Raw genomic sequence first — 144,179 nt, 5'->3', positions numbered from 1 at the left:
CTTTCCCCTTTGCTTTAAAAAAAAAATTCTAAAGGCAGATGGAAACTACTTGCCTATTTACTTACTGTTGGATGAATTGGTGGGTTCAATAGGTAGAAATGATCATTTTCTCTTTCATCATCTGTAGATAAAAAAGCCATATGTGTTAGGCTGTTAGAGTTCCTTGTCTTTCAACTCTAACTAATGCCCCTAACAGCCATAGTACACTGAATAATCACTTAATAAACAATTCCTTTCTACTCTTAGATTTCTATTTTATCAGTGTTTGCATAGCAAACACCATCTTGATAAAGCTAAAGTAGATGGCAAAGTGGATTTCCTGCAACTGTTGCTAACAATTCTTTTTTTCCCTAACAGCCTAGCTGTATTTTGTATGCCTTTCAAAATTTGCTTTTCAAAATTATGAACTGATTTGTTGAATGGTAACACTTTTGCGCATCTAAAGATAATACAAATATAATTTAAAATTTTCATCCTGCCTTTTCACGCAAAACACTGGAAGATATTTACAAAATGCTGCTTATACTATTGTTAAACACAGGTGGCTGGGTTGGAATGGAAATACCTCTATAAACAATTAGAAAAACATAAATTAATCATTTAGCTAGCAAATAACAATACTTCTTGTGATAAGAATTGAAGTACTGTTAAAATCAAATGATGAATTGTGCTATAGGAAGACATTAAAATTTCATGTTGTATCCTGAAATATGAGCTATAAATGGGTATTATGAATGACACTGCCCTTCAGTGACATTTGTTCTTCAGATTTACTCTACTTTATTAATCAGTAAGCACATAATACTGTTAAAGTTAAATCAATGTTCCACTAACACATTTTAGGGCATTTAGTTGTTCCTATTTTTTTCTACTATAAATAATATTTGCATTTCCTGTTTTGGTTCATAATGACTAGCATTTATACAGTACCAATTAAGTGTCAGGCACATTTTAATCACTTTACATTTATCACATATGAATCTTTCTAGAAGGTCTTAAATATGGGCACAGTTATTTTGTTTCTTTTATAGTGGAGAGAATTGAGGCATAGAGAATCTAGTTAACTTATCCAATCACATATCTGGTAGATGGTAGAGGTAGAAATCAAAGTCCCCACACCCATCACAGTATTTCACCTAATCTCCTATAATTTACATAAGGAAAGATTTTAGAATTAGTTTATAAGCTAGACGTGTTCATTTATTAAAGCTTTTAATTTATTTATATAAAGGACATAGAAATCTAAACTCTTACATCACTTTATAGGGAAGGTTGTAGTTTTTATTGTTTGGCAGTTCTGGAGTTTGAACTCATGGCCTCTTATTTACTAGATGACCACTAAGCCATGCCTTCAGCCCTTCTTTGTGCTAGTTGGTTTTGAGGTAGGGTCTCACTTCCTCCCTGGGAAGGAGCCTTGATCATAATCTTCCTATTTTAATTTCCTCTTGCAACAAGAATGACAGGCACCTCATTGAGATGGTGTCTCATAAATTTGCATGTCTATGTTGTCCTGGTACCTCCCATCCTCAACTTCCCAAGTAGCTAAGATTACAGATATAAGCCACTATACTGTTTAAATTTTCTATCCAATACAACCATCAACAAAAGGGGGACTGCAGTAGTGACTTGTTGCTGTTTGCATTTCTCTTTTTTTGGCCAGTCCTGGGCCTTGGACTCAGGGCCTGAGCACTGTCCCTGGCTTCTTCCCGCTCAAGGCTAGCACTCTGCCACTTGAGCCACAGCGCCGCTTCTGGCCGTTTTCTGTATATGTGGTGCTGGGGAATCGAACCTAGGGCCTCGTGTATCCGAGGCAGGCACTCTTGCCACTAGGCTATATCCCCAGCCCTGCATTTCTCTTGATCACCATGTTTTTGGCATTTGATAAACTCTAGTTTCCCTGTATTGAATCTTGGCAATGCATATGCAAGCCATCTAGAACTGGCTTTTTAGATACTGGTAAAATATAAACTGAGGCATGTAAAGGTAGTAAGAAGTTCTTTTGGTTACTCAGTGATGAATGAATTGGGTGGTTTGGAGTTCTGCCTGTGAAGAAAGGTAGCAAAGACTCTTTCTTATAGCCACTCACATTTTTCTTTTGCAGCTATTCCATGTACTTATATCCAGTAATTCATTGTTACAAGAGTCTCTGCTTTGTTCCCTTAAGATAGTACTGACATATTTTCTTTTTACTGAGGAAAGCCAAAGAAAATGGAACTGAATTAGACTTAACATTTTAAATGAAGCTCTTAAAACCTATAGCGTGCATTTAAGAAATACAATAGTGTTCTGAGAAAATGCCTCTCCTTGCTCAAGAAATCCCCATGGACAAAGGCATGTATTTCCTTCATCATTTACAAAGAAAAATAATGGAAAAGTCAAATTTTGATGTAAAGGGAGATACTTTAAACACATTTTATTACAGAGCTCTAAGGACTAAGAAGCCAATTACAGAATCAATAGTTAATTTAACATTTGGGGATGAAAATACCTAACTGCTACCGCTGGTTACTTGTTTTGGGAGAGAAATATGCTTAGTGTATAATTAACAATGACAAACCATTACAGAAAAAAACTAAATAAATGTTCATGACAACTATTGGGAAGCAGAGGCGGGATAAAGCATGATTCATTTTATTTTAGATTAAAATAGCATGCTTTGATTATTGCAATGTGAAGCTTTATACCTAGTCTACTGAGATGCTAAGCGTCTTCACTAGGTTAAAGAAACATTAGTTGTGACTTTAAAGCAAAAACATTTAAAGCAGAATACAAAGGCATAGATTTATGGCCAGTAGAATGCACATGAAAGCTTACCAGCTCACCAACTTTGAATCAGTGATATACACACATTCATTCATCTCAGAGTGAGTGAAAAAGAAACATAAGGTATGAGAAAGGATCCACTAGCCCAGATTCATAAAAACACTCATACTAGCAACAGCTGGACTACGTATTCTGCCCAGAATTGTGCATGATTCTATGTAATACTTTATTCACTCACCTCAACAACCCATTGGGAAAGGGATATGGTAGTCCTCATAGCATCTCACAGCCACTGAGAGCAGTTGCTGTTAAAAGCCAGGTCCCTCTCCAAAGTGCATGGTCTTATGCACTTGTGGATGAATGCTGCCATAGCCTTCTTTAATCCCATGGTTGTTTGCCATTGTCCACTTCTGTCTTAGTTATCCATTTGTTCATTTATTATGTATCGGAATAGTTCTGGGACTTTTGGTATGGCCTCTGTACCTTATGCTATCAACACAGCTGGAATTCTGCTCCCTGTGTTTCTTGCATGGATAGAACTTGGGAGTGATCCAAGGAGACAGACTGAGAATTTTAGAATGAATACTAATCATTCTCAAACAGCATTTCTAATTACCTGGAAAATGCTAGGCTCAATTGTAGGCACTTTCTGTACAGTGTCTATGATTCATACAACTGTTTATTATAGTACTATACTACAGTACTATTACATTTAAGGAAACTGCATTTCAAATATATTTGTTAAGTTGTTCAGATATTAATTAGCTGTGATGTGTCTGCTCCAGGTTCCAGCCTTGGCCTGAAGGATGTTCTCCTGCCTCATTACCATCCCATGCTACTTTGTTACTGGGACTCACAATTACTCAATGAGTTGGCTGCTGGTGGCTCACACCTATAATGCTAGCTACTCAGGAGACTGAGATCTGAGGATTGTGGTTCAAAGCCAGCATGGTCAGGAAAAATGTCTGTGAAACTCTTACCTCCAAAAAACTATGTAGAAAAGGCCAGAAGTTGAGCTGTAGCTCAAGTGATAGAGCTCTAGCCTTGAGCAAAAGAAGCTCAAGGACAGTAGCCAGTCTAGAGTTCAAGGCCCAGGACTTGATAAAAAGAATTACTCAATGATTTTTCATCAAAGACACAAGTTTTATTGCTACCGTTTTCTGTTTTGTTTTGTTCTGTTCGTTCTTTGATACTGCCATGCTGCTACTCTGCTTTAGGTCATTCCTCTGTTTACAGATTTTTATTACCAAAAATGAGACCATTTTTGTACACAAGTATACACACACACACACACACACACACACACACACACTTTGGCCCTTTAGTGACATCTACTAGTACCACCAATCAACATATTGATTAAAAAATGTGAGGAAAAGTCAGATGATATTATCCTTTTGCTATCAAGACACTTACATGCAAATCCAAAGCTATTTTCTACTGTGACTGCATTAACCATAACCATAGTGCCTGTAAATCAGTTTTCTTTTAGGAGGCCTCATAATCTTTGGTGATGTGACACAACTAAGATACATTTCCCAAACCATTTCAATCACTCCTATAAATGTGTCAGGACCATATGCTTGTTCTGGCAAGGTAACAAATATTTCTTCAACTATAAACTATGTGTTCAGACTTGTGGGAGTATCCTTCTAAGGAATGTGTAGATACAACCACAGGAAGGTGATACAAGAACATCATCAATAGTAGAAGTTACAGACACACATGGGGTGTTGAAAGTAGTTACAACTGTGATATAACAATCGTTTCCATAACATGAAGTTCATTTCACTTAGCATCATCTTATGTGACCATAAGGGTATAGCTATTGGGCTCTTGTGATCCTCTGCTGTGACTTGCCTAAACCTGTGCTAATTATTCCCAATAAGGGAGACCATAGGGTCCATGTTTCTTTGGGTCTGGCTCACTTCACTTAGTAAAATTTTTTCCAAGTCCTTCCATTTCCTTACAAATGGGGCCATGTCATTCTTTCTGATAGAGGCATAAAATTCCATTGTGTATATGTACCACATTTTCCTGATCCATTTTTCTACTGAGGGGCATCTGGGTTGGTTCCAGATTCTAGCTATGACAAATTGTGCTGCGATGAACATTGTTGTGCTGGTGGCTTTACTGTGGTTTTGTTTGTCGTTTTTTGGCTAGATACCCAAAAGTGAGGTTGCTGGGTCATAGGGGAGTTCTATATTTAGCCTTCTGAGGAATCTCCATACTGCTTGCCAGAATGGCTGAACCAGTTTACATTCCCACCAACAATGAAGTAGGGTTCCCTTTTGGCCACATCCCCTCCAACAATTGTTATTGTTAGTTTTCTTGATATAGGACATTCTTACTGAGGTGAGTTGGAATCTCAATGTTGTTTTGATGTGCATTTCTTGTATGGACAGTGATGTAGAGCACTTTTTCATATGTTTCTTGGCCATTCTCATTTCCTCATCAGAGAAGTCTCTTTGTAAGTCTTTAGCCCACATGATGAGGGGGCTATTGGTTCTTTGTGGTTTTGTTTTGGAGGAAGGTAATTTTTTTAGTTCTGCATATATTTTAGATATGAGGCCTTTGTCCGTTGAATGGCCGGTAAAGATCTTCTCCCAGTCTGTGGGCTTTCTGTTTATCTTGCAAGCTATGTCCTTTGCTGTGCAGAAGCTCTGCAGTTTGATGCAGTCCCATTTGTCCAACCTTTCTTTGATTTGCAGCCTTTCTGGGTCTTTGTTAAGGAAGTTCCGTCCTGCGCCAAGGAGGCCAAGTGTTTCTCCTACTCCTGCCTTTAGTGTTTTCAAGGTGTCTGTTTTGATTTCGAGGTCTTTAATCCATTTGGAATTGATTTTGGTGCAGGGTGATATATAAGGATCTAGTTTTAGTTTGTTGCATGTGTTTTACCAGTTTTGCCAGCACCATTTGTTAAAGAGGCTATCTTTCTTCCAAACTATTGTTTTAGCTCCTTTATCAAAGATTAAGTAGGCGTAGTTCTGTGGGTTCATTTCTGGGTCTTCAATTCTGTTCCATTCATCTTCAGGCCTATTCTGGTGCTCTCCCCAAGTTATTGATTGAGGTGGGGTCTTGTTTACTTTTGGTTCAGTTTGGCCTTCATGATCTCCCCATCTCACCTTGCATGTGGCTAGGATTACATGCATGTTATGTTACACCCAGCCTTTTGTAATGAATTCTTTGCTTTTGAGCAACTAACATGGGAGATGAAACATTCATTTAACACTTGTTTTTAAGATTTGAACTCACTGTCTTGAATTTTCTAGGTGGAGGTGATCTATCACTTGAGCCATGCCCCTTGCCCTTATAATTTGTTCTTAATAGCAATATGCTACTCTACTTTTGGTGACATTTTATTTGAATAAATTTAGTCCATTGGCCATTCATAATAATTTGCATTTTTCTTCCAGGAAAATATATACTACTTAATGTTTTTTTTAAAAATTTCCTATGTCCTAACACAATGCCCAGCATATTATAGCACTTTGAAAATGTTAGCTTACAAAACTAAAAATGTGAGTGGATTTTTTGTCATACCATCTCATGTTGTATGAGGCACCAAGCACAATTTGAGATGGAAAGCCACTAGAGATTTTATATGTATATGTCAGGAGAAAGGTGGTGTTATTGTTTAATGTGGCTTGTCCACATCAAGACTCCCAGAGAGGCTTAATTTGTCACTGTGGCAGCATTGGGAGATGGAGGGAATGAATTCTCAACCTCATGAATCAGTTACTGCAAATGCCAGTTGATAGTAAAAGGGCTCTCTTGCTTCCTCTCTCATGTGAGCTCTCCTGTCCTGTTCACTCTCTGTTATGAAAAGCCAAGGGGATTCTCTTATCATGCTCTTTCCAGAACTAAAAGCCAAACTAAATTTCTTTCATAGATTCATCCATCTTAGTTATGCTGTTAAAGCAGCAGAGAACAAAGTAGAACAGATGGTTATGAAATAGGATGTGGGTACGAGAGTCAGGATGATGGCTGGCCCAAACAAGATTCTCAGTATGACTATAGAGAAGTCAGAAGAAGGCTTAGAATAAAGTGCTCAGTACCATTAAGAAGTTATCTTGCACTCTCAGAGCTGATTTGCCAGGCTGAAGTCTGCCCTCTAGGGGTGAGGCAGAACAGAAGGAAGGAAGGAAGGAAGGAAGGAAGGAAGGAAGGAAGGAAGGATGGAAGGAAGGAAAGAAGGAAGGAAGGGAGAGAAAGACAAAAAGAAAGAGAGAAGGAAAGAAAGAGAGAAAGGAAAGAGAGAAAGAGAAAGAGAAAGAGAGAAAGAAAGAAAAAAGAAAAAGAGAGAAAGAACCGGAAAGAGAAAGAAAGAAGGAAAGAAAAGAAAAGAAAGAAAGAAGAAGAGAGACACAGAGACAGAGCAGGAGGGGGGGAAGGAGGAAGGGAGAGAAGGAGGGGGGAAACAAGGAAATAAGCTTTCTTTCATTCTCTCTCCAAATCTTGCCATATAAGTTATTAAAGTGACATATTTTTGATTGAGTCTTCAGATATTTTAAACAAAAATGATAGAACTCATAACCTTAACTAATGTTTCAAATGAACTTAGAGAAAGTCTCTGGAAAGCAACTAACTATGAAAATATCTGGGTCTTGATGTATTTTTCTGTATCTATTTATATGATCTGAAAAACTTTGTTTTTTAACATGTGCCAATTATTCTTGTTGTCTGCTCATAAGTTCTTATTGTTTCAGTATTCTCCATGATTCATTCAAGTGACCATTGTGAAAGTATATGCCATTCATTTTTCCTTAACTTATTATTCTTTCTAATGTAATTGAAATGAATTTTTTTTCTCCATGTGGAGAATTGGGTCTAGAACCTCACACATGCCAGGCAAGTGCTCTATTACTGAGCAATGTCCCATTGTGAAACGACTATTTTCTAGTAAACCATTGCTGAAAACAAAGGTGAAGTTTTTCTTTTCATTTTTTCAAATTATCTTTAAGTAGTTGCACAAAAGAGTTGCCATTTAACAAAGAAGTTTATGAATACAATATACCTTGATCAATGTCACCCCTCTCAACATTTGCACCCAGTCCCTCCCCTACCTACCCCTTCCCTCACTATCATAATTTTGTAGGGAAGGTTTTTTTTGGTGTATTTTAGAAATTAGAACATATATCATGTTTAGATCATCACCCAAATCACTTTTACTTATAAATAAAATTTCAGCCTTTAAAGCTAGCAACTTGGATATGATACATTTAGGAATATACTTACTTATGCCTTCATCATATCCTAGGCATTTTTTTGACTAATTTAAAACAACATTTATAGGCCCCTCTGCATTCAGCCTATTTTACCTATCCAAGCTTACTTTGTAGTGCATTCAAAGTAACTTTATTTTATATGTAGTAAATGACAAGTAAGTGTGATTAAATGCTCTTGGTTTAAGATAGAGAATATTTTGGAACACAAGTAGGTTTTCTGAATGTGATTGTCTGTCATCATCTGCCATCTCTTCCCCCAACTTCCCTTAGCAAATTCTTTGGAACCTCTAACCTCAATCTATTTGGGAAAAGGAAGGGGAAAAGAGAGTAATGGGAAAACAAATATAATTTCAGTATAGTATATGCATGTATAATAATGCCATGATGAAACCCAGTGAGAAGCATAAGAAGGAAAAAAAAAAGAAGGAAGGTAGGAAAGAAGGAAGGAATAAGTAACCATAGCCTCAAGGAAATGGCATTAAGGGGTGGAGTTTTGGGAGGTGACTGTGTCTTGAGGACAGAAGCCATATGAGTGGTATACATGCTCTTATAAATAGCTCCCAGGGAGCTCAGCATCTTCTTCCCCCTATGTGAGTGAGGGTGCAGTGAGAAGGTGCCATCTATGAAGATCAAGCAAGAGAACCAGGTAAAAGGGGGTGAAGAATGATCTAGGAACAGATATAACCATGAAGCCAAAGAGTTGTCTCAAATACACAGAGGTGAATCCTGACTGTGATGTCCATTTCTTTTGATGCTTGTCTTCTGTCCCTTCTGGGACCATTGTTTTGAAGGTATCTCTACTGAGCATCCATGTCCCCTCCATGTCTGTAGTTCCCTCTGCTTGCCAAGGTCTGGTTTTCCTTGTCTCTTTTCTTATAGCATTTTCCTTCTCAGGGTCCTAGACCTTGGGGAATTTATTCTAGGTGACCCAGCGGCCAATGTTTGCTGTGAGACCAGTAAGTACTGAAGGGTAATGACTCCGTTTTTTCATGTTAAAGCCATGAAACTTACATTGGCTCATCTAGAGAAAGACAAGGATTTCAGTCAGATCAGAAAGGAGAACAGTCGTAGGGGAAAGATTCAGTTTTGATGCCTTCAAAGTTTATTTCATAAGAAGTCTCTATAACATGTTCACCATTCTCAAAAGAAGTTGACTGCAGAATCATGGGATTCTGCTCCTAAGGAGGAATTGTCTTTGTGATTATTTATGAATCTCCTGATGTTTCCCAGAACACATTATATGCAGTGGATGCACACATTATGCTGGTTAATAAACAACCTTGACAGGGAAATGAAAATTTCTATCCTGTAATGACATCTGCTGTCACTGTTTGTGACATGCACAAAATTCAGTTGATGAAATCTGCAGCTGAAATATGAAGGTGATTGTTATGAAGTAGATTGACTACTTTTTTTTTTTTTTTTGCAGGTTTTAGGGCTTGAACTCTGGGTCCAGATGCTGTTTTGCTCAAGTCTAGCACTCTACCACTTGAGCTACTTCTGGATTTTTCTGTGATCAATTGAAGATAAGTCTCACAGACCTTCCTCCCTGGCTTGAAACCACAATCCCCAGATCTCAGCCTCCTGAATAGCTAGGATTATAGGCATGAGATACTGGCACCTGGAAAAATTAACTTCTTAAGGATTTTAAGGCTACTAGGAAAGTCTTTTGCCCTTTGTTTCATGGAATACCTCTCTTGTTTTTTCTTGTTTGAAGTTCCACAAATATAAGTACTACATTTAAAAAAAAGTACCTCGTTTCCCCATGAAAGTAACATAATAAAATTGATTTATTTGGGAAGGTACTGGAAAAATCCCCGTGTTAGGCCCCCACATCACATCATTTGCTTCTATTAGCCAGGGTTGTGGCCTAGTTATTGGTATTAACATACTTCTCTGGATGATTTGATATGCAGGTAGTACTGATAAGCATTGTATTAGTGGGGCTGTGTCTTAATCTGCTGTATGTTGTTATAACTGGACACCTGCCACTGGGTTCTGTATAAAGAATACAGGTTATATATTTAGGGTCATTATTCTGGTGGCTAGATTGTCCAAACATGGTCCTTTGGCCAGGTCACCACATGACAGATGATATAACACACAGGCAGGAGTGTGTACAAGAGTGGCACAAGAATTCAGATGGTAAGAGAGGAAGCCGGGGACCAGCTTACTCTTTTGTAATAATCTGATCACAGAAACTAGTACTTCCTTTAAAGACATGAGCATTGTCTGGCTCACATTGTTGGAAAGTCTGGGACTTAATAATATGGATTGCATATGAGGAAATGAGAAATAGTAGCATCTTCCCTCCCTTTTCTTTCCTTGAGTATTTAAGGAGCCATTCACATATGGGTCAGGGACCCTGGGAAATGACATGCACTGATCTGTAGGCAGCGAAAGAAGTTTTTAAGATGCTCCCATTACAGTGAAAATCCATCAGGGAGATGTGCCATCTCTCTTGATTTGAAGTTCCAGATTAATGGGCCTGAAAATTGAATCAGCTCAATGAGTGCTCAAATAGCCATGGTGGAATGAAAACAAGTCAGAATAGTTATAATGTGTGACTAGCTGTTACAGAGGTTTTTCAGCTGGGTGTTTTCAGCATTAAAGCAAATTTGGAATGTTAGTGCAACATAAGCAAATTGAAGTTGGCATTATAGTTCAAATATGGTACATGGTTTTAAAGTGTCAAAATGCCAAAGAATGAACATCTAATACATAGATACTTTTTTTCCCATTCCAATTATATATTCTCTGCCCTTCTTTGGTAAGATATTCTAGTTTTCCAAAGCAAAGAGCCTGGCTACAAGGTGTTGATATCCCTTTAAACTCCTTGAAAATTCCAAATATATTTCTCCTTCAGAGCAAAACAAAAAATCATCTGATTGGATTCGCTTCCTGGCATTGCTCTGACACAAGTTTGTCCTTGAGGTGAATTTTCTGTGAAACTGATGAAAGCTGACATTTCAGGGTTATTCACCTGTATTTGGCCTTGAGGGCAGGGAACAAATCTGACTTTTCATTTCTTTTTTTCACTCTGCTTATATACAATTTCAGTGAGTTCACTGCCTACGAAATCAGCTGAAATCCTGAAGATAAAGAAAACCAGATATAGGTTTGTTAGTGGGGAATGAGTAGTTAATTAAATTTGGAAATTTATATTATTAATTTAGTTCATATGATTCAAGTTGGGTTGAAATTCTACAAGGTCTCTGAAAGAAAATTCAAAAGAAAATGAAAAACTAAGACCTAGGATTGGAATGGTTATATGGTAGGAATGTTAAGACATTGTCCAACTATCTTTCAAAGTAATTGTGCCTGGTGACCATGAGCAGCATTAGAAAATTCTAGTTGCTCCATGTTTGACATGGCCTGTGGCTTTCATTTTTGGCATTCTAGTAGGTAGATAGTAGCATCGTGTCTTTGTTTTAGTTTGCATTTCCCCAGTGATGGCTGGTGGTGAGCATGGTTCCTATAATGATTTGCTTGCCATCAGCAAATCCTCTTTGGCAAAATGTCTCTTCAAGTAGTTTGTGCTTTTTGAAATTGGTTATTGTTTTTTCTTGTGTTCAGGTAGAGTATTATACATATTGAATAAAAATTATGTGGTACAAGGTTTTCAATATTTTTCCTCCTCTATGGTTTGTTTTCTTTCCTCTTTTAAATTGTGCCTTTTAGAAAGCAGTATTCTTCATTTTGATTAAGTTCAAATTATTTTTTACGCTATGCATTGTGCTTTTGATGACTCAGAAAAATTTGACAATCCAAGGTACAGACATTTTTGTCCTATGCTTTAAGATTTTATGTTTATATTTGTGATCCTTTCCTGAATTAGTATTTGTATATGGTAAGGATTAAAGTTCATATTTTTTGTATGATAGTATTCAATTGTTCCCATGTTTGCTGCAAGTCTAGTCTTTCTGCTCTGAATTGTATTTGGAGTTTTGTGGAAGGTCAATTGCTAACATATGGATTGGTCTATTTTTGAACTCTATTATATTCTATTGATCTACCATACAGTCAATGACTTTGTCTTGACTACTGTAGTTTTATAATAAATTTTGAAGTGAGACACAACTTTGATTTTTCAGTGGTTTTTTTTTTTGTTATTTTAGGCTCTTTGCACTTCTAAGTGATTTTTTTGATTTGCTTGTCACATTTGATAACGAAAAAAAGCTGGTAGGATTTTGATTGCAATTGTGTTACATCAATTTTGGAAGAACAGCTCCTTAACTAAATGGAGCCTTCTCATCCACGGGCATCTTACCACTCCATTGCATTTGATCTTCTTTAATTCATCTTTATTTGTACTTGGTAGTCTTCAGGGCTAGGTTAAACATATTTTAACAAGTTCATTTAAAAAGTTTATGATTTTATAGTATGATAAATTATATGTATTTAAAATGTGTAGTTTATAACGGTTGCTAGTATCACAAAAATATAGTTAATGATTTGAACACTGATCCTTTTATTTTCAATCTTGAAAAGTCACTTATACCTAGTAGCTGCATAGACTTCCAACATAGATTATCTGAGCATCTGCATATAATTATGTCTCTGGGTCATGGGGACTGTGAGGGGAATTTGAGATGATCCCCATACATCCATGCTTGTGAATTGAGTCATTGGATTGATTGTGGTGTCATTAGTAAGGATTAGAAGTATAAAGCTGAAAGTATATATTCCAAAAACAAATGTGATTAAACTCAATGCTTTCAATTCAATATGTTAAATTCAGTGTTCCTGTGAGAGTATAAAATTGAAAATCATCACCATAAATGATGGTCTACTTTGTAGGATTACATAAAGTGAAAGGAAGACAAGATAAGAAAGAATAAAACTCTGGGAGCATCGTGCTTAAGGTAAAACAAAAAGTTGGATGTTTTCATGGACTGAGAAGGGAGAGAAGAAATTAGAGAACTTCAACTTGCTCCTCTGTGGTACTTTGTTCGGAATTCCTAATATTGACAGGATCTGAGAAGAGTGCATCTTTCCTTTATTGATGACCCTCAACTTTCTCGTTGGGCTAATTTTTATCTCCTCTGATACCCGGATAATGTCCAACTTTCCACCATTAGCTAAAAACAGTGGTTGTTACAGTTGATTGGTCTAAGTTAAAGTTTACATGATGCATTTGGTTATTAGATTCCTTTTGCTATTTTAATTTTGCAAAATTGCTAGCTCCATCCTTACCAGTTTTCATGTTGGAAAACTTCCCCATGTACCTGGCCACATGGTTGGAGGCTGTTCCTAGAGGAACAGAATCCTGCACCAATACCTCCCCCCAACGTCGTCCTAACCTTACACTGAGCATGTCTTCTACCACCCCTTTTCTGCTGGCGCACTCCACCTGCTTCAACCTTCAGGTGCCATTTGAATGTCAGATTTGAATTTATTACACTTTTCTGAAAACCAATGACTCTTTTTTTCCTTAGGTCTGTTTTCCCCAACTCTGATGCAGACTGCAAGTTTTCTCTTCCTTTGCACGCTTGTTCTCTTTCCTTTCTCCAATTATTGTTTGAGCCAGCCTGAATATATGACACTCTTCTGTGTTCTTGATGATGTTCTTGGCTCCTATCAGGTTTATGTCCATTCCTGTCATTCTAAATAAAGAGCCCATATAGGTTTTGCATTGTAATTTGAGAGGGGAGGAAGATAAATGCCTATGTAAATTTGTAAAGGCAGGTGCTGTGAAGACCAGCAGATGTGGAATGGATGGGGGAATAATAGAGAGGCAGGTGACCAGCATTTATCAGGAGACTAAAAAGAAAGAAGATCCTCAACAATAGTTATAGCCTCAGGAGGCCATAGATGCAACAATGTACAGAGCACAGTAATAAACAAAGGTGACTGAAACTTAAGAGTGTAAATATGACCTCATGGGTATTCCTGAGGATGGGTAGTAGGAAACCTTGGTAAAAGAAAAATGTCTCTGTTGAAAGCCAGTAATTTGGATGATGTCTACAGCCAGCCAAGTGATTTTCTTACTGTTCTCCTTTGAAGATGGATGCAGTTGAGGTTTATTTTTAAGTTTCTTTCTAGTTCTTTCATACTGATTATTACCCATGGCTTATTCTCATGGTGGAGCATGCACATTATAGCCTCAGACAACTACTTTTTTAGGAGTCTCTAAAGAAATGAAAATGTCCCAGAATATTATGTTTTGGAGGGCATGGTGGTATAGAAAAGAAATTGCATATGGGACAGTAGTTAATGTCGTGGTGTATTTGGTTGCTTCTATCAAAAAGATTGTGAAATTTTGACATTCAGTTCCCTGAAAAATCTTTATCAGGTACATTTGACAGCCTTTTTCCACTTCCTGGAATTTTATTTTTTAACAGGCTCTTCCAAAAGATTGTAAGAAAATATATGAGCAAATCATTCTACTGCATAAAGGCTAGGAGGAAATATAACTCACCACATATGGAAGCATTAAGGAGAATGAGCCTTTTACATTTTTTAGGAATAAAAGTAGGAAGTTTATTTCAGCCAGAAATGTGGGAGAAAGGAAAATCTACCATGCTGATACCATGGCATCTTTAAGCTAGAATGCAAGATTTAGTCAGACTTGTATCTGAATTGTAATTCTGACTTGATGATATTTAATGTCTTGGCACCTCAGTTTTCTTGCACATGTATAAAAAGATATAATCGCATTTTATACAGATTTATTGTAAGTATTAAAAGAAGAAACATAAACAATTTTTGACTTTGAGAAATGTCACTTAATTTATTCTTTATGAAGCATCCAAAAGGGATCCTCTCCAATAAGAAACATGAACACTGTGAAAATAGAAAACTGTAACTGGATAGAGTGAATTTCTCTTTCCAAATTGCTTTCTAAGTATCTAAGTTCTTGACCTCAATTAAATTTCATAAATTAGTACTATAAACTAGACTTGTGAAATATTAGGAAAAACAAAAGTTTACAAATTATGATGAACGTCATTTGGACATTGAAAACAGTAAACATTCAAATGTCTAAGTAGGCCACAATGAGACTTACTTCTATACCTTCCCAGCAAGAAAAGCAAGTTCTTAGTCATAGGATTCATAATGATTATTTTGATGGAGCTGGGAATATGGCCTAGAGGTAAAGTGCTTGCCTGGCATACATGAAGCCCTGGCTTCAATTCTTCAGCACCGCATATATAGAAAAAGCCGGAAGTGGCGCTGTGGCTCAAGTGGTAGAGTGCTAGCCTTGAGCAAAAAGAAGTGCTCAGGCCCTGAGTTAAAGCCCCACGACTGGCAACAAACAAAACAAAACAAAAATATATGTCTATTCTATCAAGAGAGGAGAAACCCAGGTGACATAAATGAAATAGTAATAATTCCTGAAAACAAAGTATACTTGGGCAAATTTTCTTATCAAGATCTTAGTTGGGGAATAATGAAAAAATGACTGCAAACTATATGGTATTTTATAAGTATGGATAAGTGGTAAATAAATCTGTTTATATCTCTTCTACCAAAGACATTATTTGAGTTTTGGTTTTTAGAGATAAGGTCTCATTATGTAGTTAAAGCTGGCCTTGAACTTCTTATATAGCCTTGACTTGGGTCTTGACTTGAAATCCTACTGCCTCTTGCTTCCCAAATGCAGAGATTGCAAGTGTTTACTATCATACCTGGCTCTAAAAATCATGTTTGAATGAATGGACTAAGAAAAGCAGTCAATTGTTTTTCTCTACATGGGTAAGGGATTTTTTCCATTTATATATATATATTATGTATTTCCATATATATTTGCTGGATAACAGCATTTCCTTACTAGTCCTGTGAACCATAAAACTAGTAATAATAAACTATTTTTATTTTGTAGACATTTACCATGACTTAACTATTTCCATAGTCCACTCTACTTCATTCCTCTGTCATACAATTTTGCAAACTCTGCTAGAAGTTCCTTGAGGGAATGAGTGTAAGGTGTGTTTGAATCCTTATTATTTGGCCTGACATGCACTCCATGCAATGGGATGAAGAAATCACTGAAGAAAAAAAGAACCCTGTAATTGTTGGGGAAGGGGCAGCAGTGGTACTAAGCACCCAGAGCAAATTCTGTCACAGATGAGAGGCTGGAATTTCCATAGAGATGGGATTCATTGCACAGGGAAGTATTTGATGATCCTAAAATATTGGAAATGGCTTGAGTTAGTTAGGGTTTAGGCACAATTCAAACTTTGGTAAGTTGATATGGGTCTGGAAAAATGGAAGATGAATTAGCTCAGTGGTTCACAGTAAGTGAAGCACCATTCCTAGGCAGGCATTCTGCAAACTGTGGGAATATTTTTTGGCTAAATGATTGGGTAAATGACAGAGAGAGGAGTCTGTTTCTGTTGTCATTTAGTGAAGTTGGGTGTAGGAATTTTGGATGTCTTGCCATATCTTAGGAAATCCCTGCTAAGCATACGGATATCCTATATTCTGCACAACTTTTATGGTATGGTAGCCTCGATGTGATCTTTCTGGCATAGAGACACAAAATACTCTTAATACAATTTAGTACATGCATTGTTTTCTATGAAATAAAATGGCAGGTAGATGGAGAGAACAGTACAGTATTTGATTTTGTTTGGGAAGATATCAAATTAGTCATTTCAGAAAAAAATCCTATCACTGACTGCCATGTTGGTCACGCAAGTGAGTAGCTGACAGGACACATCCATGCCAGTCTGCATGTGTGAGAGTATGCAAACAGGACAGTTTCCCTGTCACCTCTAACAGCGGGTAGCTCTGTATGCTGGCACACAGGCCACAAGCCACATCATTACATCATTACATTGTGAGTCAGCAGAGTTAGCCAAAAGTTAGCCACAACAAAATGCTATGGACTGGATGGCATAAAGAATGGTTATCTATTTTCTCACAGTTTTGGAGGCTGGATGTTCAAGATCAAGGTGCTTGTAGGGTTGGTTTTTTCTAAGGTTCATTGCCTCAGTTGTAGACAGCTTCCTTCCTTCCTTCCTTCCTTCCTTCCTTCCTTCCTTCCTTCCTTCCTTCCTTCCTTCCTTCCTTCCTTCCTTCCTCCCTCCCTCCCTCCCTCCCTCCCTTCCTTCCTTCCTTCCTTCCCCTTCCTCCGTCCCTCCTTCTTTCAAATTTGGGGTCTTTATTGGAGCACTAGCAGGTGGCAAGGGGCCTCCTGTCACAAAGTCCTACTGCTCTGAATACAGCTAACACATGGCTTATATAACCCCAAACCACACAAGGTGCATGAAATTAATCTTAACAAAGTAGAAAGCAAATCAGCTGTGAACACAATCAAAGTAAATAAACCCGTAAACACTCAAACCTAACAATGGTGTTAAATATAAGCCAAAACAAATCAAATGTGGACACGATCAAGACAAATCAAGAACCAATCACTTAAGGAGAGTAAGACTTTTCTGGAACTTACCGACTCAAATATATTTGTAAACTAAAGAATATTCTCTATTATTAAAACCTTTTGCTTAGACCCATTCTCTTCAGTGTCTTTTCATTAACTGATACTCAGATGTGTCCCACTAACAGCTGAACACTTTTGGTCAGTAGATTCTTTAAGCGATTTTTACCAGGTGATGACTAGAAGCAAAGTTCCTGAAGGAGCACACTTTATTACTGACCAAATGTCCTTCAGGTTTTGCTGAGAATGACACTTCAATGTACAAAACCAAGTCACTCTATTGTTTATTAGAACCACCAGCTCCTCTTCTGACACTGACAATGGATACAAATACTACATGAAAAGAACAAACAAAAGAGGAACACCACATCAAACAAGGTGAAACCTGAGACAGAGGATGGAATCAGGAGAAATCCCTTTTGTTGCTATGGGCCACTAATGGAAGGTAGTAGCTTGCCTATAGAAAGGGTAAGAGATTAGACAGCCACTTTCTTGCTGTGTTCTCATGCTTGTTGGTGTAGGAATGCACTTAGTCCTGAGACTTAATCTAACTCTTACGAGAACACCACACATATTGGATTAAGGCCTATTTTAAAGACTATATTTCTGACTCTTTAAAGGGCCTATTTATAAAGGCAGAAGAATTTTGTTGCACTGAAGTTCAGAGCTTCAACATAAGGATTAGGGGTGGGGGTGGGGAACACAGCCCATAATCTATGCTAATGTGTTACTGTTCTTTTATTTCTTCTTCATGCTAGAATTAGAGTATTATCTTGTGTTTGGGTATGAAGGTGGACTATATAGTTTCAGCACTCCTTTTCAATATTTCTTGGCTAGAAATGTTTTCAATCCTTTGTAGGTTTTGGAAAGATATGTACACTTTCTAGGATGTGAGTTTTCTGTACCTTGTACTGTTATTTTTCACTGAAACAACCAAACACATTGGCTTTGCTGCAGAAAATATTCACAAGTAGGTGGGATAAATGGAATAAATTTCCCTCACTGATCTAGGTCAGGGGGATGCTGTCATGTTTGAGCAACATGCTTAAAAGTTTTCAGAACTTTTTGCATTTAGAATGGTGCAGGAGAAATTATGGAATAAAAGTTTTATCTCGGTGTCATTACAATACAGTGCCCCATTCATTTCATTTCAGAATAGTAAAAGGGGAGAAAGCGTTTGGCATAAAAGGGACTTTTGGCTGTGATCGTTGATGCCATTGAAGAAAGTCAGACTTTTAAATGACCATGTTTAGGAAATCACTGAGTTATGACAGAGACTTAGTGTCTGAAATGGTTCTTCGAGGCTAGAGCCCATACATAAAATACTGAAATATACAAGCCAGATTATTCATTTCCACCCACTTTACAACAAGGGATTGCTCCTAGGGCCACTAGTGCTTTGTGAATATGAGGGTGTTTGTAAGTCCTTTAAAATATGAAATGTCAAAAAGGCCAGATGAGCTCCCCAGATTGTCAGAAAGAGATTTTGTCCTTTTAAATTTCCCATAAAAGCCCAGCTGTGCAGCCTTCCAAAACTGGAACGTATTCATGCACTCACCAGGTGCCAGGATATAAAAATTAAAGGTGGAGAAAGATGAAACAAGATATTCCACAAATAGAGGAAATGGGAATAGGGAGAGAGGTAAGCAAAAAGGTAGAAAGGAAAGAAAAAGTAGCCATATGGTAATACTTTGATAGGGTAGAGGGCACAATTTTATTAAGCAGAGTGAATTTATTGGATACAAAATGATCATTAATCCACTAAATGGTTTTAGTTTGGCTCACTGAGTTTGCTGTTGGTCCATCCATTTCAATTATTTGGCTTATAATTTTACATTTAAAAACATGGGACTCAAAGCCAGTTTGGAATAAACTCCAAAACATAGCAATTCTCAGTTCAGTTATCTTGTCACACCAAGAGACTGGGCTGAAGTGGAGACTCAGAATGCAGACATACATTTATAAAAAGGCACAGGTATTATCTGTAGGCGTGTTCACCATGTAGAGAGAGACTAAGGATGATAGAAAGGTAACCAGTTAATGGCACTCACATGGTCTCCTGGTCTCCATGTGCCCTCCATATTTTTGTAGGACCATGTTCTGTCAGAAGCCTGCCGTATCTGTGACAAAATGCTGGAGAAAAACAACTTAGAAGAAGAAAGGGTTTATTTTGGCTCACTGTTTCAGAGATTTTAGACCATGGCAAAATGCCTTCATTTTGTTGGGCTTGAGGCAAGGCAGAGCATCACCGTGAAGGGGATAGGATTGGGGGGGGGGGATGCGCACGAGATTGAGAGAGAGAGAGAGAGAGAGAGAGAGAGAGAGAGAGAGAGAGAGAGAGAGAGAGAGAGAGAGAGAGAGCTAGAACAGACTTTGGAGACAAAGCATACCTTCAGGCCCTTCAAAGACTCCTATTTTTTTCCACTAGGCCTACCCCCCTAACAGTCCATTCCATTATGAACTCATCAATTGATTAACCCAATGATGAGGTTTGAGCCCTTGTGACCCAATCACTTCCAAGCTGTACCACTAGTGGGGGACAGAGCTTTTTGGGAGAGGGTACTTCATATCAAAACCATAATGGGAGTTCAGACTATGCTCTCTTTCTTCCTCTTCATTCTTGAATCATGAAATACCCGTGAGCACAAAGATAATGGTGCTGGATTGAGCAACAATGCTGTATTGAGATGAACAGTCATTACTCACTGGGGTCTACTTTCACTAGATACTTAGAAACATTACTCTTGTTTTCACTCATCTGTGAGACAGGTAGGTTGATCTAAGTGGACTTAAACTCTATCATTTTGGGGTTGTACCAATGGCAATTTCACATGGTGTTATATAAGGGAAGAATGGGAAACTGGGGGGAAATTTGTCTTAAGTGATGGATTTGATTCAGAGGTAGTATTTGAATGCAAAGCAATAGATTCTGGTCTATGGTCCTCCTACTGTGCCTCACTATCAGGTGCTGTTAAAGTAGATTAATTGGTCTTAAAGTAGATTAGTTGGAGAGCTTTCAGGCTAAAGTATAACAATGCGGAGGAATTGGTAGAGCCTATAATATCGTATAATCCTGCTAAACCCTGATGCAGTGCTGGGATATCTGGTGAGACCCTAACACCTAGGCTCATGAAGACTAAGGAGGCATTGTGAGGTCTGAAATGCAAAAGGAAATGTATAAAAGAGTTAACTGCAAGGGAATCTGGTTGAAAGGATCTGTGAGGGCCTTCATGGCCTGGATGTGAACCAGGAGCCTGTGGAAGTTGCTCATCATTTCCCTTCTGGGGAATGGAGGTCCTTAAAGCCCCTTATGATGTTTAAAAGCACCTAGGCCAGGAGTCTACATTCTTGTTCAATGGGATGGGAATTCGTAATTAGAATGAGACCAGGAAGCAGGGAATCTCTGTGTCTGTTTATCCTGCTATGACTCCCTCAGACTCTTCATTTCCCTGTGGATGCCATGATCCCTATTCCCTTTGTCCTCTTTACACCTTTCTCACTTTCCCCAGGGGTATAGCAGAAAATCATCAAGACTATCCCTTATGCTCCATTGCCCAAAAGGACTGATAATAAATGCAATGTCTGTTAGAAATTGCATTGAGAGGCAAGCTAATGGGTAAGGACTGAATTTAGGTTCTTTGAGGCAAGGATAGGATCTATGACTGGTGGTTATGCTGGGTGAAATACATCCACTTTGAGGAGGGGCCATGGGAAAGCAAGTTGACATGTTTGCTATTGTTGGCATCAAGCCAAACTGGAAAATTAAAGACTTCTCTTTTCATGCTTCTGTTGTCTCCTGCTGTGTCTGTATTCATCAGAAATCTTCAGAGAAATATCATTATCATAATAGGGGTTTTCTTCCCTCTTCTCAAGCTGTCCCCTGCCACAGGAGCTGTGATGCAAACCTTGCCATGTGTTTTTTTTTTTTGTTTGTTTGTTTGTTTTGGCTATTGGTACCTTGGTCTATCTAATATGTCTACCCAAGACCTATTGGGTTTTAGATAATGTGAAAAATGATGACATTTAAGATTTTCAAAGGGTGTGTGAGTATAGACATGAAAAGGAATCCTTGAGGATTTGAGAGAAAAAAATAAATGTTTGGAGAACCATCATAGAGTCAGCATACTTTGACTGTTCCTGTTTTTAGTATTAAACATCTTGGTTCAGAAATCCCTCCATCTAGGGTAAACTGGGATTGTTAGTTACCCTTCAAGTCCAATGGATGCTTTGTTTAGCTCTCTAGAGTAAGAATAGTTGAGAGCAGGCAGCTTAGTTTCTTTTGCATCATCATAGAGACCCTAGTTAACCCATAGTATCCTCCCAAATCCGTATTATCTTCAAATTGTGTATTGCTTTGCACTGGATGTTCTATGGAAGATGTGAATTTTCTCCAAAATTTATATATGTGATAAATATTCCACTGCTGTATGCACTTCCCAAACTTGCATCTGCCTAGGACCCTCTGGGGATCCTGTTAAAAGTCCGATTCTGCCTCAGTAAGCAGGAAGGGGGGTGGGTGGGAGGAGGGGGCTTACGGCCCAAAGCTGCATGATGCTGATGATCTGGGCATTATGATGAAAACATTTAAAAATCATAAAATTTGTTGCTTAAAACTCCTGTATTTGACTGAAAACTTCAATTGGAGTATTTCTTTTTCAAGTTGTGCCTCTCTCAGATCATGTAAGAATTATGAGTGCTCAATTCTGGTATATGAAGAGTAGAGTGAAGGGTCTTGGAACAATTTTCCAGAGAAGTAGAAGCAAAAGGGGGATTGATATCTTTGTAGGCTTGCTTGCAACACAAATCTGCCTTTTTGGACACCAAATATAAACTGATTTCCAACAAATCATTGGTTTTAATTTTTCAAGCTTAAATTTCTCTGCCCTATACAAAGAACCAGCTGTGTTTCAGGTAACAGATGGCTGAGTTTGCAAATAATTACTGATGGAATATGAAATCTATTTGACTGCCAACATTATCACCTGATGGAGAGCTTCTCACTAAGAAGCTCTTTTGGGCGATCATTTTGCAAAGCCAACTTCTTTAGAACCCATTTTTATCACTTGATGTGTAAGACAAAGCAAGAGAGAGTTGTGTAGAATTAAATCAGGGGAAAATACATGAAATCATACTGTCATAATTTTGAAATGAGCTGATCACCATCTGGATAGCTTTGTGAGAAAACATGTCTCAAGATTATGGGCTCAACTCTTTCCGGTTATCTTCAAGATTACAGAATTTCCTTGGACAGTTTCCAATAGGAGTAAGAAAGCCAATGCAGATATCAACTGAAGGCACTGGTCCATTTTCTGAGACCTCTAGTTGAGACGCCTTTGCAGTCAAGCTAACGTCTCAGGCTGCAGAATGTTATTAAGGCTTGATTGCAATCTCCTGACATGATAGAACAGAATTAAAGAAAAGGAACTGCCTGCTTGGCAGCTCAGAGGCGCCACTGGAAAGCTCAGAGCAGACACAGCATTTGGGGAGAAAAAAAATGCTGACAGAAGTTGGGCAAGCAGATAGGACTGCTTAATTCAAAGGGGGTGGGTGTTAATTAATTTATTTGGGGGTGAGGGAGATCTGATTTCTAAGCTAGACTACAAGCTGTTGCCAGTGTAGCCGGGGACAATGTCTTAGCAGCTGCAGGAATATCATTCATCGTCTGGGTGGATGACCTCATATCATATCCATCTTCCTGTGTCCAGACTAACTATGCTGTGTCATTTGGATGGTGGCAGATCATTTTTCTTACCCTTCATTGCTACTTTTATTGTATATGTCTGTCTACTTGTGTGTCTCTGCTCTCAGCTTTCCCAAAAACTCCCCCGAAGCCCTGGAACTATCCGTAGCAAGTGGAAAGAAGGAAATCCTGAATGAATTAGAAATTACTGTAGAGGGTACAACTTTAAATACATGAAGTCTTATCTTCCTGTACTTTTAGAATGTGTCAAATATTATACACATACACACAGCCACACACACATAAACAGGTTTATAGATATTAAATTCAAGCAAAGAAAATGTCAGGCTGATAATCTTGATTTCCTGTCTATCCTTCTGCTCTTTTCTGCTCAGAATAGTTTTCCCTCAAAGTAATTGTTTTGCATAATCAAGAACATGTCAAATGAGGTCCGCCTGCTTATAGTTTTATGGAGACATTTATTATAGTAATTAATTTTTAAGGCAAAAATGTGGATTGCTGTATGTAAAAACTGCAAGTGGAAATGAATGTAAGGTTTTGAATTATCTTTAAAAATTTGATGTAATAGAAAAAGCACTGGATTCTTGCATAGGAGACCTGACTGAAAGCAAGTTAGTTAAAAATCTAAGAAATCCTGAATGTTTTGTTAAAACTCATCAATCTGTACCATACAAAGTTCAAATTTTAAGGTTTCAAATGAGAAAATAATATGTGTCATCTAAAAATACAAAAGAGCTTGCAAAGTAAAAGCTAGCCATAGGGTGTCAACCATGAGTGGATCACATTTATTTTCTGGATAGAGTGAAGGGAGATAATTTCATTTTCTGTTCATTAAGCTCTGTCATCAGTGGTCTATACAAAGCTTCCCTTACCCTCTTCAATCTCTAAAACCACTCCTATTTCCTTCCTCTGGCATATATATGGTTGGGAATAATGCCTAGTGTTAGAGTGTTTGCCTCATACACATCAAGTCCTGGGTTCGATTCTTCAGCACAACATATATAGAAAAAGGCCAGAGTGGCACTGTGGCTCAAGTGGTAGAGTGCTAGTCTTGTCTTTTTTTTTTTTTTTTTTGTTATTGTCAAAGTGATGTACAGAGAGGTTACAGTTTCATATGTTAGGCATTGTTCTTGAGCAAAAAGAAGCCAGGGACAGTGCTCACGACCCGAGTTAAAGCCCCAGGACTGGGAGATAAATAAAAAAATATATGTATACATATATGTACATATGCATATATATGTATGTATACCTATTTCATACATTTTGGTTTTTATCGCCTTTGTGAAACACATAGAGCTGTTTGTGCATGTGTTTTTATCTCCCATAAGTATTATGCTATTGCTTATAGAAACTATTCTAAGTTATTTTATTCAACATCAATCCTATTATTCAAAATATACTTGGGATATACATATGTAGTTCACCGTTTCCAGTTTCTATATATTATTTGGTAGAGCTGTTTTCCTAGTTCTCCATAACACTTTGCAATTCCTTATTTGTTAATGTAATTGTCCTCACAGTGTCTCCTCATCGATCTGTGAGAAACTTTCTCTGGGTTACATACTTACTGGTGAGCTTGCTATGTTATGACAGTTACAGAATGCCTATAGCAGTGTACACATCTACCAGGACTTTTAGGAGGTTCCCTACTTCCTATATGTCCTTTAATGTTTAATTAGCTCTCTCTTTCTCTCTAGTTTTAAAATTTCAATTCTAAAATTTAACAACTTTTATGGTAAGCATTCCTCCATGTGTTAAAATAGCAGTATAATGTTTATGGTTAGGTCTAATTATTCATAATTAGACTGTCATCATTTTTAATCATTATTACACTGATACCCTTGGCATGATATTCAGGTAAAATATCTTCTAGAATAGAGCATAAACTAGCCTCAGTTGAAGTAGCATAATTATCAAATTAAAAGTGCTCACTGATGTATGGGAACAGAGAAGGATGTACTTCTCAAGTCCTGAGAATAATTGTTTGGTTAGAAAAAGCTAACAAAGGGGCTGAGGATATGGCCTAGTGGCAAGAGAGCTTGCCTCGTATACATGAGGCCTTGGGTTCGATTACCCAGCACCACATATACAGAAAACGGCCAGAAGTGGCGCTGTGGCTCAAGTGGCAGAGTGCTAGCCTTGAGCAAAAAGAAGCCAGGGACAGTGCTCAGGCCCTGAGTCCAAGGCCCAGGACTGGCCAAAAAAAAAAAAGAAAAAGCTAACAAAGACTTTAAAATAATTGTATTCAGTGAAGGCAGGCCCAGAGAGACAGAAGGTTGCATGTTTTCCTTATATGTAACAGCTGGAATTAGCTTAGAAACCTACAAGTAAATATGCTGAGTGGTATGCAAGTGTTTACAAATATATTAACTGAAATATAATAGATTGAAGGGAGAACTCAAATAGTGTAATTCCTTAGAAAGGCAAAGTCAAAGTTCAACAAAATAAACACCAGTAAAAAAGATACTTGCAAGGGGGTGGGATGGGGCCAAGGAGAGAGGAGTAGATGAATGAGGAGAAGTGAAGGAGAATGCAATCAAGAATTCAGTTAAAAAAGTAAGAGGAGAGGTGGGTTGGGAGGGAAAAGTGAGAATGTGGAAAGAGGTGAGGATCAACATACACTGTATGCATAAACTGCTTTGTTAAATGGCAACTCCTTTGTAAACTATGTACAGATGAAAAAAGTATACTTTGCAAGAGTCTTAAACATTTAACTTCAATGTTTTTCAAAGTTATATACAAGTATGATTTCAGAAATCAGTCATTAGAGGAAAAATGAGCTGCTGATTATGATTCTTTTCTGAAATACAGTGATGCTTTTGTCTGAAATAGACTTTTAATTGGAGTGGGAACTTCTAAAGGGCCAAAATTACTTTCCCTGAAAATACTCTTTTTGAAATAATTGGGTATTATTTTCTATGCATTATAGTTTATATCCAGATAATATAATTAAAGTTGTTTATGAAGGACAAATATACTCCTTAATAAAGGAGCTCAAGCAGACTATAAGCTAGGAAACAAACAACTCTATTTATCTGTATACTTTCTTGGAACAAAAATCATGTTCTGTGAAGAAACATTTTTAAAGTATTGACATTTGAAATAAAAATGACTGCAAGCCTTTAGCTTTTGATAGCTAAAATATCGATGTTCTAACAATTCTGTGTTGGGATTTGAACAGGATGAAGACTTGAGGAAGAAGTAATGAAATAGACCACTTGCTGGGTGAGGGTTGACCTTGCTCACTAGGCCAAAGGGCCATGCTAGCTTCAGTTTATATACTTAAGAAGTGTCTACTGAATAAATTAATGGGCTGAGTGGTTATGTAATTGTATTCCTAGTAGGAGAAAGGAGAGAAAAATATGGTGATTGAGTTTCTGACTTTTGAAAAGAAAATTGGCATTCAACTTCAATTGAAATGTTTCATTATATAAGACAGAAGAGCAAGGTAAACAATAACAAAGAATAATATTTACCTCATTGTATCTCAGTTTTTTAAACTGGACAGTGAATATATTATTTACCTTCTATTATTTTTCCTATATCTCCTTTTCTCAGTTGTTCTATAACATACATTTTTTTCTTAAGTTGCAATATAAACTATTGCATTTTAAACTACTTTATATGCATTCTTTAATTTTATCAACATTATGTATAGTAAATATAAATGCTTAGTTTTAAAATATAGATGCTTAGTTTTAAAATAGATTAGATTCCCTATGAGTAAGCCTTCATAAACATTTAAGAACATACATGAGGAGCTATTATCAACATTCATTCTACTTATTACATCTTTAACTAAAATATGAGATTATTTCTGCCCACAAAGCTATAGCCACTTACTCTACTTGTTCCTCATTCTCTCCATTCATATTGGAATCACTTATAACTCAGTCAATTAGTCTCAGTTTTCCCATGTGTAAAATGTGTTTCACAATCTCCTCATGAATGTGAGGAGATGGAATAAAGCAATAGGAATGATTTTTGTCAGTTCCACTCATTTATTCCTTCCTATCCTATTGCTAGAGAAAAAAATAACTATTTTCACACATAATCTATTCCTTTTATGCTATGAGATGAAATCACAATATTGGCAAGAGGTAGTTTCAGAAATGCTTCATTGTGAAATGTCTGAAAGACCCAACGTTGTTTTTATGGAGGACTGACTTAAGCCTAAGTTTGTGGGTTCAGAAACACAGAATGACCACCAAATGGAACTGGGCCTTGGAAAGAAGCCAGAGAGGAAGAGAAGGAAGAGAGTTGAGGAAAACAGGCATAGTGAGAAGAAAATCCCAGATGCTTTTCTTAAGTTGACTTTATTGGAAAGAAAGGTGAACCCATGGAGATAGCAAAGAAATGAATGGCCAGTCTTTCCATCCCAGCATCTTCCTGACAAATTGATGATACACATATATGCTTTCTTTTAATAAAGCTCTTTCTTGTCTGTTCTTCTGGATATTACATAGCAATAAATAAAGTTTGTGTATACATGTATGAGTATCAGGACATATATTCATATTTCATTGAATCTAAGATGTCTTCAGCTGGGAGATGCATCGTTGTTCTTTGAGTCACTAGGAAAGGAAAAATAAAGCCCTACTAATTTAACTGTGATATGATATTTTATTATCACTTGAAATTTTAATTTTAAACACATAAACTCTTTTAGATATATTTATACATAGATTTCGTTCATGTATTTAAGGTTAACTATAAAGTCTAGTAAATATAAAATAATCTTATTTAATGCTCTTACTTGTGTTGACACTCAGCCTTATGAATCACTTCTCCACTGGGCATCAATGATACATCTGGTGTTTACACAATGAACTTGGTCCTGTTTTTAAGCAAGGGCATTAATGAAGCATCATTGTTTTTTTAAGTGTGCTTTGCTATTGTCTCTGGAACTTACTGCAAAGTCAGTGATGCTTTGCCTGTGAAGTCTGATGACCAAGTGAAGCCCATGACAACGGATACAAGTTTATTACTCAGCAGTCCCAATGTCCCACGGCCCCTTCTTTAATTGAAAGGCTAAGTTGAGCTGTATACCTGTGGGCACAGGAGAGCAGAAGTTACAGGCTTTCATGGTATGAGGGGACAAGATGTCAAATTACCACGATTTGGATTCTTTAACCAAGAATGACTGGATCTCAGGTTTCCTCATCTCCAAAGTCTCAAGGGTTATTTCAGGAAAGGAAAGTGGAATGATCCTCATAGGAAAACAAAACAACAAAACCTAGAAACAGCCTCTGAACCCAGCCCTTTGTGGTAAGATTTCTCTCTTGGCTTATCAGGCCCCTAGACCTGAAGTATCCTTGACAATGCAGCTATTGATGTCAGCTGTTGTAAACCCTTGTGAAGGTATAATGCCCTGGCCAAGAGTGCTGTCACTCAGTGTTCTGAGAATTGTGAACCCCCAAGTTATCAGAGATAGAAGAGTTTCCGTGTAGAGATGGGAGTTGTCATATTCTCCTCAACTCCTTGTCTCATTTTAGTCTCTGAATTCCAACACAGCCAAACTTATCTTGAGAGGTCATGACCAGGATTCCATGAAACTCTGAGCTTCTGGCTACCAACTCCACAGCCTTAGAGCTTCCAGCCACTCTAAGTTACCAGAGAAAAGATATACTAAACTATCATCTACATTCCTTTGGATCCTTTATCAAGACTCTTTTAAGTTTCCCAAAGCTGGAAAATTGTACCAAATATATCCTCCTCTCTCTGAAACTTCTTTTAAGCTACAAATAGGAGTGATCCTGTGTATTGTAACTTGTAAAGAGAAGGCAGTATAAAGAATTACTGGGGTCCTTTTATGCTAGTTTTAGCCTAGCAGTAATGATCTTTCACTTACATTGTATACCTAACTCCTTTTTTTGTAATGAGTTCAATTAAAGGTGATGAACTTGATAGCAAGTGTTTCCTCAAATGTCCTTTGTATTTTCTAATGATGGGCAGTCAACATAAGGAATGGATACATTTTACTTGTTTCTAATATGACTGATACCATCATCCTAGAAAAAGAGTCTATTTGCTAACATACAAGATGAAGAGCAAATCATTTCATATTAGAGTTTCAAGTTGATATATGAAAAAGATTTGGAGACTGCATTAACTTGTTTCACAAAACATGCTATTTTGGTGCAAAAATTATACCTTATTGCTTTTCAGAAATCTCCAGCTCAGTGCATAATAATTTGTATTTTGGGAGAGTTGACTGACCCCACTGTTTCTGGGGGTGATGAACTTTTCTCAGCCAGAAAAATCATAATCTATATTTGTATCATGTTTTCTCTTCAGGGTAGTATTATTCTCACTTGGCTTTTGAGAGTACTTCTTATGGGCCTCTGCTCTGTTCTCTTCAAAAAACATTTCTCGTTTATTCACGAACTCAAAACTATAATCCCATCAGAAGAGAAATTAAAAATATATGTCCAGACTTTCAAAGGAACACATCTTCTCTGGCTTCTGGCTTCCTGTGTTGCCTCTCTTTGCCAGTGTTAACCTTCATCTCAGACAGAATCAACAGTCCTTTGTTACCTTGGCAACAGTGATAGGATAATAGAATTAGAATATCCAAGGGCATCGTTCTAGTAGCATCATGCTCATGCAAGAGAAAAACAACGCAATGTGAAATGTAGTCTGAAGTCCTTCAAAAGTACAATGTGTACTCTTTTTAAATTTGTGACATTTACTGGTTTAAAAAAAACTGTCTTAAAATGTCAGTGATCTTTTAAATTCTATTTTATTTCAAATTTCACCACCAATAAGACAAGAAGCCTGTGTTATGTTAACAATATCCCTAGTATGTTTTTTATTTTTCTGGCAATTTTGTGTTTCGCTTGACTTTATACTTTCTCACTAATTTAAGGTAATGCCTAAGAAAATTATGGGTGGGACACTATGCAAGTATTCTCATTTTCTCTTAAACATTTTCTTTTATTTTTCTATCAGTTGTGGAGAGGTTTTTATGTGTTATAACTATAGAAAAATAAATCAACACTCTGAAGCTATCACCTTCAACACTGATATTCATTTGAAATATGCCAGTGACCAAGAACATTTTTTATCAGTTTCTTTTATACAGAGAACAGGTTTACATGAATGGTTCATTGAAGAAATAAAATTGGAAATTCAAATGTTTATGGAACACAACCAAGATGAGTACACAAAGTACCAGCTCCTTTGGGACACAGCAAAGGCAGTACTCAGAGAAAAATTTATATCTCTGAATGCATACACCAACAAACTGGAGAAACAGCAACTCAATAATTTAAGGAAGCACCTTAATTTCCTTGAAAGAGAACAACAAGCCAAACCCCAAGTCAATAGATGGAAGCAAATAATTAAAATCAAATCAGAATTAAATCAATTAGAGATGAAATAAACCATGGAAAGAATCAACAAAATAAAGAGTTGGTTCTTTGAAAACATCAACAAGATAGACAGACCCCTAGCAAACCTGACCAAAAAACAAAGGCAGCAAATAAGATAAGAGATGAATCAGGTAACATCACCACAGAAACAACCAAAATTCAGCCCATAATAAGGGACTATTTTGAAAACCTTTATGCCAACAAATTTGAGAATTTGGAAGAAATGGATGATTTCCTAGAAAAAATTCATATCCCCAAACTCAACCATGAAGACTTAAACCTTCTAACCAGACCCATATCCAGTATTGAAATAGAAAAGGCAATAAGTGATCTCCCAGCCAAGAAAAGCCCAGGTCCAGACGGATTCACAGCAGAATTCTACAAGGCCTTCAAAACAGAACTCACACCAATATTTCTCAAACTCTTCAATGAAATTGAAAGAGAACGTTCACTACCAGACACATTCTATGAAGCCACTATAACCCTCATCCCAAAACCAGGCAGGGACTCATCATGGAAAGAAGACTATAGACCGATTTCCCTTATGAATATAGACTCAAAAATTCTCAACAAAATTCTGGCCAATTGACTTCAACAGGTCATCAAAAAAATCATACACCACGATCAAACTGGATTCATCCTAGGGATGCAAAGTTGGTTCAATATACGCAAGTCAATTAATGTAATCTACCACATCAACCGGAGTAAGGTAAAGAACCACATGGTTATAACATTCGATGCGGAGAAAGCGTTTGATAAAATCCAGCACCCATTTATGCTAAAAGCCCTGGAAAAACTGGGATTCCAGGGAACATTCCTGAATATAATCAAGGCAGTTTATGACAAACCAACAGCTAGCATAACTCTAAATGGTGAAAAACTAAAGGTATTCCCTTTAAAATCAGGAACAAGGCAGGGATGTACACTCTCTTCCCTTCTCTTCAACATAGTACTAGAATTCCTAGCCAGAGCAATTAGGCAAGAAGAAAATATAAAGGGGATCCAAATAGGAAAAGATGAAGTTAAACTTTCTCTCTTTGCAGCTGACATGATCCTATACCTAAAGAACACCAAAGACTCTACCCCCAAGCTACTAGAGCTAATCCAAAACTTTGGCAAAGTTGCAGGATATAAAATAAACCTTCAAAAATCAACGGCTTTTCTCTATGCTAACGACCCGAACACCGAGGCTGAAATCAGGAAAGCAACTCCTTTTGCAATAGCCCCAACAAACATAAAATACCTAGGAATAACCTTAACCAAAGAAGTGAAAGACGTCTACGATGAGAACTTTAAAAACATGAAAAATTAAATTAAGGCAGAACTAAGGAAATGGAAAACCCTCCAATGCTCCTGGATTGGGAGGAATAATATAATCAAAATAGCAATATTGCCAAAGGCGATCTACAAATTCAATGCAATACCCATTAATATCCCAACACCATTTTTTAATGAAATAGAGAAAGCAATCCAGAAATTCATATGGAACAATAAAAGACCTAGAATAGCAAAAACAATCCTAAGCAGAAAGAACAGTGCTGGAGGAATTACAATACCCAACTTCAAGCTGTATTATAAAGCTATAGTAATAAAAACAGCTTGGTATTGGCACGGGAACAGGCCTGAAGACCAATGGAACAGAATTGAAGACCCAGAAATGAACCCACAGAACTATGCCTACTTAATCTGTGATAAAGGAGCTAAAACAATAGTCTGGAAGAAAGATAGCCTCTTTAACAAATGGTGCTGGCAAAACTGGTTCAACACATGCAACAAACTAAAACTAGATCCTTATATATCACCCTGCACCAAAATCAATTCCAAATGGATCAAAGACCTCGAAATCAAAACAGACACCCTGAAAACACTAAAGGAAGGAGTAGGAGAAACACTTGGCCTCCTTGGCACAGGACGGAACTTCCTTAAGGAAGACCCATAAAGGCTACAAGTCAAAGAAAGGTTGGACAAACGGAGTACATCAAACTACAGAGCTTCTGCAGGGCAAAGGACATAGCTTACAAGATAAACAGAAAGCCCACAGATTGGGAGAAGATCTTTACTGGCCATTCAATGGACAAAGGCCTCATATCAAAAATATATGCAGAATTTCATATATCAAGAAAACTAAGAATAACAATTGTTGGAGGGGATGTGGCCAAAAGGGAACCCTACTTCATTGTTGGTGGGAATGTAAACTGGTTCAGCCACTCTGGCAAGCAGTATGGAGATTCCTCAGAAGGCTAAATATAGAACTCCCCTATGATCCAGCAGCCCCACTTTTGGGTATCTATCCAAAAGACCTCAAACAAAATCACAGTAAAGCCACCAGCACAACAATGTTCATCGCAGCACAATTTGTCATAGCTAGAATCTGGAACCAACCCAGATGCCCCTCAGTAGACGAATGGATCAGGAAAATGTGGTCCATATACACAATGGAATTTTATGCCTCTATCAGAAAGAATGACATGGCACCATTTGTAAGGTAATGGAAGGACTTAGAAAAAGTTATACTAAGTGAAGTGAGCCAGACCTAAAGAAACATGGAGTGTATGGTCTCCCTTATAGGGAATAATTAGCACAGGTTTAGGCAAGTCACAGCAGAGGATCACAGGAGCCCAATTGCTATACCCTTATGAACACATAAGATAATGCTAAGTGAAATGAACTCCATGTTATGGAAATGATTGTTACATCACAGTTGTAACTACTTTCAACGGCCATATGTAACTGTAGCCTCTATTATTGATGATATTCCTGTATCACCTTCCTGTGGTTGTACCTACACTATCTCTGTATCTTATCTGTGTATATTGGAAACCGGGTATACTGGTATTGGAACCAGGAAATTGGAAGGAATACCAAAATCGAGAGACACAGGTTAAAAAAAAGACAAACAACTACAAAAGCAATACTTACAAACTGTTTGGTGAAAATGAACTGAACAACTGAACAACTCATGAGGGGGGGGAGGGAAAGGGAGAGGGGGGAGGGGGGAGGGGTAACAAACAGTACAAGAAATGTATCCAATGCCTAATGTATGAAACTTTAACCTCTCTGTAATTCAGTTTGATAATAAAAAAAAGAAAAAAAAGAGAACAGGTTTATTCTGGCTCAGTTTTGACAGTTCTAGTGATTGATTATATCATTGCTTTTGGGCTGGTAGTAAAGCAACATATTGTGTTGGGAGCATGTAGAGGATCAAGGAAGACAAAGAAAACAAGAGGAAGAAACAGATCACATTGTTACCATCAAAAGCATACTTCTAATGATATAAGCTCCATTTCTTAAAGTTTCTATCACCTTCTAGTAGCACCACTCTGGGAACCAGGTCTATAACACATGGACTTTGAAGTCCAAATTATAGTTTTCTTCTTCTTTCATCTTTCTCTTTTCTCCCTTCTCTGGCTTTATTTGCCTAATTTATTTTGAATCATGCTGGAGACCAAACTCCAGACTTTATATATTACAGGCCAAGTACTCCATCATTTTGCAACACTCCAGGCCCTTGGGCTGATTTCTAATACTGCAAGTTGACTTCCTAATTCTTTTGTTCCTACACTGATTATGGAGAATTCTAAAAGATAAAAGTAAGTGTGTGTGTGTGTGTGTGTGTGTGTGTGTGCGTGCTGGGGACTGAACTCAGGGCCTTTGTGCTGTCCCTGGGTTCTTGTGTTCAAGCTAGCACTCTACCACTTGATCCATAGCACTACTTCCAGTTTATTTGCTGCTTAATTGGAGATGAGGGTTTCACAGATTTGCCTGCCTCTGCTGACTTTGAGCTGAGATCTATAGACCTCAGCCTCCTGAGTCGCTAGGATCACAGGAATAAGCCACCTGCATCTAGCAATAAAATTCTTTATGGATGCAATACATAATTTCGCCATCTCTAGGCTTACTTTGGTATTTAATTTTCAAATTCTTGGTTTATCCATCTGCTCTGAACTTTCCTCTACTTCATGGCTCTACTTCAATTTCATGTTAGGTTCCAACTAGACTTTGAGAAGCAAACTTTCTATCTGTAGGACAGATAGGCATTATTTCATTCATTGATTATTTCTTTATAAGTAATTAAGGGTATGAAATGCATATACAATAATGCAATAATGATAACAATTATTTAAAATGTCTTTTAATCACAAATCATATTTATAAATGTTCTTCGGTGATAATCTGATTGAAGAAGGGTATAAAATCTTTCTTGCCCCACATTCTAGCTTACTTAATTTTAACTACAAAACACATTAATCATCCCAATTTAAGAGCAAATAGCAAAGTTATTAGTTTATTCTAGAAAACTGTGCTTGGCTTTATAGCTACTTGTCCTATGAAGACTAGATATTTAAGCCATCTGACTTTTTTATATGTTGAAGGAAGACAAGTCAAGCTGACTCTTTGTTCTCTTATTTCTTCAGAGATGTGGATTCTGTAGACACAGTGCATTATTATCTCTTCAGTATGTAATGATTCCTAACATAGTGCAGGTGGTGCTTCTAATGAGACCAATAGCATTTAATGACTCAGATCCTTTGCCTTACAAGTAATAAACATGATTTCCTACCTAGTATAGACTAGGTGCAGATCAATGCAAATATTTCCCACTCTCCTAAATGTGAGGTTGATTTTGCTCTGACATTAAAACCAACTTAGCTCATTTAAATTCACAATACATGTCATTGAAAACTGTTTACATGCAAAATGCTCTAAAAGATATGGTATGGGATTCAAAGATAAGAGTAAACTCTAAAAACCTATTAGGGGAGGTTTTTGTGGAGGGCACTCTCTATTGATCTTGCTTTATCTTTGGCTGTGTTAACATTTAGAAATTTTACCTAATTTTTGGAAGGAAATGCTGGGCGAATGTTGAGTCCACAGTTGAGCGGTGTCATTAGTCTCAGATGATTTATACTTGCTCAGGATCTATTCCAACAGTAGAAATAACTCACTGTTGAAATCTGCAGTCCCAGCACAGCACTTCCTATGTAGGAACCACTCAATACAGAGATGCAAATACAGAGTGAAGGGAGACTGCTAGAAGATGTAAGAGATGATAGACTGAGACTGGTTAAACTGAGCTCCTAAAATCAGACCAGAAACAGGATGATTTTGTTTTCATTCCTTGCCAAAGTAAAGTAGGCTCACCTGGGTGGTTCCATTCCTCTTGCATCCCTCCAATCTTTAGCTCATTTAAGCCCCAGATTGTAACTACAGATTTTCACAGTAAATTCTTTCTATCCATTATTCCATTGAATCTTCCAAACACTATATGAAGTAGGAACTAGAACTACTATATGAAAGACAGGGAAACTGATACTCACGTTAAGCAATTATCTTAAGGTTACTCAGAATGGCAGATCCACTATTCAAACCAAATGGTGGTGGTAGTCTTTTATAGGTCATACAACAGAGTTCCCCCCAAAATACTTTTCTGAACACACCTAGCTTATTTTCGAATTAGAAAATTTCTATACTTGGAGTAACAGTTGGGATGGTAAGAAGAAAGGTTTCAAGGATAGTTTATTTTCCTGGTTCTGCTGATGGTTAGTAAATCTTTTTCTCTCTAATCATTAATGACATTAGGAGATGAAAAATGATCAATTCCTTGCATTCGAACAGAAAACCTGAGAACAACACACTGGGAGTCATGAGTTTTTTTTTGCTTCTTAGTAGTAAGTGTTGCTGGAGAAAAGATTATTACTTTGTCAACTGGTAGAGCTTCTTCTTCACTTTCAGTGAGCAATTTCTCTTGTTTTCAAGAGGAAAAAATAGTGAACCAAGATACTAAAAAGTAGCATCAACTGGAGTGTTGCATACAGTTGCTATGATTTGAGGGATTTAAAAATTATGTTCTGAAGGAAGAAACATGGTTACAACTATTTCTCACAATTGAGAAATGTGGGTCACACAGAATAGCACTGGGAGGCAATGTTGTGAAGCAAGATAAAAAAATTATATTTAGATGCTATATATTCTCTAACAGAAGATGTGCTAATAAAATTGACACTAAGAAGAAAGAAAAATTCAGGTCTAAATCTTGCTTTTAGGTTACTGTTCGTACTGAAAACTACAGAAGGTTTTTAATTTTTGAATCTGCGCTTAATAGAATTTTTCAAAAATTTCTGAGTTTGATTAAAGTACCATTCACTCTCTCTCTTTCTCTCCCCCTCCACACACACAATGCATATATGTACATTTACATGTAATTTTAAATAACGTTACTAGTTGTGTCATTGGGTCATTGGTCTTTCAAGGATATTCTTAAAGTTTGAAGACTGAAAGCTGTCTTGCTACAATACATAAAAAATATTATGGTACAAGAAAAACATAATGCCAGGGACTAGGAATGTGGCTTAGTGGGAGAGTGCTTGCCTTGTATGTAAGAAGCCCTGGATTCGATTCCTTAGCACCACAGAAACAGAAAAAGCCAGAAGCAGTGCTCTGGTTCCAGTGGTAATGTGCCAGGAACAGTGCTCAGGCCCCGAGTCCAAGCCCCAGTAATGACAAAACAACAAACAAAAACTCATAATGCAATTTTATGTCAAATGTTCATTTTTTTCAGACTACTCAGTAGTGAGTAGGGAGAACATGAGTCTTTACCAAATTAAGCTAATTATATGTTCAGAAATGGGATCATAGGAAATATTACAGAATGAGGAGTGAAACAGTAAGATATTAAATATGAAATCATTAATATATATGAAAACAAATTAACCAGACTCAGTAGTGATCTCTGTTCTAAAACATATCTATAAATTTTAGCCTCCATTTCTTAACATGAAGTCTGATAATATTCTGATTATATTCTTTTGAAGTCTGATTATATTCTTTTATTCATGACATAAATGTAGGCTGAGTGATAATGGTTATAAGTTTCTCTGTGACTGTGATCAATATTTCCTGAGATCATCCTGCTAGATACGGGGAAGGTAGAGAAAGAATGAAGACAGGGCACACTTTGTTCATAAATGATGCAGTACTTTTGCTCATATCTCATTGGCAAAGGCTTGGCTCTGCTTCCTTCTCTCCTTAAATACAAGATGCAAAACAATGTTAATTTTATGATCATCAAATGTATCCACCATTTACACTAAAAGAAAATACACAAAACTATTTATGTCTCTATGAGTCTCTATGAGACTATTGACCACTATTAAGTATTTTCTGGATTTCTGGATTGACAAATATGAACTTAGTTCTTAGATAGTACTTTAAATAATAAAACTTGGAGTGCAGTGTGTCGATTTAGTTACTTCTCCTGGCTGTGGAGAAGTGTGATAGGAAATGCACAGAGCCCAGCATAGGGAGGCCCCTTCTCTATGCATGGGTGCTCTGAATGTAATATCTATCAATGGATAGATATCCAGATCAGCTGGATTGCTTTGGCTGATCTGGCTGGCATGGAGAAGGTTTCCATTCTCCCATCCCCTCCCTGTTCCTGTTCCACATTTCCTGTCTAAAAATCTTCCCTCTGTTAAGAGAACTTTCTTTTTTACTATTACTAAATAGGAGGATTACTAAATTTACTTTTACTAAATAGGAGGATAGCAATCAAAAGTTGTCTCATACCACAGTCTCTTTAAAAATAAAGCTTTTCTTTAGCAAAACTCCACGACGATGAAGTTATGGGTTGGAAATTTAAGTTAGAAAATGTAGATGTAGATCAGTCAATTCTTCAAGAAGAATTAAGGCTATGGATACATGTATACCTAAAGCACGTTTACTGCCCTTTTTAAAAGATTACTAGGAGAGAATGAAATAAATTAACGACGAGAGAAAGATGATGCCAGCTTCTAGGCTCCATATTTGATTCTCTATTTAATCTGTGACCTATCTTCTGGACACTAAATTACAGACTTTCCACTGCTGCTAAGAGCCTTTTCAACGCTTACTACTGACTTCAAAATTCAAGGCCTTTTATTTCCTTGACTTCTACTTATTTTCTATTTCATGGCATGGCACTTTCTTTCACTTGTGCTGTTAAAGAGTCCACCAGCACCATTTAATATTTAAACACCAGGATCATGTTGAAGGTTTTAGTTTAAAGGTAACCATAGTACACACACATTCATTCATTATTAATAGCAGTGATGCCTTGTAAGTTCTTGGGAATCTTCTTTCCTTTGATGTGGGTTTCACAGGAGTGCTGTTGTCACTGGAGTCGTCTCAGATACTGTTATGTAGCAAAGAAATTAGTGCCTGAGCCACAGATTCAGAATGATGTGAACTCTGAATGGAGGTGACTATGTTAAAAAGGGAGATGAAGCCAGAGAGTGACAGGCCACGCAAAGTCCGGTTTCGGATCGCATCGTCGCACAGTGGGAGAGTTCTAAAGGAGGTTTATGAAGATGGCCAACCACCCGGCTCTCTAGATTCTGAATGTGCCAGTATCTGTGGGATCGATGGACTAAGTGATTCTGATGGACAGCAAAACGGCCATATAGGATCAGAAGGTGATGAGTACGAGAATGATCAGGATAACTTGTTGGTGCTAGCCAGGGCTGCTAGTGAGAAGGCTTTTGGTACAAGAAGAGTCAACATTTTAAGCAAAAATGGCACAGTCAGAGGCGTCAAATACAAAGTGAGTGCTGGCCAAGACCTATTTAACAATTTGACCAAAGTGTTACAGGTAAGTCATGACACACTCCAGCTCTTGAGCTTTGCTCCTGACTGACATCTTGAATACCTCTCAGTTTAAAGTGAACCTGACTTACTCATAACCCCTCCATACTCCATCTGGGACATTGTCTCAACCAGCTGCCACTTACAAACAGGGGCATTATTTTTAGCAGACTAGATTGATTTTTTTCACCGCTGTGTTTTCAACATGGAAGTGGTCTTTTCTTGTGGCATATGCTGACTAAAATGCTATTTCTACTTCTTAGCTAAGAAGGGAGATAGATGTAGTGTTCAAAGCATTCTAGTAAACCCCAGAAATTAGTTTCTTTCAAGTTTATTATTCTTAAATCACTGGGTTAGCATTTATCAACACTAAAAGAAGTATGTAAGCCAGAACAGGCTGAGTGCCTGCATTAAGAGGATTGAACTCAATGGGAAAATTATAGTGTAATGAAGACTATGTCTTCCTTCCAGTTCTGAGGTTTTATCTGGTTTGGCAGGCTTTATCTGTAGTCTCTTTCTCTGTTAGTTTACCCATTATAGTTCTGCAGCACAACTTGATAGGTATTCCTCCAGAAAAGTACACACTGAGATCTAATATAGTGAACAATTGGTCCTTAAAATATAATAGATTTTGAATATCAATAAAAAGACATATTACTCAGATCTTGGAGTCTTTGGTAATGATTTAATGGTAGGAAAGTGTTTGAAATTGCCTAGAAGCATTTGTAACATGTTTTGTTGTTGATGTTTAAACAGACACCATTATGTCAGGAATGGAGTTTATAATCGCTATTGTTAAGTAGCAAATAAAAATTTCAGTATATTAGTCTCAATGTTTGGATAAAATGATACCTTGTGGTTGATTATTTGAAACTTCCACATTGTATAAAGAAATGTAGGAGTGGTAGGCAGAATGGATTTCAACAAAAGTGACTGATATATTTAACTCCATAGGAAGTATTTGAAAAGATCAAATCACAAGTATTTAAAGAAATGAAAGTTTTAATTAAAGGAAAAAGTGGTTAGGACCAATGCTTTCTTCCATATGTATAATTTTCTCATGAAAGATTTTGTAGATTAGAGAAGGGAAACCAGACCAAAGGGAAAAAAAAATCAGAAGCTGATTGCCATGCTTTACTTGGTTGAGAATAATCTTACATGAATTTATAGAGATGAGACTATCAGGTTAAATATAACCTTAGTGGAAGAAGTTTCACCCAATATGGGAGTTGCTACTATCATAGTATAGATTGAGGTTCCTTGTAACAGATTTTTACCATGTTAGTATTAAATTTTAGAATGTTAGTATTTGTCCCGGTTAACTTAGCTTGTTCTTGAGTTGGTTTTATGATTTAGAGGGTTGTTTCTAAAACTGTTGGGCTCATTTTAGAACTTTGATTTTCATTTGTTTATTCAAATCTGCAAAAGTAAAAACTCAATTATTTATGAGTAAATACTTAAAATTTTTAAAACCTTCAGAAGAAAAAAACTATTATCTCTATGTTTTTACTGTTACAGTGCTATAAATTCACAAGTGGGAACTAAAGGAAATTCCAAAGCCAAAATTGTAATTCTACATTAGATAAGAATATCTACTTACATATATTTTCTGTGCATAATTCTGTCACTTTTTTATGAGAATAAGTTCTATGAAACTGTCTTTTTCTAACAATTTGTCCCCATTGTATTTAACTCAGTTTCAAAAAGGAAATACTGGTTACTGGGAGAGGTCACTTAAAGGCTTAGATATTTGGTCTCTCCCTGACCCCCCAATCTGTTTCTTCTTTTTTCATCATGTGGGCAAAGTAATCAGCAAGCTCTAGGCAGTCACAAATTTTCACCACCATCTCTAATTCTGTCCTCAGCAAACTCATCAAATAGTTGTTCTCTAATCTCTCTGTGACAAAACATATATTCAAGGAGTGCTGGCACTGGAGTCAGGGATGCTAGTGGCACTATACAAAAGGATTCCATTCACATGCTTGTTTACATGGAGAACACTCTCACAAGTTGTGCATACAACTTGTGTACACAATATCTGCAACACTGTGTAAAGATCTGATTTGAATGTCAGTCAGTTGCTGGTGGGGGGTGGGGGGAACCAGCCTCTTAGGCATTTGTCTTAGGATGACAGTGGGTTCTCACAGATTTCCCCGTGCAGTTGCAGAGTAGCCCTAGAGGTACAAAGCTGAAGTTGCCAGTCAATCACTTTCATACCCATTACCACATCTGACTCAGTCCCTTGATCTTTTATTTTCTATATCCCTCACAAAATAAGTAGTAAACTTGACTCTGTTTTGACTCTGTTACTATACCTTGGCAATTTTTCAGAGAGTAAGAAGTTGGTATCTAGGATACCTGATTAAGATATCAGTGTATGGGCTGGGAATATGGCCTAGTGGCAAGACTGCTTGCCTCGTATACATGAAGCCCTGGGTTCCACTCCCCAGCACCACATATATCGAAAAAAGGCCAGAAGTGGCTCTGTGGCTCAAGTGGCAGAGTGCTAGCCTTGAGCAAAAAAAAAAAAAAAAAAAAAAAAAAAGCAAGGGACAGTGCTTAGGCCCTGAGTCCAAGCCCAAGGACTGGCAAAAAACAAAAAAACAAAAACACCCCCAAACCCAAAAACATTATTTGGGGCTGGGGATATGGCCTAATGGCAAGAGTGCTTGCCTCGTATGCATGAGGTCCTGGGTTCGATTCCCCAGCACCACATATCCAGAAATGGCACTGTGGCTCAAGTGGCAGAGTGCTAGCCTTGAACAAAAAGAAGCCAGAAGCCAGGGACAGTGCTCAGGCCCTGAGTCCAAGGCCCAGGACTGGCCAAAAAAAAAAAAAAGATATCAGTGTATGACTAATATTACCTTTTAATTCATGTTTTTCCTTCTCTAGTTCATGGATAATTTTTTTGAGCAAGAAGCTGTGATTGCTAGGACAGTCGGGGCTTTCTTTCTGTTTTAAGTTATAAGATCTTAAAGCACTCAACTAGAAAGAAACTTGAGTGCTTGATTAAATGTAAATAAACTCTATCAAAGATGGTGGAAATCACTTTTCCTCCTCCCTGTCTCCGAGTCTGTTACTCCTCTTTCATGAAATAGGGGCATGTGCCTTGAGAGTAGACATTAAAGTTACTTTATTGAAGTATTCCTGTTTTCAGTAGTACTTATTTAGAATGTTGTATGTAAATGGGATACTTAAACCAGTTTTTTTATTTTACTTGGTACTCAATTTGCCTCATAGAATCCTGGGTGATTGAGGATGGAAAATACTAATTGAGGTTAAGGATGGAGATGAACTAGGAAGCATAGGGCAATGTGATTGTTCCAGTGATATTGGAAGTGGGTAGATTGTTAATGAATCACTCAGGGGCCTCCAGATGGTCTAGATTGTAGTTGTTCAGATCTGCGAGGTTGAAATTTCCAACTTCTAGACACAGTAAGAATAAAATGCCAAAGAAAGACCACTTTAGAAATCTGAAAACCTAGAATCTAGTTGCCTGGGATATGTGTTCCTTAGAAAAATCTTTATTCTTACCCTAAACATTGAAAGCTATTGATCTACAGTGTAAAAGAGACTCACCCAGTTCCACAGGGTAAAGTAATTTTTCATTATGTTCCTTGCATCTTTAGTATTTAATGAGGAAGACATGCATTCATGTATTGTTCTTCTGATCAGCTTAGATCATCAGGAGAATCTTTCCTGAGTCACAGATGGGCCAAGGTTACCTAGACAGCCATATGGCCAATGCATATACTAACTTGCCAATTAGTTGATTTAGGAACAGTTCTGGAAATCTTACCAGTACACTCTTATGCAGTTGTTCTGTTTCAGTAGTTGAAAATTTACCCTAAGGATATTTCTATCTAGATAAGTGATTTTACTCTTGATTACTGAAAGTTTTTAGAATAAAAACATTTTTTATTTTTCTCTTTAAAATTACTCTTACCTCATGGAAATCTCAGTACAGTATCACGATATAGCTTGTAACTCTTATTGCCCAATTTGCATGATCAAATTTGAGATGCACCTTGCTATTAGCCACAATGTGTTTCTAAAATCTGTTAAGGTAGATCACTGATGTTGATCAGTAGTGTCATTTAATTTTTTAAAATTTATTGTTCTGAGATTCAGCTTCAGACAGTTATCGTTTCTTGACCTTATTCTCAAACTGTGTGTATATTAGAATATTCTCCTACAATAATTATAATTTTGAACTTCTTCTTATGCATATAGATATAGAGAAAAGTTGACCAAAAGAAGGAAAATAATTACAAGACATTCTATATAGATAGCTACTTCCTAAGAACAGAATTAAGCATATAGTTCTGTTGGTGTGTTTGTGTGCATGTCTCTGTTTACTGTGGTTGTATTTATGCACATTCTATAATTTCAAGACAAATCAAAATGACATGCATTTGCAGAACAATCTACACATGGTATATGCATTATTATATTAATTTATTCAAGGTGCTCATATTTTTTTAACTAAGTGGCAGAGAAATCAAGTGTCTCTTCCAAAAGTAGTAAATGTAAGAATTCTGCCTTTGTTGTTCTAGATTTTGTAAAATATAATTCCAAGTGAAAAAACTCTCATTTACTTTCTCTTAATGTTATCCTCATACACATAGTATAATAGTATTATCTTTGAAATTTCAACATCTGGTTTGCAGATTTTAAAATTTATCACTTATTTTAGTTGATCTTAACATAGAGAAGGTCTACCGAGGTACATTGTTTCCATTTGATTTCACATAGTATTAGTAATTAGTAGAAACTCTAGGATTTAGTGTAATTCCAAATGATATAGGAAACTATTGAGAAATCAGTTGACTTCTTACCCCAAAATAAGAAAAATATTAAAGATGAGTTGATACTATGTTTGTATTCTAGACTAACAGTTCAGTATCTTGTGCCCACTCCCTATAGATTTTCCTTTTCTAGCCTTGGTCTCAGCATTAGGCAATGATACTGAGTAAAACCTTCTAAATGTTCTCTCTTTGAGTTAATAAACTCAATGGAATTCTCTTAGGTAGCAGTTCTTTCCTTCTTTCCCATCTCTTGGATTTAGAGAGTTCCTATATTGGATAGGGCTAGGGTTTACATGGTGGAAGTGTTTGCTTCATTCATAGACTTTCTGGTGGGTCATCTCAAATGCCCAAATCTTAAATGTTCAATCGTTCATTGAATAGCCATTTATTACATATATACCATGGAACGGACTTATCTTATTAATTAATGAAGGAGATAATTAGGAATGGCTGGATGAAGCAGTGTATGAATGGATTCAGATATGAGCTTCAATTTCCATCTCCAGAGAATTCTTTGTTTGTTTTCTTATTGGCTTCACCCCTCTGTGAGCCCATTCTTAATTTCTATTAATGTTTGTGTTTTTTTCTACTTTTAAATTTCTCTTGCTAGACCATTATTTTTACTGGATCTTTTTTCTTTTTTTCCTAGCTTAGTTTTGTCTCAAGCATCAAGAACTGAAAGATAGTATACAGTTAATGTCTTTTATCTTGCAAGTTTCCAGAAGTCAGGAATAGGAACTGACCATCAGCACTGAAAGCATTCAAGGTCTGTGATTCTCATTGAATCCTTTTCTTTTTACTTCTACTCATCAGAATCTTTATATCATCATGGCATTTAAATATATGCAACCTTGCTTTTAATTGCCCAAGCTTAATCTTATTAATCTCTCTGTATTCCTACACGCTGAGCAGCCTCTCAAACTCCTCATTATGATTTACAACCTCTTAATACTGTAAACTCTTGTAGGAAGCCTACCAGATAATGGAGGAATTTAGCATTTCCTTCCTTCCTTCCTTCCTTCTTTCCTTCCTTCCTTCCTTCCTTCCTTCCTTCCTTCCTTCCTTCCTTCCTTCCTTCCTTCCTTCTTCTTTTCTTTCGTTCATTCATTCATTCATTCGTTCTTTCTTTCTTTTTATTTATTATCTATGTATCTATGTATTATGTATCTATCTATCTATCTATCTATCTATCTATCTATCTATCTATCTATCTAATTTTAGAAGCATAGCCATTTGTTATCACAGGCCAGCATTGCCTACTGAACATATTCATGGGCTCTGTATTTTCATAGAATGGCAGCACAGTTGCCATGGATATGTGTGAAATGCTGTCAGACGATGTTACAGTCACAAAGTCATAGGAAGTTCTGCTCCTTTGAAATCTTTTAAAAATTGATTTATTATCAAAGTGATGTACAGAGGGGTTACAGTTTCATACTTAAGGCAGCGAGTACATTTCTTATCCAACTTGTTGCCTCCTCCCTCATTGTTCTCCCACCTCTCACCCTCCCCATTTTCCTCCCCTCCTCCCCATGAGTTGTACAGTTGTTTTACAGCATATAGTTTTGTAAGTATTGCTGACATCATGCTTTATTTTTAAACATAATTTAATGTAGTTCATACATAATTCAATCCAACAGCTTAAAGTAAACAATCTAATGGTTTTAGTAGGTTTATAGTCATGCAACTGTCATCACAACGGAGCAAGAATATTTTCATCATCCAAAAGAGACCCTCAAAAACAATTTAGTCATTCTTCTTTTCTCGCTCCTCCATCTCTCCTCTCTTCACAAACTTCTCCAGCTCTGGATAATCACCATCTGTCTCTATTTGTTCATTTATTATTGTCATTTAGAAAATATTCCTTCTATCTCATTGTAATTTTGTACTATTTTGACCAAGATTTCCCTATTCTCTACTCCATGCTAATAACCCACATGTCTGGTACTCATTCTTCTATCTTTTCCTTTCATAAGATCTTAGTATTGATGAATATAACACCTGATTGAGATCATGTGGAACTTGTCTTTCTGTACTTGGCCCAAATTCATTTAATATAATGTTCTGCAGTGTCATCCATGTTGCTGCAAATTTCTTTCTAGTGCAGAATTGACAATTCATCATAATTCCTTTATCCATGTATCTGGTAGTGAAGACTTAAATTGATTCCATTTCTTGACTATTATAAATAGTGCTATAGTAAACGAGAGGGAAGAAATTTCTTTGCCCAGTAATTATCCCATGTACATGTAATTACTCAGAATGTATATTCTGTAGCTGTTGGATGGAGTGGTAAGCATATTTCTATCAGGTTTATTTGGTCTAGAGTATAGTTTAAATCTGATATTTCCATGTCAAATTTCTGTCTGGATTATTTCTCCATTATATGATATTGAAACCTCCTACTGTAATAATATTGTGGTTTATCTTTTCCTTTAGATCTATTGCTAATTGTTTTATATTTTGTAGGGAGTCTGATGTTGGGTACATATATATTTACAACTGCTGTCCTCTTGCTGAATTGACTCTTACTATGTAATGTCTGTCTTTTTTCACAGTTTTTGTCTTAAACTGTATGTTATATGACATAAGTATAGTTACTCCTGCCATATTTTGTTCTCTATTGCATGGAATATCTTTTTCCCCCTGAGTTTGACTAAATAATCACTTTTGGTCCTTACAGGCAATGTTATTTTCTTGTGTATAGCAAATGATTTGGTCTTAAAAAATTGATTTAGCCATGTTTTGTCTTTTAAATGGGAAATTTAATCCATTCATATTCAAGGTAGCTATTGATAAGAACTTATTACTGCCATTTTTCAATGTTTGCAAGTTTTTTAAGTAGATTATTTCTTATTGTCTCTTTGTGTAATATGTTTTTATTTATGACTTTTTAGTTTACAGTTTATCTGATATAGCTTTGCTTTGTGAGTGCTATTAGACTTACAAAAAATTACAGTATAAAATATTTTAATCCAGTAGTAACTTAAATTTGGTTGCAACAACTCTACTTATTCCTTCCACATTTTGAGTTACTAATGTCATAATCCATAACTTTTATAGCATATGTCCCTTAACAAATAATTGTAATTATTATTGTCATCAGTAACTTTGCCTTTTATCCTATAAACTATAGTTATACATAATTTCATACCACTTTGACAATATCAGAGTATTCTAAGTTTGACTGAATACTCACTTTACCAGTGAGTTTTATACTTTCAGATGTTTTTATTTTATCCATTAGTCTCTCTTTCTTTCAGTTTGAAAACCTTTTAGCATCCTTTGTAAGGTAGGCCTTTTGGCAAAAGAACTCTCAGCTTTTGCTTCTCTGTAAAAGGTCAATTTCCCCTTTATGTTTGAATGACAGTCATTTTGGGTACAACATTCTTATATGATGTTTTTTTTTTCTTTTAGTACTTTGAATATGTAATTCCACTCCCTTCTGGCCTGTGAGGTTTCCTCTGGGAGATCTGCTGCTGGTTACTTGTATTGGAACTTCTTTATATGTGATTTGCTTCTTTTCTTTTGCTGTATCTAGGATCTTCTCTTTTGGTCTTTGATCATTGACAGTTTGTTTATAATATAGCTTCTGGTAGTCTTATTGGTTTGAATGTTATTTGTATTCTTTGGTTTTCCTATACCTGGATATTCATATCTTCTTCTAGATTCAAAGAAAAGTTAGCTGTTATTATTTATTTAAGTAAATGTTCTACCCTTTTCTTTCTCTATTCCTTGAGTGATAATGACTTGAACATTTTTCCTTAGTTGCTTTGCCATATGTCCCATAACCTTTCTTCATTCCTTTTCATTCTCTTTTTCCTTTGTCACCTCTGATTGGATAATTTCAAATGTCTGGTATTGCAACCAGCCGGCCCATCCAGAACCCCAATCTAGTCTAAATAATAAAAACCCCTCACCATCAATGAACACCTGCAAATGTTGGAAGCGATCATCATCTCACCAGGTATGCAGGCCTCAGCACAAGGACACAAGGATTTTGAAAAATCATGGAGCTGTGAAATCACCAAAAGGAAGCAATAAATCCACAGGAATGGACCAAGAAGAAAAGGAGATCTATGAAATGACAGACAAAGAATTCAGGATAATCCTTGTAAAGAAGTTCAGGGAATTACAAGAGAACACAGACAGAAAGTTAAATAAAATTTGGGAAACAATTCATGAGCAAAATGAGAGATTTGAAAGAGAAATAAAAGTTAACCACTTCCAAATAAAAATCCTAGAAATGAAGAATACAATAACTGAATTGAAACATTCAACAACAGGTGTCAACAAAAGACTTGACAAAGCAGAAGAAAGAATCTGTGAGCTTGAAGATGGGACATTTATTTCCAAACTTTAAAGAAAAACCCAAGTAAACTGAGAAGACAAACATCTTGTTGATTTTCTCATGTTGACAATTTCTGACAAGTTAGAAGTCTAAAAGTTACAACCACAAAAACATTTTAATTATCTAATCATCATTACTTGGAAGAGATTTATAAAATTATGAACAAAATAAAATATTATGCAGAAGTGTGTAATTAAGATAATTTTATTTATGTGTACAAATGTACTCAAGATTTGACATCAATTTGCTCAAGTTAATTTCTCTAACAATTCATCACATCACTTAATTGTTGGCAAATTATGCCTTAAAACATTTAATCAGGAAGGGAACAAACAGATATGTGTTTAAAAAAATTACCCTCCCATGAAGTTAATAAAGCAAATAATTGGAGTATTTCTTATTTTACTGATTCCTAAATAACAATTTTGTCATTAAAAATGGAGTTGATACTTTTTGTATCTTTTGTATAATTAGTGGTTTCAATTGACAGTTTTTCTATATGAAAACATTGTAGAAACTTGACTAGTTCACAAAGCAGACAGAATGGTGAAAAATAAGGTGCTGATTTGCCAAAAATAAGATAAAAATGAGGGCTCTGGAGAGTTATGGTTTTGCTGTGGCTTGACGGAGCTGCCCTCACCTGCATATTACCTGTGACATGAAGCCAGATACATATACCTTCATCAACAATTTTTAAGTATCTTCCTTTGACAGCTCAGTATGTAGTGATTGTGAGACATCATACAGAAGTTATTACCTACTATATCCTAAGATTCTGATGAATATATTCCAAATGGCCTCATGTAAACACACATCTTTCTTCTAATCCCAGATTCACAATTTTTCACTCGATAAAGAATAGGATTTTTGGCATTCAGATCAGTCATGATGATTATGTAGTGTCTACTTTCAAAAGGACAAACAATGATTACTACTTTCCCAGAATTTTTTGTTTCTCATTGCTGCTGAAACTGATTGCTACAAGCTTAGTGCCTTAAAACAACACAGATAGATTACTTTATAGTATGGAAGCCTGAAGCCTGAGTATTGAACTAAGATCAAGGTTTTGGCAGGGTGACATTTCCTCTGGAGGCTTAGAGAGTTTATTGCATTTCCAGTTGTCTACATTCATTGGCTTATGGACCTATATCATTCTGACCATTATTTCTATTATTACATCTTGTCTCTTTCTTTATCTCATGTCAGCCTTTGTGACTCTATTAGGCTCACTCAATCTAGGATACTTTCTTGTTTTTGTTGGACATGGGATGTGAACTTGGGACCCAGGCACTGACCCTGAGCTTTTTTCTTTCTCAAAGCTAGTGCTCTACTACTTTGAGCCACAGTACCACCTCTGGTTTTCTGGTGGTTAGTTGGAGATAAGAGTTCTCATGGACTTTCCTTCTCAGGCTGGCTTTGAACCGTGATCCTTAGATCTCAGCCTCCTGAATAGCTAGGATTACAGGTGTGAGCCACCAGTGCCTGCCTGTAACAGCTTTTTGGTATGTGGGGACTGTTAACTCTTCTTGGTGGCCAAGACCTATGAAAGCACAATGAAGGACTATCCCTACTGGAAGCGTGTCTCAAGTAGTAGAGCATCAGCTGTGAGTCAAGACTGTCCCTGTATTTTAATGTTAGTTTGAGGTATTCCCAACTAAAAGTTCAATTTAGCAAATGTTTGCAGTGTTTTTTGTTTTTTTTTTCTTGTTTGTTTTTTTTTAACCAGTCCTGGGCCTTGGACTCAGGGCCTGAGCACTGTCCCTGGCTGCTTTCTGCACAAGGGTAGCACTCTGCCACTTGAGCCACAGCACCACTTCTGGTTGTTTTGTATATATGTGGTGCTTGGGATTCGAACCCAGGACTTCATGTATACGAGTCAAGCACTCTTGCCACTAGGCCATGTTCCCAGCCCCTGTTTGCAGTGTTTTATTAACCAGTAAAATAAGGAAAAACAAAAAATTAAGACTTTTCTTTCTGAAAAGAATAGGGAATAGGTTTTGGAGGTGAAAGTTAACTTTATTTACTTTATTTTTTTTTTTCTTCATGACAAAACTTCACTTGATAAATCAGAAGAAAGAATCTGTGATCTTGAAGATAGGACATTTATTTCCAAACTTAAAAAAAAAGCCGTGTAACCATATGAGAAGACAAACATTGGTTTTCTCATGTTGGCAGAATTTCTGATAATGTATCAGAAAACTCAGAATTTTTGAAGAAGTACAAATAATTAAGTCTAAACCTGACAGCTACATAAACATTTGAATTACCTGACAGCTACATAAACATTTGAATTATCTGATCATTATTACTTGGAAGGGATTTACAAAATTATGAACTAAAACTATTATGCAGAAATGTGTAGTTAAGATAATTTTATTTATGTGCCCAAATGTATTCATGATTTGCCTCTGTTTTCTGGTGGTTAGTTGGAAATAAGAGTCTCCTAGACTTTGCTGCACAGATTGGCTTCCAGCTGCCCCCTATCCTCAGATCTCAACCTCCTGCGTCACTAGGATTACAGGCGTGAGCAACCAGTGCCCAGCTAATCTAGAATAATTTTATTTTATAGTTTGTATCTGAATATCCCTGTAAAAGACTCATTAGTTGAGAGTTTGGTCTCCATATGGTAATGTTATTGGGAGGTAGTAAAAACTTTACAGCTTGGGGCCTAGATGGAAGAAGCATGTCCGTGGGGACATTCAGTTGAAGGTATATGTTGTTCCTTTCCTACATTCCTCCTTTACTTTTCTGTTTTCTCCCTCCTGGCCAGCACAAAGTGAACTACTTTGTTCTGCCATGTGCTCCTTGCTATGATGTTTTGTTTTACCACAGGCCCAGGCTAATGAAGTCAAGTAACCATGAATTGAGACCTCTGACACATTGAGCCAAAATATACTGTTCCTGTTTAAGCTTTTTTTTTTTTTTAAAGTTATTTCACCACACTGACAGAGAGTAGATTAACTCAGAATAACCAACTCTTGAGAAGGGGTCTGTCTCCCTGATAATGTGGTTCAGAAGCATTTGTTCATGGTTTTTGGGAGCAGACTTGGAAAGGTTTGGAGATACAGGCTAGGAAAGCTCTAGAATGTTGTAAGTTGAGCATAAATAATAATTTTTTTTTTCGGTCATGGGGCTTTAAGTCTGGGCCTCGGCACTGTCCCTGAGCTCTTCAGCTCAAGGATAGAGCTCTACCACTTGAGCCACAGCACCACTTCTGGTTTTCAGATGGTTAATTGGAGATAAGAGTCTCACAATCTCTCCTGCCTGGGCTGGCTTTGAACCATGATCCTCAGATCTCAGCCTCCTGAGTAGCTAGGATTATAGTGGTGAGCCATCAGTGCCCAGCTCTTAAAGGATAATTTTGATGTAAACTCAGAAGATCAAAATTCTGATAGGAATAAGTACAGTAAATCCTATAATCACGGGAGTTTATACCAGAATAGAAATCCTCTTGGGAAGTGGACAAGAGGAAAATTCATGTTACATTTGAAAAAGAATTCTTTTTTGTTCATGCCTTGAGACTTTGTAGGGAGTTGAATTTATATGAGATAGAGTAGTTTATCTGGCTGAAGAAATTTTCAGACATTTGAGTAGTTCCTAGCCAAGAATCCCTTTAGCCAGATTTATGGTGAGAATTGGAAAGATATCAGAGTGGAAAGATTTGAAAATCTTGACATTTGACTAGAAAAGAAACATGTACAGTGTGGCCAAGGGAAGTATAGATGCTGAACAAAGGAAATGTGTCCTGAGGGCATCTCAGGAGCTGACTACCCCCAACACACTACAGGCACAAAGGTATAAAGCTACCAGTGACTTTGAAAGCCCATTCTGAGAGGACAACTGTAGGATGCCCTATTCACAAAGGCTGACTAGAAAATTGCCTCTCCAGATTAATTTCACCATTCTCAATTAGGCAGACTCACATAGGCTGCTAAACCAAATTGGCAGCTGACCTCAGCATAATCCATGTAATGAGGATTTTGCAGGTACCAGATTTCAAGGGAAGGCCTAGGAGTTTAGTAGGCAGTGGGTGACAGCACAGAATCTCTGCAGCAAGCAGCTGCAAGGGCTATGCACAAAGCTCTGAGAGTAAAGCTAAGCTGTGGTGAGATCTTAGGAAAGTAGAGATCCTAGGGATGCTATGAGTGTAGGCAATGGAAAAAATTAAGCTGAAGGGAGTAGCCCTCTGAGTCACAGCCAGAAAAGCCTTAATAAGGATGCTGAAGTCTTCTGGAGTTCATGTCCTACCACCATATGCTCTAAATATGGGGATGGGAGATTTAATATTGGCTCTCCTATATTTGGTCTTGATTTTTTTCAAACCATTTTAAAAAATGTGCTCTAATTCTTTTTTGAATGGAAATGTATCATTGTATGTTGGGTGAATGCGATCTGTTTTCTGATTTCTGTGTGTGTGTGTGTGTGTGTGTGTGTGTGTGTGTGTGTAAGCATCTTTCTTGGTAGCCAGGCTGGCCTCAAACTCTCCACAGGGTAACCTTAAGTAGGGAATATTTCTACTTCAGTTGCCACATCCATCTTTTGAAAAATTTTTCTTTTACAAGGTTTCAAGGCAAAAAGTTGGATTTGAGTCTGAGAGGAAGGCTAGGAACTTTGAGAGGAAGGGTCTAGTTGGAGAAAAAAGTACATTCATTAGTACAACTTTGAAAGGCACAGTTTGGTCTCTGTTCCTCTCTGTGTTAAGTTTCCTAGACACTATGAGATTGGTTACTTTGCTTTACATGCCATGATGTTATAGCTCACCATGGCCCCACAAGTAATGGAGTCTAGTGACCATGGACTAAAACCTCTGAAACTGTGCCAAAATAAACCTTTCTTCTTATAAGTTGTTTTTTTCTGGTACTATATGTCTCAACAACAAAAAGCTAAACAACAAAGTTACCTCTCTCAAGATGCTTAAAGCCTGCAAGTCCATTTTGCCATGTAAAAATAACATTTATTGGTTTGAGTCGGAACATTTTTTCACACTTTTTACTCTACCTATAGTTTCTCATGGTCAGCTTATTTTGTCCACAAGAATATTAGTATTCTGTTGTAGATTAAGTCAATAGCTCCATATTTTTCTATTCTATTCCTATCTGCATTAGTTTTAATAGACTGATACACTTTTGTCATTGCTTCTGTGGCAGAGTGTACTTCCTTGTCCTTGGAGACACAAAGAAATCTGGGTCCTACTGACCCATATTTGAAGCTAAATCCTATCTAGCTCATAGGTCAGCCCAATGCCAGCTACCTTCAGTTTCAGGGGTGAAGAATATATGCATGATGTTTAGTTTTATGCAGTGTGAGTGGTTGCTAGGCAGCAGAAACAGCTGTTTGTATGTTACTCAGCATTGAGTTCCCTGCCCAAAGTGACACAGATAATAAATGATGTAGTTACCTGCGAATTTTTGACCAACAACATGGCTCTTGCTTACTAAGCAACTAGTGCCTAACCATTCATCATTTGCCTAATTCTTTGCTGCAATATCCCTGTCAAGATCCTCCCTAGTTTTTAGTGAGATTTCTTGTGGAAAGGGATTTTACAGGGAAATGTTTTCAGTCTTAATACCATCCCACAGACTTTACAACCACTGTGCAAAGTACAGAATTTTGAGATGGTAAGACTGATGAAATTAAAGCATTCAGTCCATAAAACATTTTTTATTTTCAATAAATACAATTAGTTTTCTTTATGTATTTCTGTATTGGACTGTATATTCAACACAATTTAATTTGTGGTTAGTCTCAATTATTAAAATCTTTTGGGATTTCTGTGGCAAATATAGTGGCATCTTAGTACCTTACCAAGTCAAGATTGATCATGTCAAATAAACGGTATGGAACAACAATACCAGGTGAGTAAAAGGAAAAGCATTTAAAGGAAACTAAACATCCTGGATGAAGAGGCAACTGTTACTTAGAACCTATATTGGAATCAACAAAGTTACACTAGTGATTTTAAGGGAAAAAAGGAGAAAGATGTGGAAAGAAGACAGATAAATGGTGCAAAGTGGTTTGGTTCAGAGTGGTCCTGGCCTTAGAGAATGAGACAAAATGCCACTTATTAAGGTCTCCAAGAATGACTCTTGGCTATTCGTCCTATTATTCAAAAAATCTTTGTTTAGAAGGAAGTCATTTATTCCTAAGGATGCATGTATCCTTGATATTGTTTGATACTCAGTGATACAACACCCTGTGAGGTTTAGTGGTTGGAAACCTAATTCTTCCTTGTGGTAGTATTGGTAGAAGTGTTTGAATATAGTAGTGGAGTCTTCAGGAATGGATTAATGTTATTCTCGGGAAGGTCACCTATCCCAATAGAGCAGCCTGCTTTTCTCTTGTAAGTACCTTCTTTCTCTCCTCTTCCAACTCTCGTTGTGTTTGGAAGCAGCAGGAAGTCTGCCACAGATACAGCTACCATCTCCTGGTCTTCAAGAACCATGAGCCTCCAGAACCATGAGCCTCAATAAACTTCTCCCCTTTATAAATTAGTCTCGGTATTCTCTTCAGCAATGAGCAATGCAGCAAGACACATTGTTACAGCAACTGGTTGTTGCTATACAATTACCGGAACTATAAAGTGACTTTGGAATTGGGTAATAAAACAAATTTGAAGTGGGTGCTGAAAAAAGAATAGAGTGCTATAAATGTGGTTTTGTTTGTCTGCTTGTTCCTTATTAGCATATATTATTGTACAAAAGGATTTTATCATAATGGCATTGTCATAGACTCCAATAATGTACATTGAGCATATTTAGCCCCTTTGTTTCTTGCTCTTATCCCTCTTTTGGTCATTACAATCTTAATGATTTTTATTATTCTATATTCAAACATGCAAACAATGTTTATTAATCATAGTCACCCCATCCCCTAGACGGAATATTCTGGTGAGATATCTGAAGAGTACAAAAGACTATGGGGAGTCTATAATGTTTCAAAGACTACTTAAGTGATCAAGATCGGAAAATTGGTAGAAATATGGAAAGCTTGGCTGGAGGTGTGGAATGGTGTTGAAATGCTTGTCTAGCTATGCAAGACACAGTTTGATCCTCAATGCTTAAACAAAGGAAAATAAATATAGACAAGTCAGGCTATTCCAATAAGGTCCCAGATGGAATTGAGTAATGTGCTTTTGAGGACTGGTATAAAAGCCAGTCTTGCTGTAAAGTTTCAAAGAGCTTTACTGAACTGTGACCATGCCTGAGTTTTTTTTTTTTTTTATGGAAAACAGAACTTAAGTGATAAAATAGAACATCTGGGAGAGATGTAGCATCAAATTGCTAAAAAGAGCTGTGTGGCTCTTTTTAACCGTCCATGGTAAGATAGCAATGTAGAGTCATTATTTTAAGAATTTTCATTCATTCATTTGTGGTAGTACTGGACTTTGAACTCAGGGACTTACACTAGGTAGGCAGACTCTCCATTTCTTCAGCCATGCTTCCATCCATTTTTGCTTTTGTTAATGTTTGAATAGAGTACGTATTACTTTTTGCCCAGGCCAGCTTGAACTATAATCCTCCTATTTATGCTTCCCATATTACTGGGACAACAGATATGTACCACCGGGCCTACCTTTTTATTGGTTGAAGAGTCTCCCCAAGCTGTCTCAGAATCTCAGTACTCCTGGCTCTCAGTCTCCTGAGTAGATAGGGTTACAGGCATGAGACACCACACTCTTTCTCACCACATTTATATCTTAAAATATAATTACTGACTAAAAAGGAAGCAGAAAGTAAAAAATGTAGAAATGAAAAAATAGTACTTAGGAGAACAAAAAGGATGTAACTGAGACAAGCTAGTAAAGAGATTAGTATAGAGGGTCTGGTGCAATCAGTAAGTTGATGGGACAATGGCCAAGCTGCACGGCTTTTATAGGCTGTCTTTCCCAGGACAACCCCATTGTTCTTGGAGTTACAGTGCTTTTGGAGCATCCTCCATGGATTCACTTTCCAAATCACCTCAGGGCTTTCCTTTGCATTCAAGCTTTGGCAGTGGTTGTATAATACTAATACGTAGGCATGCAGAATGCAAGACTTATGTAGGTGTGGTTTCATCTATCTAGATTTCAGAGAATGTTGTAAGAAACTGTAGATCCAGGTGAAAACTTTCACAGGGGTGAGTCAAACCACAGATCCTACCAGAACAATGCCTAGAAGCAGGTCCCTGTCATTAAGACACCAGAACTCTAATTCTACTAGCAGTGCTCGATGTCTACTTGGGAAAGCAACAGACACCAGTGTGAAACTCTAGCCCAAGAGAGCTGAAGGGTGGACTGAATTATAAGAGAGAAAGGGAGGAGGAAGCAAATACCTCCAACAAAAACCAGAGACTTGAGCTCCATGATAGAAAGCATTTCAAAGGGGCTTGGAAAGGAGAGTATCACAAGTAGAACTGTAGCAAAAATTGATTTTAACATAACACAATAAAGTAGGGAGTAATAGGAAAAGGGAGAAGCAGCTCTATTTAATACATAGGAAATGGAAGGGAAGAAGACTCCAAACGGTGGTTTGGGAGAATTATCTGGTGAAGGTCATTTGAATTTCCATCCAGACACCTGGTCACTGTCATCTAGAAGTGCCAAATCCTTCCTGGAGAGTTTAAACATTGAGGCCAGTGGGTGGTTTAGGGTGGGTTGTTACCCAAAACAGCTAATACAGGCCTTTACAATATTTAAAAAGGCATAAACAAGTAGTCTCAGTTTATCACAGAAACAGTAGGTGTAACTGAAAATCATGAATTTGTCAGAGGTGCCCTTCAAAGTGTCTATCATGTTAATAGAAGGATAAGGGAGAGTGATGAGAAGAAAGGAGGTTATTCTGACTTCTTGACTAGTATTTCCTGGTTCTGTTTAAATTCCTGAATTTGTCCTTTGAAGATGGTTTTATTCCATTCAGTTTTCCTATGCTTTGTCTGTTCTGTAAGCCAGCAGAGCCACAGGAAAAGGGATGCCCCAGTATGTCCAACAACTGTCATACAGAGCAAAAGAATTCTACTTAATGTCTGCCCTCTTGGATTTTGGAAGTGACTTGGGTCATGCTATGCCTTTATTTTGCCTATGACTCCTTTCTGGAATAGAAATGTCTCTTTGGTACTTGTCACACCTTTGCATTTTGAAAGCAAATAACTTATTTTGATGTTGTGGGTTCACAGTTTGGAGTTTTTCTTGAGTCTCATCTGAGACTCTGAACTTTTGAAGTAATGCTTGAATGACTGAAGCCTCTGGGATTATTGGGATGGAATGAGCATATATTGTGTAATGAGAAGGACATGCATTTTGGGCTCAAGTGAAGGAATGCCGTGTTTTCAGAATACAGCAATGGTGATGGTGGTTCCAACTGTATTTTGGTCATGATGGAGCCCTTTTGAGTGAGTTATTCACTGTCTCAGGGAAGATGTTAGCTTTCATGGAAATTTTGATAATTCCTTCTCAGATTCACACCCCCTTTCTCCTCCTTTTTCTTCTTCCATGTTATAAAGCACCATGAAGCACTTTCTAGGCTTAGCTGCCCAATTTTGGATTACTAGCCTGAAGAACCATGAGCCTAAATAAATTTCTAAATTACCTAATCTCAGATAGTATATCTACAATAGCTATTACTTCTGTGAAGCACATAGCTTCTTCTCTGGCAAGAAGACAGCAGTGACAATTAAATCAATTCTCAAATGATGTGGAAAGGGAGGGATATTGAAACTCAAGGGCCTTATTTTCAGTCCAAAGGAAGTCACAGATGTCTGAAAGCTGAAGATATACTTCTTAGAGTGCTTGTTAACTCAAGTCTGGTAACAAGTTTTTCACTTAATAGAAATATTCAGACATCTCTGATGAGGTAGCCACATATAAAATAGGCTTCCTTTATTACGGAGAGTCCATCTCTAATTACACAGGAAACTCAATAGTGGTTCTTTGAGACACAGATTTATAGATTGTCTTCATTAATTTAGACTTTCAGGGATCATTCTTTTTTTTTTTCAAATTTTGATGTACAGAGAGGTTACAGTTTCATATGTTAGGCATTGGATACATTTCTTGTGCTCTTTGTTACCTCATCCCTCATTCCCCCCATCCTCCTCCCCCTTTGCCATGTCACCCATGAGGTGTTCAGTTCACTTGCACCAGTTTTGCAAGTATTGCTTTTGTAGTTTGTCTTTTTTTACCCTGGGTCTCTCGATTTTGGTAATCCCTTTCAATTTCCTAGTTCTGATACCAGTATAGACGGTTTCCAAAATACTCAGATAAGATTACAGAGATAGTGTAGATGCAACCACAGGAAGGTGATACAAGAACATCATCAATAGTAGAAGCTACAGATACACATGGGACATTGAAAGTAGTTACAACTGTGATGTAACAATCGTTTCCATAACATGGGGTTCATTTCACTAAGTATCATCTTATGTGATCATAAGGGTATAGCTATTGGGCTCTTGTGATCCTCTGCTGTGACTTGCTTAAACCTGTGCTAATTATTCCCTATAAGGGAGACCATATACTCCATGTTTCTTTGGGTCTGGCTCACTTCACTTACTATAACTTTTTCCAAGTCCTTCCATTTCCTTACAAATGGTGCCATGTCATTTTTTCTGATAGAGGCATAAAATTCCATTGTGTATATGTACCACATTTTCCTGATCCATTCGTCTACTGAGGGGCATGTGGGTTCGTTCCAGATTCTATGACAAATTGTACTGCGATGAACATTATTGTGCTGGTGGCTTTACTGTGATTTTGTTTGTGGTTTTTTGGATAGATACCCAAAAGTGGGACTGCTGGGTCATAGGGGAGTTCTATATTTAGCCTTTTGAGGAATCTCTATACCGCTTGCCAGAGTGGCTGAACCAGTTTACATTCCCACCAACAATGAAGTAGGGTTCCCTTTTGGCCACATCCCCTCCAACAATTGTTATTGTTAGTTTTCTTGATATAGGACATTCTTACTGGGGTGAGATGGAATCTCAATGTTGTTTTGATTTGCATTTTTTTTATGGACAGTGATGTAGAGTACTTTTTCATATGTCTCTTGGCCATTCTCATTTCCTCATCAGAGAAGTCTCTTTGTAAGTCTTTAGCCCACTTGATGAGGGGGCTATTGGTTCTCTGGGGTTTTGTTTTGGAAGAGGGTAATTCTTTTAGTTGTGCATATATTTTAGATATGAGGCCTTTGTCCGTTGAATGGCCGGTAAAGATCTTCTCCCAGTCTGTGAGCTTTCTGTTTATCTTGTGAGCTACGCCCTTTGCCATGCAGAAGCTCTGCAGTTTGATGCAGTCCCATTTGTCCAACATTTCTTTGATTTGTAGCCTATCTGGGTCTTTGTTAAAGAAGTTCCATCCTGTGACAAGGAGGCCAAGTGTTTCTCCTACTCCTTTCTTTAGTGTTTTCAGGGTGTCTGTTTTGATTTCAAGGTCTTTAATCCATTTGGAATTGATTTTGGTGCAGGGTGATATATAAGGATCTAGTTTTAGTTTGTTGCATGTGTTGAACCAGTTTTGCAAGCACCATTTGTTAAAGAGGCTATCTTTCTTCCAAACTATTGTTTTTGCTCCTTTATCACAGATTAAGTAGGCATAATTCTGTGGGTTCATTTCTGGGTCTTCAATTCTGTTCCATTGGTCTTCAGGCCTGTTCCGGTGCCAATACCAAGCTGTTTTTATTACTATAGCTTTATAATACAGCTTGAAGTTGGGTATTGTAATTCCTCCAGGACTGTTCTTTCTGCTTAGGAATGTTTTTGATATTCTAGATCTTTTATTGTTCCATATGAATTTCTGGATTGCTTTCTCTACTTCATTAATAAATGGTGTTGGGATATTAATGGGTATTGCATTGAATTTGTAGATTGCCTTTGGCAATATTGCTATTTTGATTGTATTAATCCTCCCAATCCAGGAGCATTGGAGTGTTTTACATTTCTTTAGTTCTGACTTAATTTCGTTTTTCAAGGTTTTAAAGTTCTCATAGTAGAGGTCTTTCACTTCTTTGGTTAAGGTTATTCCTAGGTATTTTATGTTTGTTGTGGCTATTGCAAAAGGAGTTGCTTTCCTGATTTCAGCCTGGGTCTTCGGGTCATTAGCATAGCGAAAGGCCACTGATTTTTGAGGGTTTAGTTTATATCCTGCAACTTTGCCAAAGTTTTGGATTAGCTCTAGTAGCTTGGGGGTAGAGTCTTTGGTTTACTTTAGGTATAGGATCATGTCAGCTGCAAAGAGAGAAAGTTTAACTTCATCTTTTCCTATTTGGATCCCCTTTATATTTTCTTCTTGCCTAATTGCTCTGGCTAGGAATTCTAGTACTATGTTGAAGAGCAGGGGAGAGAGTGGACATCCCTGCCTTGTTCCTGATTTTAAAGGGAATGGCTTTAGTTTTTCACCACTTAGAGTTATGCTTGCTGTTGATTTGTCATAAACTGCCTTGATTATATTCAGGAATGTTCCCTGGAATCCCAGTTTTTCCAGGGCTTTTAGCATAAATTGGTGCTGGATTTTATCAAACGCTTTCTCCGCATCGAGTGTTATAACCATGTGGTTCTTTACCTTACTCCGGTTGATGTGGTGGATTACATTAATTGACTTGCATATATTGAACCAACTTTGCATCCCTGGGATGAATCCAGTTTGATCGTGGTGTATGATTTTTTTGATGACCTGTTGAAGTCAATTGGCTATTATTTTGTTGAGAATTTTTGAGTCTATATTCATCAGGGAAATCAGTCTATAGTCTTCTTTCCATGATGAGTCCCTGCCTGGTTTTGGGATGAGGGTTATAGTGGCTTCATAGAATGTGTCTGGTAGTGAACGTTCTCTTTCAATTTCATTGAAGAGTTTGAGAAATATTGGTGTGAGTTCTGTTTTGAAGGCCTTGTAGAATTCTGCATTGAATCCGTCTGGACCTGGGCTTTTCTTGGCTGGGAGATCACTTATTGCCTTTTCTAATCAATACTGGATATGGGTCTGGTTAGAAGGTTTAAGTCTTCCTGGTTGAGTTTGGGGATATGAATTTTTTCTAGGAAATCATCTACTTCTTCCAAATTCTCAAATTTGTTGGCATAAAGGTTTTCAAAATAGTCCCTTATTATGGGCTGAATTTTGGTTGTTTCTGTGGTGATGTTACCTGATTCATCTCTTATCTTATTTGAGTGTGCTGCCTTTGTTTTTTGGTCAGGTTTGCTAGGGGTCTGTCTATCTTGTTGATTTTTTCAAAGAACCAATTCTTTGTTTTGTTGATTCTTTCGATGGTTTATTTCATCTCTAATTGATTTAATTCTGATTTGATTTTAATTATTTGCTTCCGTCTATTGACTTCGGGTTTGGCTTGTTGTTCTCTTTCAAGGAAATTAAGGTGCTTCCTTAAATTATTGAGTTGCTGTTTCTCCAGTTTTTTGGTGTATGCACTCTGAGATATAAATTTTTCTCTGAGTACTGCCTTTGCTGTGTCCCAAAGGAGCTGGTACTTTGTGTCCTCATCTTGGTTGAATTCCATAAATGTTTGAATTTCCGTTTTAATTTCTTCAATGACCCACTGATGGTTCAGCAGTGTGTTGTTTAGTTTCCATGAATTGTAGGATTTTCTGTGGTGGCTGTTTGAGTTGAGCTCTAATTTTATTCCATTGTGGTCTGAGAGAATGCAGGAAATGGTTTTGATACTTCTGAATTTGTACTGATTTTCTTTGTGCCCTAAGATGTGATCTATTTGGGAGAATGTTCCAATGTGTATTCTGTTGTTGCTGGGTGCAATATTCTGTAGATGTTGGTTAAGTCTAGTTGGTCTATGCAATTATTTAGTTCTGTGATTTCTTTGTTCAGTTTTTGGCATGTTGATCTGTCCAGAGGTGATAGTGGAGTGTTAAAGTCCCCAACTATCAATGTGTTTGGGTCTATGAGTGTTTTTAGAGTCAGTAGTGTTTGTTTGATGAAGTTGGGTGCTCCTGCATTTGGTGTGTAGATATTTAGAATGGTTATATCTTCTTGTAGGAGAGATCCCTTTACTAGTATGAAGTAACCTTCTTTGTCTCTTCTTACCTTTTTGTACTTTGAAGTCAATTTTGTCTGATACTAGGATTGCAACTCCAGCTTGCTTATAGGTTCCATTTGCTTGATAGATTTGAATCCAGCCTTTCACTTTTAGAAGATGTTTACTTCTGTTGGATAGATGTGTCTCTTGGAGGCAGCAGAAGGATAGATCTTTATTTTTGATCCAATTTATGAGCCTATGTCGTTTGATTGGAGAATTAAGTCCATTAATGTTGACAGTTAGGATTGAGAGATGATCGTTTGTTCCTTTCACTATCACTATCTTGTTTAAAGCTGTGTCTTCCCATTTCTTGATCTAGTGTTTACTAATTAGGGTTCATTTCTCTGTCTGTATTGGGATCTTGATTATTTTCCCTGTATAGTACATCTTTGAGGATTTTCTGTAAACCTGGTTTGGTGGAGATATATTGATTCAATTTTTCCTTACTGTGGAAGACTTTTATTTGACCTTCGGATATGAATGAGAGTTTGGCTGGGTACAGTATTTTTGGTTGGTAGTTATTTTTATTTAGTGTTTGGTATACCTCATTCCAGGCTCTCCTTGCTTTCATGGTCTCTGCTGAGAAGTCTGGGGTAATTCTGATTGCTTTTCCTTTATATGTGATTGTTTCCTTCTCCCTAACAGCTTTAAGGATTCTTTCCTTGTACTTTACTGATCCTGTGATCACAATGTGTCAGTGGCATGTCCTATTCTGGTCTGGTCGGTTTGGGGTTCTAAATGCTTCTTGTATCTGTATAGGCCTATCCTTCTGGATATTTGGGAAGTTCTCAGCTAAGATTCTGTTAAATAGGTTGCCTATCCCATTAACTTCTTTCTCCAAGTTTTCCTCAATACCTATTATCCTTAAATTGGGCTTCCTGATTGTGTCATGAATCTCCTGTAGTGATCTGTTTTGTTGATTGGACTGGATTTGTATTGATTTTTGATCTTTCTCCATAGATTCTAGGGAATCTTCAGCTCCTGAGATTCGATCTTCTGCTTCAGTTAGTCGGGACTGTAGGCTAACTACTTGATTTCGAGTCTCTTTTCCTTCTGACTGGTCTTTCCTGATGATTTCCATGTCATCTCTTAGGTCTTGCATGGACTTCTTTACTTCATTCATTTGCTTTTGAGTGCTGTCTCTCAAATCTTTTACCTGGGTTGCTATCTTTTCATTTGACTCTTGAATTTCATTTATCTTTCTATTTGTTGAGGCCATGAAATCCTCTATTACTTTATGGAAGGATTGCTGTATTGATTCAAACTTTTCATTTAATATGTTTATCAGTAGACTTTGTAGAGCATTTTGAGGGTTCTCTTCTATGTCTCTGATTGACTGCTCTGTTTCCTGCTTGTTTTGAGTGGGAGAAAAGACTCCATTGTTTGCCATCTTTCTTGTGTTTCTTATGCCCATTTGGATTGGGAATGCCAATCTACAAGCACCTGTGAGCACCGTTTAAGACCCAAAGCAGCCTTTACCAAGCACTGTTGTGTAACTCTTATAAGTTCACAATTATATATGGATACCTTGTATAACTGTATATAAAATTAGATTTGGTGTTCCTAAGGAATAAAATTTCAATATAACAACCGATCCTGGGCCCTGTATTCAGTAGTTACTTATTTACTGTTACAACCCTATGAGCAATTCTTGTTCTTATATGAAGTTCTTTTAGGACTGGCTTTCTCTATGAACCCCTTTGATTCACTCGGATTAAGCAGGGATACCCTCTATCCAATAACCAGGAGTCAATGGAATCTGGAGATCCTGGCAGTAAGTCAGGAGGGAAAGTTAGAGGTAGTAAAGAGAATAGAGTAAAATGTATGGGGAGGGTGATGATTTTGGTTTAGTTTCAGTGACGTGGAAATGTGGAGGAGAGTAGAATCAGTAGAAAGAACAAGGTTAAAATGATAGACAATGGAGAGTTAGCAGTAAAGAGTGGAGGTGTTATTCATAGGAAAGTAATTTTTAAAGAAAGAGAATGCAAAGAGAGAAATAAAGTAAAAATACTGGAAGACAGAGAAAACAGAGAAAAATTATTTTAAAAACATAAAATAAAAAATAAAAAGGAAAAAAACCCCAGAAAAATGAACAACCAAAAAACAAAAAACAAAAACAAAAAAACAAACTTGATAAAACAAACAGGTAAAAATGAAAAACAAGAAAACCAACGACATTTCAGAAGTGAAAAAATTTAAAAAATTTTTTTAAAAAGTTTAAAAAATGTTTGAAAAGAAAAAAAAAATGGGGTCTTCCTTGTTTGGGTGGTCTTTCCCCAGTCTTTGGTTTCCTTGAGATGGTCTGCAGTCTATTTTCCTGATTGGCTGGTTTGCCTTTCTATCAGTTTGCAGGGGGTGGATCTGTTCTGACTCTTCTCCCCTGTTGGTGCAATCCTGGGTCTCTGTGGTTCGCACAGCTTGCAGGTAGGCCTTGGGCATCCTCTGTAGATGGGGATGTGAGCAGTCTCAGGAACCGTGGCTTCTCTGTCTGCTGTGGGGCCGCGGCCTTTAATGCCTTGCTTTGAATAGGCGGGGCGCCTTTGGCCTGGTTTACCGGGCTGAGAGTTTCTTGCCTGGGGGAGGTTCCTCCCTCCTGGGCGGGGAGGCTGCCTGGCAGAGCTGGCTATGGAATTCAGCTCCGTTTTGGGCTGGGCTTCCTCTGTGACAGGACCATTTATATGTCTCAGGAACTGTTTGTTACCCTGTCTGGTGTTTCTGTGCTGCTGGTAGCTGCTCGCTGCTTTCGCTTTAAAATTAGAAATTCCGGCGGGCAGGGCGGGGCACCTCTGGCTAAGCCATGGCCCAGGTCAAGCCTCCCGCCTGGGTGGGGGCGTTCTTCTGGGCAGAGCTGGCTCTCACTGGTTGGTCCCTCTTGCACTTTTCAAAGATGGCTCCTTTGTCCTCGCTTTCCCCAGGTCCGATTTAGTTCCAGTGTGGTCTGACCCTATGCCAGTATCAAAGATGGCGCTTTGCTCTGGCAGTGCGGGAAGGGCTACCTTCCAGAAGCTGCTCTGTGGGCACGAGTGAGAATATCTTTCGTGGGGTACTCACGCTTTCTCTGCGATTTCAGCCCATCCGTGCTCAGCCGCCATCCGGAGGATTTCTCGCTGGTCTACGCTGTGTGCTTTAGCCGCACAGAATGTGGGTCAATGTGCTGGGTGCTGTGCGGGTGCCGGCACTGGCGAGGTGGCGGGACGCCGCCTGGAGCTCAAATCTGTGTTTTCAGATGAGCAAAGTTGATTTTTCCTTCCTGGCCAGGATCCCTGTACTGTTAGAACTTACTCTGGCTGTCTTTCTAGAAGTAAAAGTTTCTATGGGGTGAGAAAACTGCGATGTCGGAGGGATCTCAGCTAGGGCTCTGCTGCTCCTCCGCCATCTTCCCAGAAGTCCAGGATCATTCTTTAATTGTAGAATTTTCATATATAAGTATAGGGAAACACACACACACACACACACACACACACACACACACACCCTACAGACACACACAGCATCTTTTCTTTCCTTTAAGTTCAACATATTCCAAGGTCAGTATATATATATATGTATTGCCTTGATTACTCAGTTACTGCTCAGTCTTTTCAGGGACTGTTTTTGCATATATTGAAGGATTCCTGGAGCTAGAATTATACTTGTAAAGATGGAGCATATGGCTCATGAAATAGATGTGATATCTGTTTTGGAGTTCAGAAAGCTGCCACTACCTGAAAGTCTTTTTATGAATTCTGTCCCCATTCTTTCTGTTGAATGTAGAAATGGGATATGAGACAAACTACTGCAGAGAATATCATTAAGAATCAGGCAAAAAGTGGGTCTTTAAAAGGGAATAATCTTTAAAAAAAAAAGGGGTATACTCTTAGGAAAGAAACACAAAGGTGAAATGGCTAAGTTCCTCTTCATATTTATGTAAAATAATATAAATATATGCATCAAAATGAATCCTATATATGAAAACAAGAGACCTCTCTTTTATTTTTATTTCTTTCTTTAGTTTTTAGTTTTGTATAACTCTGTCTTCTTTTTCGTATGTATGGTGTATTCAAGTATATATCTTTAGAAGGGGTGAGGGGAGGGAACAGAATTCGAGGGAAAAGGGTAAAAAAAATACAGCAATGGAGCCCACTGGACACTGGGCAAAGTGAACTATACAATTCAGTGAGTGGAGATGGGAGGGAGGGCCTGAGAGAGAATGAGGGAACAGAAGATACTGTACGAAAGGGAAAATACTCATTCCCTGACTCATGTAATTGTAATCCCTCTGTATGTCACCTATATAAAAACAATAAAGTAAATTAATAATAAAAGAGAGGCAATAAAAACCGAGAGAGGGGAAAAAAGAGCTTTGACTCCTATCTGTAACACTGGGCCAGAATTTCTACAGTAGTCATTTTTCAAGGTCCTTTTCCCACTCATTATTAACAATATGATATGCCAGTTTACTAGGGGCCAGAACTCCTAGGAATGGTTCTGGTCATTGTGCTGATACATCAATCTAAGACCCCAAAATTGGCCTCTTTAAACTTTTGAGACTCTCCAACTTTATTTTCTTTATGCCTCTGCCTTTGAAAAACCAGTTCGTCCCAGGAGAAAGAAGATTCAAGGCTTTTGGAACTAAAACCTTACTTATTTGTAAGAGAAAGCACAGAAAAATACCACTCTCTAGTACTGTCTTAAATGATTAATGTGCTTGCTTTTCCTCCATTAATGAGTAACAGCACTGTTTCAAGAGGGAGGTGACCTGGTTTCAAATTGTAGTCTATTCTTTCCTAGTATATCCTCTAGACTTACAGTTTTGTAAACCCCTCTTTCTTTATTGGTAAAGTAAGGCTAATGATAGTATCTGTTTCTTATGAAGTAAATGATCTGTTATGTACTAAGCATTTGGCCTATAGTTGGATGTATTACAATTGTTTGATAAGTACTATATTACTCATATCATCTGTGAATAAATAAACTGTGAATCAGGTGTGATTAAGTCTTCTGCTAGGCACTAAGTGTGCAAAGATGAATAAAGCATGGTTTTTTATTCTTAGAAGACCTGTTTGTTTCCAGCTTTTTTAAAATTTCATTTTGATCTACCAGTTGCAATTTTTTCTATTATTTTCCCCACTCGAGAGATTCTCTTTGTCTTCAACTGAGCACCTGAGAAGTGGAACCTGTGATTGAGTTCTTGGGACAAGTGATTTTTTCCAAGGCAGTGCTCTCAGAAGAAAGAGAGGCAAGGAAGCAATTTCGGCCAAGGAAGGAGGCCAAGGAAAGTGGGGACCAGTGTCTGTGCAGACACTGTTTAGCCTCTGAAACACAATTTGCTGTGTGGATTTAGCATTGAGGCATGAGGCTTGTGCTGGCATTTGCATGCCTGTGTCAGTCTGTCATTGAGCTTTGGTAATGTGTCTATCTTTTAGTCTGTCAACTGGTACTGTGAAAGAAGTAGGAGCATCACCACAGACCATTCCTTGTGCTACTCAGATTTATTTTCTCCCTTCTATTAATTTTATTCCATTTAGGCATCAACCTCTCCCAGTTAGTGAAGTTAGTGAAGTAAGTAAATTACCGCTCTTCAAGTGCTATTAATCTTGAAACAATGAATAATACTTACTTTATTCTTTTACTATCTATTCTATACTCTCCCTTTCTGAACTAGCATTTCTGATAATCGTGACAGCTTCCCTGATTCAGTGACCGATCTTGTCAGTCACTGAAGAGAGTGTTCTAATCATTATTTCCTTTTTGGGTGTGGTGGCTGCTTACATTTAAGCCCATCTGAGTATCACACATATTTCTCTGTGCCCCTATGTGGAACAGAAGTTATTCCTTGTGGTATTCAGGGTCAATCACTTTTTTTCTGTATGGCAACTTCTCTTTATACAGCTAGATAAGTGTCATGATGAGCCCAGGTGACCACACAACAGCTTTAGTTACTGGAATTTTTACTGTGATACTTGAAAGAAGAACTCCCTTCTATGATCATGGTTTTAGACTCAAAATGCCTGATGTTGCGAGGATGCAAAGCATAATTCCTCAGGCAGGTAACTAAACACAATAGAGAATGGGGCTGTTTCTGTAGCTTTCTATTGGTTTCCAGATTCGTAATTTTTTCCTACTGGCAGTAGAGCACCATGTGATGGCACCATGATGAAGAATGATAGTCTATTCCCCCACGTGTTATCTTTGGGCAGATGAACTAGCTGCACCTCCACAGCATTGCTCTAAAGTTTGCAACATGACTGCATAGCATAGTACACAGCAGGCCAATATTCCTTTCTGTTTAATTAGTTGACTTGAGACTTTTAACCCATGTGAGCAGAAGCTTAGATAAGCCTCTTTCGTTTCATGATGAATTGCTACTTATGCCTGACTTTGTAAGTGCAATAATACATATCTGAATAGGCATAGTTATTTCTGATGTCATGGTAGGACAGATGCTCAGGTGTTTGTTTGTTTGTTCTTTTCAACCAGGTCTCCAACCATATCTGAAACTGCTTTTCAAATGCTGGGTAGTTATTTCCTGCTTATGGCATTCTTGACCCAGAATTTCCTGTGTGCCTTTCCTATTGAGGATGATTGGAGACTCTGTATGGTGCCCCTCTCTACCACAGATATCTCTGATAACATGAAATCTACTGGGTTGTCTGAATTGAGCCTCTTGGCTTCTTGTTTCTTGGCCTGAAACAGTCTTAAAGCCATTTTTAAGGCATTATTTTAGACCAGTATCCTTCTATGCCACTTGAAAAATAGAATCTAAAACTCTAAGAGGTCTACCAGGCCCTGTGCTATTTTCTTAATTTATACAAAGTAAAATAAATTTTCCTTGTCTTTTAAGGGATAGTTCCAACACATCTCAATTTCTCAAATATGTTGGGAAGAGTTGCAAGTTTGCTAGAATGTTTCATTATATGGGAACTTGATCTCAAGATACAGAGAAGCTACATTTTGAGAGGTTGAATCAGGAGTCTTTATTAGAAAGCCGGCAATTTTGAACAGACTCGTGTCCCTCACAAAACATGCAACCTTTAATGTGCTTAGTATTGTTAAGAAACTGAGCCACAAGAGTAGTAAAGAAAGGTAGAAAACAATCTCAACAAACCAGATCAACTGTAATGGAGAGTTGAAGAAGGACACCATCAGACCAGAGGGGAGTCAGGAGACATGGGCATGGCACAATAGTGGCTGAAGTCAAGGGACCTAAATAAGGTCATGGTCATGGTCACGGTCACAGGAAACTTCAAAGAATCTCATGTTCTTGATACAGATCTGGCAGGAGCCTATCACCTGAAGCTGGGGATGGAAAAGTGGATTTCACCTCTACGAGTTTTTTGGAAAGTCCCCATCATCCAGGAAAATAGACTAGCTGTAGAACATAAATGTTTTGTTTATCCAAGTATCTGGATACTGAAGGTTTTCTTGCTCATCACATCTTATTAATTGATGTTATAACTAGAAGATCAGCACATGCTCCTGTGGATTATGAATTTTTGGCTCTCCTTTTTATTCCAATATCCTGGATAATGTGGCCCTCGTTCATTTGAAGGATGATTTCAGCATTCAAATCAGCTGTGGGTGGTACATGGACCTGGATGGAGACCAAGACAGTGGCCAGTAAAGAATGAATCTGTCCTTGATGCATTGTACTGAAAAACAATGAAAAACAGATGCATCTTGGGAGAAGAGAGAAAGGAGCGAATTGGTTGCTAGGAGTTTTGAGTAACCAGGGACTTGAGGGAAATATAGTTCTGCCAGTTGTTAAACCCTGTTTCTGTTGGCTTTGCTTGGCAGTATCACACCTCAGAAATGAGTTTGGGATTTTTTCGCTTCGGTAAGCAGTTTACTATCAAAACTCTGGACATGAGGCTACTGAAAAGAATCTGAAGAGACTCTTGAAACAGGCAAAGATTAAAGGAGCATTTTTATCTCATTTGCCTTTACTTTCAAATAACCCCAATCCCCAAGAGAACTCCTCACAATAATTTAACCTACTGTCACAGCTAGTTATCATACATTTCCTTTTATTCCAAAATACAATCAGAAAATTTCATGTGGTAAATCATTAGGGTCATTCTTATTTTCTCATTAAAAAAACCTATTTCCTGAGTTGATTAGTAGTTTTATCTATTTTGCAGCAGAGAGAAAGAAATTCTTCCTAGTTTTGTTTCCACCCACCAGTCCTCTCCTGTGCTCATACAAGATCACTATGTTCCTCCTGTTCTAAAAGGAAACCAAGGGAGTTCTCATAACATTTACATTAAATCAAACTTCTGAATACAGTTGTAGTAGCTTGAGTTTCTCTCAAAAACAGATCATGAAATAAGGGTTTTCATTCAGGTGGTTTATAGAGAAATTAATCCCAGGACAGGAAGAAGTGATGAAGGAATATGGAAGAGAAGAGAGGTGAGAAGGTATGATTACTGCCATGGAGAGCTGGGGATTGATTCTGGACCATTCTGAGGAATTCTGAAGACTGTCTTATATGTCACCCAGAATCCCACACAGTAACAACAGCACATGGGCAGTTTTTTTTTTTTAAGGTTGCCCAAGAGATTAAAGTCCTCCCAGAAAAGTCCTCCCATATGTCTGGGCTATACAAGTATAAAATGAGTAGACTTCTGCCAGACCTTCCACTAAAGAGATGGAGAAATTCCAGGGCAGAAAGCAAATGATGTGTGGTGTGAGTTCTCTATGAGTTTCTATTTGTATAAAGTGAATTCAGGCATGAATGAAACTAAGCATTATCAGGTGGTGGTGGCTCATGCCTATAATTCTAGCTACTCAGGAAGCTGACATCTGAGGATTGTGGTTCAAAGCCATGCTGGGCAAGAAAGGCCATGAGATTCTCATCTACAATTAACCATCAGAAAACCTGAAGTGGAGCAGTAGCTCAAAGTGATAGAGTGCTAGCTTTGAACAGAAAACCTCAGAGACAGCACCCAGGCCCTGAGTTGAAGCCCTATAACTAACAAAAATAAACTATTCATTGGAGCTGTGGTGGAATCTGACATGAGGACTAGGGGGTATGGGGCAGTACAAAAGCAGTGTCAGAAACACAGAAGCCCTTCCTCCCAATCTCTCATTTGTACTCTTTCAGTCTTATCATTAGGTATGTTCACTCTATAGCCGAAACATACCAATATAGAGAAGGTATTTTCTGTTTGTGTGCTTTTTCTTTTTTTTTTTTTTTTTGGTACTGTCACTGGTGACTGATGGAACTCTTTAGGTAATTCCCTGAGAAGAAGGAAAAGGAGAGACGTTTTATACTTGTATTTAGTTTGTTCATTCATCCAACATGGCCTTTTTGTTTCTTCATACACAAAGATAGAATTTTAAGGAACACAGAGAAAGAAATCAACAGATTCATTCAGCATTTAATGCAAAAGGAATTGATGTGCCTTGTGACAAAAGCATGGAGAATAGGAAATCTGCAAATAGGCTGATTAGCTGCAGTGTGAATGCTGGGAAAACTGGAGCAGGGAAGTCCTGATAAGCTTCGCTTGGACTGGTGGTGTCTTTCACTCCAGGCTCCTGGTACATCTCAGTCATGTCTGATGCCATAATATTCTGATATGCTTACTTTGTCCTGGAAATGTTAACTCCAAAATAATTGTCAATCTTTTTTTTTTTTTTTTTTTTGGCCAGTCCTGGGGCTTGGACTCAGGGCCTGAGCACTGTCCCTGGCTTCTTTTTGCTCAAGGCTAGCACTCTGCCACTTGAGTCACGGCACCACTTCTGGTCATTTTCTGTATATGTGGTCCTGGGGAATCGAACCCAGGGCCTCATGTATATGAGGCAGGCACTCTTGCCACTAGGCCATATCCCCAGCCCAATAATTGTCAATCTTTGAAGCATAGGTATCGGGGGTTTGTGGGGCTAGGGTGTTGGGGCACTTATTAGCCACTATTCTAATGAAGAGAAGAGAGTAGAGCAGGTAGTTTTCTTAAAGGTCTATTGTTATATGGAAATTCAATCATGAGATACAGAGAAGCCACACTTTGAGAGGTTGAATTGGGAATCTTTATTAGAAAGAGTCTGATACACTTTCCTGCCCAATCTGACTTTGAACCACGATCTTCAGTTCTCAGCCTCCTGAGTATCTAGGATTACAAGTGTGACCACTTGTCCTTGGTACCTTAATGTATTTTGAAATGTTCCAAAAAGTATGTGAACCTGTGCCCTTTGTGGTAAATAAAAGAACCTAAAGGTAGAATTCAAAACTTAGTGCAACTATCAGTCATATCTCTGCTAAATCTTTCGCTTCACATTAAAGAGACCATCCTTGTTCATCTTCATTGAAGTTCTGTTCATTAGGCTATATTTTGGTGTCTATTAGTCTATAGTTAGTCTATATTTCAGCATATTTTTGTCATGATTTCTATATTCTTCTGTGACTTGCTCTTAGTATCATATAAACATTATTGAGTGTTGGGATAGTGGGAAAGGAAAGTGCTGATACTAGTGGTATGAAACAGAGATGCTTTAGTTAAATGATACACAATTTGAAATAATTAGCTGTGCTTAGAAAATCAGAGCTAGTCTCAGCCTATATTGAATGGGCCTACAACCACTTTCTGGACAAGAATGAAAGGTGTGGCACAGGCTCATTAACTTTTACTCCTTTAAAGCTCAGCAGAACCCACATAGGTGGTGCCTGCAGCAGGGAATGTGAAGGGAGAGGTGTGAAGACCCAAGGATTTGAAATAGGTAAAGGATATCTACTTCGAAACTTTATTTTCGTTTTACCTGTACTGAGTGTCCTTAGAGTTCATTTTCATCCCACGTTTGGAATTAGGATGAGGGGTTGGCTGGAATACAAGGATAACTTTCGCAGTTCCATTTCCCTGGTTATGTTGTATGGGAACTCAGCTGCGAGGAACAGAGAAGCCACATTTTGAGAGGTCAAATCGGGAGTCTTTATTGGAAAGCTGGCGACTACAGGTGGATTCATGTAGCAAAGACCGGCAGCCCCTCAAATACACCTAACACTGTTAGAAAACTGAGCCATGAGAGCAGGAGAGCAAAGAAAGAACAGAAAAACAATGCCAACAAAGCAGATCAACTCCAATGGAGAGCTGAAGTGGGATGCCATGTTGACCCGAGGAGAGCCAGGAGGACATGAGCAAACAGGAGACAGGTGGCATGGCATACCTGTACCTGAGCTGGTTTGAGCCTAAATAGGGTCAGGTCAGAGCGCATAGTCCCCGGCACCTTGAGAGTTCTTGACCCAGGACTGGCAAGTCCAGTTCCCGCCCCTGCCTTTAGGAATTCCGGCACACCCATCACCTGGGGTTGGAACTTCCCTGACTCTACCATGAAGACAAGATGGTGCCAGTTAAACCCAATTCCCTATTATCTACCACATGGCACCTGTTAGACGCTGTATCCTTATTACAGTTAGCAGATATGTCTTATTTCAACTACAAAACAAAGGAATAGTTTGGCTCAGGTCGTGTTTGTAGCTTCTGTTTGTATTTTGACTCATCTTGTGTAATCTTCTTTTTTTTTGCCAGTCCTGGAGCTTGAACTCAGAGCCTGAGCACTGTCCGTGGCTTTTTTTTTTTTTTTTTTTTTTTTTGCTCAAGGCTAGCACTCTGCCACTTGAGCCACAGCACCACTTCTGGCCTTTTTCTATATATGTGGTGCTGAGGAATCTAACCCAGGGCTTCATACATAAGAGGCAAGCACTCTTGCCATTAGGCCATATTCCCAGCCCCTTGTGTAAGCTTCATTTCCAGCCCCCAAAGGAGCTTATTTTCCTTGCCCCTAAAATGACCTGATGACTCCTTGCTTAGTTCTGTTTAGACAGTAAGCCTGGCAAAAGTCCTTTGCTGTGAGAACTACATGGCTTTATCCATACCTACAATTTTATTTCTGTTCTTTTTTTTGGTTCTTGTGTACAATGACTTAAAGATAATAAAAATATAAATTAAAAATTTTACTAAGCAAATTGAAGTGGGAGATTACTTTGTTCTGTGATGGAAAGATTGTACAGTATTTATATTTGCCCACTTTATGAAAGTTCTTAATCCCTCAGTATTTTCCAATGAATTTTTCCCCTCAAAAACTGTAATCATATTCTCCCACAGAAAAGAAAGGGTTCTCTTCATTTTACCACTCATTATCTTCTAATGGAAACATTGTGTTGGGGCCTATCTGGGGCACACCTAAACTTTAGGTTGCTGTTATTCCATCTTGACTGGATGTCTTTTGGAGAAATGATTTTCAACAGATAGTTTTGTTCCCAGTCAAGTTACTAATCCTTCGTAGGACAAATTCTTTTTTGCCTATGTAACAATTCATGAAAGTTTACCTTTCTTGCATAATTTTAGAAAGAAAATTACTCAACCAAGTATCTTTGTAAATCAGAATGTTACAAATCACCAGATAGGATGTGGAATTAAAAATAAACTGGGGGGGCTGGGGATATGGCCTAGTGGCAAGAGTGCCTGCCTCATATACATGAGGCCCTGGGTTGGATTCCCCAGCACCACATATACAAAAAATGGCCAGAAGTGGCGCTGTGGCTCAAGTGGCAGAGTGCTAGCCTTGAGCAAAAAGAAGCCAGGGACAGTGCTCAGGCCCTGAGTCCAAGCCCCAGGACTGGCCAAAAAAATAAATAAATAAATAAATAAACTGGATCTATTGTAGGAGATCTGTAAAGGGAGGAACCAGTAGAAAGTGTCAGAAAGTAAACCATTGTAGATTCTTTCCATGGACAAAGCTAATGATAGTTGTGGAGGAAACACCGTGGTACATTTTGTGCTTATTTTTCCACCTAGTTATTCTGAAGCACATGCTATTTTACCCTTTCTAGTCAGTGCAGGAAGACATGTGTGGAATTTTTCTTGTTGTTTCTTATTGGTCTTACATTTATTTGGGAAGATGGATGGTATAACTTAGATTCAGAAAGCTACCATTATCCTAACACTGACTAGAACTTGAGAGATCCAAAATCTTTTACTGTCTTCACTGTCCAGGTGTTTGTCTTCATGTTCATTAAAATTTAAGTGGAGATTTTCCATAGATTAGCACATATGCTAATGAAAAATATAACAAAATTTTATTCTCTTTGTGAATAACATTTCACTCTACTAGTGAATATTTGATTTAGAGTCAAACAAAATTCTTGATTTAGTGAAACAAAACCAAGAATTTCCCCACTTAAAAAGGAAGCTAACCACATACAAAAAAAAAAAAAGGAAGCTAACTTAGGACAGTATTCAATATATTCAGCAGCTGCTGATGGTTCTCAATACAATTAGCATTATATATGCATATGATATGTATGCTATATGCATATCATATATACACATATCATATGCACATAACATACATAATATCTCAAAGCATAGTATTTTACAATTATGAAAATCAAATCTGATTTTAGTGTTAAAATAGGAAAACATGGGGAGAAACATGTCACATTTTCTTCAGTGTTGACAGCACCAAATGAGAGCTTAGTGTTTCATTCCAATGAAATGATGGCTTTTCATTAATCTCACACTCACAGCTGATGAATGAAAATTGTTTTGTTGTAGTGGGCAGACTGCTCCTGTGGAGTAATTAATCCAAGGTGAAGGGTTGGAAAAACTGCCAATGAAAATGCAGTTTAGTGGAGTGCCACCAGAGAGAGCTTTCCCTGACAGTGACTTGAGGATTATTGTCTCTTACCTAGGGAGACTGTCACATGGAGATACTGACACTTATTGTAATTAAATAGTGGCTGAAAAAGTGGCTAGCCAAAATGGGCTTCCTTAGATAAGATGTTCTTTATGGTGAGAGATTTTTCACCACAAAAGAAACTGCCCTAGCAGAAAGGCTGCCTTGATATTTTCAAGTGGAATATAATCACAAATCAGCCTTACAATAGAAAATAATTAGAGTGACACCAGAGAAAGTACATAATGTACTCACGTTGATATTTAGTTTTTCTATATTATAGGATCTGATATGGAATCTAATTGGTCAATAAGCATTGTGAGATTCTAACTTAGTCAGTACTTGATTATATCTGAGTGCAGAGTGTTTTTGGAATTAGCTTTATATGCATATGATATATCCAAACTTGTTTTTCCAGCCCCACTTTCAGCCTCACTCTGATGAAGGGTCCAAACTAGGATCACCTCAATTCTAATTCTAACCATCCCATTTGATTCTTAGAAGTGCTAAAAATTTCCAGGAAGAGAGAAGACTGCTTCACAGTTTGTCAGCTAAGGACCAGAAGCACCAGCATTTGAAAATTTACTTGAAACACATATTTTCTTTTGGTATCATTAAGACTTGCTGAACGACATGTGTTTTGATAATCAAGACCTTTGCAAATGAAAATTGGACAAGCACTGTGAACAGGGATAAAAGCTCTCCAGTGGTTTCCTTGTCTAGGTTGTACTTCTATAACAAAATACCAGAATCTAAGAAGTTCATCAAAGGCATACATGTGTTTCTCATTATCTGGGGAAGCTGAAAGGCCTTGGGCACAAGGCAATTGCCATGAATATACCACTAACTTGGTGAAGAATTAATTCTTCAAACTCAGGTTTAATTTTATGTTTCTAAGAGGTTAATTTGTGTAATGGCTCTGTTCCATTTATACTATTAATTTGGAAATCTATCATATGACTCTAATGGTACTTATAAGTCCACTGCATTGCATATGTAGTTTTCTGGAAGACATGACATACGTAGACTTATCATGTAGGCTTGCATCTTGCCTGTAGAGCTTTTCCTTCATGCACAGAAATATGGTCTGAGGCCTTTTAGAAAGGAATAACCAGTCTTACTTGCATCTGAGAATGGGCAGGGCCTGGCATAGTAGCTGCTCATTAGCAGAGTGTTCCCTCAATATGCTTCCTCAGCATTGCTGGCTGAGAGTTCACTGCAGGGCAATGGACAACCTGATGGATGATTTTCAGGGCTGGCTGCCTTTCTTGGAGTTAGCAATTGGTAAGGTGAAGGGGGAGGAAAGGGAGAGGAGCATGGGGCACAGACAGTGAGTCTATGCCAGAGAGCAATTATCTCCACTGAGAACTTTTTAATATGTCTAATGATATGCTTGCTTGTTCAGCCAGGAAGGCTTTTGATTTCACAGCTTATGATCAACCAATGTGAGAATTAATTTACTCTTCCACTTAATGAAAACTGGAAGAATGGTTTTCAAAGCCAAGTATGGAATTATGATTTATGTGTTGGCATAGTGTGTCACTTGGAAATAGCAGAGAGTGGTGTGATGTATGGTAAACATGCCTAGGGAAGCTGGAAGCTTACAGAATGGGCCAACCCAATGAGTGTAAGGAGATTCTACTGCTAACTCATGCTGCACTGATACAGGAATGAGATTCATAATTCACCTTCAAATTCAATGAGCATTTGATAACTATGGGATACTTTGTACAGTATAGACCCTAGATATCTGTGGGTACTCAGTTCCAAGATCAACCTAGAAGGAAAATCACACATGTTCAGGATACACATTTCAGTACTGAACTGTAGATGCTTGATTTAGTTTTCTCTGATATTTGAGGGGCCAAAGAATATCTTTCTTGTCTAATACAAGCCTCTCATATTAGACGAGTCACGGCCTGACACTGGGTATAAGGCTTACAGGAGGTGGTTTACAGGTTAGATCTGCTTGTCTGTTGCCAGGCTACTGAGCTAACTTGGGGATGGGGGTTTCAGCTTTTCCTCCTCCTCCTAAAGCCAGGACTGGAGCTCTAGGTGTTTCCTAATTTATTCTGTAATCCACATGTGTCTCTGTGCTTTTAAGCTTTCTTGTCTTTCTTTTGTGTTTGCAGGTTCTCTTCCTCTATTGCTCTCTTCTGAGTATCATCTCCTCTTTGTTATCTTAACGCTTTTCATTCACAGAGGCAGAGAAAGCTTCTGCTCCACCATCTTGCCTCAGTTATTAAACATGTGGCCAGTTGGTAAGGTTCTGTGTTTAGGCAGAATGCCCTTCTGGTTAGGAACAAGTTACATCGTTAGGTACACGAAAGAGAGAGGGTCAGTGAGGAGTTTCGGAGGGGATGAGTAGAAAGCAGAATAGTAGAATTATAGATCTAAAAGCAGAAGACAACTCAGTTGCTTTTTTTTTTTTTTTACTCCAAATAGAAAAACATTGGAATAATTCAATTCTAGAGGCAAATAAAAAACCAGTCATATTACAAAACATCTTAGTACCCTGATGAATCAAGAGGTTCATTATAAGAATAAATTGCAGCAGGCCAAGTAACCAAATTTTGCCAATTTCAATGGTCTGCTGTTTCTTAAATTATTTGATTATCATTTTAATTTACTTTATCATTTTTGTTAATGTTTGTCTCAGAATGACATTCTTAGATATAACTAACTTTACAATGAAATGCTAAATCTCTGCATGAGAAAACCACAGAGCACATTTCCTTTACAAAAATGAAATTGAATGACTTGCACTTGTGCTTTTTTTTTTTTTTTTTTTTTGCCAGTCCTGGGCCCTGGACTCAGGGCCTGAGCACTGTCCCTGGCTTCCTTTTGCTCAAGGCTAGCACTCTGCCACTTGAGCCACAGCGCCACTTCTGGCTGTTTTCTATATATGTGGTGCTGGGGAATCGAACCCAGGGCTTCATGTATACGAGGCAAGCACTCTTGCCACTAGGCCATATCCCCAGCCCCTTTTCTTTCGTATTTGTAGGGGACTTAATGGGTTGGAGCAGAAGAGTGAGATGGAAATTATTAGCTTGGATAGGAATTGATGGAGAGGAAGGGATTGTATGGAAAGACAATTTAGTCGGTTAACCTCACCAGCCATTTCACCTGAGTTAAGTGCTTGTTAGAGATAAATGAGTATGAACTAAAGTAGGGTCTTAGGTGGGAGAAGTTTTTATTACTCTGACTCATTAGTGACTCTATTAAATATTGCCAAAGGATGAACTTCTTTTTTTATTTAATTTATTTATTAATTGCACACAAATTTTTTTGACAAGGTGTTGTGCAAAAAGAATACAGTTACATAGTAGGGCAGTGTGTACATTTCTTGTGATATCTTATGCCCTGTTTTTCTTTCCCTTCTCTAGGTCAGGTAGACATATATACAATACCCAATGTACCAAGAACATATACAGTAGCCACGTGGCCAAGCCCAAGAAAATTTGCCTAGGGCTTTAAATGTAATGTCGATAATAGACAATATGTCGACAGTAGTCTTATATGAACGTACATACATAGCTTTTGAGCTATTGTATTCCACTGAGAGGTTGATTTTTGACCTTTATATGTTGAGTAGTTGTTTGGTTTTAGTTACATAATGTTGGGTCGTTGCCCCAATCCTGTGGGAAATACCATTTGACAGGCAGTTTTTGGTTTCACAGACTTGGTCTCTACTGTCTCTCCGTCTCCCTTTGTTAACAGTCATATATCAGGGAGATCATGCCCCTTTGTTTTCTGTGTTCTAGGCTTGTCTCGCTCAACATTATTTGTTCGAGTTCTGACCATTTCCCTGCGAATAACAATATTTCACCATTCCTAATCACTATGTAGTATTCCATTGTGTAAAGGTACCATATTTTTTGTATCCATTCATCTGTGGAGGGGCATCTTGGTTGTTTCCATATTTTGGCTATTGTGAATTGTGCCACGATAAACATGGAAGTACAAATGTCTTTTTGCTATCTTGGGACTTGCTGTTTAGGATACATGCCTAGGAGAGGTATGGCTGGATCATAGGGTAGGTATATATTGAGCTTTTTGAGAAACTTCCATACTGTTCTCCAAAGTGGTTGTACTAATTTGCACTCCAACAAACAATGGAGAAGGGTTCCTCTTCCTCTGCATCCCCTCCTGTATTTGTTGTTGCCTGAGTTCAGAGTATAGGCCATTCTAACTGGGGTGAGGTGGTATCTCAGGGTTGTTTTTATTTGCATTTCCTTTACTTCCAGGGATGTTGAACATTTCCTCATATGTTACTTTGCCATTTTTATTTCTTCTCTTGTGAAGTCTCTCTTTAGCTCCTTTGCCCATTTCCTAATTGGTTCATTGGGCTTGGAGGGGCTTAGTTTTTTGAGTTCTCTGTAGATGACAGATATTAGGCCTTTGGCTGTGCTGGTAAAGATCCTTTCCCATATGGTTAGCTGTCTTTCTGTTTTGGTGGCTATGTCCTTAGCTGTGCAGAAACTTTTTAATTTGTAGTAGTCCCAATTGTCGAGTCTCTCCCCTATTTGTAGTGCCCCTGAAACTCTATTCAGGAAGTTCCTTCCTGTGCCTATAAGTTCTAGCATCTTTCCTACTCTGTCCTTCAGTAGTTTCAAGGATTCAGGTCTGATATTGAGGTCCTTGATCCATTTTGAGTTGATCTTGGTGCATGGTGATAGGCTTGGGTCTACTTTAAGTTTTCTGCCTATGGCTGCCCAGTTCTCCCAGCACCAGTAGTTGAAGAGGCTATGTTTATTCCATTGTATGTCTTTAGCTCCTTTGTCGAATATCAGCTGACTGTAAGAGTGTGGTTTTATTTCTGGATCTACAATTCTAATCCATTGGTCTTCAGGTCTGTTTTTATACTAATACCAGGCTGTTTTTGTTATGATAGCTCTATAGTAGAGCTTGAAGTCTGGTATTGTGATACCTCCTGCACTGCTTTTTTTTGCCTAGAATTGCTTTGGCTATTCTAGGTCTTTTGCTGTTCCATATGAATTTATGGATTGCTTTCTCTATTTCAGTGAAGAATGTGACTGGGATTTTGATAGGGATTGCATTGAATTTGTATAACAATTTGGGCAATATGGCCATTATCACTATATTGATTCTGCCTACCCATGAGCATGGGAGGTCTTTCCATCTCCTTGTGTCTTCTTTGATTTCCCTTATTAGATTTTTATAGTTTTCATTAAATAGGTCCGTCACGTCCTTGGTTAAGTTGATCCCTAGGTACTTTATTCTTTTTTTGGCTAATGTAAATGTAATTGTTTCCATAATTTCCTTTTCTGTTTGTATATTGCTGGTGTACAGAAAAGCTGCTGACTTTTGTGGATTGATTTTGTATCCTGCTACTTTGCCAAATTGGTTTATTAGGTGTAGGAGTTTGGGGACTGAGTTTTCTGGGTCCTTCAGATATAAGATCATGTCATCTGCGAATAGGGATAACTTGATTTCCTCCTTGCCAATGTGGATCCCTTTGATGTCCTCCTCTTGCTTTATTGCTGTGGCTAGGGATTCCAGCACTATGTTGAAAAGAAGTGGGGAGAGTGGGCATCCTTGTCTTGTTCCTGAGTTTAGGGGGACTGATTTAAGTTTCTCTCCATTTAATATGATGTTAGCAGTTGGTCTGTTATATATGGCTTTTATTGTTTTGAGGAATGTTCCATCTATTCCTGTTCTCTCCAGAGCTTTTAATAAGTATGGATGTTGTATTTTGTCAAAGGCTTTTTGGGCATCGACTGAGATAACAATGTGATTCTTGATTTTAGTTCTGTTTATGTGGTGAATTACATTGATTGATTTACGGATGTTGAACCATCTTTGTGACTGTGGGATGAAGCCTACTTGGTCATGATGCATAATTTTCTTGATCAGTTTCTGGATCCTGTTCACTAATATTTTATAGAGGAGCTTTGAGTCTGTGTTCATTAGTGATACTGGTCTGTAGTTCTCTTTTTTTGTTGGGTCTTTGCCTGGTTTGGGAATGAGTATGATATTAGCTTCATAGAATGAGTTTGGGATTTCTCCCTCTGTTTGTATTTCGCAGAAGAGTTTGAGGAGTATTAGTATTAGCTCCTCACTAAAAGTTTTGTAGAATTCGTTGGTGAATCCATCTGGGCCTGGGCTTTTCTTAGTAGGGAGGTTCTTGATTACCTCCTGTATCTCACTGTAAGTTATTGGTTTATTTGGTTGATTTATTTCTTCTTGGTTCAGTTTGGGCAGTTTATACTTCTCTAAGAATTGATCCATTTCTGTAAAATTATTGTTTTTTGCTGAGTAGAGGATTTGGAAATAGCTCCTTATGATTGTTTGAATATCGTGTGTACTTGTTGTAATTTTTCCAGTGGAGTCCCTGATTTTATGTATGAGTCTCTTCTCTTCTTCTTTTTGTAAGTCTTGCGAGGGGTCTGTCAATTTTATTTATTTTCTCAAAGAACCGGCTTTTAGTCTTATTTATTTGTTGAATGGTCTTTCTATTTTCAATCAGATTTATCTCTTCTTTAATCTTTGTGATCTCTCTCCTCCTAGTCATTTTAGATTCTGTCATTTCTTGTTTCTTTAGTTGTTTCAGTTTCATCGTGAGGTTATTCATCTGCTCTGTTTCCATTCTTTTATTGTGAGTGCTGAGGGCAATGATCTTGCCCCTCAGTACTGCCTTAGCTGTGTCCCATAGGTTTCTTTGTGATGTATTTTCATTGTCATTGTGGCTTATGAATTCGTTGATTTCACCTTTAATTTGGTCTGTGGCCCATGTGTTGGATAACAGTGTGGGGTTTAGCCTCCAAGAATGTGTATAGCCTCTGTGGTAACCTTTGTTATTGGGGGTTAACTTTAATCCACTGTGATCAGACATAATACATGGGATGACGTCAATACTTGTGTATTTGCTGAGGTTCTTTGTGTGGGCTATGACATGGTCTATTTTGGAGTATGATCCATGTGCTGCTGAGAAGAAGGTGTATTGGGTCTCTGTAGCATGGAAGATTCTGTATAGATCTGTCAGATCCATTTGGGATATGGTGTTACTTAGGTCCTCAGCTCCCTTGCTGATCCTCTGGGTGTTGGATCTGTCTCTTGGGGAGAGTGAGTATTTAAGTCTCCCACTATGATTGTGTTTGCGTCTATCTTGTTCTGTAATTCTGTGAGAATTTGCTTGACATATGTGGGGCCTTTTTTGTTCGGTGAGTATACATTTATCACCATGATGTCTTGATTCTGGATTTTTCCTTGTAATAAAATGTAGTGTCCTTCTTTGTCTTTTTGAGTTGATTTTTTTTTTATTTTTTAAGTTTTTATTATAAAACTGATGTACATAGAGGTTACAGTTTCATACGTTAGGCATTGGATACATTTCTTGTACTCTTTCTTACCTTGTCCCTCATACCCCCAACCCTCCCCCCCTTTCTCTTCCCCCCCCCCGGAGGTGTTCAGTTCACTTACACCAAACAGTTTTGCATGTATTGCTTTTGTAGTTGTTTGTCTTTTATTATCCTGTGTCTCTCAAATTTGGTATTCCCTTTCAATTTCCTACTTCCAATACCCATAAACACTGTGTCCAATATACTCAGATAAGATTACAGCGGTAGTGTAAGTACAACCACAGGAAGGTGATACAAGAACATCATCAATAATAAAAGCTACAGATAAACATAGGACGTTGAAAATAGTTACAACTGTGATATAACAATTGTTTCCACAACATGGAGTTCATTTCTCTTAGCATCATCTTATGTGTTCATAAGGGTATAGCTATTGGGCCTTTTGATGCTCTGTTATGAATTGCCTAATCAGTACTAATTATTCCCAATAAGGGAGACCATAGAGTCCATGTTTCTTTGGGTCTGGCTCACTTCACTTAATATAATTTTTTCCAAGTCCTTCCATTTCCTTACAAATGGGACAATGTCATTCTTTCTGACAGAGGCATAAAATTCCATTGTGTATATGTGCCACATTTTCCTGATCCATTCATCTACTGAGGGGCATCTGGGTTGGTTCCAGATTCTCGCTATGACAAATTGTGCTGCGATGAACATTGTTGTGCTGGTGGCTTTACTGTGATTTTGTTTGTGGTCTTTTGGATAGATACCCAAAAGTGGGGCTGCTGGGTCATAGGGGAGTTCTATGTTTAGCCTTCTGAGGAATCTCCATACTGCTTGCCAGAGTGGCTGAGCCAGTTTACATTCCCACCAACAATGAAGTAGGGTTCCCTTTTGGCCACATCCCCTCCAACAATTGTTATTATTAGTTTTCTTGATATATGACATTCTTGCTGGGGTGAGATGGAATCTCAATGTTGTTTTGATTTGCATTTCCTTTATGGTCAGTGATGTAGAGCATTTTTTCATTTGTCTCTTAGCCATTCTCATTTCATCATCAGAGAAGACTCTTTGTATGTCTTTAGGCCACTTGATGAGGGGCCTATTGGTTCTTTGCGGTTTTGTTTTGGAAGAAGGTAGTTTTTTTTAGTTCTGCATATATTTTAGAGATGAGGCCTTTGTCTGTTGAATGTCCGGTAAAGATCTTCTCCCAGTCTGTGAGCTTTCTGTTTATCTTGCGAGCTATGTCCTTTGCCGTGCAGAAGCTCTGCAGTTTGATGCAGTCCCATTTGTCCAACCTTTCTTTGATTTGTAGCCTTACTGGGTCTTTGTTCAGGAAGTTCCACCTTGTGCCAAGGAGCCCAAATGTTTCTCCTACTTCTTCCTTTGGTGTTTTCAGGGTGTCTGTTTTGATTTCAAGGTCTTTAATCCATTTGGAATTGATTTTGGTGCAGGGTGATATATAAGGATCTAGTTTTAGTTTGTTGCATGTGTTGAGCCAGTTTTGCCAGCACCATTTGTTAAAGAGGCTATCTTTCTTCCATACTATTGTTTTAGCTCCTTTATCAAAGATTAAGTAGGCGTAGTTCTGTGGGTTCATTTCTGGGTCTTCAACTCTGTTCCATTGGTCTTCAGGCCTGTTCCGGTGCCAATACCAAGCTGTTTTTATTACTATAGCTTTATAATACAGCTTGAAGTTGGGTGTTGTAATTCCTCCAGCACTGTTCTTCCTGCTTAGGAGTGTTTTTGCTATTCTAGGTGTTTTATTGTTCCATATGAATTTCTGGATTGCTTCCTCTATTTCATTAAAGAATGGTGTTGGGATATTAATGGGTATTGCATTGAATTTGTAGATCGCCTTTGGCAATATTGCCATTTTGATTATATTAATCCTCCCAATCCAGGAGCATGGGAGGTTTTTCCATTTTCTTAGTTCTGACTTAATTTCATTTTTCAAGCTGTTAAAGTTCTCATCAAAAAGGTCTTTCACTTCTTTGGTTAAGGTTATTCCTAGGTATTTTATGTTTTGGGGGGCTATTGCAAAAGGAGTTGCTTTCCTGATTTCAGCCTCGGTCTTCGGGTTGTTAGCATAGAGAAAGGCCATTGATTTTTGAAGGTTTATTTTATATCCTGCAACTTTGCCAAAATTTTGGATCAGCTCTATTAGCTTGGGGGTAGAGTCTATGGGATTCTTTAGGTATAGGATCATGTCATCTGCGAAGAGAGAAAGTTTAACTTCATCTTTTCCTATTTGGATTCCCTTTATATTTTCTTCTTGCCTAATTGCTCTGGCTAGGAATTCTAGTACTATGTTGAAGAGCAGGGGAGAGAGTGGACATCCCTGCCTTGTTCCTGATTTTAAAGGGAATGGCTTTAGTTTTTGACCATTTAGAGTTATGCTTGCTGTTGGTTTGTCATAAACTGCCTTGATTATATTCAGGAATGTTCCCTGGAATCCCAGTTTTTCCAGGGCTTTTAGCATAAATTGGTGCTGGATTTTATCGAACGCTTTTTCTGCATCCAGAGATAAAACCATGTGGTTCTTTACCTTGCTCCGTTTGATGTGGTGGATTACATTAATTGACTTGCTTATATTAAACCAACTTTGCATCCCTGGGATGAATCCAGTTTGATCGTGGTGTATGATTTTTTTGATGACCTGTTGAAGTCGATTGGCCAGAATTTTGTTGAGAATTTTTGCATCTATGTTCATCAAGGAGATTGGTCTGTAGTCCTCTTTCTGTGATGAGTCTCTGCCTGGTTTGGGGATGAGGGTTATACTGGCTTCATAAAATGAGTCTGGTAGTGAACGTTCTCTTTCAATTTCATTGAAGAGTTTGAGAAATATTGGTGTGAGTTCTGTTTTGAAGGCCTTGTAGAATTCTGCAGTGAATCCGTCTGGACCTGGGCTTTTCTTGGATGGGAGATCATTTATTGCCCTTTCTATTTCAATACTGGATATGGGTCTGTTTAGAAGGTTTAGATCTTCGTGGTTGAGTTTGGGGGTATCAAATTTTTCTAGGAAATCATCCATTTCTTCCAAGTTCTCAAATTTGTTGGCATAAAGGTTTGCAAAATAGTCCCTTATTATTTTCTGAATTTCAGTTATTTCTGTGGTGATGTTACCTGTTTCATCTCTTATCTTGTTTATTTGAGTGTGCTGCCTTCGTTTTTTGGTCAGGTTTGCCGGGGGTCTGTCTATCTTGTTGATTTTTTCAAAAAACCAACTCTTTGTTTTGTTGATTCTTTCAATGTTTTTTTTCGTCTCTAATTGTTTTAATTCTGATTTGATTTTAATTATTTGCTTCCGTCTATTGACTTGGGGTTTGGCTTGCTGTTCTCTCTCCAGAAAATTAAGGTGCTTCCTTAAATTATTCAGTTGCTGTTTCTCCAGTTTGTTGATGTATGTACTCAGAGATATAAATTTTCCTCTGAGTACTGCCTTTGCTGTGTCCCAAAGGAGCTGGTACTTTGTGTCCTCAACTTGGTTGAAGTCCATATACATTTGAATTTCCGTTTTAATTTCTTCAATGACCCACTGATGGTTCAGCAGTATGTTCTTTAGTCTCCATGAATTGTGGGATTTTCTGTGGTGGCTGTTTGAGTTGAGCTCTAATTTTATTCCATTGTGGTCTGAGAGAATGCAGGGAATCGTTTTGATACTTCTGAATTTGTACAGATTTTCTTTGTGCCCTAAGATGTGATCTATTTTGGAGAATGTTCCATGTGCTGCCGAAAAGAACGTGTATTCTGTCATTGCTGGGTGGAATATTCTGTAAATGTCGATTAAGTCTAGTTGGTCTATGCAATTGTTTAATTCTGTGGTTTCTTTGTTCAGTTTTGGCGTGTTGATCTGTCCAGAGGTGATAGTGGAGTGTTAAAGTCCCCAACTATCAATGTGTTTGGGTCTATGAATGTTTTTAGAGCCAGTAGTGTTTGCTTGATGAAGTTGGGTGCTCCTGCATTTGGTGTGTAGATATTTAGGATGGTTATATCTTCCTGTTGGAGAGATCCTTTTACTAGTATGTAGTAACCTTCTTTGTCTCTTCTTACCTTTTTAAATTTGAAGTCAATGTTGTCTGATACTAGGATTGCAACTCCAGCCTGCTTATGGGGGCCATTTGCTTGATAGATTTGTTTCCAGCCTTTCACTTTTAGAAGATGTTTACTTTTGTTGGATAGATGTGTCTCTTGGAGGCAGCAGAAAGATGGATCTTGATTTTTGATCCAACTTATGAGCCTATGTAGTTTGATTTTAGAATTAAGTCCATTAATGTTGACAGTTAGGATTGAGAGATGATCGTTTGTTCCTTTCACTATCACTATCTTGTTTAAAGCTGTGTCTTCCCATTTCTTGATCTAGTGTTTACTAATTAGGGTTCATTTTTCTGTCTGTGTTGGGTCTTGATTATTTTCCCTGTATAGTACATCTTTAAGGATTCTGTGTAAGGCTGGTTTGGTGGAGATATATTGTTTCAGTTTTTCCTTATTGTGGAAGACTTTTATTTGACCTTCGGCTATGAAGGAGAGTTTGGCTGGGTACAGAATTCTTGGTTGGTAGTTATTTTTATTTAGAGTTTGGTATACTTCATTCCAGGCTCTCCTTGCTTTCATGGTCTCTGCTGAGAAGTCTGGAGTAATTCTGATTGCTTTTCCTTTATATGTGATTGTTTTCTTTGCCCTAACAGCTTTGAGTATTTTTTCCTTGCACTCTGCTGAAGCTGTTTTGATCACAATGTGTCCTATTCTGGTCTGGTCGGTTTGGGGTTCTAAATGCTTCTTGTATCTGTATAGGCCTTTCCTTCTGGATGTTTGGGAAGTTCTCAGCTAATATTCTGTTAAATAGGTTGCCTATCCCATTAACCTCTTTCTCCAAGTTTTCCTCAATACCTATTATCCTTAAATTGGGCTTCCTGATCGTGTCTTGAATCTCCTGTAGCGATCTGTTTTGTTGATTGGACTGGATTTGTATTGATTTTTTATCTTTCTCCATAGAATCTAAGGAATCTTCAGCTCCTGAAATTCGATCCTCTGCTTCAGTTAGTCGGGACTGTAGGCTAGCTACTTGATTTCGAATCTCTTTTCCTTCTGACTGGTCTTTCCTGATGATTTCCATGTCATTTCTTAGGTCCTGTATGGACTTCTTTACTTCATTAACTTCATTATTTTGGTTTTGAGTGTTGTCTCTTAAATCTTTAAGCTGGGTAGCTATCTTTTCATTTGACTCTTGAACCTCATTTATCTTTCTATTTGTGGATGCCATGAAATTCTCCATTAATCTTTGCTTTGCCTCCTCACGCTGTAGAATAATTGACTGAAGAGATTCAAACTTTTCATTTATCATGTTTATCAGTAGACTTTGTAGAGCATTTTGGGGGTTCTCTTCTATGTTTTAGATTGACTGCTTCCTGCTTGTTTTGAGTGGGGGATAAGACTTCATTGTTTGCCATCTTTCTTGTGTTTCTTCTGCCCATTTGAATTGGGAATGCCAGTCTACCAGCACCTGTGAGCACCTTTTAAGACCCAAAGAAGCCCTTGCCAAGCAATGTTGTGTAAATCTTACAATTTTACAATTATATACAGATAATTTGCATACCTGTCTATAAAGTTAGATTGGTGTTCCTAGAGAATACAATTTCAATATAACAAGTGATCCTGGGCCCTGTATTCAGTAGTTACTTATTTACTGTTACAACCCTATACACAATTCTTGTTTTTATATTAAGTTCTTTTAGGACTGTCTTTCTCTAAGAACCCCCTTGATTCACTCGTATTAAGCTGGGATACCCTCTATCCAATAATCAGGAGTCAATGCAACCTGGAGGTCCAGGCAGTAAGTCAGGAGGGTAAGTTGGAGGTAGTAAAGAGAATAGAGTAAAATGTATTGGGGAGGTGGTGATTTTTGTTTAGTGTCAGTGACGTGGAGATGTGGAGAAGAGTAGAATCAGTAGAAAGAACAAGGTTAAAATGACAGACACTGGAGAGTTAGCAGAAAAGAGTGGAGGTGTTATTCATAGGAAAGTAATTTTTAAAGGAAGGGAACGCAACGAGAGAAATAAAGTAAAAATACTGGAAGACAGATACATAAAACAGTGAAAAATTATTTTAAAAAGAAGAAAAAGTAAATAAAAAGGAAAATAACAGAAAAGGAACAACACAAACAAATAAACAAACACAAAACAACTTGATAAAACAAACCGGTAAAAATGGAAAACAAACAAACAAATAAAAAACAAACAACGAAAACAACCAATGATGTTTCAGATGTGAAAAAATTAAAAAGAAAATTTTTAAAAAGTTAAAAAAAATGTTTGAAAAGAAAAAAAAAAGAGTCCTCCTTGTTTGGGTGGTTTCTCCCCAATCTCTGGTTTCCCTGCAATGGTCTGCAGTCTATTTTCCTGATTGGCTGGTTTGACTTGATTTCAGTTGGCAAGGGGTGGGTCTGTTCTGACCCTTCTCCCCTGTTGGTGCAATCGTGGGTCTCTGAGGTTCACAAAGCTTGCAGGCAGGCCTTGGGCGTCCTCTGTAGATGGGGACGTGAGCAGTCTCAGGAACTGTGGTTCCTCTGTCTGCTGTGGGGTCGCTGCCTTTGATGCCTGGACTTGACTAGGCTGTGAACTCCGCAGGGCAGGGTGCCTCTGGCCTGTTTTGCTCCACTGAGAGTTGCTTGCCTGAGGGAGGCGGCCTCCTTGGCATAGGTGGGTATGGAATGCAGCTGGGTTTTGGGCTGGGAATTAGCTTCCTCTGTGACGGGCCCGTTTAGCTGTCCCAGGAACTGTTTGTTCCTCCATCTGATGTTTCCGTGCCCCCGGTAGCTGCTTGCAGCTTTTGCTTTAAATTTAGAAATTCCGGCGGGCAGGGCGGGGCATCTCTGGCTCAGCTGCAGACCAAGACTCGCCTCCCGCCAAGGCAGGGGGTGTTCTTCTGGGCGGAGCTGGTTCTTACTGATTCCGCCCCTCCTGCCCTTTTCAAAGATGGCTTCTTTGACCTCGCTTTCCCCAGGCCCGCTTCAGTTCCAATCTGGTCTGACCCTATGCCAGTGGCAAAGATGGCACTTTGCTCTGGCCGTGGGGACAGGGATGCCTTCCAGCAGCTGGTCTGTGGGCACGAGTGAGAATATCTTTCGTGGTGTACTCATGCTGTCTCTGCGATGTCAGGTCGTCCGTGCTCAGCCGCCGATAGGAGTATTTCTCACAGGTCTACACTGAGCACTTTAGCTGCGGGAAGTGCGGGGGGTGGGGGCGGGGCTGTGCCGGGCACAGTGCCGGTGCCGGCACTGGCGCGGCGGCGAGACGCTGCCCGGAGCTCAAATCTGTGTTTTCAGACCAGCAAAGTCGATTTTTCCTACCTGGTCAGAATCCCTGTACTGTTAGAACTTACTTTGGCTGTCTTTCTAGGAGTAAAAGTTTCTAGGGGTGAGAAAATTACGATATCGGAGGGAGCTCTGCTAGGGCTCTGCTTGTCCTCCGCCGTCTTCTGGTTACCTTGAGTTGATTTTAATGAGATGTCCAGCTTGTCTGAGATCAGGATGGCTATTCCTGCTGTTTTGGTAGGTGCGTTTGCTTGGAAGATCTTGCTCCATCCTTTCATTCGGAGCCTGTTTTTGTCCCTTGCTGTAAGGTGGGTCTCTTGTAGACAACAGATGCCAACTTTTTGTTTGTGGATCCATTCTGCCAGTTCTCCTCTTTATCGGAGAGTTTATACCATTTATATTCAAAGAAATCAAGGATAAGAGTGTTTTTTCTCCTTCCCTTTTCTTGCTGGGCTGTTTTTTCCTCTTGTCTTTAGTGAGCTGCTCTTTCTGTTTCTCTTTCTGTCTGTGTGTCCTGTAAAATCTCTGTTGGGTGGGATTCCCCTCTTAGAATTCGCTGTAGGGCTGGTTTTTTATTCACATACTCCCTTAGATCTTCTTTGCTATGGAAAGATCTGGTTTTCCCTTCGAATGTGAACTCCAATTTCGCTGGATATTTAATTCTAGGTTGCATATTGTTGGCCTGTAGAACTTGGATGGTGTTCTTCCACTCACTTCGTGCTTGGTAGGTTTGTGTGGAGAGGTCTGCTGTTATTCGGATCCTCTTCCCATTGTAGAAAATTTCTTTCTTTGTTTTGCCTGCATTCAGAATTTGCTCTTTATTCTTGCGATCTGAAGTCTTGAATATTATGTGCCTTGGGGTGGCTTTTCTGGGGTCTGGCCTGCCAGGTGTCCTATAGGCTTCGAGTACCTGGATGGGGTCCCTTGTGAGATTGGGAAAATTTCTTCTTTTAAAGAATTGTATTTTAAATCTATTTTTTCATGCATTTCACTTCTCAGGATGTTAAGGTCTTCTTTAACGGAGGTTTGCATTGTATCCATTTTTGCTTCCATTTCTTTTTTGGCTTCCTGGATGTCCTTCAAGATTTCCACTCTAAACTCCTGGAATTGTTTTCTGATTTCATTTCTGACGCTTTCCATCATTTCTGTTAACATGGCCTCATTTGCTTTTTTATTCTCCATCTCCTCTTCAGTCGTGCTTCTTTTTGGAGCTGGCGAGTTGGCTTGCCCTTTGATGAACTGTGTTATATTTCTTTGTGATTTGCGCATCTGGAGATCTGTGGGTGGCTTCCCTGGTTTGGTTTTGTGCTGGTTCCCACTGGTCAGTCAGCGGGAGCCTTGTGCCCTGGTGTCCTGGCTCTGGGTTTGGGTTTGGCTGTTGGACCTTGCTTCCCAATGGGTGAGCGTGACCTTCTCGGCTGTTGCTGAGGTGGTCACTCTCCCTGCACTTGAGGGCTGGTAGGTTCTGTGTCTTTCTCTGTGTGACAGTGTCCTGCCGCTGTGCTGTGCCGACCCTAGCATGCCCCTGTTGGGGGTTTGTTGGTCGCTAATTCAGCGTGGCATGGAGGCTTATCTCTTCTTTGGTTCTTTTTTCCAGTCTGTATCTTGGTCAGAGGAGATCACCTCTCAAGCAGTTCGTCTTCCTATGTGGACCGCTCCGGGGCCGGTGTTGTTGGGGTGCGGCCCACCCACTTGTGCGAAATGCGCCAAACTGAGTGGGCATGGGCCAATATAGAGCTCTGCCCTCCTGTGTAGGCAGGCCTACCAGAGCGGGTGCTGCCGCTGTGGCCCCACCCACCTGAGCGGGGTACGCTTACCAAAGCTGGCACTGTCGCCAGGGGCCCCGCCCACCTATGCACTGTGCGCCCACTACAACGGGCGCCAAAGGATGAACTTCTTTGACGGAACATTTCCAAAATCTTCCTAAAGAGTGTTTTTTTCCTCTGACTCATTTTACCAGAAAATTATCACTTGGTATTTCCTCCTTGTGGTTAGTGGAACTGCGTTTCATCATGGCAGTTCTGTTACATGTTTTCGTAAACTCAAACAAATACCAAATGGAATGACAGAGTTCTGGTAGAAAAATTAAACTTATTTTGCTGTTCCTCCTCATTCTGGTGTCTTCAAGCCCAACTCCGGGTAAGCTTGGGTAAAAATGCTCTGCAAGCCCATGAGAATATGAGCTCTTTAGAAGCATAAATTATTTTTTGCTCTGTTTTATTCACTAACATGTGCTTTTCAGTACATGGCTCTGTTACTGGAAGACAATAGAGATCTTATTATCCAATAGATACTTTTAAATTCTTATTTTTTATTCTATTCCATTTTTTTTCTTTAGGTACAACAATAATTAGATGTTGATCAAATTATCAAACACACACACAGCCCTTTTTTTTTATTGGTCATAGATCTTGATCTCAGGGCCTGGGTGCTGTCCCTGAGCATTTTTGCTCAAGGCTAGCAATCTACCACTTTGAGCCACTACTTCTGGTTTTCAGGTAGTTAATTGGAAATAAGAGTTTCATGGATTTCTCCTGGACTGGTTTCAAAGTGCGATCTTTAGGTCTCGGCATCCTGAATAGCTAGGATTTCATGTATGAGCCACAGGTGCCTGCCTAAACCAACCTTCTTGAAAGACAAAAGCTTTCTTTGTGTTTTTCTTTTCCAAGTGAAATTGAATTCCAACCTTCCTTTCTAACTCTTCTTAGAAAACTATACTAAATACTTGATGGAGATAGTATTAGAATGGTTTGCTAGGCTGGGAGATTTTATCAGCTGATATTCTCTCAACATCATGAATTTGAGAGTCAAATAGTCTATTGAATGTAAGTGACAAAGATACATAGATATAAATCTTACTAGAGACATTTCCACATGCTTTTGAAAATGTTAATATTATTATCAATGATCAGATAATGTTTTAGAGAACTTGGAAATGGGACTCTGTTTAGATTGTTGCATCCAAGGTGACCTCAGATACTTGGGAGACAGAAAGGCAACAGAAAAGTCTCATTCTATTAATTTTCTCATCATGTAGTCTCTAGGCAAAGCTAAGAATTAAAGATAGCAGCTCAGCTAAGGTCAAGATAAGAGGATGTCTGGTTTTTGTTTTCTCTAATGCTTTTATTTTCTGAATAGTCATTCCATTGAATGAACACTCAATAATAATGTGAGCCAAAAAAATCTATACTCCTTTTCTCTATTACTTTTTAGATATTTGGATCATTCCTTCACAAAGCTTTGGAAAATTTTCAGGCAAGTTGCATCATGATTATATTTTATTTTGGATCTTGATTTACCTCCAAAGGTCCATTTGTTTAAGACTTGTTTTCCCAGGGTGGCATTATTGGGAGATGATGGGGCCTCTAAGGGGTGGGACCTAGTGGGAGGTCTTTAAATCATTGAAGGATTACTGTCAAAAGAGATTGTGCAACTCTGCTTCCTTCTTTTTCATTTTCCTTTCTGGTCATAAGGTGGGTGGACTACTTCTAGAACATGTGCTTTTGCCATAATATTCTGCTTCTTTTTCTTTCTTTTTTATGGGGGTTTGAACTCAGGACCCTGTGCTTGCTAGACAGATACCCTACTACTTGAGGAGGCTGACATAAGTGAAAGACTGTATTCCTTGGTGTTCTATTTCAATAAATGAAATGTATTATTAAGTGTAATAATTAAAACTTTGAATTTTGTTCAGAGTTAATTTCTTCTATTCTTCTATTGAAGTATTTCTGGTTTAGAAAGCCTACAATGGGGAATGGTATGGAGGCTTTCTTTTCCCCTTCCCTGTTGTTGTCTCTCTTGATACCTCTTTATTAGCTTTTATCTGGATTCTTTATGATTTTGGGTTAGCAAGAGGAAGAGAAGTATTTCATGACTGATAAAATGTAGTCTTATAGCTCCATGTCAATGTCTCATGCCTGTAATCCTAGCTACTCTGGAGGCTGAAATCTGAGGACATGGTTTGAAACTAGCCCAGGCAGGAAAGCCTGTGAGACTCTTATCTCCAATAAACTACTCAGAAAAAACAACAAACAAACAGCCAGAAGTGTCTCTGTGTGGCTCAAGTGGTAGAGGGCTAGCCTTTAGCAAGAAGCTGTAGGGACAATGCCCAGGCCCAGAGTTCAAGCCCCAGGCTCTCCCTCCCCTTCCCACACTCCCCAAAAGTAGTCTTGCAACAGCATTTTCTGGGAAATTCACCTTTCCCAAGCTATATTGCTCTTATGGGATACTTTTGTAAGTTTATCTGTAATATGCGTTTTGGGACCTTTTAAAATATTTTAATTGACAAATAAAAAAATCAAGTATGTTAGCAGTATAAAACAAGTTGTTTTGAAATATATGTGCATTGTGAAATACACAAACCTAACTAACATGTATTGCCACATTTCTTATAACTTTTTGTGTATATGGAGAACATATAAAATCTCTCAACAATTTCCCAAAATACAAAATATTTTTATTGCCTATTGTCATCATGTTGTAAAACAGATCTCTTGAGATTATTCCTCCTGTCAACTGAAATTTTTGTGTCCTTTACCAGCATCACAACTGTACTTCTCTTGATTCATGATGTGCCTGGCCATCTGCCCAGCCTACCAGAGTCCTTGTTTGGCTTCTGGCATCTGACTGGTTATGTCCCATCCATGAATATGTTTCTCCATAGCAGAATCTCTCCTAAGTATTCACACAGCTCCAGGCTGCTCTCTGCTTTGTGGATCATATTGAATGTATAAGGAGAAAACACATTAACTTTCCAGAATCAAGATAAGTACAATTGTTTGCTCTCCAATGCAATAAATGCCAACTGTTTATCTGACAGCTATGACCTCTTAAGCCAGTCCCTGCCTATAAATTTATCCTTAAGTTACCAGAGGAATAGGCCAGCTAAAACTTTTGCTGAGTTTTTCTCTTAAATGCTACAGCTCTCTACAAAGACCTGTAAAAAATTCTCTCTCTTGTCCATTTCAGGTTGAATGTTTTCATTTAGTTTAGATTGGTCTTTTAGGATAGTGAGTTTAGAAGAGTATTAAAGTAGCTTTATTCCTTTAGGATGTACTCTGCTTGGTGCTTGCTTGGAAATGATGTTAATATAGATCTGATTTAGCAAATTTTGTTCGTAACATGAGATTTACATTTTGAATAGTCTCAGTAATGCTTCTTGTTACTGGATCATTCAAGCTCAAGGAGCATAATAATCCAAAATTTTTTATAAGACATAAAAATATAGTTCTTCCAAGTCTCTACTATTCTCTGTTGAATTACACTGTCAGTTTACTTCCCACATTTGGTTTACTGTGTAACTCCTAAAAAAACCTTGCATTTGTGGACCCTAATTTAATCTTCTTCACTAATTCAATAGAGGTAAATGAGTGTCAGAAGACTACGTAAAAAACCCAAATAGGTGAAGAAACTGGAGATGAGATCTGAGCTTTCTGCTTCCCAGGCCATACACCAGGGTGTCTACTTCAGTTGGAATATCTTAGGTTCCATTTCTCATGAATGGCAAGACATTGATGGGTCTAAAATCAAGCAGCCATATCACAATATGCTTCAGTGGGGAAAGGGTGAAAATTCTCCAGAACTTCACTATTGGGAAATCCAAACCCAAACTCAAACAAACACACTGAAGGTGTATGGCAGGGCTCGCACTGCCCTTCCATGGAATGCTCTGGTTGATCAAGTTGGAAAGCTATCAAGGGACATGTTTCTTCATGAATCTGGCATATAGACAAGTCCAAGCTATGAACTATGTTCATTTCTAAGTCTTTTCATTCAATTTACAGCTTTCAATTCACAGCGTGTACTTGTGCTATCTCTTAAAAAAAGGGAGTAAAACTAGAATATTTTGTGTAGTACAGTATTGTAAAAGGAAACTATTTTGGTTATAGGCCTAGTAACAACAATGGGATCATTTCTACAAAATACAAGAAGAAAAGTGTTGTAATTAATTTATTACTATAGGTCTGGTAAATTGGATGTAACAGGAAGCATATGTAACTAGAAAATATGGGCAAGATGTGGCTTATTTAAAATGAGTGTTTTAAAAGTGAATCAGCTTCTTGTGTAAGATTTCATCCAATTTTCTTCAAACTTCTTTCACAAAATGAAGAAAAGAAATAAAACAGTATCGGAGAGGTTTTAACTAGGTACACTCCTTCAGCAAGGAGGAGAAAATGGGAAGAAGATCCTAGTCACCTCCCTTGACAGATAGAGAATAACTTCCTGTGAAATGTTTGTTTATTCTCCACGGGGCACAGATCCAGTAAACTATTTTAAAATTAGTTTTATGACAAGAACTTCAGATTTCAGTGGTTTTAAATTATAGTATGCATGTGAATCATCAAACTCTCCTGCTATAGTGGAAATACTGTATCAAAATCAATGAGGTGTGGATCTCAGTTCTGAATCTTAAAACAGCTTATGCAGTGGTGCATGGACCACAGTCTGAGAAACCATCATAATAACTTTTCTCTTGTGGGAGAAGATTTACTCTTTGTCATTTCTACTTCCCATTCACAGTTGGCACTGTACTGTTTGAGGTCACATCTCCAGAAATGCTGCCTGTGCCTTCTTCCTTGGAGGACACAGAAATAAGTTGTCTCTGTGAAGAATGGGTATATATCAGATACAGAATCTATTGGCTACATTACGATCTTGGATTTCCCAGTCTCAAGAGCTGTGAGGAATATATTTTGATGTTTAAACCACCCAGTCTATGGTATTTTGTTACAGAAGTCCAAGTAGATGAAGACAAATCACTTATGGCAGAAATATGAAAAACTAAAGCAAAGCAAAACAAAACAAAAACAAAACATAGAAAGAGGAATTTGCTTATGGACTCATACAAATAAACTATGAGGATTGTGGCAAGGATAGAGACAAATATGGAAAGTCAAGACCTTTTCTCTTTCTTGCTTCTGCTTACTTATTTCTTTCCACCTAAGCAGGTGGTGAAAGCATTTTGTGTGCCAACTTTGGTGCTTGTACTCTTACTACTTTGGAAGCAGAAAGAGGCTTTCCCCTGTTCATTTTTAACTGAAAAAGTGGCAGCAGCATACAGATTTGGATTGTAAATTGGCCTTTCCATTAAATCTAGAGGGTTTAAACTGAATGACACTGTCTTTGCCTCAGGAAGTGGTAAAGATTGAGTGCTGGGGTTGGAGAAGATGAGCTGATGACAGCTTGCATCTCAATAAGGAGCTTGGGAGAGGCTGCTTAGTTGTGATGGGGCTTGGTTTGGATTCTTCCATCTAGATTAGGTGAGTAACAGAGGAAAATGTGTTCCAGGCATAACAACTACATGAGGAAAATCAGAGGCACGAAGCACATGAACTGCTTTGGAAAAATCACAGCAGTTTTGTGTATCTGAAGAATTTTCCATGAAGAACTTAATAAATATTAGATCATAGACTTGAATAAATACTAGTTGAATAAATAATGAATGTATAGAGGGGAAGGCTATGAAAAGTAAGGCAAGAGCCACATCAAAAAGACTTCCTGGGTAACTATTTTGACTTCTGTCATTAAAGCTATAGGGAGCAAATATTTTATTATGTCAAGGAATTACATGACTAGTGTTTTTCTTTTAAAACACACACAAACACACACACACACACTTTTTATGAGAACTCTGGAGAATAGACTAAGTAAAGCCTCTCTTGAAGGGAGGGAGAAATTAAGACTTGTTCTCCAATTAAATTGTGAAGATCTGAGTTAGGGTTATAGAATTTGGGGTCTCAGAAGTTGAAACATAGAATTTAGAATTGACAACAGTACTTGATTTAAAGAACATAAGGGATCATCCTCATTTCAATGCTAGTTTCATACATTCTCAGTTTAATATATAGAGAGTAGGTTCAAGGGAAGGTATTCCATAGATAGCTGGGCTTTGGGTGTGAATTGTAGGGGAAATGTCTGAGCTAAATAAATACATTGGGATGTTCATCAGCTGTTGAAAGTTTGGAAGAGAAGAAGGCAGCCAGTTGACCCAGCTGCAGGCAAAAGGGAGCGATTAATGGAAAGAGTGAGTATTACTGAATGTGAAGAAGGAACAGCCAGATACATAGGAGACTTCCTATGAAAGAAGGATGAAATGTACACCAATGGAAAATGTTTTATGATTTTGTGACCTTGAAAATGTTGGCAGTTTTCCTGAGATTCACTTGCGTGGTCAATGAGAAGAGGAATGATAATGTTTTCTGCATAGGACAATAAACCCACTATGTGTTAACAGATTTATTACATGTAGATTTTGACCTAATGTTGCCCCAAATTAAATGTAAACAATCAGAAGAAATTGCAAAACCAAAAAAATTAAATTACTGCAAATGAAGATCTCAGTCTGTCATCATCAGTTGTATTTAAATTATTATGTGATCTGGTGATGAACCAAATGGTACCCTCAAACAAGGTAAAGTTAATAGGCTTGATTTATATGGAAAATTTAGATTTGTAGGAAGGTAGCATGTTGGTTAGCAGAAGTTGGGTATTATGTGTTATGAGAAAGTGTTATGAGAACAATGAATCAAGCATCTACAATACAAGGCTGAATTCTATGCATCTTGAAAACACATTTATTTTCCCTAATGAGGGTCTTTTGAGAACCATGTGCCCATAGATTCTAAGGATCTGAGTCTTACCATTTTAATGATAATAAACACAGTCATTTTTTTTTAGGAATATAAGATTTATACAGCCATTTTTTTCATTCTCCAGAGTTGATTGGGTTACTAATAAACTGTTTATAATAAAACCTATCACTATTGAGACTTACGATTTCATTCAAAATTTAGATGGCTTTCCTAATTGCTGAATCTCCAAAATCTAATAACGAGCTAACAAACCAGATAGATTTGGATGAAGACCGTTTCCAGAAATAATTGCTTTCTTCTTTCTGATAATGATATAATGATCAATCTTGTTTAGAAACACCTGCATTCATTTCTCATTTTAATCACAATAAACATAAGCATTAAACTTCATTTATAGAATTATATAATCCTTCTCAAATGGTGTATCAAAGACTTGAAAAGTTGTCACTTTTAATGTTTTGAGCATTATTCTGCCCATCTGCTTCTGTAGCCTCCATGTGCCTCACATTTAGGTACTTTTAATTAAAACAACCTAATTTGGAGACATTTAAGAAAAGAGGGAAAGGAAACATTTTCTTACTTTTGAAATCTTCTGGCTATTCATTCTCTTTGAAGCTGAGATGAAAAATTATCTAGATATCATTGTGGAGCAGATAGACAATTTCAGCCTCTGGCTGTGTCCAGAAATTTCAAACACTTTCATTAATGTTTTTCTTCTCTGGTGACACACAGTACCACCTTCATTTGATCATGTTTAGTATCTGACTGTTCTAGCAATGTCTAATGCTTCTTTGACAATTGGGAGGCAAAGCATATCACAAAGTAAGAGGTAGAAAAAGAAAAGGACAAAAGAGAGAGAAAATACACTTGATTGATTAGGCAAATTATCTCCTCTTCTTTAATATATGTGCTCCTTAAAAAAGATACCTGTTCTTATTTCTTAAGTAAAATGTAACGAAAACTTCTCCTCAGGATTTTGGAAGAAGATTGTGTATTTAAAATTGCCCTTAAATTGTGCTCATTAAATATACAAATAAATAAAAGGATGAAAATATAGAAAAATAGCCGGAAGTTTTAGTGTATTTCTGACCTTGTCATATTTTGCTTGAGTTTTACTTGATAAATATGGTAAAGGACCTTAAAATCTCTCTCTGTCTCTCTGTCTCTCTGTCTCTGTCTCTGTGTGTGTGTGTGTGTGTGTGTGTGTGTGTGTGTGTGTGTGTATGTGTGTGGAAAGCTGCTGAATAGTTGCTATCTAGCCTCCTCAAAAGTTGTCAAAGGATCTAAAGATGTAACTACACTAGGGATCTCAAGAGGGGCAAATGCCCTGGACTGTTTGATAAACACAATGTAATCACAAAGGTCCCTATGAAATGAATTTGGAGCAGTGTGTTTTGAAGGTGGAAGCAGGGACCATGGCTTAAGGAATACAGTAATTGCTGGAAACTGTGAAAGACAACGGAACCAATCCTGCTGAAGACTTGGAGGCAGTGTGGTCTTGATGTTAATATAGTAACAATGCTTATCTAACTTAAAAGGTTAAAGGACTCATGACCCATAAAACACAAATGTTAAGTCCTTCCATTGTTCTCCAATATTCCCATAAATGTTCTCCAACAGTTATTTAACTGTTCACAGTACTAAGACTAAGGAAGAGCATATTTAAGCAAGGTTGGGGCAGTGTATTCAGAGGAACCCAGGAGTTAAACTTAAACTCAAGGAGGAAACAAGAATGAAGGATATGCCTGAGGTTGACAAAAATTTCAACCTCTGAATTTTCATTGCCTTTGTTGCTTTCTCTTCTCAGCCTCTTCTGGGAATTCTACAGAGGCTGAGATCAGTTCTTTTCATCTGGAACTTTTGAAAACATCAGGATGAAATGAGATAGAAGTATTTCAGTCCCTAAAAGAGATTCTCAGCACATTCAAATCTACTAAAAGAAATTGATCATATTTAGTGGATTATTCAGGCATTTTCCTTGTTGGAGAAAACTGAAGACAATTTCTTCTTTCGTTGTTTGGTATTTATTCATAATATTTATATGGGAAAGGGAGTAGAGAAGGAAGGACATCTTTTCTTTTAAGAGGGAACAGCAGCATTTTATAGAGTAAGAAGGTGAAGGGCCTTATAAAAATTCTCACCTCAGGGTTATCTAACTACTCGTGATGACATTGTACAGTGTTTTAGGACGCTTTCTTCTGGACTTGTCATTTAACTGTTTCAAAAAAGGGGGAGAAACGTTTTAAACAAACCTCCATTTGTTTATACAAATCTCTTGATCCACTTGCTGCCTGATTATGTACCATTTAAAAATCATTACTTTGGGATTCCTCTTGAATAGAGTGAATTGTGCATTCACAATAAATATTTGTAACTTTGTCTATAGAAACCAAAGTATTCCTCTTGGAAGACAGATTCTTTTGCAGGAACATAGTTTCCAGGAAAATTTCTGAAGTAAAATTGAGTTCTTCTTTCCCTAGCCATTGACTTTTAGCAATGACTGGTGTGTTTGTAAAGTTGTGCAATTAGCCACATGTTTCAGGTTCATTTTATGTATGAGTTTACAGCTCCTTCGTGGGTTAGATGATAACTATTTGCATATTAGAAAAGAGAAAAGCTCGTGCTAGAAAAGTAAACTGAGATTCTCAAATTCAAATAGCTGTTAGAGGTCTTCACAGAAATAGAGCCTGCATATGTATGTATGTATGTATGTATGTATGTATGTATGTATGTATGTATGTACGTACATATGTGTGTTGAATCCTAAAAGTCAGAATCTGTATCTACCAAGATATTTATTATATGATATTGTGTCACAGGACTGTACAGATGAAAAAGTCCCATTATTTCAAGTTTGCAAGCTGGAAACTGTAGAAAAGCAATGAGTGTAGTTAGAATGCATGACAGCTAGAGAACGAAACGTTATCAATTCATATCTAAGTCCAAAGACCTGAGAACCAGAAACACTGAGATAAGGAGAATATGTGTGTGTTAGTTCCAGTCAGAATGAATCCTCTGCCTTTCTGTTCTTTTCAGGGCCTCTTAAGATGGCCTGGTGCTCACTTATACTGGGGTAGGCCATGTACTTTCTAGTGCAAATGAGTGCTAATCACTTCCAGAAATATCCTCACAAACAAACCCAAGGCAGGTCTAGTGGGTATGAAAGCTTCTAAGTGTCTTTAGGTGAGCAAGAGAACTACATGCTGAGGACACAGGTTGGCTGTTAGTAATCCCTTAGTTTTATGTTTTGGCCATTTTTATCCCTGTCCAACATATTTGTCTTTGCTGAGGGCTAGCATAATGTTCCAGACTTCCTAATATTCATGTTTTAAAGAAGCATTCATTTATTTTTATTATCTTTAATTAGTTGTACTAAGGAGTTTAAATGCAACATGTCAATTTGTGTATAAAACACATATGGATCAATGTTACATTCTTCCCCCCACCTCAAGCCCACCTAACTCCTCTATTTATTTACCTGATTTCATTTTCACATATGTGACTGAATATTATGACTGATTACCCATCCTTCCTCTCTCCATTGGTCTGTCCCCTCCTTGAACTTTACTGCCCACTCCAACTCAGCTTCCTGGTATTCGTTATGTTAAACTGTCAGTTGTTTGAAAGAGTTACATCATCCAAGTCCTTCCCTGCATAGATCATACTTTAGTTGATATATTTGTGTGTGGATGCATAAGGCCTTTGGATGGAGGAAGCAGCCTGCCTTTAGTACTCTCTGGGTTTCCCTGAGATCCAGCATGCTGCCCCCTCCAGTGGCTTCTCTGTGCCATCTTGGTGGCTTCCATCCATCACACCATTCCCATGGAAACCTTCAGGGAGGGAGAAGGGGGACAGTGAGCCACACAGATGCTATTTTTAGATTTCTAGCCAGATGCTGTGACAAATCTGCTGAGAGAAAGAAAATGAAGCAATCGCAGAAGAGGATTTTTATTCCCCAAAGACCATGTCATCTAAAACTGGAAAAGATGTTGACAAGTCACCCAATATACCCAGCTTTAACTCTCGGAATATATACTTCTACATTACACCATTTTTTTTGGTAAGATCTTTTTATAAAGACACCGTTTAATTGAATAACCCTTTTCTAATACATACATTTTTTTCTACCTGAAATTTGCCCCATATTCAATTTCAGATATCGGAACAAGAGGCTTGGCAGTGAGGCTGGGTATCATTGCTCAGCAGACTGCTCAATCTTGGCAGGCCATCCATTTGTTTAGACTCCGTTGCTAGGTTTGGGGCAGTTGCTAGGTTTGGGCAGTGCACATCTTATGCAACTGTGTGCTCTGGTGCTTCTATCTTTCATCTCTTTTGCACTCTGTCTGGAGTGAGTGCAACCCCTGGCATCCTCCTTAAAAAGCTTTAGGAATCTCTCATTGATCTTTTATTAATGGCTCTAGATCTTCAAAATGGTTATGAAATAGAACAGGATCTCAATCCTGAATTCCTGTAGAGAGTAGTTAGGTAGCATTTTATGTGTCCCTCTTTGAGTTTCAAGAAATAATCTTTGAAGTGTTTCAATCATGCCATCTTCCTCCCATCTCAAGATAGTTGCCTTGTGTGCAGTATTTTTCTTCATGCTCTCAAGCTAAGGAAATGTCAACTCAAATGTCCAAAAATTCCTCCTTGACTTCTGAGATAAGAATAGAAGACCCTTTACAAAATGGCTTCTAGCAATTTGTATGTTTCCTTCATTGTAATTAAGAGTTCATAATTTTATATTTTATGTAATTTGCAATTTTTTCAATACTTTAAGGCATAAGTGCCATGTCAATAAATAACTGTATTGATTGTCCATTATTATAAAACTATTGCCTAGTAATGTGTTTGGAAAATAAATTATTTTAGGTAGACTTGCTACCATTTGGGTCAAAACTCAGCCTGCAAATAAATTATTCTAAGGAGTGAATGAATAGCTAGCAGTTATTTTAGAGAGACATAAACTCAATTTCTTTGCTACATTGACTGAGATTCTAGCAGTTTCACAAAGTATCATGTATACCAAGCCCAATATCCTGTCGCCCAATATCCTGTCATGATTTAAAAACAAAACAAAACACCCAAATGGAAAAACCTTTCCCCATCATAATCAAAGCACTCATAAAAATCCCACAGCTAATCATAACCAATGGGAAAAACCCAAAAAGTTTCCTCCTGATATTTGGTGCATGCAAGGTTGTCCACCCTCATTGTTTACTCTTAACACATCCTTACTATAGAGCAGTAGGTAACAATAGGGGTGAAAACACCTAACCTACAAAGGAAAAATTAAAAATACTCTAGAATGATCAGAAAGTGAACTTTACTCTGCTTCTGCATGATTATGAGTGTGAGGAGAGAGTCTTAGGCCTTCCCTAGAGAGTGTCTTCATCTAAAGCACAGCAATGATCTATATTTTGTCATTAGTTACTCTGATTTCAACTTCAATTTGGCTTTTTATTTGTAAATATTCCACTATGGGAAGTATAGTATTTTCTGCTGATTAACTTAGATAATCCTATCTTTAGAGCCCTCCTCTACTTGTTTTAGTAGCAGTCTTTCCTACTTGGTTTCCTCAGCAAATCTGATAGGTAGGTATTGTAATCCTATTACAGCTGCAAACACTGGCACATGATAATAGCTCATTTGCTTTCCAGAGACTCACAGATGGGCAGGAATAAGTCCTAGACATTCAAAAGCACATGTTCTTCCTACCTTTATGTTAGGAAGTTAGTGCTTTATGTTATCGTGGTATAGTTTGGGTTTGAAATATAAACCAAAGGCCCATGTGTTATAAGCTGGGTCCCTGGAGTGGTATTATTGTGAAGTGGTGATACCTTTAAAAGCTGTGGGAAGCTATAGGAAGGTTCTTAGGTCACTGAGGCATCGCCCTCCAAGGGGATTCCAGACCCTATCCCTTGTTCTTCTTTCCCTTTGCTTCCTGGTCATGCAGGGATTGTTTTTGCTCCTCCACAAAGTTCTCATCATTATGTGCTGTATCACCACAAGGCTAATGCAACAGGGCCAACAAAATCATGGACTGAAACTTGTAACTTTGAGACCAAGCACCATTTTCTCTTCAAGTGTATTCTCTCAGGTATAGTTACAGCATCCGACAGTTAACCCATTCTATATTTGGCCTTCAGATATATTAATATGTGTGCACTTTAGACCAGCTCTGTTAAAACCTACTGAATACAATGTGCTCTTGATTTTAAATGGGCTACTCTCAGTATATAAGATATATAATTGTGTATGTTATACATACCAAGTAAAAATATAAAAAGGAGAAATGGAAAAGAATAAAGAAATGTGCTTCCCTAGAAGATTCAGACAGAAAGTCATGATAATTAGTGGTGCAATGTAAAATGTCTAAAGGATTAATTTCACTTGGACTACTATGTATATAAATATTTGGGAGAAAACAGATGTATACATTTTGGGGCAATGGTTATGCATATTATTAACCAGGATAAATTTTTGTTACAAAGCTAACATTTAAAATTTATGTATCTGTTCTATGTCAATAAAAGCAAATGTACTTAAAAATATTAATCTGCGTGGTCTTCAAGAGAATTTTTAATTAGTTGTAAACGTTTACAAATCAAGCAATCTCAGATTCTCAGCCTCTGTATAAGGCAATCATGTCCAACCACAGTAAGGTCAGATGCCTGCAAACCAGCAGCTGCCTGAAGCTGTGTAACATCTATCCTTTTAAATGCCACTGTCTCTGCCAATTGTTTATTACTCTTAACAGATCCTCACATTCCTGCTAACTACTTGGTCCCTCCAGTCTTCTGGGCTTTCAACTTAACTAACTTGTATGCTATGTTGAGGGAAGAAGAAAATACTAATGCATAGTATTATGGGTTTCAGTATTTAATTTCCTGGAATGGTCTCAAGAAGATAGTGTTTATGCAATTGTGTTGCGATTTTTTTTTAAACAAAGGTGGCTTTATTTTGTTAGTAGCTCTCCATAACAGAGAAAAAAGTACCTGAGAAAGTCAACATTAGGGGAATAAATATTCATTTGGGCTCTGGTTTCAGAGGTTTCTGTCCATGGTAAATGGGTCCTGTCACTTTGGGCCCGCAACAATACAGCATATCATTTAAAGCATGAGTGTGTGGTGGGGGAAACTGCTCACCTTATGGAAGCCAGGAAGCAGAGAGGAAGAGAGAGGAGGGGCCAAAGGAAACAATATCATCTTCAAGGGCACATCCCAAACAACCTCACTTCCTCCCACTAGGTACCACTTCCTAAAGATTCTACCAGCTCCCAAGAGCACTACAGATTATCAAAAAAAAAAAAAAACTTCAGCACATAGCTTTTGTGACAAATTTGAAAATCAAGCCATTACACCCTTGGAGACTCATGTATCTCTTGCTTTCGTAACATACAGTGACATTCTGTCCAGCACTTTCAAGATGAAGATAAGCTTTCCTATTGATGTGAGAATCTACTTCCTATGGATCTTTTGTGCACATTAGCAGTGTATAGGCAGACTTTCCAAGCCAAACAGGCCAAAGATACCAGATGTAGCAGGAAAGGTGAGAAATTGTTCTCACCTTGGTTTGTCTTTACCTTGCTTTTGAATGTAGCTTTCATCTATTCTAGTGTCTGATTCCTTGTTATGTTTTAATATCTGTCTTTGACTCCAGCCTAGTCTGTTAGTTTCTATGAATCCCTTTCTGGATTGCCAGTCCTTTCTCCTTGTATTATACCTTCTAATTGCATGTCAGATCACTGTATTTCAGTAGAGAACATGTGCATATACCATACTACTTCAACTCAAACAAACCTATGATATAGAGCCTTGATTCCCAGGAAATTATAGTTCAGAAGACTATAAATTTTGGCAAGTGGATATCTAACAGAATTTTCAACTGGTTAAATGCTAACTTTGAGAATGATGTGGTAATGCTCTATTATCAAATATTCACTTTCCTACCTAGTAGGTTTAAGGGACAGAGACAGCAATCAATCAATGTCTACAAAATGCACAAAAATTTCAGCTATTCATTATTTTATCACATAGCATCCCTTGTAAGATACCACCAATTTAAAAATTATTTTATATATGAAAAGAAAGGAAAGAAGTAAACAATTTCATTTAAATCATATTGATAGTTATTGCTACTTAAATTAGGGGTGCTACAACTTAAAAAGATATGTCTTTTTCCCCCCTTCAGTTGTGGTGCTTGAACTCAGGATTTGAGTGCTGTCCCTAAGCCTCTCTGTTCTCAAGGCTAGTTTTCTACCATTTGAACCACAGTGCTACTTCCGATTTTTTGAGTGGCTAATTGGGTAAGAGTCCCACAGGGACTTTTCTGCCCAGACTGGCTTCCAACTGCAATCCTCAGTTCTCAGCCTCTGGTGTGAGCCACTGGCGCATGGCAAGGCATGTCTTTAAATGGACAGGAAGGGATCATTTATTGCAGGCCTTTAATGTACAAAGATGCCTAATGAAACTTGTTAATAAGAATCTTCTCTTAAAACGGTAAGAGTAAAAGCAAATGTATTTACACTTCAATGTCTTCTCTTCAGCAACCATCAACTGACCTGGAATTTGACCGAGTGGTGATTTATACCACTTGCCTTCGCGTGGTAAGGACAACCTTTGAACGATGTGAACTAGTTAGAAAGATTTTCCAAAACCATCGAGTGAAATTTGAAGAGAAAAACATAGCTCTGAATGGTGAATATGGAAAAGAGTTAGATGAGCGATGCCGACGAGTCTCTGAAGCTCCCTCCCTTCCTGTAGTGTTTATCGATGGCCATTATCTGGGGGTAAGTATGTTGTTAAGCAAAACCTTCTTTTTGCCTCAATTAGTGTCAGGCACCGCTAAACCTGGCTTGGGGTGTAGCTCAGTGGCAGAGCACATGCTTAGCATGTACAGGCACCCCTCCCCCCCAAACACAAAAGAGGAAAAATTCTATTAGGTTATGTAGCAAGGAGTCTTGCAACATAACTACGAAGACACTTGATATCTTTTAGAGCTCAGGGTCAAGGCAACTGAAGCATTGATTTCCATCTCAAACAATGTACTGCTATGGTGCTCATCCCTGCAAAAATAGAGAGAGATAAAAACTAGCATGAAATTGCTTTTATCAAGAGAAATCTGATTGGAAATTGTTCTGTCCTCTTGAGTTTTGCATTATGAAGACTGACATGTCTTCACATGCTTGTCTGGTGTAAACAAGAAAAAAAAAAGGAAATTGGAAGATACACATTTGTGATATTTCTCAATATCCCATTCTTAAACACCTTTTTTACCTACCTGATGAACCTAAGGTACCCTGAAAGGAAATCCATAGGAAGTGGAGCCTGGAGCCAGATTTTATCTACTGACTGTTTAAAATTCCTCTTTGTGTGAGACATAAATTCAGATTTACAAGTAAGCAGAGATAATTCCCAAAGCAGCAACCAAATATGCTTACTTTGCTTCTCTTTGAATAATGCTGTTAGCATAATTGACCCCCATTGATCCAAGGACACACTTTGATAAGAAGCCCATGGAGAGGGCTCTGGAAAAGGGGAGAAGAACAGATCCTGGGGCAGCAGCAGTGCTTGCCTACATAGTCACTAATTACAACAGAAAGAGACTGTCAACCAGCAAGAGGCCACTTTAACCTTGCTTTTTTTTTTTTAATGGTATCTGCTCTTACCTTTAGCTTTGGAGGTAAGTAAGAAAATCCTGCTTGGAAGATGCTTTTATTTGTTTCAGGAAATTTGTGTTCTAGTGTGCTGTCTACAGTCACTGCTGCTAGAGGCAGCCAATCATTCAACAGAAAGATAAAAAGACATGAAGCCACAGATAGAATGAATGCTGTGGCATTCTTGCTTTTAGGCACCATTGGGCCCAGACTATATTTCAAAGCAGTGGAATTTTGCTTTGAAGTATTGATCTTCATTCTAATATGTTTTAGAGTATGCTCCTAGGTTCTGGAAAACTACAATGTTGGCAGTAACTAGGGTAATAATAATAATAGCAACACACTGCATTTGTAGCTTTAGAATGCTGGCAATAATGAGGATAATAAGAGTAATAAGAGTAACACTAAACTGCATTTTTAGCTTTATAGATGTCATCTCATCAGATCCCCCATGTTGCTTTTGAAATCAGCTCTCCTTGGAATGCTGATGAAGAAGCAAACTCTGAACTTCACTGTTTCAGATTTCTGTTCTGATGCTTATCACATGGCTGCTTTGCTTTCCTCATTTGTAAAATGAGAATGACAATAGAGTTTAGCCCTATTTGGTTTCCTGTTTTGCAAAAGTAAACATTTATTCTTTTGCTCCTAGTAAAGTAGCTGTCTGTCTGGCAGGGGCTAGGACTCAAGTAGGTTTGTCTGATATTAAAAACCCTTGCTTCCTTATATTTCACATAGAAGAAAGGGATTTTGGATGTTTTCTGATACAATATTAGCACCTAGATGTGACACAAAGGAAGTTGCTCAAATAAACTTAAGTCTATTATGAGATATTGCTCCCTCACTTTCTTTCCTTCCCTGATCTTTTTCTACAAGGAAAAGATCTGAGAATTTCAACTATACTAGGGAGATCATAACTTCATAATAGTGTGGACATTTGACATTTGAACTTGGGAAACTGTCTGACAATGTAACCTACTGCATCATTTCAATTTCATGAGACTGCACAATTAACATTATTGGAATGCACAAGTCTAAGGCTGGCCCCACCCAATCCACTGCTCCATTGGTAGCTTCTGATCCCATCCATTAGCTGAATGATTTATTTTCTTCCTATTTCTGAGACAATGCAAAAGTCTCTAATCTGCTCTGTGTCTTTCAGAGGGACAGAAGAAGAGAGCTTTAGTCACAATGATAAGGACTATGCTGCTTTCTCAATTTCTTGTTCGCCACAATGGCTTTATTTATACAGCACAGCTCCCTGCTTCTGCGGGCTCAACTAATATTGTACACCTGGAGAGAATCCAGAAAGACTTCTCTTTTTTCTTACAAAGAGAATTACTTCCAAACCTGCAATTCAAAGTGACAAAGAATCCAGAACTTATATAACCAGCTCCCTCTATAACTACAGTAGTCTTATTGTGAAGTTTTCAAACTTGGTTGTCAGTGGAATACATTGCTGGCACCCCACAGCTTTCCTCTGTGCAATTCATGAATCTGAAATGGAAGGATGCCCTCTGCTGGGTTTTGGCATGTGGTGAAGCATTACTTTTAGGGAGGAAAATTAAGCTAATGTTGGTAGCTTCCCCAACCATCTGTGAGTGTTTTAAACAGGTACATGAAACCATCCCATTTAGTTTAAATAACAGTAAAGATGGACGATGTGTGAACCATCAATATAATACAAACACTAAGGAAAGAGGGAGATGTAGGAATAGTCAGAGAATGAGGTGGAGGGACAGAGTTAGACAGAGAGACATCTGGAGGCAGATGGTGGGAGGTAGTGAGATGGGACAGGAAGACCAGGAGAGCATTGTGTGGCTCTAGGAGGTCCCGCCAACATTGCCACATAACCCAGGAGGGTGGTGCCACGGGAACAGAGTCAGCTTCCCTTTTCCAGTGGGAGGTAACGAGTTTAATGGGCAAAAACAGAATTGAGGAGGAAACTATATTTCTTTACCTGACTCCCTTCCCTGATCAAACTGAAATCTGAAAATGGAAGCAAAGGGAAGTCAAGAGGAAGAAATTTCTTTAGTACTGTCCTGGAAGGCTCCATCGAGAGGAGCAGAGCAAATTCATCTCAGAATTGTCACAGGACAATTGTCCTGTTGTTTTGGCATCAGCAAATTGTCCCACAAAAAGAATATGTTCAACAATTTGGATATAAATCATTTCACAAATTTCAGTAGGAAATAGGTTTGGAATATATTGATATTATTCTTTCTGGATGGACCGTAAAATTATACAAAGTAAATCCATAAAACTCACATGGAAACGTAACTATAAAACATAGAATGAGGGTTGGCAGAGTGGCTCAAGTGTTAGAGCTGCAGCCTAGCAAGTAGGCTTGGAGTTCAACCCCTCATACTACCAAAACAAACAAATACATAAACCATGAAAGAAGTGGGGTTTTGTTTAACAGAGAGAGACACAGGTCTCTAGCAAAATCTATTAAACTAGCTTATATTGAGGGATCATTGCTTGATGGTACTTAAAATCTCTCTTATTCTATTTAAGAATGAAGGTGTTCGAGACATGATGTTATGCTTGCAATTCCATCTGTGCAGGAGACATGCATAGATGGATCATGGCCAAAGTCAGGTCCTCACAAAAATTCAAGACCCTATCAGAAAAAAAACAAACAGAAACAAACAAAAACAGAAAGAGGTTTGGAATGTACATGCAGGAGGAGGGTACCCATCTAGCAAGGGTGAGGCCCTGAGTTCAAATCAGTGCCCCAAAAGCCCCCCAAACAAAGAAAACAATTATTGCGAGTAGCCAGTTGACAGCTAGACATACAGACTTCAGGAACAGTTCTAAGGATGACTCATAAAACTTAGCAGAAATGGGCCCCCAAGGAAGCTTCTGCCATAATAAAAAAAGCATTCTACTGCAGCTCATTGCCTTTGTTGTATTTGCACCAGTAAAGAGCATTTGTTCATTGCTTTTCTTTCTATTTAACTCTAGCTTGAAGTATAGTTTCTAGGACAGGCATTTGAAACATATTTGCTAAGGAAGTAACAAGCTTAACAGTGAAGAAGTTTGGGAAGTAATTTTCATTTTTTTCTCATGTACAATAAGACATTCTAGAAGAAAATTGGATTGGTTCCTAAGTGAGCTAAATCACAAAACTACCAGAATGTGCTATTTTTATTTACTGTTTTCTTTTAAAACTAACGTATTCATTTTCCCCCTTGTGCTGGCATATGCTTGTACTGTCAGCCCTCAGGAGGCTGTAACAGGAAGGTTACTTGAGCCCAAGAGGTCAGCATAGACAATATAGCAAGAGTATACTCCAAATAAAATAAAATACAGCCAAATGAAGGTATGTAATTCCATGAATTTGTGTGTGTGTGTGTGTGTGTGTGTGTGTGTGTGTGTGTGTGTGTGTGTAGGTCATGGGCCTAGAACTCAAGGGCCTAGGCACTATTCCTGAGCTTTATTTGCTTTACCGCTTTGAGCTACAGCTCTACTTCCAATTCAATGAATTTTGACAGATATGTATACTCATGAATAATCCAATACAGTCAGCATGGCCATGTATCACATACTGATGTTTTCTGGTTAGTGAAGGGAACAATCACCATGGTGGTCCCATAAGATTATTATAAGACTGGAAATTTTCTATTGCCTAGCAACACTATAGCATCTTCTGCAATGAGCTACCCACCTGTTTGTGGCGAGGCCACTGTGAACAAAGTACTGCCCTGTGAAAAATACAGCAGGTAGATCATACATAATACAATAGGTGATGATAAACAATTACATTATTTGTTTAGATATTTACTATAGAATATTTTCTATCATTGTTTCAGAATGTATACCTTTTAATTATATTTTAAAAAGTGTCAGCTGGGGGGAGGGAGGGGGGCATGAGGGACAAGGTAACAAACAGTACAAGAAATGTATCCAATGCCTAACGTATGAAACTGTAACCTCTCTGTACATCAGTTTGATAATAAAAATTTGAAAAAAAAAATAAAACAGAAAGAAAAAAAAAGTGTCAGCTGGGTGCTGGTGGCCCATGCCTTTAATCCAAACTACTCAGGAGGCTGAGATATGAGGATCTTGGTTTGAAGACAGACTGGGAAGGAAAGTCTGTGAGCCTCTTATCTCCAATTAATCACTCAAAAAAACTGAAGTGGAGCTGTGGCTCAAATTGATAGAGTGCTAGAATTGAGCAAAAAGAGCTCAGGGGCAGTGTCCAGGCCCTGAGGTCAAGTCCATGACCAACAAGAAAAGTGTCAATTATCAAACAAGTTAAGGACGTTCTTCAGCAGGAATTCCACTGTTACCCTAAATGATGAAGGTGGCAGGAATCATGGCCCTAGAGTTCTGGTGAGACAAGATGTGGGGGTGTAGACAATGATCTTAATGACTCTGTGGAGATCTAGTCTAATATGTTTGTGTCTCAGCATTTAAAGAAAAGGTTTAAAAAGTTTAAAGAAGGAAAAATTGCAAAGAAGCTTAAAGAATAAGGATATAAAGCAAGAACATGTCTTTAAACAGCTGTACAGTGTGCTATATTTTACAGTTGTTATTACAAAAGAGTCAAAAAGTTTAAACAGATTAAGAAGTTTATATAGGATGGAAGTGCAGTGAGTTAAGGTAGCTGACCACTGAAGAAATACTTTTGACTTGATTTTTATGAATTGGTGAGTGTTTTGTAAGACTGTAGTCACAGTTAGTGAGGTCCCTGGCCTTTCCATCCTCTCTCACTCTCCACTCACTCTCGGACACACTCAGAACATCTTCTAGTCTTACATACTCCAGCCATTGTAAATGTGCATGATACTTGACTATTGGGTGGTTTGTCTTTGAAAATTCAGTGCATCTAAATGAGTGCACCAAATCCTCTGAAAGTAAGTTCATATGCAATCATTTTGTTCCTTTAGCAATTCCAGAGCATCACCATCAGCATCCTGAGATACACTTGGACAGCTCACCATATCTTCACCTTCCACTTGACTTCACAGATTTGTTTCACTGTCTCCTTTTTTCTTAAGCATAATTCTCATGGAAGAAATAAAGGAGCTGTGGATATAATTTATCTCATATTCTTGGGATCCAGATAATATGATGACTTAAAAAAGTCATTCAACAGAAATCTTTGGAAATCTGCTTATGCACAATGGTCACTTCTAAAACTTAGTGTCAGTTGAAAAAGAACTTTTAAGGCAGGGAGACATAGGTATTTCCTCAATTATAGACTAAGGATCAACTTTATCTCCATAGTTTCATTAGTTTATATTGTCTTTTATCATTCACAAATTTAAATCCATTGTCATTTTAGTCTGATACTTTGACGATCTTAGTTTTGCCTGCTATAATTCTCTGTGTAGGTCAGCAATCATTGAGTGTCTGATTATTATTAGTAGTGGTAATAATAGTAGTAGTAGTAATTACAGGGGTTTCAACTCAGGACCTCTTTCTTGATAGGCTGATATGAAACAGTTAGCTGAGCCACAATTCTAGTGCTATTTTTCACTGGTTATTTGTTTATTTAATTTATGCATAGTATAGTTATAGGGTCTTGTTTTCTACTTGGGTCTATTTCTGGCCTCCCAGAGTGTCACAGACTTTGCTGCCTGGTCACTTTGCTAACATAGCTTGGGGTAATATGTGTGTGCCACTGCATTCAGATAGGGGTTGAGAAGAGGGCTGACAAACTTTTCTGTTTGGAATGGCCTGGAACTGTTATCCTCTCATTCTCAGACTTCCAAGTAGCCAGGATAATAGGTGTGAGCTTCTAGCATCCGGCTAATGGGTTAATTAGTTACTAGTTTGCACAACAGGGGACAACCTGTGCTTTCAACCTGGCTCATGATGTAGCATAAATAGTTGTATATTCTTTCAACTTGGTCTCAAGTTAAATGAGGGCATTTATCATACTACCTAATTAAGACATAAAAGAGATAACTTATTTATATTTTAAGTAATGTAAGTCATTAACCATTGTCAGTCTGATTGAAGGGAAATTTCATTTGTGCATAATTTATATTTTCTTTATTTTCCATTTCTTTATTGTCAATGTGATATACAGAAGGGTTACAGTTATATGCATAGGCCAGTTTATATTTTCTTATTTTTTTAAATCCTAGAAAATGAATATAGGTTGATTAATTCAAATAAAAGTAAAGTCAATGAGAGTTAATAGAATTTTAATAGGCATCCATTTTCAATAGAATTGAAATCAGTATCTCAATAATGAAAAAGCCTTGTTCTTATGCACATAGTGGTATGTGTTGTCTTAGCCACCAGAGGGCTCTCACAATATAAGAAAATATATCAAATACATAAGAAAATAAACAGAAGAAATCATTCCTGATATAGCCATGTTTAGAGCCTGACTGAAATTAAAGGCCTTAAATGTATAGATTATGAATAAACTTCCAAATCTGGATTTCCTTTAAAGGAGAGAAAGAATTAAGAGGAAGCTTACATTTTTTATTTTATTATTTTCTTACTAGAAAATACTTGCTACAAAGGAATTGCCATTTAGTAACTCAAACTAAGTTCAACCAGGCATCTTGATCAATGTCACTCTTTTCAGCATTCTCACAAAAGAGGAATACTTTTAAGTGGACTGTTCAGTAGTTAAAAATAAATATAAAAATATTTTACTATTTGGGTATCAAACAATTTTTTTATTTATACCATTAATTTATCTTTTAGCTGAAGGAAAGGGAATGCATTCTCTCTGAGGATTTCTGGCCTTGATTTTCTATTTTCTATAAACATCTAGATTGTACCAGGATATTATATACGACTACAATGGAACAAGCATCTCGCCCAGGGTTTTGATAGTAAAGCCTCTGAGCTGAGTCACAGGCTTCCTTATGTCCAGGTAGGACCAGGGTACATGCGTTGTTTTGTTTTCATTATTTTAAATCACTCCTTGGGCTCTTGGTTTGAGGAAGCTTAGCTCAAGATGCCTCTCTTTCCAAAAGCAAAAAAATAATAATTAAGCTAAAGACCTGGACATATGTTTGGTCCTGATGGTGTTTATTTTTCTGGGTTTGATTCAAAGTATGACTATAATAAACAAAATGGAGAAAACCATCTGTCCAGCATCAGGCCCTGAAATGCTGGGGTTAGGGGCTTGTTGTGAACTTCCTCTTTGGGCCAGTATTTGTTGTCTCTAGGGGTCAAGCCTGCCCATCCATGCCTCCTTTTGGCCCAACTGATACAATAAGCTTTTGCTTTTCAAATTAATCTTGGTGCCATAGAGGTTCTTTCAGTCTTTCCTTTGCAGGGCACCTGATGGGTAATGTGGGAGGGATTTCAAGCTCTCCTGTGATGAAAAAGGCATCTTTTACTCTATACTTTTAATTGTTTGACATATGTTTTCTCTTGACAGATTTAAAGTAGACAAAATGGTTGTGTTGAACAGCTTGAGGAAAAAATAAAGTTCGTTCCAGTGAAGTTCCATTATTTGAATTTCTTTGGCACTTGGCCCAAATTTGCTGATCTTGGATAGGGATGTTGATTTGCCACTCTGGTGGGACAGGTGAGCCTGCTTCTCTTTGCATGGCCCCCAGGGCCATCTTTTTAGGATTCCTGAGAAACCTGAAACCTAGAAGAAACTAGCTGAAAAGTCATTGAGTGCAACATTAAATGCACAAAATGTTTTGTTTTAAAGATTCTGTGAACACACACACACACACACACACACACACACACACACACACACACACACACACAGAGTTCCTGGCATCCAGACTCTAAATTTACAAAATATGTGTGCAAGGTGTAAATGGACATATGGACATGATCTTACCATAGGCTTGGCTTTTTGTGCCAAATGCCATATTAACAGTGAAAGGGGTTACTGATCTCTACAAAATATCAGTGTCAAAGAATATAAGTTTCTAATAGGCTTTTCTTTCATTTTTGAATATTTTAAAATAATCATAGTTGTGCAAAGGAGTTACCATTCAACAAAGCAGTTTATGAATACAGTGTGTCTTGATCAAGGTAGCCCCTTTCCACATTCTCACCCACTCCTCCCAGTGTGCCCCTTTCCTCACTTCTCTTAATTTTTTTAGAAAATATATTGTTTTTTTCCCCCCCATTTAACAAAGCTGCTTTTGTATACAATTCATCTTGGTGGTTTTTTGTTTGCTTTTTGCCAGTCCTGGGGCTTGAACTCAGGGCCTGAGCACTGTCCCTGGCTTCTTTTTGCTCAAGGCTAGCACTCTGCCACTTGAGCTACAGCACCACTTCCGGCTTTTTCTATGTATGTGGTGCTGAGGAATCTAACCCAGGGCTTCATGTATATGAGATGAGCACTTTATCACTAGGCCATATTCCCAGCCCCCATATAATGCATCTTGATCGGAGTCATCCCTGCCACATCTCCACCCCCTTCAGCCCACCCCTTCCCTTATTTGTCTTCATGTTGTTCCATTAGGCTTTTCTGACACAGCTGAACTCCCCGCTGACTATATGCAGGTTTCTCACCCTTTCCTTTCTCTTGTGAAGGCTTCTCAATGGGATCCTCAAATTTCACCCATTTTCTGGAGTATGCTATGCTCTGGAGCTTTAAATGACCTGACCTAGGCTTCAGGCCTTTGATTTTTCCCTCGAGGGATTCTGGAGAGGGTAGGAGCAGGTGAGCTGAAGGCCAGACCTTGCACAAGGCTCACGGCTGCTGGGTGCTTGCTGCGGATCTGGCTTCCATGCTGTCTACTGTGTTCTGTCCCCGGGGAAAATAGGACAAGACCTACATTATCAGGTTTTTACAAGTTGAAATGAGAAATAAATCAATTTCCTTCTGTCACTCCCTGAAAGCACTGATGAAGAATGACACAGAAGCTTTGTCATTTCTCAGGCAAAAGGTACAATGAAACTGAAAATATGGTCTGTCTTGAAGATTGCCAAGTTGAGTGCAGTCTTTTTCTCTGGGGAGGGCAGGACCCAAGCTAAAGGAAGGTTATTCATAGTTAATGGGGTTTCAAGGTCATTTAAAAATACAGTCCATACTACAATAAATTACTTAGTTGTAAGTTTACTTAGTTATAAGTATAGTTTTGACTTCCACTTGTATCAGGCATGTCAGGATTTTATTAACTCTGGAAGGACCAGACTTTTTCTTGAAAATACAATCCCCCATTCTTTCTCATGTTCCCACTTTTTCTTCTACAGCAGCAGTATGTGCTTCCTCTTTTCTCCAGGAAGAGTTCCATAAGTACTCAATCCTTAAGTAGTTGAACAAATGAGTTTCAATTGAATAAGTCAGTTTGAGTACATGCAGTTCCAAGTTTTTTAAGGCAGTATCTTCTAACTGCAAGTACTTAACAAGTTTCTTTTCTTCCTCAATGAAACTTGAAATTCTGATGCCAAGAATCATTTGACATATATAGCATCACTTTCTGTCTTTATATGATTCCTAAATGCTTTTGCCATTGACCAAAGTTTAGTTTAATCATTACAGAAAATAATTGCTTGAAAACCTTATCAACTTGAGTACCTCCCTCCCTTCCTCCTTCCCTCCTTCCCTTCCCCCCTTGTCTTCTCCTTTCCCTACCCCTTTCCATCAGTGCTTGACTTCAAGGCTTTTCCCCTGCTAGGCAGAAACTTCCTATATTTTTCTTTTCTTGTAATTTTGACTTAAGGGTCTCTTTTTGCAAAGAAAGCTAGCTATCCTTAGAGTTTAAATTTTTAGCAAAATTTGTAAATCTTCATATTTCAGTAAGGGAGTTTAACCATTTACATTCATTGCCAAATAATATTCTTTTTTTTTTGTTCTTACTGCCTGCTATTCTTTTTTATACTGTGAGATTAAAAATCAATTTGTATTATTTATATATTTTATTTGTTTACATTTTATTATGAATATATTTTTTATCTCTTTCTTCACATGTTAAGGGAACAAGGCGTAATTACAATTGACAACTTCCTTCAGTGAGACAGCCAGGAATTTCCAGTGTTATAGCCACTGTCAGCTCTCAGTGTTTGTTGTGACAGGCCTTGCTCCTTGCAGCTGGTGCTTTTCAACCCATTTTGATCCTTTAAAATTATTATTTTTTTTTCAAATTTTTATTATCAAACTAATGTACAGAAAAGTTACAGTTTCATACGTTAGGCACTGGATACATTTCTTGTACAGTTTGTTACCTTGTCCCTCATACCCCCCTCCCTCCTCCCCCTTTCCCTCCCCCCCCCCCCACGGAGGTGTTCAGTTCACTTACACCAAACAGTTTTGTAAGTATTGCTTTTGTAGTTGTTTGTCTTTTATTATCCTGTGTCTCTCAAATTTGGTATTCCCTTTCAATTTCCTACTTCCAATACCAGTATATACGGTTTCCAATATACTCAGATAAGATTACAGAGATAGCGTAGGTACAACCACAGGAAGGTGATACAAGAACATCATCAATAATAGAAGCTACAGATACACATAGGATGTTGAAAGTAGTTACAACTGTTTCCATAACATGGAGTTCATTTCACTTAGCATCATCATATGTGTTCACAAGGGTATAGCCATTGGGCCTTGTGATGCTCTGCTATGACTTGTCTAAACCTGTACTAATTATTCCCAATAAGGGAGACCATAGAGTCCAGGTTTCTTGGGGTCTGGCTCACTTCACTTAGTATAATTTTTTCCAAGTCCTTCCATTTCCTTACAAATGGGACAATGTCATTCTTTCTGATAGAGGCATAAAATTCCATTGTGTATATGTACCACATTTTCCTGATCCATTCGTCTACTGAGGGGCATCTGGGCTGGTTCCAGATTCTCGCTATGACAAATTGTGCTGCAATGAACATTGTTGTGCTGGTGGCATTACTGTGATTTTGTTTGTGGTCTTTTGGATAGATACCCAAAAGTGGGGTTGCTGGGTCATAGGGGAGTTCTATATTTAGCCTTCTGAAGAATCTCCATACTGCTTGCCAGAGTGGCTGAACCAGTTTAACATTCCCACCAACAATGAAGTAGGGTTCCCTTTTGGCCACATCCCCTCCAACAATTGTTATTGTTAGTTTTCTTGATATATGACATTCTTGCTGGGGTGAGATGGAATCTCAATATTGTTTTGATTTGCATTTCTTTTATGGCCAGTGATGTAGAGCATTTTTTCATATGTCTCTTGGCCATTCTCATTTCCTCATCAGAGAAGTCTCTTTGTAAGTCTCTAGCCCACTTGATGAGGGGGCTATTGGTTCTTTGCGGTTTTGTTTTGGACAAAGGCAATTTTTTTAGTTCTGCATATATTTTAGAGATGAGGCCTTTGTCTGTTGAATGTCTGGTAAAGATCTCAGTCTGTGGGCTTTCTGTTTATCTTGCGAGCTATGTCCTTTGCCGTGCAGAAGCTCTGCAGTTTGATGCAGTCCCATTTGTCCAACCTTTCTTTGATTAGTAGCCTTTCTGGGTCTTTGTTAAGGAAGTTCCGTCCTGTGTCAAGGAGCCCAAGGGTTTCTCCTACTCCTTCCTTTAGTGTTTTCAGGGTGTCTGTTTTGATTTCAAGGTCTTTAATCATTTGGAATTGATTTTGGTGCAGGGTGATATATAAGGATCTAGTTTTAGTTTGTTGCATGTGTTGAACCAGTTTTGCCAGCACCACTTGTTAAAGAGGCTATCTTTCTTCCATACTATTGTTTTAGCTCCTTTATCAAAGATTAAGTAGGCGTAGTTCTGTGGGTTCATTTCTGGGTCTTTAATTCTGTTCCATTGGTCTTCAGGCCTGTTCCGATGCCAATACCAAGCTGTTTTTATTACTATAGCTTTATAATACAGCTTGAAGTTGGGTATTGTAATTCCTCCAGCACTGTTCTTTCTGCTTAGGAGTGTTTTTGCTATTCTAGGTCTTTTATTGTTCCATATGAATTTCTGGATTGCTTCCTCTATTTCATTAAATAATGGTGTTGGGATATTAATGGGTATTGCATTGAATTTGTAGATAGCCTTTGGCAATATTGCCATTTTGATTATATTAATCCTCCCAATCCAGGAGCATGGGAGGTTTTTCCATTTCCGTAGTTCTGACTTAATTTCGTTTTTCAAGCTTTTAAAGTTCTCATCAAAGAGGTCTTTCACTTCTTTGGTTAAGGGTATTCCCAGGTACTTTATGTTTTTGGGGGCTATTGCAAAAGGAGTTGCTTTCCTGATTTCAGCCTCAGTCTTCGGGTCGTTAGCATAGAGAAAGGCCGTTGATTTTTGAAGGTTTATTTTATATCCTGCAACTTTGCCAAAATTTTGGATCAGCTCTAGTAGCTTGGGGGTAGAGTCTATGGGATTCTTTAGGTATAGGATCATGTCATCTGCGAAGAGAGAAAGTTTAACTTCATCTTTTCCTATTTGGATCCCCTTTATATTTTCTTCTTGCCTAATTGTTCGGGCCAGGAATTCTAGTACTATGTTGAAGAGCAGGGGAGAGAGTGGACATCCCTGCCTTGTTCCTGATTTTAAAGGGAATGGCTTTACTTTTTCACCGTTTAGAGTTATGCTAGCTGTTGGTTTGTCATAAACTGCCTTGATTATATTCAGGAATGTTCCCTGGAATCCCTGTTTTTCCAGGGCTATTAGCATAAATGGGTGCTGGATTTTATCGAACGCTTTTTCCGCATCCAGAGATAAAACCATGTGGTTCTTTACCTTGCTCCGTTTGATGTGGTGGATTACATTAATTGACTTGTGTATATTAAACCAACATTGCATCCCTGGGATGAATCCAGTTTGATCGTGGTGTATGATTTTTTTGATGACCTGTTGAAGTCGATTGGCCAGAATTTTGTTGAGAATTTTTGCATCTATGTTCATCAGGGAGATTGGTCTGTAGTCCTCTTTCCGTGATGAGTCCCTGCCTGGTTTTGGGATGAGGGTTATACTGGCTTCATTGAATGAGTCTGGTAGTGAACGTTCTCTTTCAATTTCATTGAAGAGTTTGAGAAATATTGGTGTGAGTTCTGTTTTGAAGGCCTTGTAGAATTCTGCAGTGAGTCCGTCTGGACCTGCGCTTTTCTTGGATGGGAGATCATTTATTGTCGTTTCTATTTCAATACTGGATATGGGTCTGTTTAGAAGGTTTAAATCTTCATGGTTGAGTTTGGGGATATCAATTTGTTCTAGGAAATCATCCATTTCTTCCAAGTTCTCAAATTTGTTGGCATAAAGGTTTGCAAAATCGTCCCTTATTATTTTCTGAATTTTGGTTATTTCTGTGGTGATGTTACCTGTTTCATCTCTTATCTTGTTTATTTGAGTGTGCTGCCTTCGTTTTTTGGTCAGGTTTGCCAGGGGTCTGTCTATCTTGTTGATTTTTTCAAAGAACCAACTCTTTGTTTTGTTGATTCTTTCAATGTTTTTTTTGTCTCTAATTGTTTTAATTCTGATTTGATTTTAATTATTTGCTTCCGTCTATTGACTTGGGGTTTGGCTTGCTGTTCTCTCTCCAGAAAATTAAGGTGCTTCCTTAAATTACTGAGTTGCTGTTTCTCCAGCTTGTTGATTTATGCACTCAGAGATATAAATTTTCCTCTGAGTACTGCCTTTGCTGTGTCCCAAAGGAGCTGTTACTATGTGTCGTCAACTTCGTTGAAGTCCATAAACATTTGAATTTCCATTTTAATTTCTTCAATTACCCACTGATGGTTCAGCAGTGTGTTTTTTAGTCTCCATGAAGTGTATGATTTTCTGTGGTGGCTGTTTGAGTTGAGCTCTAATTTTATTCCATTGTGGTCTGAGAGAATGCAGGGAATCGTTTTGATACTTCTGAATTTGTACAGATTTTCTCTGTGCCCTAAGATGTGATATATTTTGGGGAATGTTCCATGTGCTGCCGAAAAGAACGTGTATTCTGTCCTTGCTCGGTGGAATATTCTGTATATGTCAGTTAAGTCTAGTTGGTCTATGCAATTATTAAGATCTGTGGTTTCTTTGTTCAGTTTGTGGTGTGTTGATCTGTCCAGAGGTGATAGTGGAGTGTTAAAGTCCCCAATTATCAATGTGTTTGGGTCTATGAGTGTTTTTAGAGTCAGTAGTGTTTGTTTGATGAAGTTGGGTGCTCCTGCATTTGGTGTGTAGATACTTAGGATGGTTATATCTTCCTGTAGGAGAGATCCCTTTAGTAGTATGTAGTAGCCTTCTTTGTCTCTTCTTACCTTTTTCAATTTGAAGTCAATTTTTCTGATACTAGGATTGCAACTCCAGCCTGCTTATGGGGGCCATTTGCTTGATAGATTTGATTCCAGCCTTTTACTTTTAGAAGATGTTTACTTCTGTTCGATAGATGTGTCTCTTGGAGGCAGCAGAAAGATGGATCTTGATTTTTGATCCAACTTATGAGCCTATGTCGTTTGATTGGAGAATTAAGTCCATTAATGTTGAGAGTTAGGATTGAGAGATGATCGTTTGTTCCTTTCATTATCACTATCTTGTTTAAAGCGGTGTCTTCCCATTTCTTGATCTGATGTTTATTATTTAGGGTTCATTTCTCTGTCTGTATTGGGATCTTGATTATTTTCCCTGTATAGTACATCTTTGAGGATTTTCTGTAAAGCTGGTTTTGTGGAGATATATTGTTTCAGTTTTTCCTTACTGTGGAAGACTTTCATTTGACCTTCGGCTATGAAGGAGACTTTGGTTGGGTACAGAATTCTTGGTTGGTAGTTATTTTTATTTAGTGATTGGTATGCTTCATTCCAGGCTCTCCTTGCTTTCATGGTCTCTGCTGAGAAGTCTGGGGTAATTCTGATTGCTTTGCCTTTATATGTGATTGTTTTCTTCTCCCTAACAGCTTTCAGGATTCTTTCCTTGTACTTTACTGATCCTGTTTTGATCACAATGTGTTGGTGGGATGTCCTATTCTGGTTTGGTCGGTTTGGGGTTCTAAATGCTTCTTGTATCTGTATAGGACTTTCCTTCTGGATATTTGGTAAGTTCTCAGCTAATATTCTGTTAAATAGGTTGCCTATCCCATTAACTTCATTCTCCAAGTTTTCCTCAATGCCTATTATCCTTAAATTGGGCTTCCTGATCGTGTCTTGAATCTCCTGTAGCAATCTGTTTTGTTGATTGGACTGGATTTGTATTGATTTTTTATCTTTCTCCATAGAATCTAAGGAATCTTCTGCTCCTGAAATTCTATCCTCTGCTTCAGTTAGTCGGGACTGTAGGCTAGCTACTTGATTTCGAATCTCTTTTCCTTCTGACTGGTCTTTCCTGATGATTTCCATGTCATTTCTTAGGTCCTGTATGGACTTCTTTACTTCATTAACTTCATTACGTTGGTTTTGATTGTTGTCTCTCAGATCTTTAAGCTGGTTAGCTATCTTTTCATTTGACTCTTGAAGCTCATTTATCTTTCTATTTGTGGATGCCATGAAATTCTCCATTAATTTTTGCTTTGCCTCCTCATGCTCTAGAATAGTTGACTGAAGAGATTTAAACTTTTCATTTATCATGTTTATCAGTAGACTTTGTAGAGCCTTTTGGGGATTCTCTTCTATGTGTTTGATTGACTGCTCTGCTTCCTGCTTGTTTTGAGTGGGGGATAGGACTTCATTGTTTGCCATCTTTCTTGTGTTTCTTCTGCCCATTTGAATTGGGAATGCCAGTCTACCAGCACCTGTGAGCACCGTTTAAGACCCAAAGCATGCCTTACCAAGCACTGTTGTGTAAATCTTACAAGTTCACAATTATATACAGATAACTTGTATACCTGTTTATAAAGTTAGATTTGGTGTTCCTAAAGGATACAATTTCGATATCACAACCGATCCTGGGCCCTGTATTCAGTAGTTACTTATTTACTGTTACAACCCTATAAGCAATTCTTGTTTTTATATTAAGTTCTTTTAGGACTGGCTTTCTCTATGAACCTCTTTGATTAACTCGTATTAAGCTGGGATACCCTCTATCCAATAACCAGGAGTCAATGGAACCTGGAGGTCCAGGCAGTAAGTCAGGAGGGTAAGTTGGAGATATGAAAGAGAATAGAGTAAAATGTATTGGGGTGGTGGTGGTGATTTTGGTTTAGTTTCAGTGATGTGGAAATGTGGAGAAGGGTAGAATCAGTAGAAAGAACAAGGTTAAAATGACAGACAACGGAGAGTTAACAGAAAAGAGTGGAGGTGTTATTCATAGGAAAGTAATTTTTAAAGAAAGAGAACGCAAAGAGAGAAATAAAGTAAAAATACTGGAAGACAGATACACAACACAGAGAAAAATTATTTAAAAAAGAAGAAAAAATAAATAAAAAGGAAAGAAAACAGAGAAGGAACAACCCAAACAAACAAACAAACAAGCAAACTTGATTAAACAAACCGGTAAAAATGTAAAACTAACAAACAAATAAAAAACAAACAAACAAACAAAAAACAACCAACGATGTGTCAGATGTGAAAAAATTAAAAAGAAAAATTTTTTTAAAAAAGTTTAAAAAATGTTTAAAAAGAAAAAAAATGGAGTCCTCCTTGTTTGGGTGGTCTTTCCCCAGTCTCTGGTTTCCTTGCAATGGTCTGCAGTCTATTTTCCTGATTGGCTGGTGTGACTTGATTTCAGTATGCAAGGGGTGGATCTGTTCTGACCCTTCTCCCCTGTTGGTGCAATCCTGGGTCTCTGAGGTTTGCACAGCTTGCAGGTGGGCTTTGGCGTCCTCTGTAGATGGGGACGTGAGCAGTCTCAGAAACTGTGGCTCCTCTGTCTGCTGCGGGCCACTGCCTTTGATGCCTGGATTTGAATAGGCTGTCGACTCAGCAGGGCGGGGCGCCTCTGGCCTGTTTTGCTCGGCTGAGAGTTACTTGCCTGGGGGATGCGGCCTTCTTGGCGGAGGTGGCTATGGAATACAGCTCCGTTTTGGGCTGGGAATTGGGCTTCCTCTGTGACGGGACCGTTTATCTGTTGCAGGAACTGTTTGTTCCTCCGTCTGGTGTTTCCGTGCCGCCAGTAGCTGCTCGCAGCTTTTGCTTTAAATTTAGAAAATCCGGTGGGCAGGATGGGGAACCTCTGGCTAAGCTGCTGCCCAGGACACGCCTCCCACCTGGGCAGGGGGCATTCTCCTGGGCGGAGCTGGCTCTCACTGGTTGGTCCCTCCTGCCCTTTTCAAAGATGGCTACTTTGACCTCGCTTTCCCCAGGCCCGCTTCAGTTCCAATCTGGTCTGACCCTATGCCAGTGGCAAAGATGGCGCTTTGCTCTGGTGGTGGGGTAAGGGCTGCCTTCCAGAAGCTGCTCTGTGGGTGCGAGTGAGAATATCTTTCATGGGGTACTCACGCTTTCTCTACGATTTCAGGTCGTCTGTGCTCAGCCGCCGTCTGGAGAATTTCTTGCTGGTCTAAGCTGTGTGCTTTAGCTGCACTGAGTGCGTTTGCTGTGCCGGGCGCTGTGCTGGTGCCAGCACTGGCGTGGCGGCGGGATGCCGCCCGGAGCTCAAATCTGTGTTTTCAGACCAGCAAAGTCGATTTTTCCTTCCTGTCCAGAATCCCTATACTGTTAGAACTTACTCTGGCTGTCTTTCTAGGAGTAAAAGTTTCTATGGGGTGAGAAAACTGTGATGTAGGAGGGAGCTCAGCTAGGGCTCTGCTTCTCCTCCGCCGTCTTCCTGGAAGTCTCGATCCTTTAAAATTATTATTCCCTCTCCTCTCCTGTCCTTGCCTCTCCTCACTTCTCTATATATACATAATTTATGCACAGAAAGAGTTAGATTTTTATCTAACTACCAATAGTCACTTTTCAGTTTTCTCCAGAAGGATCTTATTACTGCTATGCATTTCTAAAGGAGCAAGTGCTGGTGGTACATTTGGAAGGTGTGTTCTACTCCCCTAACTGGAGTCCTGTGGCTTCTCCTTAGAACAGAATTGTGGAACATCCAGGCTTCCTGTTGCATCATTTTCCTGAAGCGTCTCACAATGAGGATGTCACACTCTTCCAGTTTTCAATCAGCAAGTCAGGTTTCTGCCAACTATTAAATTCCTCGTTTTTTTCTATGGTTGATGAAGGAGTTAAACTCCTAAACTTTTGTCATGACTTTACCTAGAAATTGATGTCTTGTTCTCAGATGATTCTAGAATGCAAACATGGGTATGGTATTAAAGTGAAGGTTCAGCAAACTCTTTATTCAAAGAGCTATAACCCAATGTGACTGACAATTAGAAGACAAGCAAAATCTGGATACTCTAAATGAAGCCCAGAGTAATCATTTTTATTGAAATGCCAATTCGTCTGCATACTATAAGTTACTTTCTTCATATTAATTAGAGGACAGAGGATGACTTAATGTAATTTGTGCTTCCTATAAGATGTATAAGCCTACCATGATGGGTCATACTTTGTGACGTAGATAATTTGCAGTTCTTTTTCTTGTTGTAATTTCCTTAATGAGAACTATAATAAAAGGAGCTGAAGTCAGGTTTGTTTACATTATGATCAACACATTTACCCCAACTTCAAAGTACCTATTTTCATTTCTGTATTGAACTTTAAAGCCCCTAAATGCTTGGCTTTCTTTTCTTCCTTTCTTTTTTTGGGGGGAGCATTTAAAACATTTTTAAAATTTAATTTTGTTGTCAACGTGATATACAGAGGGTTTACTGTTATATATGTAAGATAGTGAGTACATTTCTTGTCATACTTATTACCTGCTCCCTCATTTTTCTCCCATCTTCCCTCCCTTGCCCCTGAGTTGTGGGTTGTACAGTTAATTTGCAACATACTGTCTTGTGGATATTGCTGCAGGGTTGGTTCATCCTTTATCCTTTGTCTCATCATTTTGATGTTCCCCTTCCCTTCCCTAATTCAGATAAACATATATTCAATACTCAGGGTACCAAAATCAAATATAGTGACAATAGGGCATAAACTACAGGAAAGAAAAAAGTACATTAACAACAACAACAACAACAACAAAGAAAAACCTCTTGTTTCCATATCTTGGGGTTGGTTTCACTTAGCATCATCTTATATGATCATATGTAGACATATTCTAGACATATACTAATTATTACCAGTGACGAGAACTTTGGAATCTGTGTTTCTTTGGGCCTGGCTCACTTCACTTAATATGATTTTTTCCAAGTCTTTCCATCTCCTTGTGAGTAGGGCAATGTCTTCAACAAATTGTGCTGGCAAAATTGGTTAAACACTTGCAGAAAACTAATGTTAGATCTTTATATATCACCCTGCACCAGAATCAATTCCAAATGGATCAAAGACCTTGAGGTAAAAGCAGATATCCTGAAAACATTATAAGAAGCAATAGGAAAACACTAGGGCTCCTTGGCATAGGTCGAAACTTTCTTAATAAACACCTAGAAACACAACAAATCAAAGAAAGGTTGAACAAACTGCATTGCATTAAACTGCAGTGCTTCTGCCTGGCAAAAGACATAGATTGCAAGATAAATAGAAAGCCCATTGACTGGGAGATCTTCATTGGCCATATAACAGACAAGGGCCTCATATCTAAAATATACCTAGAGCTCAAAAAATTAAGTCCACCCCAAAACAAATCCTTAAAGAAACAACTGTCCCATTGATAAGTGGGCTAAAAAGACTTAAAGAGAGACTTCTCTGAAGAGGAAATGAGAATGACCAATAGACACATGAAGAAATGCTCAACATCTTTGGCTATAAAAGAAATACAAATCAAAACAACATTGAGATTCCACCTCTTCACAGCTAGAATGGCCATTATCAAGAAAACTAATAACAATAGATTTTGGCAGGGATGTGGCCAAAAGGGAATGCTGCTACACTCTTGGTTGGTGGGAGTGTAAACTTGTTCATCCACTCTGGAAAGCAGTGTAGAGATTCTTCAGAAGACTAAACATAGAGCTCCCCTATGACTGAGATACCTCACGGATCACAAACAAGCCATACTAATACTATAAGCACAACCCTGTTCATTGCAGAATTATTTATCATAGCTAAGATATGGAACCAACTCACTTGCCCCTCAGTTGATGAATCGATAAAGAAATTGTGGTGTATGTACACAAGGAATTCCATGGTTCCATCAGAAAGAATGGCATTGCCCCATTCGTAAGGAAATGGAAAAACTTGACTTTCTATAGACATATGCCATCCTGAGAAAATGAATTTATGTTATTCTTAACTGTTAGTACATTCAGAATATTAGGGGTGGTGATTGTGGGTAGGGATAAAATTCACATGCTATATTATAAATACTTAAATATAAGTTAGATGGGTTTCTTAAAATAATTTAAAATAGTTTTGTAAAAATGTTAAAATGTTTGTGCTTCCTTTAATTTACCTGCATTCTCCCCTTTCTTACACTTGTTTCTTATATTTCCAGTTTGGGGAAAAAAGGAATAAAATGTGGTGCTTTTTCTCTAACTGTTACTTCTTCCTCCTTTCCTTGTTTATCAAATAAATATTAAACACATCTCATGACATTTCACCTTTGAAAAGACAAATGCTGTTTTAATCAGTAGTGAGCTTTTTCTCCCACCCTTCTTCCTTCTTCCTGTCCTGCCTTCATCCTCCTTCCATCCAGTTTGTTTCATCTTTCACAGGTAAATTGTAAGTGAAATAAAAGGAACACCAGAAAATGTGCTCCCTGCCAGATAGGCGTAATTCAATCCTGTAACATCTCAGAAACACCCCCTTTACCCTTCCTTGTTATCATCTATAATTTTCTTGTACCCTTTGGCATTAATGCTTGATGCACATCTGCATTGAGTTGGGAAAAAAAGGGGAGGGGGCAGGGAGGGAATATACCAAGAAATCAGACATTTAGCTTTAGCCTATTGCATCAACTTCTGCACTAGTAAGTCTAGTTTTCAATTGCTTACTTTACGTAAGAAATACTTATTAGGTTCCAAGTAGGTACTAGTAATTGTGATGGATGCTGTCTGTGTTTGGCTAAGTGGAACACTTTCCATAAGTAAGAAAGGTAGAAGGATATCAACCAGAGCACCATGAGTATTTTATGGAGTATTACAAGAAGGGGCCAGTAGAATTCCACCAAACTTAAGGAAATCTTGAAGGAGGCATTCTTTTTCTGTCAGATTAGCAACAACGGTTGATCACTTTGGATTACATCAAGAATGTGGGGTACTTAGGTTACAACTCAGAGGAGTTGATGAATAAGAGGAACTCATGAAATAGAGATTGTGCTTAACTTTCCCAAAGAGGGCAAAGTAATTCTAAGGCCATCTAAATTCTAATGTACATTGACAAAAATCGCTAAAACAAATGAAATTGACACCTTGCCACACTCTGTTCCACCTCCCATAGTGGTGGGGATGGGACATTATGCAAGGACATTATCTCCCTCACTTCAAGATATTCATAACAAGTAGGACAATTTTTACCACATTGGTTAAATCTAACATTTTATCTAAAAAATACCTTACTTTTGTCAAAACCTTATAATAAACTTGAACATGATTTTACTATAGTATGGTGACACATTTGAATGTATTAAAAATATTTTCCTCATCTAAGAAATTGTTTCCAGGGAAGAGGTTTACTTTATAGGTAAACTTTTGCTCCTGTTGAATTACATTCCAAGGACAAAATACAACAGATGAGAATATTGACCTATATGTTGTATTTTAGCAATATTTATTAAGACATGCATTTATGTTTTAGACAACTTGTATGAGGTACTCTTTATTACAATTTTAACTATATTTTCACATGATTTTCTTCACCCATCTGGAAATGTTCTTTTAAAAATGTTTTGTTTGGAATTTTTTTTGTTTGTTTGTTTGGAGGGGTAAGAATTAGGGGGTAAGGATTATTTTTTCATTCTTGACTTTGCCAGAAATAGATATTTGCACAAGTATATCCAACCACTAGGAGGCACTAGTTTATTGCAGTTTATCACCTACAAAGAATTTCTACCTACAATCCTATGCAGAGGAGTTGGGTGGCATTGAGGAGTGACACACATGGTGCAAAGCATATTAAGATTACAAGGCATTTACTTCCTAAAAGGAACACGAGGTGAATATGTGTATGTACACACACATATATGACTTTGGGTCAAATTGAATTGGTAAATTAGGCAATTATTAAAAACTTTTTTTTTCTGTTTTTGATCATTTTTCCCCCTTCTAAGGAATGGAATGGCATGTCACATGTATACATTATTTCATCTGCAACAAATTAAAGGGTAACAACTTTGAATGGTTGCCAGAATTGTTCATAAAATTGTATGTACAATGACCTAGCAGCTAAGTCAGGAGGTCTAATTTAGTGTGAGCTTAGAAGTTGTGTAATACAAAACAATAGTATATGGCTCAGGACCAGTGCCAGATAAGACCTTTGTCCACTACCATGAGTCTAATGAGGGAAAACCTAAAATATAATGTGCTTAAGCGTTGAGATTTCTTCATTATTGCACTTTATCAAAGGTAGTATTTAGTTAATCAAAATGGATATTTTATTTTAGATTACTGTGATTTTAGAAGCATGAAGAGGAAAATATATAAACTGCAAGCACGTTTTTAAAGATGAAATTTAGGGGTCAGAATGACTTCTTTAGAAATAAAATTACTAAGGAAGTGAGAGGGAAATTTAACTTGATGAGTAAATCTTGCTTTAGAGTAGTGCCACAAAAATCTATCTCTAACGTAAATAGAGTTACAGTCATGTGTCCTTGTGACTTGTGGTTTGCTCTGCTGTGGCTAATGTTGTCTGATTAGAAAAACACATTATGACAGGATAGAAATAGCTTTCGTTACAAAACAACAGGGAACAAAGCAAAGACATAAATTTACTACACCCAGTGCTGTTTTAGGACCCTAGTAAGTCATCTTTAAATTTGACCTAAAGTTTCTTGAAGAATAAATCATCTTAGTTTTTTCAACTAGTGCTTTTTGATGCATGGAACTTTAGGCTTGCACAATGAATAAATCTTGACAAATAATTTAGCCATTTTAAAGGTGCATTACATCATTCTAGTAAAACAATAAATCTATCTGTCATCGAGTTTTAATTTTGCTTGAAAATTATAGCCAAATATTCATTTCATTATTAATTTATATAGCAAAACCAGACACCTTGCAAGTTTAGATTTTAGAGAGCTGACATCCTTATTATATTTTGAAAGTGGCTGCAATGTACCTTCAAAACTTTGCCATATAAAGTATGGTAACCTAGCACACTGATGGTATAAAATATAAGTTCCAATAAATACTACAAATTTTAAGTAAGAAATTAGTATTATAATATGGATTCTCTGTCTCATTCCTCATAATGGTATAACATCTTCAGCTACAATATCTTGACAACAAAGTATTTTATGTTTTATTCCCTGAATGGTTTACTTTTGTCTTTATCTTAATTCTACCATTAGTTCAGTCTTTTATCATGTTATGTCCATAGCCATTTGATAATTTATTGAGCAAATTTCTTTGTGGTCAAACATATATGTATTTAATAGGTAGAGTATATTGTTGCAAACTGATGCTAGCGTCTTGTCCTGCCGCGGCCGGGAGCAAGGCCTGAGCAAAGCAATGATGGAGACAGGACTATGGAATTGGTTTTAGAGTACCAGGGGACCTGCTGCCTCACTCCAGCAACAGATAATGAGAGTCCCATGGACACGGCTTTTACTTATTATCAAACAAGAGAGTACATGCAGAAAGGTCTTTACAACAAAGAGACTACTTCAAAGAGATAAAGGAACCAGAATGGGGGGGGAGGGAGCAATTCAAGGACTTGTGACTTTCCTTGTGACTTCCTGTAAACAGGAGGTAAAGGTGATAAATAAACAACCAATTTGCATAGGCCACCTGCCAGCTCCAATGTCTTGTGAAGCTCCAGATTATCACTTGAGTGGAAACTGGCCATGGTAATGCTAAGCACAATAGGTCTTGTTAGGGCCACCCTCAGCCTTCCAATTCTCTAAAGCTGACCTTATGGCTCTGTATTTATGGGTTCCCATAGTATATATTTGGGCAGATCATGCATTATAAGAGATTTTGATTAATTTTATGTTATTTTCTCTCCATTTCTGGGTTTCTGCCTCCATCTGTTTGTCTTTCTGTCTTTGTATCTCTCCATTTCTTTCTCAATCTGTCTCTGTGTCTCTCAGCCTCTCAGTTTCCCTCTCTCTCTCTCTATTTTTTTTCTCTCTCTCTTACTTACCAACTATGAGAAACTTCAAATATTTGATGAAGGTTTTCAGTGATTATGAAACATTGGTAAATCATGATTTTAATGAACAGAAATAATATGTGTTTGTTCACACAGGCATTGAATTGGCCTGATAAATATTCAAACATTAAAATCTAGGGAAGATGAAAATAATAATAATCAATGGCTGCAAATGAATTAATTTTTAACAAGTTTTATATGCTCTAATGCTTTGTCATTTGGGCTGCTCCCCTCAGAATCAGCAGGTGAGGGTTAGTGAAGTTTTTCTTTAAAGGTAGGGATGCTTCACTTAGGGTCCTTGACTTTGACAGCAGAGTAAGAATTTTGGGACAAGTCATCATGGTAAGAAAACTAGGGAGAGCTTTATGGAATAAGTAGGCAACCAGACAAACAGACAAAAAGAAGATAGACAAGCAGAAGGACAGGGGCACACTCTAGCAGAGTGTGTGTGCTCTGGAAAGGACACACATATACACACACAACACACACACACATACACACAGCTCCTTGGGCTGTTGGGCTATTTATATGGTAAAGGCAGGGGGATCTGGCTTCAGAGTTGTGTAAGGAAAGGTGCTTTGTCTTTGCTCAGTTCACACCTGTATTACTTTCTGGTTTCCAGGTAAGTGCATCCTGCCAGAAAACAGATCGTTATCCTTGAGATAAGAAGGCACTTTGTCATCTGTGTTTTAGGCAGGAGATTGTTTAAGTTTTAGGGGAACAATTTTCTCAAGAAGGCATACACCCTGTCAAACAACTGTTAATTTTGGGGGTGAGAAATGCATCCCTCAGGAAGGAAGGAATCCTGTTGTCTCTCTTTTGAAGCCAAGACTACACTTCTATGTTTCTAAATACCATATTTCTGAGTTGCCTTCACCCAGCCTCCATTTCCTCATGTTATCTTGTTTCACTTTCCCCTAAATGACTTTGTTCCCTCAATCTTAAGGAAGTTCATGAAGGAGTATCTCCTGTATTTGCTGTAAGCTGACCACACCCCATGTTCCCCTAGTGTATCCGCTTCCCTCCCACCTTTGTAAAACTCATTTTGGGAATAAAGGGTCTGAGGCTGTGAGAGAGCTAAGCAATCTTTCCAAAGTTAGAGCTAGGGAGCAACAGAGCCAAATTTACAACAATGTTTGACCCAGTCTGTACTCTCAGCCACTGAGCTCAAATGCACTTTCCACCACTTGCTTCTACTCTTAAAAACTCAGGAATTTCATCCCCTTCATTTTCCCTTATACTTTTCCTCTGCTGGCAGATTCTTTTCTAAAAGTGAACTTACAGAGAATACATATAAACTTGTACTTCATAGAAAGATGTACATTTTTGTTGATAAAACAACAATCTCCCTGTATAGATCGTTAAAGAGAGCATGATGTATACTGTCAATATCTGAAAAATGGCAATGATGAAAATCACAATTTCTAAAGAAAGCCTCATAAAAATACAAGGAATAATGTAACAGAAATGGAAATGAGGCTGGGAACATGGCCTAGTGGCAAGAGCGCTTGCCTCGTATACATGAAGCCCTGGGTTCGAGTCCTCAGCACCACATATATAGAAAAAGCCAGAAGTGGTGCTGTGGCTCAAGTTGGCAGAGTGCTAGCCTTGAGCAAAAGGAAGCCAGGGACAGTGCTCAGGCCCTGACTTCAAGCCCCAGGACTGGCAAAACAAAAACAAAAAAACTCAACAGAAATGGAAATGATTTGATAGAGTCATCAAAGTAGCAAGAGATTATAGGGGGAACATTTGTCCAATAATAATAATAATATAATATGATATAACAATAAACCCAAAGAAAACGTAGCAGCATTTGCATTTAGTTCTGGCAGTTCTTTGAGAAAGAATCCTTTATCCAAAGCATTTTGTGTGTTCTGACTTTTTCCATGAGATGGAGTCTAGTTTTGAGAATAATCACTTCTAAAAATGCAAATTTAAATATGATTTTTAAAAAACTTTTTGATCAGTTTTCCTGATGATCATCTTTAGTTGAATTTTTATGTCATAGGTAAGTTTTGAAAGCTGTCTTTTAAAAAGTGATTTGAAAATTAGTAGATGGAGATTTCTTTGTCATAAAATAAGTACAGCTCATCATGTTGATTTCATATCTTGTATCCACATTAGGTCTCTTGACTGTCAAAAGGAGTTTGAATCAACAGAACTTAGGAACAAATCATTTAATAGAAGCACAGCTCAAAGGAGGGTTGGGAGGGGGAAAACGTGGGAGAAAATGAGGAAGGGGGTAGTAGTGTTAAAAAAGAAATGTACTCATTACCTGACTTATGTAACTGTAACTCCTCTGTATATCACCTTCACAATAAAACTTAAATAGCAAAAAGAAACAACTCGGTGCTGGGAATATGGCCTAGTGGTAAAGTGCTTGCCTTGCATACATGAAGCCCTTGGCTCAATTCCTCAGCACCACATATATAGAAAAAGCCAGAAGTGGCATTGTGGCTCAAGTGGTAGAGTGCTAGCCTTGAGTAAAAAGAAGCCAGGGATAGTGCTCAAGCCCTGAGTTCAAGACCCAGGATGGGCAAAAACAAGAATGAAAGAAAGAAAGAAAGAAAGAAAGAAAGAAAGAAAGAAAGAAAAGAAGGAAAGAAAGAGAAAGAAAGAGAAAGAAAATAAACAACTCAGATGACAGAACAGTCCCTCTTTCTTTCCCTCTCTTCCTTCCTTCCCTTTCCCTTCTCCTTCTTTCTCCCATACTCTGTGATTTTTCAATCTACTTTTTTCTGTATTACTTGTTTGTATTTGTTTTCCATTCTATCTATCTTGTGGTTTGCTTTTTTATGTGATATGTATATAATGACTTCTATCAGAATAAGACCTCCTTTATATTTCTTTAATGAATATCTTCCACACAGCATAAAATCAGAATTTCAAAAATATTTATTGTGTGCTTTATTTCATGATCTATTTTGTGATGATATTTCATTCCTCGCTTTTTGCCCATACAATGTGAATATGGCAGGTGGGGTCTTGGTCTTTATTAGAAATAAATATTCCATTTTCTTTCTCTCCTTATACACTGGGAACTAGAATGAGGAATGTAAGAAGCATCTAGAAAGCAGAGAAAACTGGGGTAGTTCAAAGAATTGAAATGAGTTTATTGGGAAAGACAATATGTAAATTTCTTCATTTCTTATTTTCTCTGAAAAGTCTGAGAAATTAAAAGCCTCAACTCTGTAGTGGGTCTCTTGCCTAAATTCAATTTGCATTACTCCTTTTCCAGGTGATCTTAGAATTATTATTTAATCTCGCTTACTGAGGCTCCATTTCTGTGGATACTGTAGACTATTGAATCAAATGAGATGATGTTTTATGCCTCATTAACAATAAGTATTTTGTATTGGTAATAATAATAATAATAACAATAATAGCTCTTCTGTAGTTCCATGCATGGTCATTGGTAGGTTAATGTCTAGGATTGTTGGTGTAGGGCATAGACAACCCAAAATTCCTCACAGGCTCTGTTTCCTTAATAGATGGTAGAGTTGACTCCTTGACTAATTCCCTGGGTGTTCTGTGTCTTTCCATGTCTGTCACTGCATGTAACACTGTTTCTTTCCTGAGCTCCTCCCGCTGGCAGTTTCTTCTGTGCCTGTTATAAGCCTTTGTAGAGAGAGGTGAAAATGTGACAATCTAGAGCAACTTCTTTTTGGCCTCTGGTTTGTAAACTGTAAATTTACTCAGATAGAAAGGGATGAATTATGTTCATTATGTTGTGAGTTCAGCTGTCCTGGTTAGAAGTATGTTTTCTCAAATACTAACACAATGGTTTTCTCTTGTTAATAGGGTGCTGAGAAAATTTTGTCAATGAATGAATCAGGAGAACTGCAAGATCTCTTAACGAAAATTGAGGTAATTATGCTTTTAGCAACTTATTTTTAGAAGTCAGAATGTTAAAAACACTCTGATTGTAATTGGATTTTGCAATTGGATTTTCTTCTCACATTTTGACATGTATATAAAAAGTTCCACATGATAGTTCTAATTGGTTATTACCTGCTATTAAGGTTGATCTAACTAGAGTGACATTAAGGTTACTTTTTAACAATCTCATGCTATTAGTTGAAAATTCTGGTTAGTTTTATTTGAGACTAATTCTCTCTAATAGAGATATTAATGAGTTATTCCAAGTCAGGCAATTGTTTAAAGAACACTTAAAATATGTAATTTGAAACTGTTTTGTTTTTCCCATGGACTAGTTCAATACTTTTAATGATAGAACATAAAACCCATCTCTCCAAAAAGTATGTTTTATTTTTTCTCCTGTAATTATAGCATCAAGGAAAATACTTATTCTCTACCCAGACCACCATTCATTAAAGGAACAATCTTTAGATTCAATACTTCAACTCAACTCCATATGTGTATTCCCAGACGGGTTGTTAATCAAAATGATTTCTAATTTGTCTGGCATTTACAGTACTGAGGTGATGATTTCATAATTACTTGGAGGACGAATGTTCAGTAGTCACAGAAAGGAAAAATTTTGTAATGAATAGTTCTGACTATTACTCACCTCAGTTTTTCCTCTTTCTTTAGCTTTGTAACATTGTTTCGATTCATTGGAAATTTCATAGCTGTTTTAGTTTCAGTTGTCTCCTGAGAGAAAAACCATCTCCTGAAGTCTTGAACTTCTTTCTATTCAGGCTCTTCTTTATAGGGAAATGCTGCAAAGTTGGAACCAAAGTTCCAGTATAACAAAATTGCTATTTGAAAGAGCTAATTAGGAATGACCACACCATTTAATTAATTAACACACACACACACACACACACACACACACACACACACACACTCTACTATGCCAAGTGATCTTGAGCAATTTAGGTTGTGGTAAAATTTAGTCAACCTCTAATAAGGACTTATAGTAACATAAGACAGGGATTTATTAGTCAATAGTGACTAGTAATAACTAAACTTACTGATTACCTCCCATATGCCTGGCAGTCATTGTTTATGAAACAATTCATCAAAATCTCCCAACAACTCAGTTAAAAAAACAAATCTCATCACAGAATTGCACTGTTTGAAGATAGGATTCTAGGATGTGCCTCATCAGTTTGTGACTCTTTTAAACATGAAATCATACCTTGTAGTATAGATGCATTAGTTTTATTTGAGAACATTTATTTGTTGTGGCTTTGAGATAAATTATGAAGTAACAATAGTGTGTGTTGGGAAGAGTAATGTAAGAGGAGAATGAGTTTTTGAAGCTGCCTAGCACATACTTCAGCATTTCTTCTTGTTGAATGTTCTGTATGTGACCCAATATGTCGAGGTATACCAGTTGAGGGCTACTAGTGGACTCCAACAAATAGTAGAAATACATATGAATGGTTTTCAAATTTTTTAAACTGAATCCTCTACACATAACTGCCTAAGTATTTCCATCTTACTGTTACAGTTGCTTTATTTGGCTTGAGGTAAAAATGAATGAGAGCTACTGTAACAAGTTTTATGGCTGTGCATAAATATCTCAAGATATCTATGATTGTTTCCTTAGGTATAAAATGAAGATAATAATGCTTAAATTATGTCTTTATTGAAGACGATACATGCATATGTGGAGGGGTAGATTGGGGAAAAATTCTCTATAATAATTCATTTGGAAATGTTTTGAAAATAATAGGGCATTTTTTCAAATGGACAATATAACATTAGATTTTCAGTTGATAGTGGCCCTCTTCATATTGTAGCTTAGAGTGTTCTAATTTTTCATTTTTTGTTAGGTGTACTAGTCTTTAAACAGGGATTTGAAATAGTGAAGAGCTGCTAAAGGGAAAGTTACAGTGTTTTCCTTTACATAACAGTTTCCTAAATCATTTGCTTCACAGAAATATTTTCCTATAAGGAACTGTCCTTGAAGGGATGTGCCATTTACCCTAAAATTTATTAACTTTTACAAAACACCCATGTGCTACTGATATGACCATCAACAGGTCAAGGAGGATGTCCACTCATTTTATACCTCTCCCTAGATCTCATGTACATGATTTGGTAGAGAGGATTCCAAGTGAGTAGCCATACTGTATTCATACTATATTATATGAACATCCTGTACTATATGAAAGAATTATACATTGTTTTACACCTTTACACAGTACAGAAATATGGAAAGACTGATTAAGTTGCTGATGCCAACACATTTTCTATCCTCTGTCTCCCCACACAGAGAGTGCAGCACCCACATGAGTGTCCCTCCTGTGGGGGCTTTGGCTTTCTTCCTTGCTCCATGTGCCATGGGAGCAAGATGTCAGTGTTTCGCAACTGCTTTACAGACTCTTTCAAAGCCCTGAAGTGCACAGCCTGCAACGAGAATGGTCTTCAGCGCTGTAAGAACTGCACCAGTTAAGTCAGAAATTCTACCTAGGAAAAGTCTCATTTTTATTAACTAACATCTGAAATTTTCTTTATACTTTTTTAAAAAGAAAACAAAGTCATGTTTTTTGATCAATCAATAAAATTTATATATTATGCCTTATGTTTTGAATTTTACTGAGATCATGTGCATTGATTTAGGTAATGAATACTCCTTTAACAATGGCTAGATGCCAGATCCTGTGCTAGAGACCTTGGTTTCTAAGTGGAATTGGCAGCTTCCATGCCAAGATGTCCAGAGACTGGATCTTTCAATACGTTCAGTCTTCTAAAGCAAAGCCCAAATGTCATCTAATTGTGTCTTTTGTCCCATTGCAATGTGCCCAGAGTTAGTGAATCTCCCTAGATGCAGAACACATTTCTAACACATCAACTACAGGGAAGTATGCTCAAGACCATAAGAAAAAACATAATCATGTTTTCACTTGGGTAGTAGGTGTCTTAATTTGATGTGTGGGGTTAATTAGAACATACAAAAAAGTATAATGATAAGTACTCAATAAATTTCATCACTAACACAAACATAATGAATTAGAAATATATCTTTTGATTGATCAGATAAGGAAATGAACTAACATTTGTCAACTATCTTCTTTGTGGTTGCATGTAGAACAGATCTCATTTATTCTTTACAATACTCCATAATTTTATACATGAAGAAACAGTGATTCAAAATTAATTAGTTTCCCAAAGTCTTAACATTTATGTTAATTAGTTGCTTCTTCAGTATCCATGTGAACTGCCTTTATATTTGGTATAAAGTGGGAAATGAGTCAAGCAAACTTGCTCCAAACTACCCATCTACATAAGTAAATGAACAATGTGTCCTGGGTACCTTTACTTTCAAACTTCAGGCACATCTCCCTATAACTTCATAGACTTCAAAAGTCAAGCAAGGTTGCTGGTTGGTAAACATGTATGATATTGGCATATTGATTAGAATTTCGTCTGGTCTTTCATAAACAAACATCTCACATAGTTAAACCAATCTGGGCTTTAAAAAAATGGAGTGAACATTAAGTGGACTCCTTCAGAAATAAAAATATGAATATGCATATTACACTGCCTTATTTTTTTCAATCTTTTCTCCTGAACTTTTAATATTTCCTCACTCACAATTATTTTGATGGTACTGGGAATGTGGCCGAGTGGTAGAGTGCTTGTCTAGCATGCATGAAGCCCTGGGTTCAATTCCTCAGCACTGCATATATAGAAAAAGCTGGAAGCGGCACTATGGCTCAAGTGGTAGAGTGCTAGCTTTGAGCAAAAAGAAGCTAGGGATAGTGCTCAGGCCCTGAGTTCAAGCCCCAGGACTGGAAGAAAAAAAAGAACTACAATTATCTTGATGGCAGTTTTTAAAAAGTAATTGACTTCATGGGACAATTTTTTTCTCTTTTTTTTTCTTTATTGTCAAAGTGTAGTATAGAGGGGTTACAGATTCATATGTAAGGCAGTGAGTGCATTTCTTGTTCAACTTTTTACCTCCTCCCTCATTTCCCCACTCCCCTCTCCCACTTCCTTCCCCCATGAGTTGTATAGTTGGTTTACACCAAATGGTTTTGTATTGCTTTTGGAATGGTTTGTCTTTTTATCCTTTGTCTCTCGATTTTGATATTTCTTTTCCCTTCCCTAGTTCTAATACCCATATAAACAGTATCCAGGGTACTCAGATGAGATACAGTAATAGTGGGCTACAAACACAGGAAGGGAATGCAAGAGAAACAAAACAAAACAAATTTTAAGCTATTACACATAGTTATTTTCGCATATACAATTTTCTTCCTGTCTCTTGTGTTTTTGCCAGCCTACAAGATATTTAGCTATAATAAATGATTACATTTAACTAAAATTACTATGTTACCTAAATGTAGAATGCAATTATACATCACCAAACTTGTGAGAAAACAGAATTAACTCTTAAGATACATAATTGTCAGCTAGTAGAAGTATATAGGAAGACATGCACAATTTTTCTTGGTTATAAGCATTCATACATCTGGAAGGATGTGTTCCTTAAGGATTAGCTATTATCTTTTAACTTTGAGGAAAGGTGAACTAAAGAGTGGGCAACAAAGTTTCAGGTATATTGTGTGGCCAGGGGCATTGAACATATTATGCTCAAGTTGATTCATTATTGTCTTCTTCACCATCCTCTTCAGTAGCCATTATAATTCAGGTACCAGCATTTCTAACACAGGCAATGTTTGACTGGAAAATCAGTTACCTGGGGAAATACACAGTTTTTTTTTTTTTTTTTTACCTTTCTACTTAGAAGCAATACCACTTTGTATGTAGCTGTGGGAATCTGCCATGGATGGATCCCTAATTGAGGCTACTCTTCTTTGGGACTCCTTTGACAGGCTATTCTTGGTCATTCAACTCACTGAAAAAAAATTCACAAGCAGGAGAATCATCACTATGCAAAGTACAATTATTCTAGGAAAAACATCATTGTCTATTCTGATGGAAACTTTGTTTTAACTCTATTTTGTACCTGGAAAACTTATTCATTAATCCTAGCATAGAACACACTGGACTACTCAAAATGTGACATTGGGTGGCAAGATAACTGAAGGAGAATATAGCTTCTGTAGAAGAACATAAGATGATCTCAAAGCATTGCTTATGTGGAATAAACTAGAGCCTGTTTTCAATGCTAATCAATATCTAGTAAAGAATCTATATTGATTCCATGAACTGCATATGCCTCACTAACATTCTGTGTCCTTAAGCTCTTACTTATTTTTCCATCTCCAATTGTATTTTGTCACTTCTCTCCATACATTGTTAGAAAAATATAAATGTGAATGATACCAGTGCTTCCAAAATACAGGCACACAGATCAGTTCTGTAGAAAAACGTTTGTGTAATCTAGATGATAGTACAATGTCAACACACTGCAATGAATGAACAATGTTAAAACTAGTAAATAAGAATGGTCTCTTATGTTTCTTTCTCACATATTCCACATATAGCATTTCTCCTTATCTACTGTGTTGCTTTACATCTGATACACGGAGTTGTTGTGAAGCCTGAAGATTCTGGAAGCATTGGGACACAATGTAAGATATTGTTTCCTAGAAGACCACATAGCATTGGAGTGCTCTGAAGTTTATGAATTTTGCTTTGACTGTCACATGTCTGTTATGAGCTTCCTGTCTGCTACAGAGTTCACCTGGAGACTGAATTGGCAGATAAGTTTCCTGTTAGATTTGGTTTTCTGGCTAGGAAATATTACAGCAAGCTCTATTATTAGAGAAGAGAAATATAACTGCTTTTCCTTACTACAGTCTTTCCTTAAGGTAAAAGTGTATTTCTCCAGTAGTTTCTATGACTCTTTGTGCTCATACACACACACACACACACACACACACACACACACAGCTACAACTAGTAGTTCTTTGCCTTACACCTCCTTTTCTCACTTTTTTTTCTGTCTGTAGATGTAAGGAATGGGATTTTTTTTAGTTCATGTAAGAGAAGTAATAAGAGATCGAAATTTGCTAGTAGTTTTATATTGTGAAGTAGTTATAGAAAATTCCCTGATTTCTGGGGTCAAGTATACATATATATATATATATATATATATATATATATATATATATGTTCTTTCCTTACATCCCCTCTTCTCACTTTTTTTCTGTCTTCGTAAGTAAGGAATGGGATTTTTTAATTTATGTAAGAGATGTAATATATATGTATATATGTATATATAAATGCCAAGGCATGTTGTAGAAGATTTGATACAAACTGTTTCAGGCTGGTTATCAGATGTCTGGTAGGAACACTAACTATTGTAGGGTGCTTGAAGAAACATTACATAAATAGCCTTCTTGGATGTAGGTTGAAGCACTCTTTGATAATAGCTAGGATACCTATGGAAAGATAATGGGCAACAAGATATACTGAACAAGTGGAAATCAAAGTACTTTAGTGGCTGGGAGATGCCCACATTCATTCCTGCTTCAAAGATGCCAAAGATGATGGTGATAGATAGTGGGTCCCTGGAATTGGGTACAGGATCTGGATTCTAATTATTTGACTCTATCATTTGGCATTATTAGACAAAGCTCATTAGGTACAAGTAAATTTATTTTCTTATTTGTAAAGTAGGGACCTAAATGGGTTTCTGAGATGTGTGTGTGTGTGTGTGTGTGTGTGTGTGTGTGTGTGTGTAATTTATTTATTTCAGTACTTAGCATTTAGGGTTTGAGACAGTTTGGGACCAGAGGGCACAAAACCAGGCATAGAAATTTGTATTTACCATGTAAGCAATGATGACATTGGCAATCAAGTTACTTTTTCCATGAAACATATTTGGAACAAAGAAAAATACTAAATGAAATAAAGGAGCTGGAAAGTGTAGTGGTGTTTTTCCTGGCTGGAACAAGGCTGAGAATACTGGAGAATTTGTGTTCCTTCTTTACCCAATGTGAAACACCACATCCTTGGAAGCCCCACTTTAAGGTTAATGCTGTTCTGAAATCAGAATACAAGCTTAGAACAATCACTGTCATTTGAAAAACAAATTGTCACTTAAAACTACAGAAGGGCTGAATCAATATGACACAATAATTGTTGGGTGCAAAATTGTGTAGAAAAATTTTCAGAGGAAGCTTTTGGTAATTATGAATCTCTCTTCACCCATATATCAACCATTCGCTGTAAACTCTATTTCATCACATTAACAAATTCTAGCCAAGAGCACAACAAAACTTATGAATATTTTGATGGATAAAATTCATAGTAGAAGCCTCTAGTCCTAAAGTGTAAATAAAAATCCCCACAGGATTTTAACAGCTGGAGTTCCAGGAGCATGCAAATTGGAGTCGGATGGACCACTGAAGTGTGAATGAAAAGACTTTCCTGCCTTTGGCTTGCTCATTGGGAGCTCTTGCTTGGCTGTGCATATACTTTACAAATCCATTCATCTAGTATTGAATTTCCTGCAAATGCACA

General features: G+C 37.7%; 1 protein-coding gene across 1 annotated transcript; it reads left to right on the top strand.

Annotated features, from left to right (window-relative positions):
* Positions 1-38,678: 38,678 nt before the first annotated feature.
* Grxcr1 (glutaredoxin and cysteine rich domain containing 1) lies at positions 38,679-139,218 on the top strand. The gene is made up of 4 exons (XM_048364360.1): positions 38,679-39,073; positions 107,649-107,891; positions 136,629-136,694; positions 139,015-139,218. The coding sequence occupies exons 1-4, from the start codon at positions 38,690-38,692 to the stop codon at positions 139,192-139,194; spliced, it is 873 nt and encodes a 290-aa protein (XP_048220317.1). The 5' UTR covers positions 38,679-38,689; the 3' UTR covers positions 139,195-139,218.
* The last annotated feature ends 4,961 nt before the right edge of the window (positions 139,219-144,179 follow it).

The sequence above is a fragment of the Perognathus longimembris genome, chromosome 16 (assembly GCF_023159225.1).
Source record: "Perognathus longimembris pacificus isolate PPM17 chromosome 16, ASM2315922v1, whole genome shotgun sequence".
Taxonomy (NCBI): domain Eukaryota; kingdom Metazoa; phylum Chordata; class Mammalia; order Rodentia; family Heteromyidae; genus Perognathus; species Perognathus longimembris.
Note: the sequence above shows the minus strand (reverse complement) of the source record. Positions and strands in the feature narration are given on the sequence as shown.

Excerpts from the sequence above, each read along its gene's own strand:
- Grxcr1 (XM_048364360.1), top strand. The coding sequence starts at position 38,690 with ATGTTAAAAAGGGAGATGAAGCCAGAGAGTGACAGGCCACGCAAAGTC. Across the intron at positions 39,074-107,648 it reads ATTTGACCAAAGTGTTACAG|CAACCATCAACTGACCTGGA; the intron begins GTAAGTCATGAC and ends TCTTCTCTTCAG. Across the intron at positions 107,892-136,628 it reads TCGATGGCCATTATCTGGGG|GGTGCTGAGAAAATTTTGTC; the intron begins GTAAGTATGTTG and ends TCTTGTTAATAG.